This window comes from Zea mays, chromosome 7, assembly GCF_902167145.1.
Source record: "Zea mays cultivar B73 chromosome 7, Zm-B73-REFERENCE-NAM-5.0, whole genome shotgun sequence".
Classification (NCBI taxonomy): Eukaryota; Viridiplantae; Streptophyta; class Magnoliopsida; order Poales; family Poaceae; genus Zea; species Zea mays.
The window spans coordinates 139,952,611-140,096,789 of NC_050102.1; the positions used below are offsets into that span (position 1 = coordinate 139,952,611).

Below are 144,179 nucleotides of genomic sequence, written 5' to 3' on the forward strand. Positions count from 1 at the left end.
CTTTTTGAGAGACCACCAGCAAAAGGGAGATATCGAAGTGTTTTATGTTAGCACCGAGAACCAGCTAGCCGATATCTTTACCAAGCCTTTAGATGAAAAGACCTTTTGCAGGCTGCGCAGTGAGCTAAATGTCTTAGATTCGCGGAACTTGGATTGATTTGTAGCATACATGTGTCTTATGCTTTGATCATGTTCCTTTATGCATTTTGTTATGTATTTATGGTGTTCAAGTTGTACAAACAGTCCCTGGACCTCAAAAGTCCATGTGTGAGTGATGCACATATTTAGGGGGAGATGTGCTACAACTTGACCCTTTGAGACTAACCGTGTGCTTGAGTTTACTTGATTTAGTCTCAAAGGTGGATTGAAAGGGATAAGGTGAACTTGGACCATGCAAGACTTCCACTACACTCCGATGAGAGGGTAACTCACTCCAAGTTCATCTCCATATTCCTATTGCCTTTTTACTCTTATTTGAAGATCTTGGTGAGGCAATGGGGTTTAAGGGCCAAAAATGATCCCGTTTTGGTGCTTGATGCCAAAGGGGAGAAATTACGGGCCAAAGCAACAAATGGATCAGCTACCACTTGAGAATTTTGAAAACAGTAGAGTTAGGATTTTTGATTTGTCAAAAATCTAAATGTCTTTTTTTGTCAAAAGTTGGTCTCTTGTGGGGAGAATGTTTGATTATGGGAAATAGGGGGAGTTTTTGAATCAATGATCAGTTTCTCTTGGAATACCTTTCTCTATGCCTCAACAAGTGAATTTGACTTAGAGATAGGAAATTGAGTTTGATTTGCAAAAAAACAAACCAAGTGGTGGCAAAGAATGATCCAAACATGCCAAATTTGAATCAAAACAAATTTGTGTTCTCATTTCCATTGATGTTGCACTTCTTTTAGTTGCTTTTTGTTGTGTTGGCATAAATCACCAAAAAGGGGGAGATTGAAAGGGAAATGTGCCCTTGGGCCATTTCTATAAGATTTTGGTGATTAAGTGCCCAACACACATTAAGGGAATAAGTATATGCCAAAGGGTGGACAAAGTGCAAATCAATACAAAGGTATGATTCTAGACTTAGTACATTGGTTTTTGTGTACTAACATATTTGTCTAAGTGCTAGAATCAGAGAAAAGACAATTGGAAAAGACTTGGCTCGAGCAGCCAAGACTCTGCTAAGTCTGGGTGCACCGGACAGTGTCCGGTGCGCCAGGCTGGCTCTGGAGAAAAGGCCACTCTCGGGAATTCGTCGGCGGCGTACGGCTAAAATTCATCGGACTGTCCGGTGTGCACCGGACTGTCCGGTGAGCCAACGGTCGGCCGAGCCAACGGTCGACCGCGCAATCCGCGCGTGACGCGTGGCCGGGCCAACGGTCTGAAGGGGGCACCGGACTGTCTGTTCTGCACCGGACAGTGTCCGGTGCGCCAACGGCTCCAAATCTTCAACGGTCGGCTGCGCCAGAATAGGAAAGAAATCCGCACCAGACAGTGTCCGGTGGTGCACCGGACTGTCCGATGTGCCAGTCGATAGAAGGCAAGAATTGCCTTCCTGGAATGCTCTCAACGGCTCCTAGCTGCCTTAGGGCTATAAAAGGGACCCCTAGGCGCATGGAGGAAGCAACTAAGCACACTTTGAGCATTCTTGATCATTCACACTTCGTCTTTGTGCACTCGTTTGACATTCTTAGTGATTTGAGCTCTGTTCTAGTGAGAACTTTGAGATATCCATTTGAGCTCAAGTCTTGGCCGTGTGTGTGTGCGTATTGCTGTGGACATGTGTGTGTTGCTCATCCCATCCTTACTTCCATGTTCATTTGTGACCATCTTCTATAAGGGTGAGAGACTCCAAGTTGTGGAGATTCCTCGCAAACGGGATATAGTAAAAGGAAGAAAAACACCGTGGTATTCAAGTGGATCTTTGGATCACTTGAGAGGGGTTGATTGCAACCCTCGTCCGTTGGGACGCCACAACGTGGAGTAGGCAAGTGTTGAACTTGGCCGAACGACGGGATAAACCACTGTGCCTCTCTGTGTTGATATCCTTGTGGTTATTGTGTTTTGCAAGAACTCCTCTCTAGCCACTTGGCTTTATTGCTCTAACACTTAATCAAGTTTGTGGCTTTAAGTTTTAAGTTTTTACAGGATCACCTATTCACCCCCCTCTAGGTGCTCTCAGTTATGAAAAAACGATCTAGCACCGCGAAGGTCTACTGCTGGGGGTCTTCTTCCACGCTGAAGGTCCTCAAAACTGAAACACCTTTGGCAAAATAATACAGAGGCTCGCCGAAGCTACCTACAACTTATGTTCGGCTTCTTAAGACGAAGGCCTTGCGTAAAAGCAACAATGCAGAAAGCCAAAGCTATCACCAGCTACAGTTCAGCTCAAGCAGAAGAAGAAAAGACCAGATAGACCTTAATAGTCTAGGTCGTCTGTAGGTAAATGTTAGGGGTCATGAATGTAATTTTATCCAGGCTGCGTCCCATGTCTATAAATAGATGAACAGTAACACTGTACTATTCACACAGATTGGTAATCATTCTCTCGCGTCTTCACCTTCGAGCAAGACGAAGTATACCCATGTGGAGATAATGCCTCGAGCGACGAAGGTCCGTAATAATTAAGAATTGTGTTGCCTTGTACTTGACCTACAACGTTTGAGAACAAGTAACCAACATTGCTCAGCACATTCAAATTGTGCCAACAACTTAGCGCAGCTTATCTTTAGTTTGTGCTACCACCTTGGCTCGGCATTTTGAAAACAATCTCTTTCTGCTTCATCATGTAGTAATGCCTTTGTAGAGGATTGCAACTATTCAAATCTTTGTCCATTACAAATAGCTCTTGCTCTATCTGTTGCTTTTATTTCTCCATATTGAGTCTTTCACGCTCTATGCTCGGTTTCTTCTTCTCAATGGTCATTTTTTGTTTGCGTAGACGGTTATACTCTTGCAATTTCCTCTCTTCAATGATGTTAGCATCCTCGTACATGTTGATTCGCTATAAAGACAATTCCCCAATCCGTTGCAACTTGCAACTGCTCGGAGTCTGTCTCATAAGTTGTCACATATTTAGCCGATTTCCGCTTTGCCTCACTGGAGTCTCGACCAAGTGGTCTCTTCGAGGTTGCGCTTGCAGGGATATAGTCTTCAGGATCCAAATCAACTGTGGCTGAGTCCTTTTCCACAAGGTATGTGTTGCACAATTCCTGTCTAGTGTGGTGGTCCATCCATTTGGGTTCATCTTTGAGTACACCCAACAATACAAGAAGTGAAATGGCTTCTTCTCAACTGATCCAAATCTGACAACCGCTAGAGAAGTCTGAAGAATTCAAGACAATATCAGAGTTGTAATACTGTTGTAAGAAAATGTAAAAACACATTCGCATGTACACGACCTTAACTTGTCTGCATTTGTTAGTCCACTTGGACATAGAACCCCACTCATGTAACAAGAAAATACAAAGCATTGTGATTTGATGTTGTTCCATCTACTCATTAGTGACTTTGTCGACCTTTCTGGATTGTCTCCACGCCTTGAGTTATACAATTGTATAATCGTGGTCCAAAATCCAAGTTTTTTATGTCCTATGTTGACAATAGGGTCACAACTGACACTTAGCCAAGCACGACATAGTTTTATATCTTCATCACATGAGAAGTGGCAAGTTTACTATGGGTAGCTCCCTTCTTAGACGTTGTTGCTGGTGTTGATCCTTCAGGGACATTACCTGATGGTGTGTCCTGAACATGGTCAATGTCTTGATTGTTCAAAGTGGATTGACTCAAGAAACCGCCATATTGACTCATGATGTCGTTCCAATCTATTCCCATCCTGCAAATAAAGTTCACAGTAATGAAGATAATGTAACATAGGTCTTCATGCAAGGCATTGATACATAACACAATGAAACTTTCCACCAAAAGCATACAACCATGTCAATTTATTAAAATAACCATAGGAGTTCGAAACAAACATTACAAAGTTCACCGAAACACAGAGACCACGTCAGCTCTCACAACACATAGTCTTTTGGAAGCATGACACAAACTACACCAATACTAAGTAACATTGTTGGCATGGCAACCTTCTAACAGACTAGGGCACCAAAAGCACCAACTTTTCAGTCAGAAGAGTCACTGTTGTCTTCCATGAAGAAGGTGCAATTCCTGTATTCTGCCAACTTGTCTGACTCTTCATGATCCATTGGAAGACAATTATTTGGATCCACCAGCTCATCATCGTTAGGTTCCTCCAACTTGGTGACTTCATATTTGCATTCAATGGACATCTGATCCAAGTTGTTGGCTAGGTACTCGATGTCTACTGAAGCCTTGTTAAAGTCATTAAACTCGGGGATGCTCCCTAGGTGAAAGGAAGCCTTCACAACATCTACAATGGCTGCACAATGCTCCTCAACTGTCTGAAGCAAGGAAGCCAGGGCTTTTCGAAGCAATTTCTTCTCCATAGCCATTGCTACAATTAACATAAATTGATTTAGATACCTACACCCTAAACAAAATTGCATAATAATTGTGTTACTCATCTATTACCAGTCCTCTGGTCAAACACACAAAATACAACCAATGTTGGTTATAAAACGTAGTTAAGTTAACAAGCCATGCCTGAATATATGTACAATTAAGTTAGGGTGACATTAGTTTCACATAAATTTTAGTTGCCATCGCTTTGCAACATAATGTTTGAGCACACCATATCATAGAACCCTAAACGCTAAAGCAGATCTGTGAAATGGGGAAAACTAGCTGCTTTTGAGCTAACCAAAGCACTTGAATGGGCAAAACAATACAAATTGAAACCTAAATACAGAGCACATATTTCTAGCATCAGACATGTGAAATTTCAGGTAAGAAAAGCACTTCAAACAACAAAATCCACCCGATTTTGCCATGGATCTAACGAATTGAAGGACTTCGTACCTCGTTCTCCTTGGATCTAGGGCAGATGACCGAATCGACGAAGACGATGATGTCAGGGAAGGAGGGCGATTCCGTTTCTCCGCACCTACCTTCTTCGATGGTCCGGGTAGATGGAGATGCTTGCCGATGGCGATTCTTCCACGATGGCCTGCATGACTCCCTCCTTCTCGGACGATGATTTCTTCCATCGACGGATTCTTCCCCTCTGTCCCCGTTCCTCGAGCGATCCACCTCCGGACCCACCCGCCAGCCGCCGAAGCTGGAATGGATCCTAGCTTCTTGTCGGCCCGGACCAAGGGCGACGCGATCCGCTCGCCGATGCCGCCAACGTCGCTTGCACGGGAAGGGAGAGAGCAATGGAATAGTCTGGGATGACGCGCTAGGGAGAGCCCACCGGCGTATAACGTATGTTCCTGGTCCGCCACATTTATAGGATGGGAATCACACCTTAAAATTTAGAGTAGGAAGGGGTAGAGGAGGTCTCGAAACATCCAAAACTGCAGGCACACACAACTTCTAAGATTCGAACCTCAACCCATCAAAATCAAAAGAGAGCGTTAGATGAGTTTTGATAACTAGTTGGGATAAGAAAATTACTTGTTGAAAAAAGCACGAATGATATGTGTTAAGGGTACGACTGGAAATTAGCCTCCGCCTTGGTATGTGAAATTACTTCTTGTTAAAAGACTCTAGGAATTGAAGGCATGTCCGCGCTTCATGGAGGCTTTGCCCATCAACAGATCGACGCGTGGATGGCTGCGCGGACGTGAATATTTTCTAGACTACATCTGATTTCTCCTCAGTCCTCACCCCCGTGCTTCACGCCTAATACCACATCTCCAAAGCCTGTTGGCTGTGTCCATTCGTGCCAGGCCAGGGACAGGCACATACTGTGTGAGGCACTGAGGCATGGACACGTCTTGAGTGATGGCTAAGGCCATGATGTGGGGTCCGCCTATGCTCCCACCACACTCACGTCTCATCTCCACTCCATCCTCTGTACTCCTCTTCCTCTTCCCTTATCTCTACTCTCTCCTTACTCCAGCCGCCCACGCGTCTCCTCCACTCCCGTAGTGGTGAGGTTTCTCTCCCTCCATTCCTTTCGCCTGCTCTCCTCGCCTCATGTCGGCTCGCCCTCGCTGGTGCCATTCATCGGCGCCATCCATCCTACCTCCGCGTGGGTCACCATTGTCTGTCGGCTCACCTGCTCAACCTCATCAGTGCAGTCACACCACTGTCCTCGCTTCTTGCCTTCGTGCGCGTCCCCTCGCTCGCTTGGACGATCCCGAGTCGACTCCACTCCACTCCGCTATTCGCTCGCGCCGACTCCTCATCCTCTCCTGGCATTCCCGGACTCCCGGTCGACTCAAGTTCACTCTGCTATCCGCTCGCACCGACTCATCATCCTCTCCTCACGTCCACGGTGATGGTGCTCGCACATCTGCACTGCTGACCCACTCCTATCGCGGTGTCCCTTCCTCCGAGCCACTCCCTGTGGTTTCGTAGGTGGGGGAGGTTAGCTGGTCACACGTGCCTATCGTCTGCCGATTGTGGGAAGCGCGGCCGCAATCCTGGGCTGATCTGGGCACCGCGATGGAAGACGTCGATCGCGAGGGCACCACTGCCGTGGAGAGTGGGACAGTGGGGGGAGGGCTACGTTGTCATCAAGGTCGTCCCCAAGGAGAGGGGGATCCTGCCGCCATCAAAGTTGGTCGCCTGGATCTCGCCGCCCCCAGGATGGGGCGCTGGCCGGATCTGAGGACGCCTTCTCGTCAGTCGCTGTTGAGGGCAGGACTACAGGGCCGTGCAGCGACTCTAGGGCTTTTGTCGCGTTCTCAGTGGCCACCGGGCTAGGTCTCGGGATCTGGCTGCTTTCCTCAAACTTACAGCCACTCGCGCACCCTGGCCAGGCGGAGGATGTTGCCACCACATGGGGTCGAGGCAATAGGACCTTCCCTGCAGCTTTCGGCCGTGTTGGAGCCACCGGGGAGCGGAATTGCATGTTTCTATTCGGAGGTGAGCATCCTTGGTTGATTCCATAACGCCTTAGTTTAGCAAACATCTGTGCAAGATAGGGACCACAGGTTTGATAAAATAGCTTTGGTTTGTTAAACAACTATGGTTTCTCCTCCACTGCATTTGATACGCATTGGTTGATATATTAGTTATGATAATCACCCAGTCAACAAAAAGCTTAACAATGTAGCATCGGTCAACACTGTCAATTCAAGTCCAGCTCAATCGGTCAACACTTATAAGCGTGACTCTATAGTTATAAACTCATGCCTATTAGGCATTGAACAATTTACCCATGCTTGTTTCATATTCTTTGGTCGTGATAACGTTTGCAACCATGAATAGTACAGATTGCTTTTCCAGGTGTGTGGAGAGACATGTGTATTCCTCCTATGACGAATTCCTCAGGCTCCATGAAGGTAAGCATGTCTTAATGGGCTTGATTGTTGAACCTGACTTAGTACTTTTATCCATGTCACGACATTGAACCAGACAGTCACTCATGTCCTTAGGATATTAACGGTATACATCAACAATTCATTCTATTTTAATTGCTTGTAAAACTTTTTTGGCCCTTCAGATGAGTTCCACGCATCAAGAAGTCAAGATTCCAGGAGGCCTAAAATAGGTAAACTTGCTGTTATATCTTTTGTGCTCTCAGTATTCGTCTATTACTTGTTTTAATTAGCTGATCCATGTGCAGTGTATCAATTTGTCTTAGTATTTTTATTCGTGGGGATGCCTGACTCAAATGAACTCATGTTCAACACTGAGCAACCTACTTATAATTTTGGAGCCTATAAAAATTCTAAGCTAAGAAAGGTAATAAAAAGGAATGCTATTATAGTCACATCATCTGAACAACAGTGAAGGGAAGGGAGGGATAGATGGTCTGAATGCCTATAAATGTCGTTCCCTTGGTCTGCTTCTTAAATTTGAAACCAAGATACTATAGTCAAATACTTCTAAACTTGAAGCCTATAAATTGGAATAACCAAGTTAAATAAGAACAGGGGTAACTATTCATAGCTCAGATGGTTGTCATCCAATACGTGCGCTAAGGCACAGACAGGTGAGGTTGCATATTCAATCCCCTAGACAGTAAACCATTGAGGCATATTAAAACACATTTTCCATGAGGTTTCCTAAGTGATCCTTTAGGTAAACAGAACCATACCTAGCTCCATATGAAACTATTTCCCGGTTTTAAGTACACCTAAGTTAAGGTTCATACATTGGAGCTCTGGCAGTAAAACAATAGTCCTTACCTTGAGACAGCTTAGATTAGGATGGGGTGGATGGTAATATGGCATGAGCAACATACCGCATTTCATGCATGGAGGAAATCATTTTTACTTTCTTTCCTAGCCATGGTAGCTATGTTGCTCCTTACCAAGGCACTACATGGAGCATCATATGGTTCATGATGTAAACATGGTTTTAGATCTGTCTATACTCACACTCAAGAACCAGCCAAAATGTGATATTCCACAACCTGAGAGAAATCAAAATGAAATCATGTACAACATAGTACATATGATTTACATTTACATTACATATATTTCTTTATACAAAAGTAATAAAATATTATAAGAAGGAATCAGGGAATAAGCAGCTAGAGCTATGGGCAGCCCTCACCTGATCCGCTAATACATATGAAATAGACTTTTAGACTGTGTTGGAGAACAGAATATGTTGGAAGTGAACATTTTTATAACTTTTCAATTGAATCCTTATTTTTTCCCGAATAGAGGAGCAAGAGGAAGAGGATAGAGGAGGCGCCACCTAAGGAGTCGGCCCGGGAGAAGAAGCGCTCTGAGAAGGTAACCAGTTGTTCTCTCCTGCATTTTGGATCAGGCCCTTGGTTAGTTCAGTTGCTGGGCGGTTTAGCTGATGTGCGGTGATGTGGGTGCATGTGTGATGTGTGTGTAGGAGAGGAGGGCGCAGCTTGATTCAATCCATGTCAAGTCAGAGGCTGCTGCGAGGTTTGCATATGCAGGTAGAATTTAGATGGTGAGGTTTTGTCTCTGTTCCCATTTTTATAACGACTAGGTGTTTGAGTTCCTAAGATTAAAGTTTATGTAGATTCTTCTTTGTAATTAGATCTTTGTTAGGCATCTAACTGAATAAATGATCTCCATTATGGACTGGTTATATTATTTTCTGTGCGATCGGATGGGTTAAAGAAAAGACGTGAAATGGTATTTTCCAGTATGGACTGTATAAATGTAATTATATTCCTATGCTGGTATGTCTGTCTAACCTTGCTATTACACTTCTATTATGGCTTTGTGTTTACCCAAAGTTCCAAACCTTTCAGGTCCTGCTTAGCTTTCAGGTGGATTTATCTTGCAAATGGTATGTGGATCCGTTCCAGAGGCAATGAGCCTTGCAGCCAGGTAACATGACCACCTCAGTCGCTTCCCTTGAGTGCCAAAAAACTTCTATTCGCCCGCCCTTTATAATTTCTGTTGACTTGCCTCCCCTTTTCAGTTTGCAGTATAAAAAATACCCAATTATGTCCGCTGCTGGTTCGACGCAACGTGTGTCGAGGATTTCTACTACCGAGCATAAGAAAGTATTTGAAATGAAGAACTTGCATTCATTCAATCATAATGTGTTTCCTATCAAGCATAAGTGTGTGTGTTTTGTTTGATATCTGCTTTAATAGGAGATTGTTCTTGTCACCCCAAAAATGTTCCCATTCTACTTTCGGGCAGGTGAATTGCAAAGAAATGGTCTGTTCGCAACTGGTGCTCTCAGGCGACTCCATCACCGAGCAGCCCTTCGCCCCGGTGGCTGCGGTGTCGCACTGGCTGACACCTGCTTGCAGTCGCATTACAAGTTTTACTGACTATGTATTTTCAGGTTTATTCAATTTCGGTTGCAATGCTTCTGACAACAGTTGTATCAGTCCTCTTGTTCAGCTTCCATGTATCCCTCGCATCCTTCCTTGGATCCACATAAGTGTTAATGATAATTTTGTTGCACATCCTCTGCTGATCAGAGCTTTCAAACTCATGACAGAATAATGTACTAAACTTCAGTGTGGTGTCTATCTCAGTGTACCTACACTCAGTTGGAAAACTTCAACCACACTGCAACAAGGTTTATAAAAGGTACTGTTACTATTGTTAAAATTAGTCATTTTAGCTATCGGCTTCTATTTCACCGTGCTTGCAGGTTTGCTATGAGGAAAAACAAATTTATGGGCTCAAACAAAGTGTGATAGTGAAAGTCATTTTGCTTCCAGCTTAAGGTCAGCTAATCTTGTTTCAGTACTTTGTCTTGCTGGTTTACTTGCCCCACACAATTGTTGAATCACATTGCTTATGCATTTGTGGACTGTGCTACATATATTTATGAGAGAATTCCATGTGTGTTGTAAAAAAAATTGCTTTCACATTTATACCACAAAAAAAGTGTGTTACCCTATGGTATCACAATTCGAGTTTTAGTCTACCACTGCTGTCTGTTTTTGCTAACTTGGACATTAACTATAAAGAACATTATGAATTATTGATTAGGTTGAACAGAATGTTGTTCTGAGAACAAACACAGATTATCTCACTGAATTATTGATTACTTGTCTTGAGAATACTGTTATTGTAGAAAGCTTGTGCATTGCATGTATATGAAAAAAGAATCTTACATAGGTATCGATCTTCTCGGAGATGTTTATTTATTGGTGTTTGAGAATATATATATATATATATTTGAATTATTGCCTGCACAGTTTGAAGGATCGAGATAACTGTAGTTGTGTTGGCTTTCCTTTTTCCATTCAGTGCGTAGTTGATGGCTAACTTCATGACTATCATGAGTGACTTAACTGATTTTGTCAAATAATTCAATTAGTAACACGTCTGATGAATCATAATCCTCTGTGCTACCTGTACCCGCCGTAGTAAAATAAAATATTATGGCATGTTAGCCTCCTTGCTTTGTTAGTTTGGAGAGTACTCTGTAATTTTCTTGGTTGCCTTGTAATATCAGGTTACTATAGCTGTCTGCATCGAGACTGTTTTGTGTCTTGAACTAAGAAAAACTCTCCATGGTTTGCAGAACCAAGACAAGAAAACAGATATCAACTGTGACGCCACACTCAGAAGCTTGTTTGGTGGGAGGGACAAGGTTGGGATGCTGGAGATCTCCAAGCTTTTGAGTCGTGACTTCCCGAAAATCTCCAAGCTTTTGTGGTCCATGGAGCCAGGGATGGCTCTTTGGTAAAAGACTTCGTTGTGGATGGCCTCTTTTATGGTCCATGTTAAGTCTCAAGTCCCACTAGGTGGTTAAGCAGAAAAATCTTGTGATGGCATTAAGACTTTCAGACTTTGTTTTTGGGTCTGATGCATGTAAAAAGGATTCCCAGTGTTTCTGTTGCTCTTGCGATCCTGTGAGGACACATATGAGAGAAATATTTAGTCTGTTGATGGCAAATCTTGTCTTATGTTCATGCCTGTGTCTATCTGATCAAGCGTTATGATATGATCCCATGCGTGGTACTGTGTTCTTTAGAGATGTACTTAATTATGTTTCTCTTGCATTTCATATTGCTTTGTCTAATTGTTACCGCAAATTAAGATTTTATTATAATTCCAATTTGATATGCCTCATCATAACCATGGTTACTGTAGGGCGCACCAAAGTGCGCCTCCTGATCTAGTGCTATAAAAGGACTTCTAAAATAACCGAAGGGAGTAGCTGACAAGCAGAATCTCTTAATTGCTTAATTCCAAGGTTCTTACGACTATAAACTGAGTGGTAACAAAAGAAAAAAATGATGCCAATTAATTAGGGTTTTTGGAACTCAAAGTTAAATGAGTAATAAAAAAAGAGAGTAATGCTATTAATTAGAGAGATAGAGGAAATAAAATGCTAAGGGCTTGTTCGGTTAGCTCTCAATCCATGTGGATTGAGTGAGATTGGATGAGTTTGAATCCCAAACATATCAAACTTCTTTTTAATTGTTTCTAATCTCATCTAATCCATGTGTATTGGGAATAACCGAATAAGGCCTAAATTGACATTTGAGTGAGTTACGCCCTGCATATTAAGGGTGATAATAAATCATAATCCAAATATTTCTCTACTCATTTAATCAATCCTTGCTACCCCTAGCTACGTGACAACCCTGACATCCGCACTCCTGACCCACTCTCCCCTTCATCTCTTTTATGATCGCACCCTCCATAGGTCAGTGATTTACACATCGCACGCATACCCGGGACCACAAATAAAGTATTTTTTTCTGTGCAGACATGACGAGAGTATGTACAATGAGTGTCTTAAGTTGTGTCTTAGAGTGTGTCTAGAGGGTGAATGTAAAAAAACTAAAGACATGTATCTTGACGAAGACACAATGTCTTAGCTCTATGTTCGAGATAGGAGACTAGTTGGTTGGTCACTTTAATTTATTGAATGCTCTAATTAGTACAATGAATATGGTAAGACATATGTTTTAGACATGACCATTATATTATTTATGTTTTAGTTGTGTCTTATACTTGGAGTACCGTTTAGCGGTGTGTAGGTTGTACCTGCCTTGATGGTTGAAAATGTGCTGTCGTCACCATGCAAACACCACATCGAGATACGTGCCATTCAAAACAGCAGTATGTACTAAACATTTTTGGACCGCAAAGCAAAGCAGTGCAGACAACGTTCGCACTGGCCACCCCTGCATCCCCGCTATTAACTTCCGCCCCCCAAAATCCAAAAGCAGCGCAGCGAGGGAAGCGGTCACGCGCCGCCATGGGCTACCAGGATGCGCCGGGCGGCGGCGGGAAGCTATCGCTCGCCAGCGTGGGCTTCGCCGGCCCGGGCGCGGGGGCAGGAGGGGGCGGCTACAAGGAGCTGCTCGTCATGGCGCTGCCTCAGGACGACGGCCTCGACGGCGCCAAGGTCGCGGAGGCCATCGGCGTCAGGCTACCGGACGTCGGAGGGGCCGTGAGGGTAAGGAAATCCCCACCTGATTTTACGTGCTTCCAATCCCATGTTTCTGGAGCGATGGAAGGGACGCGTATTTCGATTTTGGCCGGTTACTCTTTTTTTTTCTGAACTAATTGAAACTGGCGTACTGCGCTTTCCCCCATTGGTTGCGACTTGCGTGTTTAGTTTTAGGCTTTTGATTTCTATGATTCGGCACATAGTTTCAGATTCCTACGTTGTCACAAGGGCGTGCCTTTTTGCTGCTAAAGTGCTAAGTATGCGGACTGTCCTTGATCACGCGAGATTTTTTCCCACCGTTGTTGCAAGTATAACTTGCTGCGGTGAAGATTCTTTTGGTCATCTCAGATGTTGCCTCGTTGCAGAGTTTTGGCCTAGTTCAGCTTCCAACCGAGACACCAGTAGTCTTGTCAACTGTAGGTGCCTCCTGTTCCTGTCGATAAGGGCTGTGCTTCTACGGTTCTACAATGCCTTCTATGCTTGCGTTCATCTCGGTGGCTTCATCCAAATAATCGTTTCCAACTTATTATTTTCTCAGTCATAGTCCTTCTGTTAAATTTCCATTGATGAACAACAATTAAGGTATGCATGATGCTATGCTATCTTTAGGAGTTAGGACCACATCGTGCATACAATCGATGCACATGTGCCTTTCCTTTTCTGATTTTCCTCAACCTAGGTCGATAATTGGTTATCGAATCCCAAACGTAGGCTACAGTTGGAAATATTAACATTTTGTACTCACCGGCTATGAGGAATAGCTTTTACTCTACATAAGCGTTACCCACATACTTGGTTAAGGTTGAAAACCTTGAAGAGAAGATCAAACGTGCTTCCAGAAGTCAAACGGAATAAACGTATGTTAAGCAAAGTTTGAAAAAGGTGTGGTTTGGCTGGATATATCCGTTACAGGTCTGGACAAAATGTTTCTTTCACAGATGGCATGGTATTTGTGCTTCTCTATCCATCCCTCCTGTGGTCTTTATCCACGTACTTGGAAGATGTTTACGCATAAAGGTTCAGTTGTCTCTGTTCCCCTTGCCCTTTTCATTCTTTGGTACATTGACAACCACACAATGCCAAAACACTTGCAGTTGCAGCTAGGCTTTCCATAGAGAAGTTGCTTCAACTCCTATTCTCATAGATGCCTTATGAATTTAAACTTTGAAGCTAGTGATGATTTTTGACTGATTATTTTAGTCCTCTTGTATCCAATTCACTGCAGACTGTTTTGGAGAGCAGAGAGGCCAGAGAATTTGCTAGTGGAGCACTAGCTGGTGCTATGTCAAAGGCTATTCTTGCTCCTCTAGAGACTATCAGGTATTCACTAACTTTTTATCTCTAGCTTTAACTTTTGCACTTGGCCTTTTTGTTTACACATTACAAACGTAGATGCAAATCCTACATCTAGTTTGTTCAACGTTGAAACTTTAAGCTTGCTTTTCATCGCTTCTTATTATGCATTTCCGAGATGAGATATTGCACCAACCAGATAATTACCCATTACCCATAGCACATTTATCTTTTGCATGATGTTTGGTTCTGAAAGATGACAATGATAATTCACAAATTACTTAGTTTTTCCAGAGCACTACCTTAGTGATGTGCTACAGATGTTTCTGGTATTGGGCCCTTAACGCATCCAATTTGGCAGACAACACTTTCTTTCTCTCCTTGCAGTTTTTCATTATATTACTGCTGCATATAACCAAAACCCTATACTCTCTCTGTCCTGAAACATAAGCTATGCTAGGAATTCTAGGACAGATTTTGGGGGTAAAACAAATGATAAATGCAACCTCTTAATCATGGGGAGATATTGTGCTTACCATATTTCGAGCCTAGTGGTTGGGTTGACAATAGACATTAATGGTAGGTAAGCATGTTAATTAACCTAAAATCCTTTATAATTTGGGACAAATTTTGAATGCTTCAGGATGAAGGGATTATCAGTGAAAAGGAGGAGTTTCTTGTCATGTATAAATATATTATTTTGTTTTGTGCGCAGCAGACATTATTTTAAAATTTTGCAAGTTATTTCATCTGTGCCGTTGAAACATGTAGTTCAACAAATGATGTTGGCTGATTTGTTTCAACATCATAAGAATAGTTTCATAATTAGCTATTGATTAAAGCCAAAGGAATTGTCACATATACCATTCTGTACTAATTTCAGGACAAGGATGGTTGTAGGAGTAGGGTCTAGGCATATTTTTGGTAGTTTGGTGGAGATCATTGAACAAAATGGGTGGCAAGGGCTTTGGGCAGGAAATACAATCAACATGCTCCGCATTATTCCAACACAAGCAGTTGAACTCGGAACATTTGAATGTGCCAAGAGGAGCATGATAGAAGCTCAAGAGAAATGGAAAGAAGATGGATACCCAAAGATACAACTTGGTAATATGAAAATTGAGCTTCCACTTCACTTCTTATCTCCGGTTGCTATCGCTGGTGCTGCTGCTGGAATAGCTGGCACATTGGCATGCCATCCTCTCGAAGTTATCAAGGTACTGAATTGAGTCCTTGTTGACAGATAGCGCTTGTTCTTTAACCGTATATTCAGCTGTAGAAGTCATATTACATTGTTACTTAATGTCACATTATTGATGTTTTGTCAGGATCGCTTGACTATCAATCGAGAGGTTTATCCAAGCATTAGCCTTGCCTTCAGCAAGATCTATCAGACTGATGGTTTAGGTGGTCTCTATGCTGGCCTCTGTCCAACACTAATTGGCATGCTTCCTTACAGCACATGCTACTATTTTATGTATGATTCGGTCAAGACCTCTTACTGCCGCTTCCATAAAAAGTCATCTTTGAGTCGCCCTGAGCTTCTACTTATTGGGGCTCTTTCAGGTAAATGAATCAGCATCTCATTGCATCTAGTTTCTGTCAGTCACCTGTGGCTTACTACTGCAACATTTTGTCTTAAATTGACGAAGAGATAGAAAAGTCAAGGCCATTCTATTTCATGATAACTTGGAGTCTGAGCAAATAGGACTGAAATTTTACTGCTGGATCCACAGGTCTCACTGCAAGCACGATCAGTTTCCCGCTGGAAGTAGCAAGGAAGCGACTGATGGTCGGCGCTCTGCAGGGGAAGTGCCCGCCGAACATGATTGCTGCTTTGTCAGAGGTGATCCGGGAGGAGGGTTTCCTGGGGCTTTACCGTGGGTGGGGGGCGAGCTGCCTGAAGGTCATGCCAAATTCCGGCATGACCTGGGTGTTCTACGAGGCATGGAAGGATATTCTTCTGTCTGACAGGGACAGGCAGCACGCTTAGCGAACAAGCTGTTTTTGAACAATGGAGGCGTTGTCGTAGATGGAGTTTGCTCATTTTACTGGGAGTTCTGACCCATTTTCAGTTTTGGGAATGGGTAGATAGGATGTGTTTCTCTTTTCGGCTGAGTGGAAGCATTTGCTGTGTCATCAATTCTGAATCTGATTGATTTATAGGTTAAGAAACGGACTTCATGAACTCCTAATGTATATCTATCATCTATGTATCCTATATAAGTGGAACCGCTAAGTGTCTTCTCTGGACTATTGTTTAGCTAATCGAGCTGACTCAGACATAGTTTGGACTTTGGGAAACTCCTCTACCAACCAGTTTGAGCTAGACATTTCATTCCAGCAGAGCTCTTCTAATTGTATTATTCCCAACCAGTTTGGGAAACTCAAACTCTTATTTTGAAATATACACTGTTTGCTACCTATGTCAGGTTACTGCTATTGTAGTTTATTATCTGTCAATCTGCTTGTGTGGTGCTTGTTTTGCACTTTTCCTTGTGCTGTTGGTCATATCCATGGCAGTTTCGGGTTTTCCGTGGAATTGCAGGATGATATGAATATAGTCCCTTGATTGCATAATTGTCATGATGCATCATGTTCAAATACTTTCATTTTTTTATCAAATGTGAAGGAGATCTGTGCATCATTATATTAAAAAGAGGAAAAAAAATGTTAAAGTACTCCAGGAACAAACATAAAAACAAACTCACCCACAAACCCATACCCACAAACTTGAGCACGCACCCTAAGTGAAACAAACCCTAGATAGGTCACCAGCCACACAGAGAACAACTCGACTAAACCGCATTGAACCTGGCTGGTCCAAGGCATGGGTAAAAAGCAAACCTTTCGCACCAGTCAAAGACCACAAAACAACCTCCTCCTTAGCTGCAGCAAGAGGTACACAAATATCTGGAGGTTGTGCTTGGAAAACACATCTATTCCTATGCTTCCAAATACTCCAAGCACCTAAGATGACCAAGGAATTGAATCCCTTCCTATACGGTTTAGCCACCCTACTGCTTGCATTATATGCAACATTCCACATGAGCGTTGATATAGGGGGATCCCCATCATTTAAATTCAATGTGTGAACCTTTTATGCCAATTCAAGAATTCAAATCTCTATTCAAACTTCTAGGGGAAGTTCCTATATCTATGACTCAAAAACCTCAATTCATGTTCCATACTCAGCATGTAATTATGTTGTCATCAATCACTAAAAGAGGAGATTGTAAGTGCAATGAAATCCTAATGTGTGTTTTAATGACAATGACCAAATAAGGTGGTGTTTGGTTTAAGGGACTAAAGTTCAGTACATGTCATATCGAATGTTTGAATGTCAAATATGAGTATAAAATATAGTGTAATTACAAACAAAAAATATATAGATGAAGACTAAATAATAAGACAAATTTTCTAAGCCTAATCGATCCATGATTAGTAAATGTTTACCGTAACATCACATTAATGAATCATGGACTAATTAGTCTTAATAGATTCATTTTGTCATTTAGTTTTTATCTATAATTAGTTTTATAATTAAATTATATTTAATACTTCTAGCTAGCATTTAAACATCTGATGTGATAGGTGATAAAATTTAGCACAGGAAAACGAACGGGCCCTAATTAGAGAAATAATAAGATGTAACAAGATGGCAAACATGTATTAAAGTAATGTGAATGTGTTTTGAAATGGTTGACCTCTAAATTATAATTAGATTATAATTGATCGTGGTGATGGACTCAAAGGATGTTTAATTCTTTTTATGGTTTGATAAGTATAAGAACCATTATACTAGAAAGGTGATTCAATTCACAAGTTTTACTGTGTAATCAAGTTCTCATGTCAAATCCATCAATGCACTTCTTCAATCCAAGCCAAACTAGTCTAACCAACTCTCCAAACTTCTATTGTTGACTTGTGTGACATTGCCGTGTATTCTGCAGCAGTGTTGTGACTTAGACTGTATTCGGTGGATTGTGTAAAATAGAGAATGTGACACTGTAGATGACACTGTTTACAGAGTAAAGTTTAAAATAGAGAATATGATATGAGATAAGATAGGAGAGTTGCTGAAGACGGTCTTAATGGGTAGTTGGGTAAGGAGGGGTACTATACCCCTCCTTACTCTCCAATGGACATATAGCTAGCTATCCTGAGCATTCACTACTCACTAGCAATCAGAGAGGCTCTCCACTTTCTATTGAAGGCATCAATCCTCTTCTCAATCCCTGTCACACCCGTTTCCAAAGGGGCAGAGCCGGGTGCATAGCATATGTGTGTCAGGATCTATTTCCACACATATGTTGACGTCACAAGTGTAATATATCAAAAGAACAATGCATAAAAGCGTAAATAACGATTATATTAACATATTACACTTCGAACAGACATAATGACTTAACCTTTATTCATCAAAGTATAGCGAGACATGGACATCCATCCATAGGAAGATGACCAGGGGTATCACTAGACTAGCATCCATGGAGTTCAGCATCATATCTTCATCTGCAAACTTCTAATCAAAATTAAGCAAGGGTGAGCTCACTTATGGTCGGGGCTCAGCAAGTGCGGGAAAAACTAATGCAAGTTTAACAAGGTGAGGCTAAGGTTGAGCAGTAAGCATTTTAGTTGGTCAATATTTTATTAACAACACCTGTCTTACTAATAAGTGTGAATCCTAAGTATTCCCATTAAACAAAGGTATAAGAGTATATCAAAAACACTTAAGTGAAATCACTTAAGCAAACCATTGGCAGATCATCGGATCTCGATTTATTTCCATCTTCAAGTTCAATTATCATGTGAGGAGTCCAGGCTGCTCTTAACCGTGAGCACGGCTGATATATCAGTTTTACACTCTGCAGAGGTGGTACAACTTTACCCACAAGCCATGTATCCCCTCTAGCCTGGGTCGGCCAAAACCCGTAAACACTTCCGAGGTGAGTGGCTAGAGATCCACTATGAGACTTTCACAAAATACACTTAATACGAAGCAACCCGCTAATGTTTCTAAAGACGATGGTCGTGGCCCCCTGGGTGAGGTACCTTAGCCAAGAATATGTCCCCATGTTAACGTGGGCTGCCAACACCTACCGCTCCCCCTCTTGCCCATATTTCAGGTAAGGTTGCCAGGCACTAAGCATATAAAGCTAGTTACCAAAGCCAGAGCCATGATAGCACTCGTGGTTGCACTGTTTTCCCGGGTGGTCACTCCATGTTCCAATTAATATGCAATAATCTTGTTTAACCATCGGGTTAACAACAATAATGTAAACTTACCATTTTGGAACATTAATATCATAAGCGGGAGTGACTGCATAAAGTTAAGTTGTAGCAATAGCATAACTACGAAGGTAAAGTATAATTCCCAAGTTTGATCAAGGAATAAGGTTGGAAAGGTTATCTAAATAGGTAACTCGTCAAATTATGCATATATATCCAAAAGAATAAACTTTATTAAATGTATTGTTTGGGATCAAACAAAGTATGCAGAGGGAGAAGTCCACTTGTCTTGCTTATTGAAAACTTGAGACTCTTCCACGGATCTGAATAGATCTTGATTCTTAACTACTAGATCAACCACTGAATATCACACAAACAAACAAGAAGAACAAACACCACTCAATAACATACAACATTCACCATACGTAAAGCTAAAAGAGAGCCTAACGAAAAGAGCGTTCGCTTATCAAAAACGTCACAAGTAATGGTTATATTAAGAGGGTATTCTTTTCAAAAATGTGTGATCTATACTTTATAAAACAAGACATGAGCTTAAAAATATCTTAATTAAAATATACAAATATTAGATTCACCAAATTAATCCTTTATAAAACGTCATATGTGATATGTCTAAGATTAAGGGTTTATAAAACGATAAAACACGTTATAATAATATTAAACCTTTTTAACCTTTTAGAAAAGATATATGTTATATATCAAAGGTTAATGAGTTATAAAACACATTATTAAACATTACTTTTATAACAAGCTCATAAACAACTTTTTATGTGAAAAGATCGTAATTATATTATTAATCACCTATTTAAGATGAGTTAGGTTATGGGCCTTAAATGGATTTTCATGCAAAAGATAATGAACGCATAACCATCATTTAATTTCATTAAAAAACACATAGCCTATATTATTATATTTGAAGTCAATATATATAAAGTAACATTTTAAGTTATAAAAGAACTTAAACTCTTATTAGTTTATTTTATCCTTTAGGAAAAGCTAAGTGATTCGTATATAATATGCACTAAATTCTATGAAATCATTAATCATGCCATAAACCTAGTTAAGAACAAATTGACTATATGTTTGATTAATAAATTATGATAAAGGATAATTAATCTATTAATTATCTTTAATTCTATTGTAGGAATAAATGATCCAGATAATTAAAATGAATACTATATTTATTGGTATATTATTAACTATCATTTTAGTTATGACAGTGTGAGCACTTAATTAAGCCATTATATCATTATTAGAAAAGTTATATGACATATTACTATTTAGTACGACTATACTTAAACAAATATAACGAATCTTATTAAATCAAAATCATGATGTTTATTAAAAGGTCATTTTAAACTAGAAACAAATTATCTAATTCTTTAGTAAGAAACCTATATTTATCAACACACTATCATTTTCTTTATTAGGAAAGTATAAACGCCTAATTAATAAAATTCTACTATTTCGGTTTTCTCCTTTCTTTTCTAAATAGAATTTATACGTATAACTAAAAATTGTTTATTTAATTCTACTAGAATTAATTGTAAATTACTAAATGAGACTTTTAATAACATATTCATGGTTATTATGACATAAATAAGCCTTTTATTATTCTAAGTAATTAAGTGCTATACTTGTGAATACATTTATTATAAACAGTAAAATCTATACATTTTTCATTCGATCGGAAATACATGGCTTAATATCTATTTCAATTTCTTATATCACTAAAATTATACTTATATCAATACTAACCGATTATCGCTCCACACACTAAAACGAAATTAATTATAAACATTTCTAGTATGAAATCACTGAAGTAGTGAATAGTGACCGTGTTCATTTTTTGCATTAAAACGTCATACACATTAAAGCGTTGTCGCGGGGTTCGATTTTGGTTATACGCATATATCGAATCTCTAAAATCGTACACGTGAATCGCCAAATCGCATCAATATTACAACGATAAATCGCAAGATTCAAAACATGATTTAGAAAGTAAATCAGTGGGTTGTCTTCAACCTTGGGTTAATGGACGACGGTGAACAGGCTCGAGCGTGCGATGGCGAAGGCCTGGCACGGCGGGATCGGCGAGGCTTAGACATGGTTCGGGTATGTCTCCGGTGAGGCCGATGCGTAGAACAGAAACCAGCAGGGCGCGTGGGCGACGAGCGGCAATGGCACTACAATACGCTGTCGCGATGTGAGAAATGGCGCGGCTGAAAGGGAAATGTGCCCTTGGGCCATTTCTAAGTATTTTGGTGATTTAGTGTCCAACACAAGTGCCTAAGTGTAAAAGGTGGACAAAGTACAAATCAAGGATAAAGGTATGTTTCTCAGACTTAGTACATTGTTTTATGGACTAATGTATTGTGTCTAAGTGCTGGAAACAGGAAAAATCGAGTTGGAAAAGAGATTGTCAAGTTCAGCCAAAGTCTGCTCAGTCTGGTTTCACCGGACTGTCCGGTGGTGCACCGGACAGTGTCCGGTGCGCCAGGCTGGATCGAGCAAAGTGGTCGCTCTCGGGAATTCACCGGCGACATATGGCTATAATTCACCAGACTGTCCGGTGTGCACCGGACTGTCCGGTGAGCCAACGGTCGGCCGGGCCAACGATCGACCGTGCAATCTGCGCGGGACATGTGGCCGAGCCAACGGCTAGAAGGGGGCACCGGACTGTCCGGTGTGCACCGGACAGTGTCCGGTGTCCGGTGCACCAACGGCTCTCAGGCTGCCAACGGTCGACTGCGCTGTTTATGGAAAGAAATCGGGCACCGGACATGTCCGGTGTGCACCGGACTGTCCGGTACACCAGTCGACAGAAGGCAAGATCAACCTTCCTAGATTGCTCTCAACGGCTCCTAGCTGTCTTGGGGCTATAAAAGGGACCCCCTAGGCGCATGGAGGGATATACCAAGCATTCCTACAACATTCCTAAGCACCAAGACATCGATTTCGCGCATTCGTTTTATTGTGATAGCATATAGAGCTCTAGTGGAGTTGTGAACTCATTGAGTTGTGTTGCGAGCTCTTGTTGCGACTTGTGTGCGCGTTGACACTTTGTTTCTTGTGTCTTGTGTGCGTTGCTAATCCCTCCCTTGCTCCGTGTTCTTTGTGAATTTCAAGTGTAAGGGCGAGAGGCTCCAAGTTGTGGAGATTCCTCGCAAACGGGATTGAGAAAAAGCAAGCAAAACACCATGGTATTTAAGTGGGTCTTTGGACCGCTTGAGAGGGGTTGATTGCAACCCTCGTCCGTTGGGACACCACAACGTGAAGTAGGCAAGCGTTGGTCTTGGCCGAACCACGGGATAACCACCGTGCCATCCCTGTGATTGATCCTTGTTGGTTATTGTGTTTTGTTGAGGATTCCTCTTTAGCCACTTGGCAATTATTGTGCTAACGATTAACCAAGTTTTGTGGCTTAAGTTTTTAAGTTTCATAGGATCACCTATTCACCCCCCCTCTAGGTGCTCTCAATTGGTATCAGAGTCGTTCTCTTCACAAAGGGACTAACCGCCCGAAGAGATGGATCCTAAGGGGAAGGGAATCGTGATCAACGACAAAGAGAAGGAATCCTTCGTCAACGAGCCGAAGGACGACAAGCCTACCGACTCCGGCTCGGGCCATAGACGGAAGGAAGGGAAGAAGAAGAAGACGAGGCGCATCAAGGAGATCGTCTATTACGACGACAGCGATGAGTCTACTTCTTCCCAAAAGGACGACGACCACAACGACTACGAGAGAAGGAAACCGGTTAATTCGAACTTTTCTTTTGACTACTCTCGTATTCCGCAAAGTTCAAATTCACATCTGCTCTCCATTCCACTCGGCAAGCCCCACACTTTGATGGGGAGGACTACGAATTTTGGAGCCACAAAATGCGTAGTCACCTATTCTCTCTCCATCCTAGTATATGGGAGATTGTAGAGAGTGGAATGCACTTTGATAGTTCGGATAGTCCTATGTTCATTAATGAGCAAATCCATAAGAATGCACAAGCTACTACTGTTCTTTTAGCTTCATTGTGCAGGGATGAATACCACAAAGTGAGCGGCTTGGATAACGCCAAGCAGATCTGGGACACCCTCAAGATTTCTCATGAGGGGAACGACGTCACCTTGCTCACCAAGATGGAGTTGGTGGAGGGCGAGCTTGGACGGTTCGTGATGATAAGGGGCAAGGAGCCGACACAAACATACAACCGGCTCAAGACCCTTATCAACAAAATAAGGAGCTACGGAAGCACGTGATGGACGGACCACGACGTCGTCCGACTGATGCTAAGGTCCTTTACCGTTCTTGATCCTCATTTGGTAAATAATATTCGTGAGAATCCCAGGTACACCAAAATGTCGCCCGAAGAAGTCCTTGGAAAATTCGTTAGCGGGCGGATGATGATCAAGGAGGCGAGGTACGTGGACGATGCCTTGAATGGTCCGATCAACGAACCGCAACCCCTTGCTCCCAAGGCAACAAGAAGCAAGGAGGCGCTACCTAGTAAGGTGGCACAAATTGAGGCAGCCGGACTTAATGATGAAGAGATGGCCCTCATCATCAAAAGATTCAAGACGGTGCTTAAAGGTCGCAAGGGACAGCCAAGCAAGACCAAAGCCAAGGGGAAGTGCTCATGCTTCAAATGCGGTAAGCTTGGTCATTTTATTGCTAACTGTCCCGACAATGATAGTGATCAGGACCAAGGGAACAAGAGGGAGAAGAAGAAGAATTATAAGAAGGCAAAGGGCGAGGCTCATCTTGGCAAGGAGTGGGATTCAGACTGCTCCTCGTCCGACTCCGACAATGAAGGACTCGCCGCCACCGCCTTCAACAAGTCATCCCTCTTCCCTAACGAGCGTCACACATGCCTTATGGCAAGGGAGAAGAAGGTATGTACTCGAGACTCTACTTATGCTTCTTCAAGTGAAGACGAATCTAGTGATGAGGAAATAGATTACTCTAGCTTGTTCAAGGGATTGGATAGAAATAAAATTGATAAAATCAATGAATTGATTGATGCCTTGAATGAAAAGGATAGGCTTTTAGAAAAGCAAGAGGATTTGTTGTATGATGAACATGATAAATTTGTAGAAGCACAAAAATCTCATGCTTTAGAAGTTAAAAGAAATGAAATGCTTTCTTGTGAATTATCTTCTTGCCATGAGACAATTTCTAGCTTAAGGAGCATTAATGATGATTTGAATGCTAAGTTAGAAATAGCTAGGAAATCAACAACTTGTGTAGAAAATGTTGGTATTTGCAATAGATGTAAAGATTTTGATATTGATGCTTGTAGTGAACACATAGCTTCTATTGCAAAGTTAAATGATGAAATGGCTAGTCTTAATGCCCAACTTAAGGCTAGCAAAAACAATTTTGATAAACTAAAATTTGCTAGGGATGCCTACACGATTGGTAGACACCCCTCAATTAAGGATGGGCTTGGCTTCAAGAGGGAAGCCAAGAACTTAACAAGCCATAAGGCTCCCATCTCCGCCAAGGAGAAAGGGAAGGCACCTATGGCAAGTAGTACTAAAAAGAACCATGCTTTTATGTACAATAATAGAAGACAGACTCATAGGAGTTGTAATGCTTTTGATTCACATGCCTATGATTCTTATGCTATGTATGCTTCTAGTTCTTCCTATATGCATTGTAGAGATATGCCTAGGAAAAATATTCATCATGTGCCTAGAAAGAATGTTGTTCATGCTCTTAGGAAAGTTATGAATGGTCCCTCTACAATTTATCATGCTTTGAATGCTTCCTTTGCTATTTGTAGAAAGGATAGGAAGATAGTTGCTAGGAAATTAGGGGCAAAATGCAAGGGTGATAAAACTTGCATTTGGGTCCCTAAGGAAATTGTGACTAACCTTGTAGGACCCAACAAGAGTTGGGTACCTAAGACCCAAGCCTAAATTTGCCTTGCAGGTTTATGCATCCGGGGGTTCAAGCTGGATTATCGACAGCGGATGCACAAACCATATGACAGGGGAGAAGAAGATGTTCACCTCCTACGTCATGAATAAGGATTCCCAAGATTCAATCATATTCGGTGATGGGAACCAAGGCAAGGTGAAAGGTTTAGGCAAGATTGCAATATCTAATGAGCACTTTATCTCTAATGTATTTTTAGTTAAGAGTCTTGGATATAATTTACTATCTGTTAGTCAATTATGTAATATGGGATATAATTGTTTATTCACAAATGTAGATGTGTCTGTCTTTAGAAGATGTGATGGTTCACTAGCTTTTAAGGGTGTACTAGACGGCAAACTTTACTTAGTTGATTTTGCAAAAGAAGAGGCCGGTCTAGATGCATGCTTAATAGCTAAGACTTGCTTGGGCTGGTTGTGGCATCGCCGCTTAGCACATGTGGGGATGAAGAACCTCCACAAGCTTCTAAAGGGAGAACACGTGATAGGTCTAACCAATGTTCATTTCGAAAAAGATAGACCTTGTGCAGCGTGTCAAGCAGGTAAACAAGTGGGAGGAGCACATCACAGCAAGAATGTGATGACCACGTCAAGACCTCTGGAGCTGCTACATATGAACCTCTTCGGACCCGTCGCCTATCTGAGCATAGGAGGAAGTAAGTATGGTCTAGTTATTGTTGATGACTTTTCCCGCTTCACTTGGGTGTTCTTTTTGCAGGATAAGTCTGAAACCCAAGGGACCCTCAAGCGCTTCCTATGGAGAGCTCAAAATGAGTTCGAGCTCAAGGTGAAGAAGATAAGGAGCGACAACGGGTCCGAATTCAAGAATCTTCAAGTGGAGGAGTTCCTTGAGGAGGAGGGGATCAAGCATGAGTTCTCCGCTCCCTACACACCTCAGCAAAATGGTGTGGTAGAGAGGAAGAACATGACACTCATAGATATGGCGAGGACTATGCTTGGAGAGTTCAAGATCCCCGAGTGCTTTTGGTCGGAAGCCGTGAACACGGCTTGCCACGCCATCAACAGGGTCTACCTTCACCGCCTCCTCAAGAAGACTTCATATGAGCTGCTGACTGGTAACAAACCCAATGTATCGTACTTTCGTGTATTTGGGAGTAAATGCTACATTCTAGTGAAGAAGGGTAGGAATTCCAAATTTGCTCCCAAGGCTGTAGAAGGGTTTTTATTAGGTTATGATTCAAATACAAAGGCGTATAGGGTCTTCAACAAATCATCGGGTTTGGTTGAAGTCTCTAGCGACGTTGTATTTGATGAGACTAATGGCTCTCCAAGAGAGCAAGTTGTTGATCTTGATGATGTAGATGAAGAAGACGTTCCAACGGCCGCGATACGCACCATGGCGATTGGAGATGTACGACCTCAGGAACATTTGGAGCAAGATCAACCATCTTCCTCAACTATGGTGCATCCCTCAACCCAAGATGACGAACAGGTACCTCAAGTGGAGGCGCATGATCAAGGACGAGCACAGGATGATCAAGTTGAAGACGAAGAAGCACCTCAGGCACTTCCAACCCAAGTTCGAGCGACGATCCAAAGGGATCATCCCGTCGACCAAATATTGGGTGACATTAGCAAGGGAGTAACTACTCGTTCAAGATTAGTTAATTTCTGTGAACATTACTCCTTTGTCTCTTCTATTGAGCCTTTCAGGGTAGAAGAGGCCTTGCTAGATCCGGACTGGGTGTTGGCCATGCAGGAGGAACTCAACAACTTCAAGCGCAATGAAGTTTGGACGCTGGTGCCTCGTCCCAAGCAAAATGTTGTGGGAACCAAGTGGGTGTTCTGCAACAAACAAGACGAGCACGGGGTGGTGACGAGGAACAAGGCTCGACTTGTGGCAAAAGGTTATGCCCAAGTCGCAGGTTTGGACTTTGAGGAGACTTTTGCTCCTGTGGCTAGGCTAGAATCAATTCGTATCTTGCTAGCATATGCCGCTCACCATTCTTTCAGGTTGTACCAAATGGATGTGAAGAGCGCTTTCCTCAACGGGCCGATCAAAGAGGAGGTGTACGTGGAGCAACCCCCTGGCTTCGAGGATGAACGGTACCCTGACCACGTGTGTAAGCTCTCTAAGGCGCTCTATGGACTTAAGCAAGCCCCAAGAGCATGGTATGAATGCCTTAGAGACTTTTTAATTGCTAACGCTTTCAAGGTTGGGAAAGCCGATCCAACTCTTTTTACTAAGACTTGCGATGGTGATCTTTTTGTGTGCCAAATTTATGTCGATGACATAATATTTGGTTCTACTAACCAAAAGTCATGTGAAGAGTTTAGCAGAGTTATGACGCAGAAATTCGAGATGTCGATGATGGGCGAGTTGAACTACTTCCTTGGGTTCCAAGTGAAGCAACTCAAGGACGGCACTTTCATCTCCCAAACGAAGTACACGCAAGACTTGCTAAAGCGGTTTGGGATGAAGGACGCCAAGCCCGCAAAGACGCCGATGGGAACTGACGGACACACCGACCTCAACAAAGGAGGTAAGTCCGTCGATCAAAAAGCATACCGGTCCATGATAGGTTCCTTGCTTTATTTATGTGCTAGTAGACCGGATATTATGCTTAGCGTATGCATGTGTGCTAGATTTCAATCCGATCCTAAGGAGTGTCACTTAGTGGCTGTGAAGCGAATGCTTCGATATTTAGTAGCTACGCCTTGCTTCGGGATCTGGTATCCAAAGGGGTCTAACTTTGACTTGATTGGGTACTCAGATTCCGACTATGCTGGATGTAAGGTCGATAGGAAGAGTACATCGGGGACGTGCCAATTCTTAGGAAGGTCCCTGGTGTCATGGAACTCTAAGAAACAAACCTCCGTTGCCCTATCCACCGCTGAGGCCGAGTACGTTGCCGCAGGACAGTGTTGCGCGCAACTACTTTGGATGAGGCAAACCCTCCGGGACTTTGGCTACAATCTGAGCAAAGTCCCACTCCTATGTGACAATGAGAGTGCTATCCGAATAGCGGAAAATCCTGTTGAGCACAGCCGCACAAAGCACATCGACATCCGACATCACTTTTTGAGAGACCACCAGCAAAAGGGAGATATCGAAGTGTTTCATGTTAGCACCGAGAACCAGCTAGCCGATATCTTTACCAAGCCTCTAGATGAGAAGACCTTTTGCAGGCTGTGTAGTGAGCTCAATATCTTAGATTCACGGAACTTGGATTGAAATGTAGCATACATGTGGTTATGCCTTTGATCATGTTCATTCTGCATGTTGTTGCTTATTGTGGTGCTCATGTTGTACAAACACTCCCTGGACCTCACAAGTCCTTTCTGCAAGTGATGCACATATTTAGGGGGAGCTGTGCTACAACTTGACACTTTGAGACTAACCATGTACTTGAGTTTGGTTGTTTTAGTCTCCAAGGAGAATTGAAAGCGAAAAGGTGAACTTGGACCATGCAAGACTTCCACTGCACTCCGATGAAAAGAGTAACTTTTCCAAGTTCATCTTTATACTCTTATTTCCCTTGTGTTCTTATTTGAAGATTTTGGTGAGGCAATGGGGTTAAAGGGCCAGATTTATCCCGTTTTGGTGCTTGATGCCAAAGGGGGAGAAAATAAAGGCCAAAGCAATAGATGGATCAGCTACCACTTGAGAAATTTTGAAAATAATAGATTAGAGCTTTTGGTTTGTCAAAACTCTTTTATTGTCTCTTAAGTCAAAAGTTGGCCTCTTGTGGGGAGAAGTGTTTGATTATGGGAAAAGGGGGGAGTTTTTGAAATCCTTGATCAAATTTCTCTGGAAAACCTCTCTTTATGTCTCTACAAGTGGATTTGACTTAGAGATAGGAATTTGAGTTTGATTTGCAAAAACAAACCAAGTGGTGGCATAGAGTGATCCATATATGTCAAAATGAATCAAAACAATTTTGAGTTCTTATTTGAATTAATTTTGTACTTGTTCTACTTGCTTTATGTTGTGTTGGCATAAATCACCAAAAAGGGGGAGATTGAAAGGGAAATGTGCCCTTGGGCCATTTCTAAGTATTTTGGTGATTTAGTGTCCAACACAAGTGCCTAAGTGTAAAAGGTGGACAAAGTACAAATCAAGGATAAAGGTATGTTTCTCAGACTTAGTACATTGTTTTATGGACTAATGTATTGTGTCTAAGTGCTGGAAACAGGAAAAATCGAGTTGGAAAAGAGATTGTCAAGTTCAGCCAAAGTCTGCTCAGTCTGGGTGCACCGGACAGTGTCCGGTGGTGCACCGGACAGTGTCCGGTGCGCCAGGCTGGATCGAGCAAAGTGGCCGCTCTCGGGAATTCACCGGCGACGTACGGCTATAATTCACCGGACTGTCCGGTGTGCACCGGACTGTTCGGTGAGCCAACGGTCGGTCGGGCCAACGATCGACCGCGCAATCTGCGCGGGACATGTGGCCGAGCCAACGGCTAGAAGGGGGCACCAGACTGTCCGGTGTGTCCGGTGCACCAACGGCTCTCAGGCTGCCAACGGTCGACTGCGCTGTTTATGGAAAGAAATCGGGCACCAGACATGTCCGGTGTGCACCGGACTGTCCGGTGCACCAGTCGACAGAAGGCAAGATCAGCCTTCCTAGATTGCTCTCAACGGCTCCTAGCTGCCTTGGGGCTATAAAAGGGACCCCTAGGCGCATGGAGGGATATACCAAGCATTCCTACAACATTCCTAAGCACCAAGACATCGATTTCGCGCATTCGTTTCATTGTGATAGCATATAGAGCTCTAGTGGAGTTGTGAACTCATTGAGTTGTGTTGCGAGCTCTTGTTGCGACTTGTGTGCGCGTTGACACTCTGTTTCTTGTGTCTTGTGTGCGTTGCTAATCCCTCCCTTGCTCCGTGTTCTTTGTGAATTTCAAGTGTAAGGGCGAGAGGCTCCAAGTTGTGGAGGTTCCTCGCAAACGGGATTGAGAAAAAGCAAGCAAAATACCGTGGTATTCAAGTGGGTCTTTGGACCGCTTGAGAGGGGTTGATTGCAACCCTCGTCCGTTGGAACACCACAACGTGGAGTAGGCAAGCGTTGGTCTTGGCCGAACCACGGGATAACCACCGTGCCATCCCTGTGATTGATCCTTGTTGGTTATTGTGTTTTGTTGAGGATTCCTCTTTAGCCACTTGGCAATTATTGTGCTAACGATTAACCAAGTTTTGTGGCTTAAGTTTTTAAGTTTCACAGGATCACCTATTCACCCCCCCCCTCTAGGTGCTCTCAGCGGCTCTACGCAGAGGGCAAACGGTTTGGTCGACGGCGAGCTCGGGAACGGGGAGAGCGTGCGAGAGAGGGAGAGTTTGGAGAGGAGAAGGGAGAGGGCTCGGCATCGGATTTTATAGAGGGGAATGGATGGAGAGCAGAGGTCGCCGGGGGTGCTTCATGGCGGCCATGAATGACCGTTGGTTTCTTCCATGGAGAGTAATGGGGAGGGAGAGAAAACGGATGCAGTAACTCCATTAACGCACGGACGGCGTGGGGTGGCGGTGCACGGGGCGTCGGTTCGGTTGACAGCGGGTACTCGGCTCGGACGTCGCGGCAGTCGGCGCGCGGCGCGGTCGGGTCGGGTGGCTGGGCGCCTGGGCGCGAGGCGCGCGGTCCTCGGCGGGGCTGCTTCGGTCGGTCCTGGTCGCGGGCGGCCTGGATCGCGACTGCGCGGGTGGCCGAGGGACGTCGGCTGGGGCTCGGCCGGGTGGCGGCTTGGCGTCCGTTCCTGGCGGGCGGATGCAGAAGCGGGGCTCCCGGGGCGGTGTGCGCGGCTCCTGTCGGATGAGCAGGGGAGAGAAAGAGAGCTGGAGCCGGGTGGGAGAGAGAAGGTGGCGGCTGGGAGAGGGAACCAGGGGCGGCGGCTAGGGTAGGCGCGGTCGGCCGCCACTTCTAGTTGGGCCCTGGTGGCCCGATTAGAATTAGGGTTTCGTTTTTTTGTTTTTTTCTTTTTCGAATTTCTCTTTAGGGTAACAAAAAATATATATATATACTCTAAAATTTATAATAATTAAACAAAAATTATTTATAAATAAAATATTTATTTTTGAACTAATAATAATTATATTAATTATTTGGATTTTTATTTAATAAGAAATGATATTAAATATCCGAAAATCAATCATACGAAATCAAAAATTATTCCGAATAAAATAAATAACAAACACTTCAATGAAAACTTATTACCATAAATCATTAATAACTAAATGTATTATTTTTATTTAATAATTTTTATAGTGTTACAATCCCTTGAGATTTTTTAGCCATTGGCCTCCAAGACTATTAGAGATCTGTCCAAACTAAGATCCAACTTTTAGAGCACTTGATCCGCATTCAAGCCGGTGGACTGGATTCATTACTCTTGGAGCAAGAGCTTCTAGTTGGCTAGACATTGCATGTCAAAGCACACAACTCTTGCGGATACTTCGAAAAATTTGTAACTCACCCAACATCTAGGTTTGCTCCTGATCTACTTGTGCGTTAGCGTCCAAAGTTGTTGAAGTGGTAAAAATAGGTTCTATACTAGTCCCTCTGTTTTAGTATATAAGGCATAACCACCTTTTATTTTAGTCTTACAATATAAAGTGTGTTCTTTCTAAACACACATACATCAATGCAATAATACTAGTGTTGATAGACAGAATTAAATACATTTATTGGTCTCTGAACCAGAGGTAGTTACGCCTTATATACTAGGACAGAGAGACTATCACAAGAACATTAGTAGTTTACTTGATTTATTTTTCATTGGATAATTTTTGAACTGTGTTAATGAGTTTCTCTGATACATATCATCATCATAGTTTTCGTCGATCCAAATAGATTCACATGATATTGAGTGAATTAGAATGCTAATAGTTAAGCTTTGTTTTATTTTTTATTTTTTGCAGTGTGTTTTTCTTTTTCTTTTTAGTTACTTTCTGTTTTTCTTGTGTCCATTGTTCCACGATCATTTCTGTTATATTCTTTATACTAGTACAATAATCATGTGTTGCAACGACACATAATCGTATTTGAATTAATGAATTGACTCCATTTACACCTAGTTCACCAATCCAATTATAGTTTGTCATATAAATGATGAATTGACACCATTTACACCCTAGTTCAGGGTAATCAAGGTATGAGTAGAACCGTCGCCGATTGAACTGTAGGAGACAGCTGAAGGCGCGATCATGCACACCGACAAAGAGATCTTCAGTGTTTGGACTGAACTATATGTTTGTGATCTCACCAAAGAAGTCCAGCTCCTGCTATACCTACTCCCGACATCAAAGATGTGGATGAACTCCGCGTGTTAGTCATGGCCATGGACTTCCATTGGGTGTGTAGCGAATCAACCTGATGGCTCCGACGTTGCCACCCAATACAATTAGACAGATTGTGGACGTTCGAGACCTTGCACGCCTTGTCTTGGTTTCTCGTGACCAATGTTCTGTCATCTAGGTTCCTTGCTGATGCAAAGGAGTAATCCAAATGGCCATGGAATGAGTTCGTGAACCGTTTGCGAGAAACAAACAGATGCAATGCAAGCTTGTATATATCAATCATACATTTATTATATAAAAATCAGTGATTGTACACTACGTTCCACTTACCTTTCCTGAATTGGCGTCAATCAAAAGTCCATCAGGAATTCAGGATTGTCCCCCACAATAGCAGCAAGTTTACCATCAGGGATCAACGATGTATGCTGTAGAAAATTAAAACAGGGGCCAAGACATAATGCACTAATGTGTTTCTGTCCTCATTTAAGACACGCTCTTTGACAAAACATAAACACTAACTTCAGTAGCTAGATTTAAGGCATGCTTAAATAATTAGAGCGAATAGTTAGATGGCTAAAAAATTGCTAGTAAATTTAGCTGACTAACTAGTAGCATGAATTGAACCAACTAATGGGCAGTTAAGGTTGCAACTAATAGTTAATTGGACTATTAGCTAGATGTGTTTGCATGTCTCCAGTTAAAAGCAGCTAATAGATGAACCACGTTTCTGATGCAGGCAGGCGGGCGGGCGTGGTGTGGTTGTGAGGAAAGATCCTTGCTTAACTCATTTCTGATGCACATCTTTCCTATCTATAAGGCAAGATGATTTTTACCTTAATGTATTCCAAGAGTCTTATAAAAGTGAGATGTTGTCCTACAGAACATCTTTTGAGGAATACACCTATATGAGTCAGACTGCTGGTCACAGTCTATGGGACTTGGGTAATCCCTAAATACTCATGAAAGGCACTGAAGTGTGACTCATATGCTTCTAAACAGCGGGAATACCCTTTTGCAGCCTAGTATCAGCAAAGGATTTGAGTGAATCTTATTTCGCACAAAACTGTCAATTCAAGGCATAGTCCATTGTTCAGTTGTGAATGAGTGAAACTCTTATTCTAGATGGATGTTCAACTTAACAGTCTCCATCGAAACACTGGTATATCAAAGGATTGTGATTCTGATACTTCATCATTACAAACCCTAGAGTTTGGTGGGGATTGTTGGATCTTTTATGGGCTTGACCCATTTATTGAATAAACTCTATGGTGTGTAATGGTGGAGAATACCAATAGTACCACATTGGAAGTCCAAGGGTCTTTTGGCTTGACTTATATGGTGGGATTTATTCTACCTAACTTGAGAAGTCAATAAATGGACAAGGGCGTGCCACACGCGCGCGCGCCGCCGCCGCTGGCCGGGCCGGGCGTGGCGAGGCGAGGCGAGGCAGGCAGGCGCGGTGTGGTTGTGTTAATTTTTAGCACTCACTAACCGCGTTAACCTTTCAGTTGTCTGTCTCTTCGTCAGCCGAGTGACCCTTCTCCTTCAGCTGACCGACTCATGGCGAGAGCTGGCCGACTCATGGGATGACTCGGCGAGAGCTGACCGACTCTTGGCGTGACTCGGCGACCTTTCTCCTTCAGCTTCCCTCTGCGAGAGGTTAAATAGAGGAGCACCCCTGTCACTCGGTACACGCGAGAAACACTTTCAGAATCACAGTCTAGCCGCCGAGTGAGGGTATTTCCATCTCGTGACTCTGCGCGCACAGAGAAGCGAGAGGGCAGGTGCCTCCGAAGCCGGTGCCGTTCGAGACCTTGCACGGGGATCGGCAATTAGGTTTTTGGGGAGCGTCTACGCGACTGCCCAAAACATCTCCAACATGACAAAAGCAGCTGGCCAAGGATCTGGATCATCAGAGCGCATGGGAGGGTACGATCAGTTTATTTACTTACTGTTTTGTGTTCTGGAGATTATACATGTTTCATATATTCATCTATGTTGTTTCATATGTAGGAATGATTTTATCTTATCTGTTCTGTCTTATTATAATATGATAGATCTGTCTGTTTTAATTTTACAGTCATGCTGTTTATGTTTCCATCTGTTTATTTTCAATTGTTCAGTCAGTTTACATGTTTATCGTATTTATATGATTTATATATTTCATATGCTTTATGTTCTCATGATCCATATTGTTATGGATATATTTGATGTCATGATTAATTATCTTTTATATGTCATCATCATAATATTAATTTATGGAATTAAAATGATACGGAAAATGCCTATAAGTTTAACAATCCAAAAACCTAATGTTAGGCATTTTTCTATCAGAGGTTTTGCTGCTGTGCTAAAGCCTGATCCTTTTGATGGTAAAAACTTCTTGATATGGAAAGCTAAGATGGAATTGTGGCTAACTGCAATGTCTTGTTTTCATGCTGCTGAGGGCAAGCCTGCCAACTTACCTCCTGAGGATGAGGCTAAGTTTAAGGCTGAAGACAACCTCTTTCGAGGAGCAGTAATTAGCGCACTGGATACAAAATTCCAGAAAAGCTATATCATCCTTCCCACAGGGAAAGAGCTGTGGGATGCACTTGTCGGAAAGTTTGGAGTAACTGACGCTGGTAGCGAGCTGTACCTCATGGAGCAGCTGTATGACTACAAGATGGTTGAGAACCAATCTGTAGTGGAACAGGCTCATGAGTTTCAGGCACTAGCTAAGGAACTCGAACTTTTTCCTTGTCCTTTGCCTGACAAGTTTGTGGCTGGCGGTATAATCGCCAAGTTGCCACCATTTTGGAAGGACTTTGCTACCTCTCTCAAACATAAGAGACAAAAGTTCAATGTGGAAGAGCTCATTGGTACTCTTGATGTTGAGGAAAGGGCTAGAACAAAGGACAGTGGGAAAGCTGTTGAGACCTCTACTGCTAATGTGGTGCAGAAGAGAAACTTCCGCAAGTTTAACAAGAAGAAAAACCAGAACAAACAAGAGAATGCGAATAAACCTGTTCAAACAGCACAGTTTAAAAAGAAGAACAACAATAACAAGGGAAAGGGAGGATGCTTTGTCTGTGGCAGTGATCAACATTGGGCAAGAGAGTGCCCTGATCGCAAGTTCACTCAAGTCAAGAAATCAGCTAATGTTGTAACCACTGAAACTGAAGGTGGAACATCTGGGTATGGTAATTCTTTACCATTTGTTCTTTCAGTCTGTAATTCACCTGAGTGGTGGATGGACAGTGGTACAAACATTCATGTGTGTGCTGATGCCTCTATGTTCAATTCCTATCAGGTCGGGAGGTCTGGCGCCTTGTTAATGGGAAATGGGTCGCGTGCTTGAAAGGGAATTAGGCTTACACCTAGTTCCTAAATAATTTTGGTGGTTGAATTGCCCAACACAAATAATTGGACTAACTAGTTTGCTCTAGTGTCTAAGTTATACAGGTGCCAAAGGTTCACAACAAGCCAATTAAAAGGACCAAAGTTGGGTTCAAAATAGAAGGCTAAAGGCATCCCGAAAGGCTCCCTGGTCTGGCGCACCGGACTGTCCGGTGGCGCACCGGACAGTGTCCGGTGCACCAGGGGACCTCGCGCAGAACTCCTCAGCCTCGGGAATTTTCAGAGGCAACTCCGCTATAATTCATCGGACTGTCCGGTGTACACCGGACATGTCCGGTGCTCCAAGGAAGAGCGGCCTCAGGAACTCGCCAGCCTCGGGAATTCATTTCAGATGCTTCGCTATAATTCACCGGACTGTCCGGTGTACACCGGACTGTCCGGTGTAACAGCGGGGCAACGACTACTTCTGGCGCCAACGGCTACCTGCGACGCATTAAATGTGCGCCAGCGCGCGCAGAGGTTAGGCACGCCCATGCTGGCGCACCGGACACTCTACAGTACATGTCCGGTGCACCACCGGACATCAAGGCGGGCCCAGAAGTCAGAGCTCCAACGGTCGGAACCCAACGGCTTTGGTGACGTGGCTGGCGCACCGGACTGTCCGGTGTGCACCGGACTGTCCGGTGCGCCATACGACAGCCAGCCTGCACCAAACGGCTAGTTTGGTGGTTGGGGCTATAAATACCCCCAACCACCCCACATTCAAGTCATCCAAGTTTTCCAGCTTCCAACCACTATACAAGAGCTAGCATTCATTGCAAAGCACACCAAAAGAGATCAAATCCTCTCCCAACTCCACACAAAGCCTTAGTGATAGAGAGAGTGATTTGTAGTGTTCATTTGAGCTCTTGCGCTTGGATCGCTTCTTTTCTTTGGCATTCTTTCTTGTGATCAAACACTCACTTGTAATTAAGGCAAGAGACACCAATTGTGTGGTGGTCCTTGCGGGAAGTTTGATTCCCAAGTGATTTGAGAAGAGAAGCTCACTCGGTCCGAGGGACCGTTTGAGAGAGGGAAAGGGTTGAAAGAGACCCGGCCTTTGTGGCCTCCTCAACGGGGAGTAGGTTTGCGAGAACCGAACCTCGGTAAAACAAATCCATGTGTCACACTCCTTAATTGCTTGCGATTTGTTTTGCGCCCTCTCTCGCGGACTCTATTATATTTCTAACGCTAACCCGACTTGTAGTTGTGTTTATATTTGTAAATTTCAGTTTCGCCCTATTCACCCCCCCTCTAGGCGACTATCAATTGGTATCAGAGCCCGGTGCTTCATTAGAGCCTAACCGTTCGAAGTGATGTCGGGAGATCACACCAAGAGGGAGATGGAGACCGGCGACAAGCCCACTACGAGTCACGAGAGCACTTCATCGGAAGAGTCCCGCACCAAGAGGAAGGAGAAGAAGAAGGAATCCTCCAAAGAGAAGAAGTCTTCTTCACACTCCAAAGGAAAGGAGAAGAAATCTTCTTCTCACCACAAAGAGAAGAAGGAAAAATCTTCTTCCCACAAATCGCATCGGAAAGGCGACAAGCACAAGAGGATGAGGAAAGTGGTCTACTACGAGACCGACACTTCATCAACATCGACCTCCGACTCCGATGCGCCGTTCGTAACTTCTAAGCGCCAAGAGCGCAAGAAGTTTAGTAAGATCCCCTTACACTATCCTCGTACATCTAGACCTACTCCATTACTTTTCGTTCCATTAGGCAAACCGCCAACCTTTGATGGCGAAGATTATGCTAGATGGAGTGATTTAATGAAGTTTCATCTAACCTCACTCCACAAAAGTATATGGAATGTTGTTGAGTTTGGAGCACAGGTACCATCCTTAGGGGATGAAGACTATGATACGGACGAAGTGGCCCAAATCGAGCACTTCAACTCTCAAGCTACAACCATACTCCTCGCCTCTCTAAGCAAGGAGGAATACAACAAGGTGCAAGGGTTGAAGAATGCAAAGGAGATTTGGGACCTACTCAAGACCGCGCACGAGGGTGATGAACTCACCAAGATCACAAAGCGGGAAACGATCGAGGGGGAGCTCGGTCGTTTTCGTCTTCGCCAAGGGGAGGAGCCACAAGATATGTACAACCGGCTGAAAACCTTGGTGAACCAAGTGCGCAACCTCGGGAGCAAGAAGTGGGATGACCACGAGGTGGTTAAGGTTATTCTAAGATCTCTCATTTTCCTTAACCCCACTCAAGTTCAATTAATTCGTGGTAATCCTAGATACACACTAATGACTCCCGAGGAAGTAATCGGGAATTTTGTGAGCTTTGAATGTATGATTGAAGGCTCAAAGAAGATCAACGAGCTTGATGAACCCTCCACGTCCGAAGCACAACCGGTGGCATTTAAGGCGACGGAGGAGAAGAAGGAGGAGTCTACACCAAGTAGACAACCAATTGACGCCTCCAAGCTCGACAATGAGGAGATGGCTTTAATCATCAAAAGCTTTCGCCAAATCCTCAAGCAACGGAAGGGGAAGGACTACAAATCCCATTCCAAGAAGGTTTGCTACAAGTGTGGTAAGCCCGGTCACTTTATTGCTAAATGTCCATTATCAAGTGACAGTGACAGGGACAATGACAAGAAGGGCAAGAGGAGAGAAAAGAAGAAGTACCACAAGAAGAGGGGAGGCGATGCCCACGTGTGCCGCGAGTGGGACTCCGACGAGAGCTCCACCGAGTCCTCCTCCGACGAGGACGCCGCCAACATCGCCGTCACCAAGGGACTTCTCTTCCCCAACGTCGGCCACAAGTGCCTCATGGCAAAGGACGACAAAAAGAAGAAGGTTAAATCTAAATCCTCCACTAAATATGAATCTTCTAGTGATGAAAATGCTAGTGATGAGGAGGATAACTTGCGAACCCTTTTTGCCAACCTTAACATGGAACAAAAGGAAAAATTAAATGAATTGATTAGTGCTATTCATGAAAAGGATGACCTTTTGGATTCCCAAGAGGACTTCCTAATTAAGGAAAACAAGAAACATGTTAAGGTTAAAAATGCTTATGCTCTAGAAATAGAAAAATGTCAAAATTTGTCTAGTGAGCTAAGCACTTGCCATGAGACCATTGACAACCTTAAAAATGAAAATGCTAAATTACTTGCTAGGATTGATGAATTGAATATTTCTCTTGCTAGCCTTAGAAATGAAAATGAAAAATTGATTGCTAAGGCTAAAGACTTAGATGTTTGCAATGTTACAATTTCCAATCTTAGAGATAACAATGATATTCTGCGTGCTAAGATTGTTGAACTTAATTCTTGCAAACCCTCTACATCTACTATTGAGCATGTGCCTATTTGTGATAGATGTAGAGATGTTGATATCAATGCTATTCATGATCACATGGTATTAATTAAGCAACAAAATGATCATATAGCAAAATTAGATGCTAAAATTGCCGAGCATAACTTAGAGAATGAAAAGTTTAAATTTGCTAGAAGTATGCTCTATAATGGGAGACGCCCTTGCATCAAGGATGGCATTGGCTTCCAAAGGGGAGACAATGTCAAACTTAGTGCCCCTCCTAAAAGATTATCTAATTTTGTTAAGGGCAAGGCTCCCATGCCTCAGGATAACGAGGGTTACATTTTGTACCCTGCCGGTTATCCCGAGAGCAAAATTAGGAAGATCCATTCTAGGAAGTCTCACTCTGGCCCTAACCATGCTTTTATGTATAAGGGTGAGACATCTAGCTCTAGGCAACCAACCCGTGCTAAGTTGCCTAAAAAGAAAACTCCTAATGCATCAAATGATCATAGCATTTCATTTAAGACTTTTGATGCATCTTATGTTTTGACTAACAAATCCGGCAAGGTAGTTGCCAAGTTTGTTGGGGGCAAACACAAGGGCTCAAAGACTTGTGTTTGGGTACCCAAAGTTCTTGTGTCTAATGCCAAAGGACCCAAAACCGTTTGGGTACCTAAAGTCAAGAACTAAAATTGTTTTGTAGGTTTATGCATCCGGGGGCTCAAGTTGGATACTCGACAGCGGGTGCACAAACCACATGACAGGGTGTAGCATCCCAAAAATTCAAATTCTGAAATTTTCTCAAACTCACCCTAAATTCAAAATGAATTTCAAATTTCATTTCAAAATGTTTGTTTGCGAGTTGATATCAACAAATAAATTATAGTGGTCTATATTCTCTCTAAAATCCTCCTCAAAATATCCTACAAATATTTCCCCAGTGATCCCCCTCAAATTCTTTCCAGAAATACTGCTCAGATATTTCCCCAGTAACCCCCCTTTGATTTCTTTCCAGAAATACTGCCCAAATATTCCACCGATGTATCTCCGGATATTTTCCTCTTGAGAAATACCTTCAGAATCATTTTTCAAGACCCTACAAATATTTTCTTCATAACTTTCCTCATGCCCATACATATACGTATGCCTCCAGTGTCATACGGTGAGCTCTACAAGCTAATTACACTTATACAAGACAAATACATGCTAATCTCCCACTAATCCTCTCATCCTCCCACTAATCCTCTCATCCCTCCCCCTAATCCCCCCACCATGGCTATAAATAGAGGGGCAAGGGCCTCCTCTCATCCCACCCCAAGCCATTTCATGGCAACTCTCTCCCCCCCACACACCCACTCCATGTTCCACACAAGCACACACTAGCACAAGGATCGTTCGATCGTTCTTTGATCGTTCGTCCCCTGTTCTTAGTTTGTTCGTTCGTTCGTCCGATCGTTCGATCGTTCGTCCGATCGTTCATGGTTCGTTCGTTCGTTCGTCCGATCGTTCGATCGTTCGTCCGTTCGTTCGTCCAAATAATCTTTTTCCTACCGTTATGCTGCCGAAATTCCGATCGTTCGTTCGTTCGATCATTCGATCGTTCATCGTTCGTTCATAGTTCCTATTCATCGTTCATCGTTCGTTCATACGAACTATTCATCGATGATATCTATAATTACTTTTCCATCGCCACTATTCATCGTTACTAATCATCGTTATTATTCATCGGTCATCTAGTCATCCCAAATTTCAACTACTCATCCATCATGCTGTCCAGTTCACCTAAGACCAGCCAGACCCATATTCCAGTCATACGAACTCCGGTGACTGTGATTTTCCTTCTAGTGGGAACTTCCCATCTGGTCACCCATCCCAGGTTTCTCCAAGTTGAGCACGCTTAACTTTGAGATTCCTTCGAACTAGGCTCCCAAACTCAGATTCCAATAATTCTCGTTTCTAAATTCTTATCAAACTATTCCCTATCCAACCATGTCATCCCTTAAGCATGGCCCATATTCCAGAAAACTCCCAAAATACTCTTGTCCCATATTCTGCCTATAACTCTCATGTTCATACTAAGTCAGACGATTCATTCGTCACTATTCTCACCAACAGTGAACTTCACTGTGCTACACCACATACACCCAGCTATAAATACACCCAGCTACCCTCTCCCTCTCCACACACACTCAACACCCTCAGCCAAGGCAAACACCCCACCCACTCAGTTACTCTGCTCTGCCAGCTACACGCATAGTGTCGCTTCGCCTCCAGTCCACCCTCCTGGTAAGCACCTCCGCTCCACCACTAGTAATATCACAACACCACATGACACAGATTCTACTCAAGACTCTACCCATCCATATATCGCTATTCTGACCACTATACTAAATATTTGTTGGCATACTTGCTTGTTTGTATGTTTGCTTGTTCATGTTGCATAGTTATCGGAGCGTTCGTGCCGTCTCGTGGAGGCCAGATCTACAAGTCTACACCAGGCGGTGGAGCCAGAAGCCAGTTCCGCGAGCTCCCCTTCCCCCTTCGCCGAATAAGCACGGCAAGCTCACTGGATCCCTTTGATGCATAAATTACCTATGTTTTTCAACCACAACCCTCAGCCTGTTATTTTATGCATGATATGATTTTGTGACAAGTTATTATGGCCACCCAAGCCGCTTGCCGCAATCACTCCTTAATATATTTGTTACAAATGATTTGAGAAAGGGTGTGAGTTTTCAAAAGAAAATGCTTTTCAAAATGTGTATGATGAAGGGTTTTCACCCTTATCACCTTGTGAGTGGGATAATCAGGGACTCCCTGGTTTAGGGGAGGGCCTAAGGTGATGGCTCAGCTGGTTTAGGCGTGAGCAGAAGGATTATCCCCTCGTATAAGGACCGGTTTGTCATCTTCACTACCTGTACTCTTTAATAGTACAACCACTCGAGACTGTGTGGGCAGTCACTCAATCTGAACTCGTATGGTCCAACCCCAGGGTTATGAAGGCTGGGGAGCACCGGGAGGATAAGGAGGGGGAAAGTTTTGTCCGGTTTGGACATGGTGGTGGCCTGACTCCTTCCGGATAACCGTTAAGGTTAGGACGTGCGGGGAAAGAAAGAGAGTCGGATTCGGGTCTCATTGGCCATGGGATCGCAGAGCCGAACTAGTGGGTAAAGTGTACACCTCTACGCAGAGTTTGAAAACCTATTCGAATCGTCTGTGTCCACAGGAATGGACGAGTCTGGTATGGTATGGCAATTAATGTTTTGTTTTCCAAATAAAGAGATGCTTTTGAAAAGTGGTTTTTAAAGGTCTGGCTGTTGAACCATGAGCTATGGTGGACGGGAAGTCCAGTAGCTGTTTTTGAAAAAGGAAAAACCAGTGGGAACTGCTGAGATACCTGGATGGTTTAGTCCAGGGGATTTTGTTATAATACTGAAAAACTTCCTGCTCCTTTTGGAGAGGATGCGCTTTGCAAAAATACAAAACGTTTTTCAAAACAACTCTGCATAAAATATTGCTGTTTCTGCAAAATATCCTGAGCTCCACATATTCCATGCATTATATCTGATTTCCCCATTCCGCGGGTGAAGGTGGGCTGCTGAGTACGTTTGTACTCACCCTTGCTTATTTGTTGTTTTTCAGAAAAGGAGATCGGGTAAGAGTTACGACTGTTCCCAACCTTGCCTGTGGATGTTGGACCGCTGATTTGCTTCGCTGCGTATATCGGGCTGCTTCAGCCCCACTCTGATGATATGTCCCGAGTTGTGGACCAACTCTTAAAGTTGTTCGCCACCTTTATAGGTTTGTCTCGTTTAAGCAGATCTGGAATCATCTGATGTATAAATGTGTTTACTAGCCTCCTGGGACTAGTAATTGTATCACATTTGAGTCCCAGAGGATTGGGGACGCTTCAGGTGGTATCAGAACTGTTAGGTTGGCCGCAGGACGTAACCCTTAGCCTGATCCAAAAGTTTTTGAGTCCAAACTATTTTCTTAAAAAAATTCTTGCTCGCATCCCTTCATTTCAAAAATGTTTTCCCCCTTTCCTTCTCTCAGAAGTCAGATGGAGGTTCAGTGCCAAACCAGCTTCTGCCAGAATGAAGATGGTTTCCCCAAGTTGCTGAGAGCATGCACAGTCCGCCTCGGAATCAGGAGCCAGCCAGAGTATGATGGTCGTGAGTTCGTCGAGCATGGCACAGAGAAGTGTGTCGTGACTGTATACATTGGATCCAGTCCACACCATGTGGAATGGAGTGTCACTGCTGCTGGGCACAGATTCAAAGACACCTGCCAAGTCGTCGCTCGCAAGGCATTGAGGACCCTGTGTCAGATCTATGAAGAAGAAGTGGCTGACACCCCGCTCAGATTCTTTCCGCCCTTTCAGAGAGACCGTCCGGTTTGGATGGCCAGGATGCGTGCATTGGAAGGTCAGCAGCTGCTTGAGGACGACCCCTCAGTCGTGTACCTCACTGCATACCTGCTCACCCTAGATGCACAGTATGATTTCTTGGCTCGGCACCACCGTCAGATGATTGCCCGAGCAGAAGATGCAGAGAAGCTCAACCGTAAGCTCCATGTGGATCTCACCACAGCTCAAGCCCGTGCAACTGCCATGGAAAGTCGTGAAGTCATTGCTGTTGAAGCCCTGAAGCAAGCCAAGGATGAGCATGTCCAGAAGTTGATGGAGGCCTACTTGGTAACCCATAACCAACGTAGAGCCCTGCGGATCCAAGAGCCCGCTCCATCCAACCCAGTTCAACCCAGGAGAGCTGAAGATCCCCAGATTCTTGAAGGTCACCCGGTCTCTATCAGAGGAGAGAAGAAGGCTTGGGAACTCCTGGAAGGAGCCATAGTCTTGGAAGGAATTCTAGTCTCCCCTAAGGCTATGGATAAGCAAGAGCACCCTGAATCCTCCCAAGATCCCCCGCCGGAGTTGTGTGAGCCCCTCACCATGAAGAAGATTCTAGCACCATCCCTTGAAGTCAAGGAAGAAGCTGCAAGCACCCCGCCAGCACCGCCGCCCTCTGAGGAGCTACAAGAGTCAGTCCCGCTTGAAGAAAAGTTCGACCTCGTCCTGCCATCTCAGTCGCCGCCGGAAGAAGTCATCAACATCAGCTCCTTGTTGACCCATCCAGGAGATATCTCAGATTGAAGTTGTGCGTCAGCCTTGCCAGAAGAGAAGTTGCCTGGTCTGAAGTTAGTATGCCCAGTCCTCTGCATGCATTGGGTAGTGAAGTTTTTCTTCACTTTGGCTAGAGCCCTGCATGTATGAGAGGTAATCGTGTAGTCCCGTGCCTTGAAAAACTCTATTTGTGTGGCCCCCTAGGGCATTTCAAAATGAATTTCGCTTGTTGTTTTCTCCTCTTTGAGTGTATATGTGATGCTTTAACGTTAGTGCTCATAAGTTGCATTTAGCATAGTTCTCAATTCAGGAGCCAAGCAATAGTAGTTATGCTTAGCCCCCGAATCTGAGTAGTCCGTGCTTTGGAAAAACTCTATTCTTCCCTTATTCAAAACATTCGATTTGTTTGTGCTTATCATTGCTGAGCTTGTGTGTTTTTTTAAGAAAGGTTTTCTCTAAAAAACATAGATCACAAATTAGATCTAATCCTCACCTTATGCTTCCATTCTCATCTTAACCCATCTCAAGAGAAAAGTGCCTTACCCAAGAAGATACCGGGAAGCTTACCCTTGAAGCCTGGAACAAGCTACAGAAGAAGCCAGTCCAGCCGCTCAGTCAAAAGGACCGACCGTGAGAATCAAAGCACTGCCCCTGAGTCAAAGTAAACAGGAAAAGAGGACAGAAGGAGTTATTACCATACACAGAGGCAAAGATTCTTGGAACCAGAGACCACAAACATCAGGGTCATCGACCCCACCACTCACCCGTGCCCCCCCCCACGCGTGCCCGCCTCCATGCGCACTACCACCGCCCCACGCCCCCCTTTGCAGCGCACTACCGCCGCCCACGCCACCTTTGCAGTGCACCCACCGCCACCATCATCGCCGGCAACACCAGGCCCCCCTCCCCTTATCGCACCCGCTGCCGCGTAGCACCTACTCCATCACCACTGCTCCGCAACCGAACACCCCCGCTCGCCTATAAAACCCCCCTACCATCTCCCTCAACTCCCATCTCGCTCAAAGCAAAAGCACACTCCAGATAAACCCCCTCTGCCAAATCGCAAGCAACTCCATTTTTCCACTCCCTCGCCCCTAAGATCACAATGCTTGGTGATTCTTGGGTTGAAGACTGTTGTATATGGTTCAACATCTTTGGTTTCCTCCTCTGTATGATGGTAATACTCATCGATAGACTCCTCCAGTGGGAAGAGCAAAGAGAAAGAAAGAGGCAGTGAAAAGTGAAAAGTGAGAAGAGAAAAGAAGATAGTGAAGAGAAGACAAGAAGAAGGTTCTCCCAGAATCAACCCTGTGTCAGTCATCTCTCCGCAGCGTGGTCAAGCAGCAACAGCAGAAGAAGGCCCTGTAACACCCTTGTTATGAGGTACTTCAAGGAGTTCAAATCCCCAAGATTCAAGAGATCTGCCCTCATTCATTTTAAGTGGGGTAGTGTTCCAGCCAAGTTCCTGCTATGGAGAAAAAGAAGAAGGCCTGTAGCAAGCTTGTGGAGGACCAGATCACCAAAGCATATAAGTTTCTGGATGAGAAGTGGTCACCCAAGTTCCGTTGATGAAGCACTAGAAGAGCAATCAAGGAAGGAATCCATGTGGGAGTTCACAAGAGAAAGGTTTGTGTGTTGGCATCTATGCTCCTTCAATAAGCAAGCTGCCAAGCAAAAGCTAGAAGCCTGAAGATGATTCTTGAGTAGCCAGAACCAGCTTTTGCAATCAGCAACTGGATGCCCCTCAAAGGCCAGATTTTGTTGAAGTTCCATCTCCTCGAAGAGTCTGCAAAGTGAAGATATGTAGCTGAAGTAAAGCTATACCCATAACCCTTCTAAACCGAATCTCGAGGACGAGATTCCTTTTAAGTGGGGTAGATTTGTAGCATCCCAAAAATTCAAATTCTGAAATTTTCTCAAACTCACCCTAAATTCAAAATGAATTTCAAATTTCATTTCAAAATGTTTGTTTGCGAGTTGATATCAACAAATAAATTATAGTGGTCTATATTCTCTCTAAAATCCTCCTCAAAATATCCTACAAATATTTCCCCAGTGATCCCCCTCAAATTCTTTCCAGAAATACTGCTCAGATATTTCCCCAGTAACCCCCTTTGATTTCTTTCCAGAAATACTGCCCAAATATTCCACCGATGTATCTCCGGATATTTTCCTCTTGAGAAATACCTTCAGAATCATTTTTCAAGACCCTACAAATATTTTCTTCATAACTTTCCTCATGCCCATACATATACGTATGCCTCCAGTGTCATACGGTGAGCTCTACAAGCTAATTACACTTATACAAGACAAATACATGCTAATCTCCCACTAATCCTCTCATCCTCCCACTAATCCTCTCATCCCTCCCCCTAATCCCCCCACCATGGCTATAAATAGAGGGGCAAGGGCCTCCTCTCATCCCACCCCAAGCCATTTCATGGCAACTCTCTCCCCCCCACACACCCACTCCATGTTCCACACAAGCACACACTAGCACAAGGATCGTTCGATCGTTCTTCGATCGTTCGTCCCCTGTTCTTAGTTTGTTCGTTCGTTCGTCCGATCGTTCGATCGTTCGTCCGATCGTTCATGGTTCGTTCGTCCGTTCGTCCGATCGTTCGATCGTTCGTCCGTTCGTTCGTCCAAATAATCTTTTTCCTACCGTTATGCTGCCGAAATTCCGATCGTTCGTTCGTTCGATCATTCGATCGTTCATCGTTCGTTCATAGTTCCTATTCATCGTTCATCGTTCGTTCATACGAACTATTCACTATCACTATTCACCATTACTATTCACCATTACTATTCATCGTTACTATTCACATACACTATTCATCATCGTTACTATTTATCATTACTATTCATCATCGTTACTATTCATCGATGATATCTATAATTACTTTTCCATCGCCACTATTCATCGTTACTAATCATCGTTATTATTCATCGGTCATCTAGTCATCCCAAATTTCAACTACTCATCCATCATGCTGTCCAGTTCACCTAAGACTAGCCAGACCCATATTCCAGTCATACGAACTCCGGTGACTGTGATTTTCCTTCTAGTGGGAACTTCCCATCTGGTCACCCATCCTAGGTTTCTCCAAGTTGAGCACGCTTAACTTTGAGATTCCTTCGAACCAGGCTCCCAAACTCAGATTCCAATAATTCTCGTTTCTAAATTCTTATCAAACTATTCCCTATCCAACCATGTCATCCCTTAAGCATGGCCCATATTCCAGAAAACTCCCAAAATACTCTTGTCCCATATTCTGCCTATAACTCTCATGTTCATACTAAGTCAGACGATTCATTCGTCACTATTCTCACCAACAGTGAACTTCACTGTGCTACACCACATACACCCAGCTACCCTCTCCCTCTCCACACACACTCAACACCCTCAGCCAAGGCAAACACCCCACCCACTCAGTTACTCTGCTCTGCCAGCTACACGCATAGTGTCGCTTCGCCTCCAGTCCACCCTCCTGGTAAGCACCTCCGCTCCACCACTAGTAATATCACAACACCACATGACACAGATTCTACTCAAGACTCTACCCATCCATATATCGCTATTCTGACCACTATACTAAATATTTGTTGGCATACTTGCTTGTTTGTATGTTTGCTTGTTCATGTTGCATAGTTATCGGAGCGTTCGTGCCGTCTCGTGGAGGCCAGATCTACAAGTCTACACCAGGCGGTGGAGCCAGAAGCCAGTTCCGCGAGCTCCCCTTCCCCCTTCGCCGAATAAGCACGGCAAGCTCACTGGATCCCTTTGATGCATAAATTACCTATGTTTTTCAACCACAACCCTCAGCCTGTTATTTTATGCATGATATGATTTTGTGACAAGTTATTATGGCCACCCAAGCCGCTTGCCGCAATCACTCCTTAATATATTTGTTACAAATGATTTGAGAAAGGGTGTGAGTTTTCAAAAGAAAATGCTTTTCAAAATGTGTATGATGAAGGGTTTTCACCCTTATCACCTTGTGAGTGGGATAATCAGGGACTCCCTGGTTTAGGGGAGGGCCTAAGGTGATGGCTCAGCTGGTTTAGGCGTGAGCAGAAGGATTATCCCCTCGTATAAGGACCGGTTTGTCATCTTCACTACCTGTACTCTTTAATAGTACAACCACTCGAGACTGTGTGGGCAGTCACTCAATCTGAACTCGTACGGTCCAACCCCAGGGTTATGAAGGCTAGGGAGCACCGGGAGGATAAGGAGGGGGAAAGTTTTGTCCGGTTTGGACATGGTGGTGGCCTGACTCCTTCCGGATAACCGTTAAGGTTAGGACGTGCGGGGAAAGAAAGAGAGTCGGATTCGGGTCTCATTGGCCATGGGATCGCAGAGCCGAACTAGTGGGTAAAGTGTACACCTCTGCGCAGAGTTTGAAAACCTATTCGAATAGTCTGTGTCCACAGGAATGGACGAGTCTGGTATGGTATGGCAATTAATGTTTTGTTTTCCAAATAAAGAGATGCTTTTGAAAAGTGGTTTTTAAAGGTCTGGCTGTTGAACCATGAGCTATGGTGGACGGGAAGTCTAGTAGCTGTTTTTGAAAAAGGAAAAACCAGTGGGAACTGCTGAGATACCTGGATGGTTTAGTCCAGGGGATTTTGTTATAATACTGAAAAACTTCCTGCTCCTTTTGGAGAGGATGCGCTTTGCAAAAATACAAAACGTTTTTCAAAACAACTCTGCATAAAATATTGCTGTTTCTGCAAAATATCCTGAGCTCCACATATTCCATGCATTATATCTGATTTCCCCATTCCGCGGGTGAAGGTGGGCTGCTGAGTACGTTTGTACTCACCCTTGCTTATTTGTTGTTTTTCAGAAAAGGAGATCGGGTAAGAGTTACGACTGTTCCCAACCTTACCTGTGGCTGTTGGACCGCTGATTTGCTTCGCTGCATATATCGGGCTGCTTCAGCCCCACTCTGATGATATGTCCCGAGTTGTGGACCAACTCTTAAAGTTGTTCGCCACCTTTATAGGTTTGTCTCGTTTAAGCAGATCTGGAATCATCTGATGTATAAATGTGTTTACTAGCCTCCTGGGACTAGTAATTGTATCACATTTGAGTCCCAGAGGATTGGGGACGCTTCACAGGGGAGAAGAAGATGTTCTCCTCATATGAGAAAAACTAAGATCCCCAACGAGCTATCACATTCGGGGATGGAAATCAAGGTTTGGTCAAAGGATTGGGTAAAATTGCTATATTACCTGACCATACTATTTCCAATGTTTTTCTTGTAGATTCTTTAGATTACAATTTGCTTTCTGTATCTCAATTATGTCAAATGGGTTACAACTGTCTCTTTACTGATGTAGGTGTCACTGTCTTTAGAAGAAGTGATGATTCAATAGCATTTAAGGGTGTGTTAGAGGGTCAGCTATACTTGGTAGATTTTGATAGAGCTGAACTCGACACATGCTTAATTGCTAAGACTAACATGGGTTGGCTCTGGCATCGCCGACTAGCCCACGTTGGGATGAAGAATCTTCATAAGCTTCTAAAGGGAGAGCACATTTTGGGACTAACAAATGTTCATTTTGAGAAAGACAATGTGGCAGAACCGCCCGAATTATTCCAGCTTAAGTGCCTAAGTCACGCCTCAGGGGCCGTAACACACTTAAATCGGAATAACCCGTCAGTCCCTCAGATCTAGTCTGATGAAGCCACTTAACCAGGATCAAATTCCACAATCTCACTCGAAGGTGAGTCACAGAAGAAATACAATAAAACAGGAAACCTCAAATTAAGTACTGAGTTATTACATAAATCGGAGTTTTTGAGTAGCAAATAAAGTTCACAAAATAAAGTGCAGCGGATAATCGATGTCGTCGGTAATGAGGAAATGGGCAAGGCCTAGCCCACTACTCCTCATGCTCCTCTCCTGCCGGAGCAACATCCCACTCGACCGTCCAACCCGGTGGCAGGGTGGTAGGCCAAGTCACACCATCAACCAAATCCTGCATGGTACCTGCAAAAATGGTGCCACAAGCAAGGCTGAGTATACTAATACTCAGCTAGACTTAACCGGTGTGAGGAGTCTACTCCTCTACCTCTAGACTATGCAGCTGTTTGGCTGAGGGGTTTGGTTTGCCAAAAGCACTAGCTGTTTCTAAAATCAAATTTTAGCTTTTCGAATTCTACCATCATTAACTTAGCTAGATTTGCTCCTTCTAAGCATTCATGGTAACAATCAATTAGTTCAACCAACAAGTTATCTCATATAACCACATTTCACTTCTTACTCGATGTAGTACAAGGAATCAAGCAGTCTCATTAGCTGCGAGAAGCAGACGATTCGAATCGAGTTTCAACCTTGCAAGGTAAACCTAAACACACGTCATGTCAGGGTACTCCGACCCCACACAAGACAACCGTCCCCATCGATTCCCCGTTCGCGTCCAGGCCTCACCGCCTTGGCATACAATGCTCCACTGACCCCGGCTGCCGCCGTGCAGTGACCGCACTTGTACCCACCATAGCTAGCATGGGAGACCCAGTCTCAGGCCGCATGAGGGATAAAGTCCGCGCCCGGCTTCACTCAGGTACTAGGTTTACCGGTTACCATTTTTCCCGGCATGTGCTTAGTACGTTCAAAAGCTTGACTCAGGTATCCACACATTAATCCTTAATTCATTTTTCCCGTCTCATGGACAAGGCATCCTCCCTGGATCCAAGTCCATAGACCAACATAAATCCCGTTATCAAGATGAATACAATCAATTCCTGACCTCGCGCGAGTGCTAGAAAAATTACTCGACTTCTACCGAGATCCTGATTAGCAAGCAGCTACTCGACCTAGCATACTAGTATTCATCTCAAAAAGGAATCCTAAGTTCATGCAACTAGAGGTTTCAAGCAACTCCTACACTTAAGTGCACATTGCAATCCTACAAGCATTAAGTGTAGTAAAGTAGCATATAATAACATGGTTATGCATAAAACCGGGGCTTGCCTTCAATTGCTGGGGCTGCGGGGAGATCCTCAATAGCAGCCTCTGAAGCCTGCTCCTGGTCCTCCTCTTGGACAGGTCCTTGCTCGGGGATGAGCACGTACTCTCCGTCGGCAAGATTACAATCTAATGAATGCAATGCGTAAGATATATGCATGATAGGATATGTGCCTTTAGAAATTACAACTTTAACGGTGTATGGGCTTTTGAGTTTAAACAAGTTAACTTTACTTATGTAAAACCCTTGGGTGGTATACTTGGTAAATTGGGTTAAACTTAGTTAAGGTAAGGGGGTAGGTTTATTTTTGGGGTTCCACTGAATTCTTTTTAAGTCTTAGTGATAAATGATAAGTTCTCAAGTTAGACTTATTGAGGTGGGGTTTATTTCTTCTTTCCTTTTCTTTTATTCTTTTAATGTTTTGGAGTAGGTTTGAACTACAAGTTGCTTTTATAAAATTCTAAAAATTCTGCAAAAATTACAGTGGCTTGTTACTGGTGTATGATTTTCTGTCTCAAAATTTGGGGGTCAGAAGGTGAATGGTTTTCTCTGGACAAAATTACCAAATTTTAGGGCAGAAGGGGTACTTTGAACTACAACTATTATTTAACAGTGAGTAATTCTCCAAAACTTATTTTTGCTGACTTTTAGGTGTCATAACATGACTTGATACAAATTTCTAGTCATTAATACCTTTTAATTCTTTTCCTATGGTTTTCTTAAGGTTTCTAGCCAAAGGGGTGCTTTCTACTACCACTATATTTGAAAAACATCAAACAACAGAGTTCTTATTTTTCTTGGTTATTATTTTGTGCAAGAGCAATCATTCTGAAGTTTGGCTTCTATTTGCTTAAGGGAAGGGGTGGTTTGCATTATTTGAATTAAGTGGTCTTTCTCTTTAATCACTAGCAAAAGGTATGAGTTTACTTCTTTTTCATGGGTTTGCATTTTTCTCTGGTGGATTGTCTCATCATGGACTTAGCTAATTTTTGGTTGCCCATTATCACATTAAAAGGGGTTGTTTATGATTTATTGGAAAAATGCCTTATTATCACTCTGTATTTATTTTCCCTACTTAAAAAGTTGGGCTGGGGTGTTCTGTATTTTTGTAGTGGGGCTCTGATGGTTATAAGTTCACTGGATTTTTACTAACCACTTTGGTTATAGTTTTGCAATTATAATAATTGATTTTCAGTCTATATAAGGTTAATTAAATCATCTTAATTAAGAACTGGTCCAAATTAATGGTCTCTGTATTTTTCCTAGGTTCTCTGTTGCATAAGTAAACTAGGAAAAATATTATTAATCATTGTTCAGTAATCTCTAAGGCCTTTCTGATTTTCTCTAAGTTTTGGACAAAATAGACTTAAATAAATAACTACCTCATATTTTCCAATGCTGGTGTTCCTACTATTTTTAAACAGTGTCTAAATAAGGTATAAACATCTACAAATTTTCTTAAGCTCAGCACAAAAGAAAAACTAATTTTCCTTAATTAAATAAGGTTTAGGGGGTTTCTGTTTTTAATTTTAAACTCTAAAATTTAGAACAGAAAGCATAGGGTTCACTATTTTTAAATGACAGATTACAATATTCCAGAGCTAGCAAAATTGGTTTGACAACTTTTTATTAAGATTTCATCAAGTTATGGATTTTCTAAGTTCTCTGGTCATTTTAAAAAGAATAACAGAATTGATTAAGTGGAAATCCACTTTGCACTGGGGTCCCTGGCGATTTTCTAGGTTTCCTTTGCGAATCAGTCCTTAGGTTACTATTCACATGAGTCGCTGATATTACAGAAAACCCCTCGGGTTCTACAGAACCTAACCTGAGGTCCTTCTTCTACCTTAAACAGTAGCCGCGACGAAGAAAAGGGCGGAGGGGCTTACCGGCGGCGAGACTGTTCCGGTGAAGTGGTCGAGGGTGAAGGGGAGGTCGCGGGGATCACAACGGTGTGCGCAACGCCGTCGGAGATGGCCGGAGTCGGTCGGTCCACGCGCGCAGGCGGGGATGCTCGTCGGCGGCGAGGAGACCGGCCTGGTCACGGCGAGATAGTTCAATCAAATAGGTCAGGGAGGTCCACGGGATGCCAGAGAAGACATGAGCGAAAGGAATTGGGTGGAGACTCACTGGATAGCTCAGTCCACGCGCGGCGGCGGAAGACCGAAGTCCGGTGAGGTCGATCTCGGGCCTCCGGTGAAGTCCGGTCGGGTCCGAGGGCTTGGCAAGCTTCACGGGCTACTGGCGGAGCTAGCCGAAGCACTGGCTTGCCCGGAAGATGGCTGGGGTGGGCTAGCCACGGTGGCCGAAGCTCTGGCGGCAATGGCGGGCGGATTTAAGCTCGCTGGAGCTAAGAGGAAGTGGCTGGCCGGTGAGGGTGAGTGCGGGGCGAAGTGGGGCGCGCCTGGGAGGGCTTTATAGGCATGGCCGGTGCACTGGGAAGGCGCGGTGCGCGAACGGGCGTGAACCGGGGGTGTCAGCCGCGGTCGAACACGTGTTCCCGTTGCCTCTGCCCCTGTTCAAGCTCCGATTGGGAGCAAATCTTCGCGAATTTGGGCAAGATCACTGCAAGGGATTTGTTCACCAGACCAAGCTTTGTCTTTTGTGTATGGACGACATGCGGTTTTAGGCAAGGGACAGGGAGTTGTAGCGTCACCAAGGTGCCAGTGTCAGAATGCCTGGTCCCGAGGTTGAGCTGCGCCAAAACCGTGTCAAATGAATTTGGTTTGAGTTCAAACTTCCACAGAATGTGTTCAAGGTAATTTGGCACGACTTTGATATTTGGATCTTCTGGCTTTGAGTTTGGAAAAGCAGAGAACACAGATGATCTTTGAGAAGAGGTCTAAAATTCAGAAATTCAGAAATCTGAATTTCTCTAAGGGTTCATTGATCAAGGGCTGATTTGGGGATTTATTTGAGCTATTTTGGCTAAGCCTTCTCAATCTTTCTTGTTACTTAACAAATATACTTTAACTTATATAATTGGCTCAACTCAAAATTTTAAACTTTTCATCCTCTTTTCACATCTTCTTGAATTTTGTTCATGGGGTTTACTTAGGGTTTTGAATTAGGGTTGCACATTCTTTTCTTTCAAAAGTCTCAATTGTTTTGATCATGACACTTTTAAGTATATACTTGGTGAATTCTTCCTCACTTAAATTGTTTTGATGTTCATGCTTACTTTGGTTCACATAAAATAATGGTTCTTGGTTTGGCTTTTTAAGAGAAACCCTAGGTGACACTGGGGTGTCACAGCCTTCCCCCCTTAAAGGAATCTCGTCCCGAGATTCGGGCCAGAGTCCTCCCGGGGTGAAGCGAAGGGTGAGACTGATAGGAAAATGGGTGGTGATTGTTATTATTAGGGCAAAACTGCTCTTCGAATGTCATTCTCTTTGCAACTTCAGAAGGAAGTCCTTTTAAGTTTTATCTTTTAGTTACTTCATTCTGAATTAAGATCATATTTTTGGAAGTTAGATTCGAAAGGCAGGAGGAGGGGTTGGGGGTGATTACATACCAGCTTCCTTAGGTAGGCAATCGGGGAAGTTGGATCTTAAGAATTCCTCGGTTTCCCAAGTAGCTTCCTCCTCTGAGTGATTACTCCACTGGACCTTGAACAGCTTGATCGATTTAGCCCGAGTTGATCTTTCCTTGCAATCCAGAATCTTGGAGGGGTACTCTTGGTACGAGAGATCTGGCTCTATCTCCAATTCTGGCTCTGCTAGGATCTCAGTCGGCAATCGAACACACTTCTTCAGCTGAGATACATGGAATACACTGTGAATGGCAGACATCTTTGAAGGTAACTTCAGCTTGTATGCCACGGGTCCACATGCTTCTATGATCTCATAGGGTCCAATGTAACGAGGGGCTAGCTTGCCTTTGATCCCAAACCTCTGCACTCCCTTGGTGGGTGATACCTTGAGGTATACAAAACTTCCCACCTCGAACTGGAGAGGTTTCCTTCTTCTATCATGATAGCTCTTCTGCCTGGCCTGAGCAGCTTCTAGATTCTTCCTGATTAGCTTGACCTTCCTTTCGGCTTCGGTCACTAAATCAGGTCCAAAAACTTCTCTTTCACCAGGCTGAGACCAATTGAGTGGTGTCCTGCACCTTCTTCCATAGAGAGCTTCAAAAGGTGCCATCTTTAGGCTGGATTGATAACTATTGTTATAAGCAAACTCTGCCAAGGAGAGGTGCTTATCCCAGTTCTTGCCACAATCGATCGCACAAGCTCTCAGCATATCTTCCAGAATCTGGTTTACCCTTTCCGTCTGACCATCAGTCTGTGGGTGGTAAGCTGAACTCCTGATTAGCTTGGTTCCCAAAGACTCTTGCAATTGTTCCCAAAATCTGGCAACAAATTGGGCTCCTCGGTCAGAAACAATGGTCCGAGGTAATCCATGCAAGCACACGATCCGGTCAATATACAATTCTGCATACTTCTGAGCCTTATCAGTGGTGTGCACAGGAAGAAAATGTGCTACTTTCGTCAATTGGTCCACAATAACCCAAATCGAATCATGATGACGAGAGGTGTTGGGCAGACCCACAATGAAATCCATGCTGATGTCGTCCCACTTCCACGAAGGTACGGACAATGGTTGCAAAGCTCCAGCGGACTTCAAGTGGCTTGCCTTAATCCTCTGACAGGTGTCACACTCTGATACATACTGGGCTATTTCCCTCTTCATTCTGGTCCACCAGTACAAAAGCTTCAAATCATGGTACATCTTGGTGCTTCCCGGATGCATAGAGAATTTGGAGAGATGAGCCTCATCCAAAATTTTCCTCTTGAGCTCCTGGTCCTTAGGAATCACCAATCTGCTTTTGAACCATAACACACCTTTCTCATCCTGGCAGAAACAATTATACTTCTCAACCTTCTGATGAAGATTCTTCTTGATAATCTGCACTCCCTTGTCACTGAGCTGGGCCATGATAATCTGGTCTTGCAAAGCTGGCTCAACAGCAATTTGAGACAAAGAACCAGAAGGAATCACTTCAATTTGCATCTTGCTCAACTCATCACACAAGGTGTTAACGCGAGAATCCATCAGAATACAATTGCATTGCAACTTCCGACTCAAGGCATCTGCTACTACATTAGCCTTCCCTGGGTGATAATGTACCTCCAGGTCATAATCCTTGATCAGCTCTAGCCATCTTCTCTGCCTCATGTTGAGATCAGCCTGAGTAAAAATGTACTTAAGGCTCTTATGATCAGTGAAGATGTTGCAGTGGGTTCCCATTAGATAGTGCCTCCACATCTTCAATGCATGAACCACTGCTGCTAACTCAAGGTCATGAGTGGGATAATTTTGCTCATGAGGCCTGAGTGCTCTTGAGGCATAAGCAATGACTCGGTTGTCTTGCATCAAGACACAACCTAGCCCGGTGCCAGAGGCATCACAATACACATCAAAAGGCTTGCTGCTGTCGGGTTGCGCCAATACTAGTGCCGTGGTCAGATGCTGCCTTAATGCATGGAAGGCATCTTCGCACTTCTGACTCCACACAAATTTGACTTCTTTCTTCAGCAACTCAGTAATAGGCTTCACAATTCGAGAGAAGTCCGGAATAAATCTTCGGTAATAACCAGCCAATCCCAGAAAACTCCGAATCTGGCGAACAGTCGTTGGTGGCCTCCAGTTCATCACCTCTTGCACTTTGTCAGGATCAACAGCTATTCCAGCCTGAGAGATAGTGTGACCCAAGAATTTGATTTCCTTTAGCCAAAAATCACACTTGGATAACTTGGCATAAAGGTGGTGCTCTCGCAAACGTTGAAGCACTACATGCAAATGCCCGGCATGTTCTTCTTCGTTCCTTGAGTACACCAGAATATCATCGATGAAAACCACCACGAACTTGTCCAATTCCGGCATAAAAACAGAATTCATCAGGTACATGAAATATGCTGGTGCATTTGTCAGCCCGAATGACATCACCAAGAATTCATATAACCCATATCTGGTTGAGAATGCCGTCTTCGGTATATCACTTGCTCGTATTTTGATCTGATGGTAGCCAGAGCGAAGGTCTATCTTGGAAAACACCTTGGCTCCGACCAACTGGTCAAAGAGAACATCAATACGAGGCAAAGGATACTTGTTCTTGATAGTTACCTCATTAAGAGGGCGGTAATCTATACACAGCCTCAAGCTTTCATCCTTCTTCTTCACAAACAGTGCTGGACATCCCCAAGGCGAAGTGCTTGGACGAATGAATCCCTTATCCAGCAACTCTTGCAACTGCTTCTTCAACTCTGCCAACTCAGCGGGTGGCATTCGGTAGGGCCTCTTGGAAATTGGGGTCGTTCCCGGTTGCAACTCGATGGCGAATTCAATATCCCGGTCCGGTGGCATTCCTGGCAATTCATCAGGAAAGACATCTGCATACTCACAGACCACTGGGATCTCCTTCAGGGGTATCTCCGTCATAGAGAAAGCACATGACTGAGAAGAACCCTGACTAGGCAGAATCAAAGTGAAATTCCCACAGAAAGGAGAATTAACTTCCACGGTACGACTGGCTACATCAAGCACAACTTGGTGCAAGGTCATCCAATTTGCTCCTAGAATAATGTCCACATTTTCCAATCCCAATACAAGAAGAGTGGTTTTGATAATGTGGCTTCCCAGTTGAATAGGCACACTTTGGTTTAATTGATTAGTTGCAATTTTACCCCCAGGTGTGACTATCACGAATGACCCTTTTGAGTGAGAGAATGGCAGTTTGCAATTAGCGCTGAACTTTTGGCTAATGAAACTATGAGACGCACCAGAATCAAACAGAATTAAAGCAGGTTGATTATAAACTGAAAAGGTACCGGTCATGATAGGAGCTCCTTCTGGCACTTCCTCTAGAGCAGTGAAGTTGAGCTTCCCTTGCCTGACTTGCACCTTCTGCTTTCTTCCCTTGTCTTGATTTGGTGCTGGCATCTGCCTCTGCTGGTTCCTGGGACAATTCTTGGCATAGTGGCCCACATTGCCACAAGTGAAACACTTGTTCCCATTGCCCTGGCGGAACTGCTGCTGCTGCGGAGGCTGATTGTTCCTTGGGGCGGGAGCTGGATAGCGGTTGGGTGCCGGCTGCTGCTGCTGCTGAGGTGGCCTGATCACCCATCTGCCTGCCTGCTGCTGAAAACCCCTGCTCTGATTGTGAGAAACAATCCGGAACCTCTGAGCCTGAGCGGATGGTGCTGCCATTGGTGCCTTTCTCTTCTTCTCTGCCCGGTGAGCAACAATGCAATCCTCCTGAGAGATGGCCATGTTGACCAACTCATTGAAGCTATCAGCCCGGACAGTGTTGAGTCGTTCCCGTAGTTTGGTATTGAGACCCCTGCGGAAGCGATCCCTCTTCTTCTCATCAGAATCAGCATGATACCCTGCATACTGGCATAAGTCGTTGAAGGCTTGCGCATACTGCAGTACCGTGCGGGTTCCTTGATTGAGGGCCAGGAATTCATTCAACTTCCGATCAAGAATGCCAGCTGGAATGTGGTGTCCTCTGAAGGCAGTCTTGAATTCCTCCCAAGATACTTCACGATCAGCGGGGAGCATAGCACGGAAGTGATCCCACCAAGTCCGAGCAGGGCCGCGAAGCTGCTGTGCGGCGAAGCGAGCCTTGGCCTCATCAGGGCAGTCTCCTGTGAGGAGGGGAAACTTGGACTCGACGACGCGAAGCCACACGTCGGCGTCCAACGGATCCTCTGCCTTGGTGAACAAGGGCGGCTGCGTGCTCAGAAACTCTTGGTAAGTTGCCATAGCCGGAGGTCGCTGATGCTGGCCTCCACCATGATGCTGTTGGTAGGGCTGGCGCTGCAAAAGCTGTCGCAGAATCTCATTCTGCTGGGCCATCAGCTCCTGCACTGTGGGAGCTGGAGGAGGTGGCGGGGGAGCTTGCTCATTCTGCCCGCGACGCTGCCTAGCTGCCATCTGAAAACAGAGATTGTCGCCATTGTTATCCCAACTCATATTTCCGAATGACAAGATATCACCTCATATGGAAGGAAAATGCCATAATCATAATGTTAGGTTCGAAATGAAGATAACATGGTGACAAGGATCCCACAGATATCAAAAGTTTACAGGGTTACATCAATCAGGGGAAGGTACCCATAAGCCTAGTCCAAAATGTGATACTACTAAGCTCGCATAGGTCTCTATCCGCCTAAAAAAATGTCAAAGCGACTGCTTAACCCTGAGCGGTGGAAGCGACACTGGATACGGGTGAAGGAAGCATCGCGGAGGTAGTCCCATTGGCACCAGGGGCTGGTCCTAGCTCTTCGGGAGCCTCTTCTCCCTCGCTTCCTGCTTCATTGGCCTCCATCTCCAAGTGGTGCATGTCCAAGTGGTCATTGGCTTCCTCGAGTTCCCTCTGCACGTCGTGAAGCTGGTTCTCCAAGACATCAATAGTGTTGTCTCGGATCTCCACTTGCTGCTCCAGGGTAGCGATACGCTGGCTCAGCCTCTCCACCTGCAGATCCTTCTCCACCAACTCTGTGGACAGGTCGACCACAAAATCTTCCCGACTGTCGAGGGTGAACTTGGCAGCCTGAGCGGTGTTAGCAAGAAGTGTCATAGCATCGCTCTGGAGGGCCTGAAGGCGGTACAGCGCACTCATGCACTGAACAGTGACCCTCCCAACCAAGTCAGGATACATTGCCCACACATCCTTCACATGGCTCACGCGGTTACACCACATGGGATCATCCTTCTTCTCAGCAGGGAAGAGTCCCAAGGGGTGCATCACCATCTCCAGGGGATGGTAGCCAAAAAAGTCGTCAGAGTCTTCATGGCTGCTGCCTCAACGGTGTCGTCCGTCCTGAGTCCAATCGTCTCAGAGTCAAGAGAACGCCAACCCGGCTGAAGGGGATGAGCCTCCAAAGTTAGCCAGACCCGACAACGAGGTACTCGATGCTCCTCATACAACTGCACCGTGTACAAAGGGGGCGTAGGGTAACCGGCGGAGTTAAGCACTTCCCACAAGATGGAGGGAAAGCCATCGCGAGAAAGGAAGTCAGAGCTGAAACGAGAGTCTCCTCCACTGGCGGGGGTGGGTGAATTCATCTGCGGAAGGGAATCAAAGATAAAGATTATGGTGGAAGGAAAAAGAAAAAGAGAGCCCGGATGATTTTAAAGAAAGGGGTTAGCTCAAATTTTAATTCCACTTTGTGTTTTATAATGCATGCATGCTGTAAGAAACGTTGCCTCTCAAAAGAAAATAGGGTGCCTTTTTAGGGCATCCTTAAAAATATAAGTATTGGCCCACAGGGCCTAATTAATTAGCCACCTATTTCTCCCTCTATACCTAAGGCCTTTCGTCCTAGTTCTAGCGATCTAATCCTGACGATCTGTAGTAGTTTCTAGGCAAGTTTTAGATTTTAAAAATCGGTATTCATGGTTTATTGTCCTTCTCTGTGGTGGAATTTGCTCCGATACCAGCTGTGGCAGAACCGCCCGAATTATTCCAGCTTAAGTGCCTAAGTCACGCCTCAGGGGCCGTAACACACTTAAATCGGAATAACCCGTCAGTCCCTCAGATCTAGTCTAATGAAGCCACTTAACCAGGATCAAATTCCACAATCTCACTCGAAGGTGAGTCACAGAAGAAATACAATAAAACAGGAAACCTCAAATTAAGTACTGAGTTATTACATAAATCGGAGTTTTTGAGTAGCAAATAAAGTTCACAAAATAAAGTGCAGCGGATAATCGATGTCGTCGGTAATGAGGAAATGGGCAAGGCCTAGCCCACTACTCCTCATGCTCCTCTCCTGCCGGAGCAACATCCCACTCGACCGTCCAACCCGGTGGCAGGGTGGTAGGCCAAGTCACACCATCAACCAAATCCTGCATGGTACCTGCAAAAATGGTGCCACAAGCAAGGCTGAGTATAATAATACTCAGCTAGACTTAACCGGTGTGAGGAGTCTACTCCTCTACCTCTAGACTATGCAGCTGTTTGGCTGAGGGGTTTGGTTTGCCAAAAGCACTAGCTATTTCTAAAATCAAATTTTAGCTTTTCGAATTCTACCATCATTAACTTAGCTAGATTTGCTCCTTCTAAGCATTCATGGTAACAATCAATTAGTTCAACCAACAAGTTATCTCATATAACCACATTTCACTTCTTACTCGATGTAGTACAAGGAATCAAGCAGTTTCATTAGCTGCGAGAAGCAGACGATTCGAATCGAGTTTCAACCTTGCAAGGTAAACCTAAACACACGTCATGTCAGGGTACTCCGACCCCACACAAGACAACCGTCCCCATCGATTCCCCGTTCGCGTCCAGGCCTCACCGCCTTGGCATACAATGCTCCACTGACCCCGGCTGCCGCCGTGCAGTGACCGCACTTGTACCCACCATAGCTAGCATGGGAGACCCAGTCTCAGGCCGCATGAGGGATAAAGTCCGCGCCCGGCTTCACTCAGGTACTAGGTTTACCGGTTACCATTTTTCCCGGCATGTGCTTAGTACGTTCAAAAGCTTGACTCAGGTATCCACACATTAATCCTTAATTCATTTTTCCCGTCTCATGGACAAGGCATCCTCCCTGGATCCAAGTCCATAGACCAACATAAATCCCGTTATCAAGATGAATACAATCAATTCCTGACCTCGCGCGAGTGCTAGAAAAATCACTCGACTTCTACCGAGATCCTGATTAGCAAGCAGCTACTCGACCTAGCATACTAGTATTCATCTCAAAAAGGAATCCTAAGTTCATGCAACTAGAGGTTTCAAGCAACTCCTACACTTAAGTGCACATTGCAATCCTACAAGCATTAAGTGTAGTAAAGTAGCATATAATAACATGGTTATGCATAAAACCGGGGCTTGCCTTCAATTGCTGGGGCTGCGGGGAGATCCTCAATAGCAGCCTCTGAAGCCTGCTCCTGGTCCTCCTCTTGGACAGGTCCTTGCTCGGGGATGAGCACGTACTCTCCGTCGGCAAGATTACAATCTAATGAATGCAATGCGTAAGATATATGCATGATAGGATATGTGCCTTTAGAAATTACAACTTTAACGGTGTATGGGCTTTTGAGTTTAAACAAGTTAACTTTACTTATGTAAAACCCTTGGGTGGTATACTTGGTAAATTGGGTTAAACTTAGTTAAGGTAAGGGGGTAGGTTTATTTTTGGGGTTCCACTGAATTCTTTTTAAGTCTTAGTGATAAATGATAAACCTCTAGTTGCATGAACTTAGGATTCCTTTTTGAGATGAATACTAGTATGCTAGGTCGAGTAGCTGCTTGCTAATCAGGATCTCGGTAGAAGTCGAGTGATTTTTCTAGCACTCGCGCGAGGTCAGGAATTGATTGTATTCATCTTGATAACGGGATTTATGTTGGTCTATGGACTTGGATCCAGGGAGGATGCCTTGTCCATGAGACGGGAAAAATGAATTAAGGATTAATGTGTGGATACCTGAGTCAAGCTTTTGAACGTACTAAGCACATGCCGGGAAAAATGGTAACCGGTAAACCTAGTACCTGAGTGAAGCCGGGCGCGGACTTTATCCCTCATGCGGCCTGAGACTGGGTCTCCCATGCTAGCTATGGTGGGTACAAGTGCGGTCACTGCACAGCGGCAACCGGGGTCAGTGGAGCATTGTATGCCAAGGCGGTGAGGCCTGGACGCGAACGGGGAATCGATGGGGACGGTTGTCTTGTGTGGGGTCGGAGTACCCTGACATGACGTGTGTTTAGGTTTACCTTGCAAGGTTGAAACTCGATTCGAATCGTCTGCTTCTCGCAGCTAATGAGACTGCTTGATTCCTTGTACTACATTGAGTAAGAAGTGAAATGTGGTTATATGAGATAACTTGTTGGTTGAACTAATTGATTGTTACCATGAATGCTTAGAAGGAGCAAATCTAGCTAAGTTAATGATGGTAGAATTCGAAAAGCTAAAATTTGATTTTAGAAACAGCTAGTGCTTTTGGCAAACCAAACCCCTCAGCGAAACAGCTGCATAGTCTAGAGGTAGAGGAGTAGACTCCTCACACCGGTTAAGTCTAGCTGAGTATTAGTATACTCAGCCTTGCTTGTGGCACCATTTTTGCAGGTACCATGCAGGATTTGGTTGATGGTGTGACTTGGCCTACCACCCTGCCACCGGGTTGGACGGTCGAGTGGGATGTTGCTCCGGCAGGAGAGGAGCATGAGGAGTAGTGGGCTAGGCCTTGCCCATTTCCTCATTACCGACGACATCGATTATCCGCTGCACTTTATTTTGTGAACTTTATTTGCTACTCAAGAACTCCGATTTATGTAATAACTCAGTACTTAATTTGAGGTTTCCTGTTTTATTGTATTTCTTCTGTGACTCACCTTCGAGTGAGATTGTGGAATTTGATCCTGGTTAAGTGGCTCTATCAGACTAGATCTGAGGGACTGACGGGTTATTCCGATTTAAGTGTGTTACGACCCCTGGGGCGTGACTTAGGCACTTAAGCTGGAATAATTCGGGTGGTTCTGCGATATGTGCCTTTAGAAATTACAACTTTAACGGTGTATGGGCTTTTGAGTTTAAACAAGTTAACTTTACTTATGTAAAACCCTTGGGTGGTATACTTGGTAAATTGGGTTAAACTTAGTTAAGGTAAGGGGGTAGGTTTATTTTTGGGGTTCCACTGAATTCTTTTTAAGTCTTAGTGATAAATGATAAGTTCTCAAGTTAGACTTATTGAGGTGGGGTTTATTTCTTCTTTCCTTTTCTTTTATTCTTTTAATGTTTTGGAGTAGGTTTGAACTACAAGTTGCTTTTATAAAATTCTAAAAATTCTGCAAAAATTACAGTGGCTTCTTACTGGTGTATGATTTTCTGTCTCAAAATTTGGGGGTCAGAAGGTGAATGGTTTTCTCTGGACAAAATTACCAAATTTTAGGGCAGAAGGGGTACTTTGAACTACAACTATTATTTAACAGTGGGTAATTCTCCAAAACTTATTTTTGCTGACTTTTAGGTGTCATAACATGACTTGATACAAATTTCTAGTCATTAATACCTTTTAATTCTTTTCCTATGGTTTTCTTAAGGTTTCTAGCCAAAGGGGTGCTTTCTACTACCACTATATTTGAAAAACATCAAACAACAGAGTTCTTATTTTTCTTGGTTATTATTTTGTGCAAGAGCAATCATTCTGAAGTTTGGCTTCTATTTGCTTAAGGGAAGGGGTGGTTTGCATTATTTGAATTAAGTGGTCTTTCTCTTTAATCACTAGCAAAAGGTATGAGTTTACTTCTTTTTCATGGGTTTGCATTTTTCTCTGGTGGATTGTCTCATCTGGACTTAGCTAATTTTTGGTTGCCCATTATCACATTAAAAGGGGTTGTTTATGATTTATTGGAAAAATGCCTTATTATCACTCTGTATTTATTTTCCCTACTTAAAAAGTTGGGCTGGGGTGTTCTGTATTTTTGTAGTGGGGCTCTGGTGGTTATAAGTTCACTGGATTTTTACTAATCACTTTGGTTATAGTTTTGCAATTATAATAATTGATTTTCAGTCTATATAAGGTTAATTAAATCATCTTAATTAAGAACTGGTCCAAATTAATGGTCTCTGTATTTTTCCTAGGTTCTCTGTTGCATAAGTAAACTAGGAAAAATATTATTAATCACTGTTCAGTAATCTCTAAGGCCTTTCTGATTTTCTCTAAGTTTTGGACAAAATAGCCTTAAATAAATAACTACCTCATATTTTCCAATGCTGGTGTTCCTACTATTTTTAAACAGTGTCTAAATAAGGTATAAACATCTACAAATTTTCTTAAGCTCAGCACAAAAGAAAAACTAATTTTCCTTAATTAAATAAGGTTTAGGGGGTTTCTGTTTTTAATTTTAAACTCTAAAATTTAGAACAGAAAGCATAGGGTTCACTATTTTTAAATGACAGATTACAATATTCGAGAGGTAGCAAAATTGGTTTGACAACTTTTTATTAAGATTTCATCAAGTTATGGATTTTCTAAGTTCTCTGGTCATTTTAAAAAGAATAACAGAATTGATTAAGTGGAAATCCACTTTGCACTGGGGTCCCTGGCGATTTTCTAGGTTTCCTTTGCGAATCAGTCCTTAGGTTACTATTCACATGAGTCGCTGACATTACAGAAAACCCCTCGGGTTCTACAGAACCTAACCTGAGGTCCTTCTTCTACCTTAAACAGTAGCCGCGGCGAAGAAAAAGGCGGAGGGGCTTACCGGCGGCGAGACTGTTCCGGTGAAGTGGTCGAGGGTGAAGGGGAGGTCGCGGGGATCACAACGGTGTGCGGAACGCCGTCGGAGATGGCCGGAGTCGGTCGGTCCACGCGCGCAGGCGGGGATGCTCGTCGGCGGCGAGGAGACCGGCCTGGTCACGGCGAGATAGTTCAATCAAATAGGTCAGGGAGGTCCACGGGATGCCAGAGAAGACATGAGCGAAAGGAATTGGGCGGAGACTCATTGGATAGCTCAGTCCACGCGCGGCGGCGGAAGACCGAAGTCCGGTGAGGTCGATCTCGGGCCTCCGGTGAAGTCCGGTCGGGTCCGAGGGCTTGGCAAGCTTCACGGGCTACTGGCGGAGCTAGCCGAAGCACTGGCTTGCCCGGAAGATGGCTGGGGTGGGCTGGCCACGGTGGCCGAAGCTCTGGCGGCAATGGCGGGCGGATTTAAGCTCGCCGGAGCTAAGAGGAAGTGGCTGGCCGGTGAGGGTGAGTGCGGGGCGAAGTGGGGCGCGCCTGGGAGGGCTTTATAGGCACGGCGCGGTGCACGGGCGGTCGTGGACCGGCGAGTGCGCGCGGGCGTGCACTGGGAAGGCGCGGTGCGCGAACGGGCGTGAACCGGGGGTGTCAGCCGCGGTCGAACACGTGTTCCCGTTGCCTCTGCCCCTGTTCAAGCGCCGATTGGGAGCAAATCTTCGCGAATTTGGGCAAGATCACTGCAAGGGATTTGTTCACCAGACCAAGCTTTGTCTTTTGTGTATGGAGGACGTGCGGTTTTAGGCTAGGGATAGGGAGTTGTAGCGTCACCAAGGTGCCAGTGTCAGAATGCCTGGTCCCGAGGTTGAGCTGCGCCAAAACCGTGTCAAATGAATTTGGTTTGAGTTCAAACTTCCCCAGAATGTGTTCAAGGTAATTTGGCACGACTTTGATATTTGGATCTTCTGGCTTTGAGTTTGGAAAAGCAGAGAACACAGATGATCTTTGAGAAGAGGTCTGAAATTCAGAAATTCAGAAATCTGAATTTCTCTAAGGGTTCATTGATCAAGGGCTGATTTGGGGATTTATTTGAGTTATTTTGGCTAAGCCTTCTCAATCTTTCTTGTTACTTAACAAATATACTTTAACTTATATAATTGGCTCAACTCAAAATTTTAAACTTTTCATCCTCTTTTCACATCTTCTTGAATTTTGTTCATGGGGTTTACTTAGGGTTTTGAATTAGGGTTGCACATTCTTTTCTTTCAAAAGTCTCAATTGTTTTGATCATGACACTTTTAAGTATATACTTGGTGAATTCTTCCTCACTTAAATTGTTTTGATGTTCATGCTTACTTTGGTTCACATAAAATAATGGTTCTTGGTTTGGCTTTTTAAGAGAAACCCTAGGTGACACTGGGGTGTCACAGACAAGATTTGTAGTGCATGCCAAGCAGGAAAGCAAATTGGAGCCCATCATCCACACAAGAACATAATGACGACCGACAGGCCGCTTGAGCTGCTCCACATGGATCTATTCGGCCCGATTGCTTACATAAGCATCGGCGGGAGTAAGTATTGTCTTGTAATAGTGGATGATTATTCTCGCTTCACTTGGGTGTTCTTTTTGCAGGAAAAATCTCATACCCAAGAGACCTTAAAGGGATTCTTGAGACGAGCTCAAAATGAGTTCGGCTTAAGGATCAAGAAAATTAGAAGCGACAACGGGACGATGTTCAAGAACTCTCAAATCGAAGGCTTCCTTGAGGAGGAGGGCATCAAGCATGAGTTCTCTTCTCCCTACACACCACAACAAAATGGTGTAGTGGAGAGGAAGAATCGAACTCTATTGGACATGGCAAGGACCATGCTTGATGAGTACAAGACTTCGGATCGGTTTTGGGTCGAGGCGGTCAACACCGCCTGCTACGCCATCAACCGGTTATATCTACACCGAATCCTCAAGAAGGCATCTTATGAACTCCTAACCGGTAAAAAGCCCAACATTTCATATTTTAGAGTCTTTGGTAGCAAATGCTTTATTCTTGTTAAAAGAGGTAGAAAATCCAAATTTGCTCCGAAGACTGTAGAAGGCTTTTTACTAGGATATGATTCAAACACAAAGGCATATAGAGTCTTTAACAAGTCCACTGAACAAGGAACATGTCCATTGGTGATGTGTGTCCTAAGGAATCCGAAGAGCCTCCAAATGCACAAGATCAACCATCCTCCTCCACGCAAGCATCTCCACCGACTCAAAATGAGGATGAAGCTCAAGTTGATGAAGTAGAAGATCAAGCAAATGAGCCATCTCAAGATGACGGCAATGATCAAGGGGGGGATACAAATGATCAAGACAAGGAGGATTAAGAGCAAAGACCGCCACACCCAAGAGTCCACCAAGCAATCCAACGAGATCACCCCGTCAACACCATCCTAGGCGACATTCATAAGGGGGTAACTACTTGTCGGCGTTTCGAGACCGGGGGGTCCCTCGGGCTGACGAGTGAGTGTCGCCGCGTGCCCCAGCCCAGATGGGTCGAGACTCGAGCGCATGGGCGAGCGCGAAGGGGGGAAGGAGCGAGGCGGCCGGCGACCGGCGTGAGAGAGGTGGGAATCCCACGGCCTTCGTGTTCGTCCCGCGCCTAGGTCGGGTGCGCTTGCAGTAGGGGGTTACAAGCGTCCACGCGGGAGAGGGGAGCGAGCGGCCCCAAGAGAGCGCCTGTCCCGTCCTCGTCCCCGCGTGGCCAACCCTCTCTAAGAGAGCCCTGGTCCTTCCTTTTATAGGCGTAAGGAGAGGATCCAGGTGTACAATGGGGGTGTAGCAGAGTGCTACGTGTCTAGCTGGGGAGAGCTAGTACCCTAAGTACATGCCGATGTGGCAGCCAGAGAGATTTTGGCACCCAGCTGGTGTGATGTCGTGGCCGTCGGAGGAGCGACGGAGCCTGGCAGAGGGACAGCTGTCGGAGCGGTTGAGTCCTTGCTGACGTCCTCCTGCTTCCGTAAGAGAGCTGAGAGCCACCGTCGTCACAGAGCATGCGGGGCGCCATCATTGCCTATCTGGCGGAGCTAGCCAGATGGGACACCGGTCTTGTTCTCTGCGGCCCGAGTCAGCTCGGGGTAGGGTGATGATGGCACTTCCTGTTGACGTGGCTGGCCTGCGCCCTAGGTCGGGCGACGTGGAGGCTCCTCCGAAGCCGAGGTCGAGTCTGTCTTCCATGGCCGAGGCCGAGCCCGAGCCCTGGGGTCGGGCGAAGCGGAGGTCGTCGTCTTCCGGGGCTGAGCCCGAGTCCGAGCCCTGGGTCGGGCGGAGCGGAGTTCGTCGTCTTCTGGGGCTGAGCCCGAGTCCGAGCCCTAGGGTCGGGCGGAGCGGAGTTCGCCGTCTTCCGGGACTTAGCCCGAGTCCGAGCCCTGGGTCGGGCGGAGCGGAGTTCGCCGTCTTCCGGGTCCTAGCCCAAGTCCGAGCCCTGGGTCGGGCGGAGCGGAGTTCGCTGTCTTCCGGGACCTAGCCCGAGTCCGAGCCCTGGGTCGGGCGGAGCGGAGTTCGCCGTCTTCCGGGACCTAGCCCGAGTCCGAGCCCTGGGTCGGGCGGAGCGGAGTTCGCCGTCTTCCGGGACTTAGCCCGAGACCGAGCCCTGGGTCGGGCGGAGCGGAGTTCGCCGTCTTCCGGGACCTAGCCCGAGTCCGAGCCCTGGGTCGGGCGGAGCAGAGCTTCCTATGGTGCCTTTGGCAGGGCCTGACTGCCTGTCAGTCTCGCTCTATCAAGTGGCACTGCAGTCGGAGTGGCGCAGGCGGCGCTGTCCTTCTGTCAGGCCGGTTAGTGGAGCGGCGAAGTGACGGCGGTCACTTCGGCTCTGCCGGGGGGCGTGCGTCAGGATAAAGGTGTCAGGCCACCTTTGCATTAAATGTTCCTGCGATTCGGTCGGTCGGTGCGGCGATTTAGTCAGGGTTGCTTCTTAGCGAAGGCAGGGCCTCGGGCGAGCCGGAGATGTGTTCGCCGTTGGAGGGGGGCCTCGGGCGAGACGGAAATCCTCCGGGGCCGGCTGCCCTTGTCCGAGGCTAGGCTCGGTCGAGGCATGATCGAGTCGTTCGAATGGACTGATCCCTGACTAAATCGCACCCATCAGGCCTTTGCAGCTTTATGCTGATGGGGGTTACCAGTTGAGAATTAGGAGTCTTGAGGGTACCCCTAATTATGGTCCCCGACAGTAGCCCCCGAGCCTCGAAGGGAGTGTTAGCACTCGCTTGGAGGCTTTCGTCGCACTTTTTTGCAAGGGGACCAGCCTTTCTCGGTTGCATTTTGTTCTGGTGGGTGCGCGCGAGCGCACCCGCCGGGTGTAGCCCCCGAGGCCTCGGAGGAGTGGTTTCACTCCTCCGAGGTCTTAGTGCCTTGCGTAACGCTTCGGCCGGTCTGGTTATTCCCTCATGCGAACTGGCCGTAGCCCGGGTGTACGGTCGGGGCCCAAGTTCTCGGGTTGGTATGTTGACGCTGTCAACGGTTCGGCCGGAGCCGGGTTTGCGAGAGCAGCCCTCGAGCCTCTGCACCAGGGCGAGAGGGCGATCAGGGACAGACTCGGCTTTTTTACATACGCCCCTGCGTCGCCTTTCCGCAAGGAGGAGGGGGGAAAGAGCCATGTTGCCCTCGATGGGCGCCGAACATGGTGTCTCCAGTGAGCTGCAAGCGGGTAATCCGAGTGGACGTCCATGCCCCGTTCGTTAGGGGTCGGCTAGGGGCCCAGAGGCACGCCCAAAAGTACCTGCGGGTGATCTGCCGGACCCGGTCCCCTGGCGACGGGGTCCGAGGGCTCGATGCCTCCCTCCGATGGGATTCCGTTACAAGATCGCTCCCGCTGGTCTCGGAAATGTCCTAGGGTACCTTGGGAGCGCAGCCCGAGCCTTGGTTATGTATCGAACGTACCCATGGTCATCCCTCGCTCGGCGTCTGAGGCGGCTGTGAACCCTTCGGGGGCCAGCCTTCGAACCCCTGATCAGTAATGGGCGCGGAGCCCGAGTAGCCTGAGGCGGCCGTGGAACCCTTCGGGGGGCTGGCCTTCGAACCTCTGAGCAGTAGTGGGTGTAGGGCCCACGCGATCTGAGGCGGCTGTTGAACCCCTCGGGGGGCCAGCCTTCGAACCTCTGATCAGTAGGGGGGCTCGGAGCCCGGTTCCTTCACGGGGAAGGATCCTTTTCGGGGTATCCCCCTTTCCCGGTCCCTGTTGCAAGAGAGAGAGAAAGAGGAAAAAAGGAAAAGGGTACGAAATCGAACGACGCGGCGTACCTTTTTTGGCGCGGTTATTACGGCGAAGGCGAAGCGTCGCCCGCTTCTCCTGCCATAGGTGCCGCCTGTCCCGCCGCGGAGTTAATGCGACGGGGCGAGTGGTTGGCGGGGCGGCCATCGCGCGTGCGCGAGCCGTTCGAGGAACGGATCACGGGCGCGTTGTCTTCACGTCATGAGAGGGGGTTCTCTTGTTGCCCCCGGATGGGACGTGAGCTAGGCTGACGACGTGACCGCTGCTCCCGCCCGCCTGCCACCGTCATTACTGCCGGCCCATTTTTGACCGTATTGACCGCCGCGCTAGGCTGGCGCTGCTGGGTCGTGCGCTGGGTCACCTCGAGTCGCGGTATTGGTTCCGCAATCGAGGAGGCGAGGTGGTGGCGCAAGTGGTGGTGCAGTTGCTTGCATTAAGCATCCGTCGCGCCGGTTGCATGACGCGTGGGCCTGGGCCTCCAGGCTGGGCGCGTTGGGAGTCGGAGAAGCGCGTCCACTTGGCGCGGTTGCATGCCGCCTGCATGGCTGTCTGCCTCTTTCGCCTGTTGGTCTGGGCAAAAGTGGAGGGTCACTTGTAACCGCTGGGCGGTCGTGTGTGCCGCGCGCGGCGGTTTGGCTTCCTCTGCTCTGAGCCGGTTTGCATGACATGCGGGACCCAGCCCCCGCGCCGCAGGGGAGGGCCTTGGAGCGTGTTGGAGAAGACTCAGCCCGTGACGGCTGGGGGCGCGAGTAGGGAGAGTTGCCTTTAAAAGGAGGGTGACCCCCTCGGAAGGCGACCATGTCTTCGCGCTCCCTTATGCATCGTGTCTTTCCACCTTCCAAGCCCCCGGATGGGGGATACCCGCCGTCTTTCTGCCTCATCGTTGGAGGAACGCAACTCTGTGGGAGTTGGTACCTTTCAGCCATCATTCGGCTTCAAGGATTTTCATCTTGCAGCCCGGCTGCACCCCTCCACCGGCGGTCACCCAAGATGGTGACCTCCAGCTTGATGGTGGGGGAAAGCGAGCCGGGCTGCGGCCTCTGCCCCTCCCTCAGCCTAAAGGATTTTCATCACCAGGGCTGGGGAGGGGAGCGTGCCGAGTTGGGGTCGGCCCCTGCGTGGGCGGCGGCCCGCTCCTTCACTCAGTGATCGGAGGGAAGGGCGGTCGTCGTCCGTGGCGCCGGCAGCTGCACCGTGCCTAGCTCTCGGACGCGAGTGGCTTCGGAGCCGCTCGCGGCGCCGGCGTCTGCCACGGCAGCTGGAAGAGGTTCTTCCGCCGGCGAGATAGCCAAGGCCGGCCACGGACCGACCTCCAACTCTACGGCCTTCTGCCCGTCCTTGCCTCACGAGTTTGGGCATGGGCGGGGGCCTCCTGGCAGCGGCATTCGCCCTGAGGTCAGTGCTGCCGCTGTTCGGCCCCCCGGAGCAGAAGTCGTCGTCGTCGCCGCTGCTGGAGCGGGTGACGGCGCGCCGTTCGTCGGGCTTCTGTTGCTCCGCAGGCCCACCCCTATCGAGTGGGGTTGTTCGCACCTGCGGAGGGGGAACCAGAGTTCCGTTTGTAACGGCACTTTGAATGCCAGTGTTTTTGTTCATTATGGCTGTCGAGGCCTGAACATGTATGCAATTTTGGCACGGAGCCGTGTTTTTTCCTCATTTTCGAGCACCAAGACTCGCCTGTTGATTATCTGAACCGCTTCACCAGGCATGAGTCACCCCGTGTCAAGGTGACGAGTGAGGTATCCGTATCCCGGAGGCGTAGGAGTCCCTCGGCTCGGTCGGCCTTGTTGTTTGAGGCTCCTCTAGCTTAGTTAAAGGGACCCCTTGGCCGCTCTTCGACGAGCCGAGGCCAGGGGCAGCGATATCAGCATGAACAGAGGTGGAGGTGGCTCGAAAATGAAACCTGGTTGGCCGGAGCCTAGCCGGGTTGTCCGTTAGCGGGACCGACGCCGGAGTTGACCAGCCGAGGCCTTGGGTCGGGCTGGCGCCCTTGGAAGATGGTTGGCCGAGGCCCTAGAGGTGACCGGCCGGGCCGCCTGCTCGGGCCGGATTCCCGGAGAAGACCCTGGCGGCGATGGCCCGGGCGTGGTGATGACGTCGTCCTTTAGAGTAGAAGTCTTCGGACCGCGTCGCCGTCCGAGGCTAGGTCGAACCACGCCGAAGTTGTCGTCGATGCCGAGGGTGCTGCTGCCCCCTTCCAGCGTCAAGACCCAAGCCTGCAGGATCAGATTGTCTTGTAGCGTGTGCCTTCTGCGGCCGCCGAGGCCAGAACACACACCCTCGCTGTGTTGTAAAGTTGTGTCTCTTTTCCTCTTGTTTCGAGTATCTGGACTTTTTTTGTCGGTAACAGGGTTGTTTGTGCGAGCGAGAGTTGCTTCTCGCGGAAGGTGATGAGTGAGGTATCCGTATCCCGGAGGCGTGGGAGTCCCTCGGCTCGGTCGGCCTTGCCGCTTACGCGCACTTTTACCCGTCCATGAGGCTCTGTCACCGACTCGGTCGAGAAGGCTCAAAGGATCACTTCGGCAGAAGAACTTCCGGACGTGAAGACTTGTTCGGTCCGCGGAATCACTTTATCCGAACACGAGTTACTTATCGCAGAAGGTGATGAGTGAGGTATCTGTATCCCGGAGGCGTAGGAGTCCCTCGGCTCGGTCAGCCTTGGCTGCTTACGTGTACTCCGTCATTTTCAGCATCCACTTTTTGAAGCAGTCAAAAAGCACGAAAGATATTCTGGCAGAAGAGATCTTTTTTCGAGGAAAATTTCAACGCAGAGGGGGTTCCCCCCCTTTTAGCCCCCGAGGGAGGGTCGGGCTTTGCGGAGGCGAGGCCGACCCTTCCTTGATGACTAAACTTTGCGTGGGTGCGAGGTATATGAAAAACTTTGAAAACATCTTAAGGGTAGAAGCGACGTAGTTGTTGGATGTTCCAAGCATTGTCGTAGACCTCGCCTTGACTGTTGGCCAGCTTGTACGTTCCGGGCTTCAGAACTTTGGCGATGACGAATGGCCCCTCCCATGGGGGCGTGAGCTTGTGCCTCCCTCGGGCGTCTTGCCGCAGCCGAAGCACCAGGTCGCCCACCTGGAGGTCTCGGGGCCGGACCCCTCGGGCGTGGTAGCGTCGCAGGGACTGCTGGTACCGCGCCGAGTGTAGTAAGGCCTTGTCCCGAGCCTCTTCCAGCTGGTCCAGCGAGTCTTCTCGGCTAGCTTGGTTGCTTTGATCGCTGTAGGCCCTCGTCCTCGGGGAGCCGTATTCTAGGTCAGTGGGCAAGACGGCCTCGGCCCTGTAGACCAGGAAGAACGGCGTGAAACCCGTGGCTCGGCTCAGCGTTGTCCTCAGGCTCCAGACCACCGAGGGGAGTTCCTTCATCCATCGCTTGCCGAACTTGTTGAGGTCGTTGTAAATCCGAGGCTTGAGCCCTTGTAGAATCATGCCGTTGGCATGCTCTACTTGCCCATTCGACATGGGATGAGCCACGGTGGCCCAGTCCACCCGGATGTGGTGATCCTCGCAGAAGTCCAAGAATTTTCTGCCGGTGAACTGGGTACCGTTGTCGGTGATGATGGAGTTTGGGACCCCGAAGCGATGGATGATGTTGGTGAAGAACGTCACCGCCTGCTCGGACCTGATGCTGTTCAGAGGTCGGACCTCGACCCACTTGGAGAATTTGTCGATGGCGACCAGCAGGTGCGTGTAGCCCCCGGGCGCCTTCTGCAAGGGGCCGACGAGGTCCAGACCCCACACAGCAAAGGGCCAGGTGATGGGTATCGTCTGCAGAGCCTGAGCGGGCAGGTGGGTCTGCTTCGCATAGAATTGACACCCTTCGCAGGTGCGGACAATTCTAGTGGCGTCAGCCACCGCCGTTGGCCAGTAGAAGCCTTGCCGGAAAGCATTCCCGACAAGGGCTCGAGGCGCTGCGTGATGGCCGCAAGCCCCCGAGTGCATCTCTTGCAGGAGTTCCTGACCTTCGGCGATGGAGATGCATCGCTAGAGGATGCCCGAGGGGCTGCGGTGGTAGAGCTCCTTCTCATCGCCCAGCAAGACGAACGACTTGGCGCGTCGCGCTACCCGCCGAGCCTCGGCTCGGTCGAGGGGTAGCTCTCCTTGGCGGAGATATTGTAGGTACGGGGTCTGCCAATTCCGATCAGGCGTGGCCCCGCTCCGCTCCTCCTCGATGCGCAGTGCCTCGCCCTCGGAGGCTGAGGGTTCCTCGGGCTGAACCGAGGGCCCCTCGGGCCGAGCTGAGGGTGCCTCGGGCTGTGCCGAGGGTACCTCGGGCTGGACCGAGGTCGCCTCAGGCTCGGGCGCGTCGTCGATCTTGACGGAGGGTTGATGCAGATCCCGGGAGAAGACGTCCGGGGGAACCGTTGTTCGCCCCGAGGCTATTTTTGCCAGCTCGTTCGCAGTCTCGTTGTAGCGCCGAGCGATGTGGTTAAGCTCGAGCCCGTAGAACTTGTCTTCCAGGCGCCGAACCTCATCGCAATAGGCCTCCATCTTCGGGTCGTGGCAGTGGGAGTTCTTCATGACTTGGTCGATGACGAGCTGCGAGTCACCGCGGGCGTCGAGGCGCCTGACCCCTAGCTCGATGGCGATCCGCAACCCGTTGACCAGAGCCTCGTACTCAGCCACATTGTTGGACGCCGGGAAATGGAGGCGTAGCACATAGCGTAGGTGTTTCCCGAGGGGCGAGATGAAGAGTAGGCCCGCGCCGGCTCCCGTCTTCATCAGCGACCCGTCGAAAAACATGGTCCAGAGCTCCGGTTGGATCGGAGCCGTCGGTAGCTGGGTGTCGACCCATTCGGCTACGAAGTCCGCCAATACCTGGGACTTGATGGCCTTCCAAGGGGCGAACGAGATTGTCTCGCCCATGATTTCCACCGCCCACTTTGCAATCCTGCCCGAGGCCTCTCGGCACTGGATGATCTCCCCTAGGGGGAAGGATGACACCACAGTTACCGGATGAGACTCGAAGTAGTGTCGCAACTTCCGCCTCGTCAGGATCACTGCATACAGCAGCTTCTGGACTTGTGGGTAGCGGATCTTGGTCTCGGACAGTACCTCGCTGACGAAGTAAACCGGCCTCTGAACAGGCAATGCATGCCCCTCTTCTTGCCTCTCGACCACAATCGCGGCGCTAACCACCTGAGTGGTCGCGGCGACGTAGACCAAGAGGGCTTCTCCGTCAGCTGGAGGCACCAAGATAGGCGCCTTTGTGAGGAGCGCCTTCAGGTTCCCGAGAGCTTCCTCGGCCTCAGGGGTCCAAGCGAAGCACTCGGCCTTCCTTAAGAGGCGGTACAGAGGCAGGTCTCTTTCGCCGAGGCGTGAGATGAAGCGGCTCAGGGCCGCGAGACATCCCATGACCCTCTGTACGCCTTTTAAGTCCTTGATGGGCCCCATGCTGGTGATGGCTGCGATCTTCTCCGGGTTGGCTTCGATGCCTCGCTCGGAGACGATGAACCCCAAGAGCATGCCCCAGGGCGCCCCGAAGACACACTTCTCGGGATTGAGCTTGACGCCTTTCGCTTTGGGACATCGGAATTTCACTTCAAGGTCGGAGAGGAGGTCAGAAGCTTTCCTTGTCTTGACTACGATGTCATCGACGTAGGCCTCGACCGTGCGACCGATGTGTTCGCCGAACACATGGTTCATGCACCGCTGATACGTCGCGCCCGCATTCCTCAAACCGAACGGCATGGTGACATAGCAGTACATGCCGAAGGGCGTGATGAAAGAAGTCGCGAGCTGGTCGGACTCTTTCATCCTGATTTGGTGATACCCTGAGTAGGCGTCGAGGAAAGACAGGGTTTCGCACCCAGCAGTGGAATCCACGATTTGATCGATGCGAGGCAGAGGGTAGGGAACCTTCGGACATGCTTTGTTGAGACCAGTGTAGTCTACACACATCCGCCATTTCCCCCCTTTCTTTCTCACAAGAACAGGGTTGGCAAGCCATTCGGGATGGAATACCTCTTTGATGAACCCGGCTGCCGTTAGCTTGTGGATCTCCTCGCCTATCACTCTGCGCTTCTCCTCGTCGAATCGGCGCAGAGGCTGCTTGACGGGTCGGGCTCCGGCCCGGATATCCAGCGAGTGCTCGGCGACATCCCTTGGTATGCCGGGCATGTCCGAGGGACTCCACGCGAAGACGTCGGCGTTCGCGCGGAGAAAGTCGACGAGCACTGCTTCCTATTTGGGGTCGAGCCCGGAACCGATCCGAATCTGCTTGGAGGCGTCGCCACTGGGGTCGAGGGGGACGGCCTTGACCGTCTCCACTGGCTCGAAGTTGCCGGCATGGCGCTTCATGTCTGGCACCTCTTTGGAGAGGCTTTCCAGGTCGGCGATGAGGGCCTCGGACTCGGCGAGGGCCTCGGCGTACTCCACGCACTCCACGTCGCATTCGAACGCGTGTTTGTACGTGGGGCCGACGGTGATGACCCCGTTGGGGCCCGGCATCTTGAGCTTCAGGTAGGTGTAGTTGGGGACGGCCATAAACTTCGCGTAGCATGGCCTCCCCAGTACCGCGTGGTAGGTTCCTCGGAACCCGACCACCTCGAACGTCAGAGTCTCCCTTCGGAAGTTCGAGGGCGTTCCGAAGCAGACGGGAAGGTCGAGTCGTCCGAGGGGCTGGACGCGCTTCCCGGGAATGATCCCGTGGAAGGGCGCAGCGCCTGCTCGGACGGAGGACAGATCGACGCGCAGGAGCCTGAGGGTCTCGGCGTAGATGATGTTGAGGCAGCTGCCCCCGTCCATAAGGACCTTGGTGAGCCTGACGTCGCCGACGACGGGGTCGACGACGAGCGGGTATTTCCCCGGGCTCGGCACGTGGTCGGGGTGGTCAGCTTGGTCGAAGGTGATGGGCTTCTCGGACCAGTCTAGGTAGACTGGCGCCGCCACCTTCACCGAGCAGACCTCCCGGCGCTCTTGCTTGCGATGCCGAGCCGAGGCATTCGCCGCATGCCCACCGTAGATCATGAAGCAGTTGCGGACCTCGGGGAACTCTCCTGCTTGGTGATCTTCCTTCTTGTCATCGTCGCGGGCCCTGCCACCCTCCGCGGGTGGCCCGGCTCTGTGGAAGTGGTGCCGAAGCATGACGCACTCCTCAAGGGTGTGCTTGACGGGCCCCTTATGATAGGGGCACGGCTCCTTGAGCATCTTGTCGAAGAGGTTAGCACCTCCGGGGGGCTTCCGATGGTTCTTGTACTCGGCGGCGGCGACAAGGTCCGCGTCGACGGTGTCGCGTTTCGCTTGCGACTTCTTCTTGCCTTTCTTCTTGGCGCCGCGCGGAGTAGACGCCTCGGGAGCATCTTCCGATGGGTGGCCCTGGGGCTGCTTGTCCTTTCGGAAGATAGCCTCGACCGCCTCCTGGCCAGAGGCGAACTTGGTGGCGATGTCCATCAGCTCGCTCGCCCTGGTGGGGGTCTTGCGACCCAACTTACTCACCAGGTCGCGGCAGGTGGTGCCGGCAAGGAACGCGCCGATGACATCCGAGTCGGTGATGTTGGGCAGCTCGGTGCGCTGCTTCGAGAATCGCCGGATGTAGTCCCGGAGAGACTCTCCCGGCTGCTGTCGGCAGCTTCGGAGGTCCCAGGAATTCCCGGGGCGCACGTACGTGCCCTGGAAATTGCCGGCGAAGGCTTGGACCAGGTCATCCCAGTTGGAGATCTGCCCCGGAGGCAGGTGCTCCAACCAGGCGCGAGCGGTGTCGGAGAGGAACAGGGGAAGGTTGCGGATGATGAGGTTGTCGTCATCCGTTCCACCCAGTTGGCAGGCCAGGCGGTAGTCCGCGAGCCATAGTTCCGGTCTCGTTTCCCCCGAGTACTTTGTGATAGTAGTCGGGGGTCGGAACCGGGTCGAGAACGGTGCCCGTCGGATGGCCCGGCTAAAGGCCTGCGGACCGGGTGGTTCGGGCGAGGGACTCCGATCCTCCCCGCTGTCGTAGCGTCCCCCACGCCTGGGGTGGTAACCTCGGCGCACCCTCTCGTCGAGGTGGGCCCGACGGTCGCGATGATTGTGCTCGTTGCCGAGGTGGCCCGGGGCCGCAGGCGCGGTGTTGCGCGTGCGCCCGGTGTAGACCGAGGCTTCCCGCATGAATCGGGAAGTCGTGGCATGAGGTTCCGAGGGGTATCCCTGCCTTCGGGAGGCAGAGCTCTCGGCCCATCGGACCACAGCGCCTTCCAGGAGATTCTTGAGCTCTCCCTGGATTCGCCGACCCTCGGTGGTTGATGGCTCCGGCATCGCGCGGAGAAGCATCGCTGCAGCAGCCAGGTTCTGACCGACCCCACTGGATGCGGGTGGCGGCCTGACCCTGACGCCGTCGGCGACGCGGTGCTGGAGACTCTGGGGCAGGTGACGTATTTCTCCGGCCGGGGGTTGGCCCGCCCATGCCTGCCCGACGTCCTGGCGGATCGGCTCAAGCGCTCTTGCTCCCTCGTCGAGCCTGGCCTGCGCCCCTCGGACTTGCTCGAGCTGTGGGTCGTGACCCCCCGCCGGAACGGGGACCACAGCTAGCTCCCGTGGGATGTCAGCGCGAGGCACCGGCCTAGGGAGATCACCGCCCTCCGGCATGCCGAGATGATTGCCTTCGGAGGGATCCCCTAGATCGACGTGGAAACATTCGCGACTTGGGCCGCAGTCCTCGTCGTCGAGGCTGCGGCTACCGTCGGAACAGTCGGAGAGGCAGTAGTCACATGCGGTCATGAAGTCCCACATGGCACTGGGGTTGCCAAATCCAGAGAAATCCCAACAGATGTTGGGGTCGTCATCTTCCTCGAACCCAGAGGGCCCGTAAGTCGAGACGTCCGTCAGCCGGTCCCAAGGCGACCGCATGCGAAACCCCAGAGGGTTTGATCTCGCCTTTACGAGAGCGCCCGCCAAAGCAAGGTCGCTAGGCGGGTTGTGGCTGAGTCCAAATGACGTAGGATGGGAATCGGTCGGTACCTTTCGGTCGACGAGCAGTGACATAGTCACGTCGGGGACCGATTGCACCGTCGTCTCAGGTACGAGGGCGACGTCCTGCAAGCTCTCCGCGAGCGCACTGGCGTCGTCCGCTTGCTCGGGATTGGCGTGTCGCAGGGAGACGGCGCTCGCCTTCGTCTCAAACGCGAGGTCGACGCCCGACGCGCCCCCCGTTGGGGCGCTGGGGACGTCGACTCGCTCGACAGCCGACGAGGCGCGGCCTCCCGCTTGGCCTTGGTTGCCCCGCCTCCTCCTCCGTTGGCGGGGGAGAGGACGGGGCGAGCTCGAATGTTGTTCTTCCACCACGCGGGGAAGACGTCGTCGATTCCGCCGCCGGCGGGCGGGCTGTCGGCCGCCATTGTCGTTGTCGCGTGGCAGTGGAAGGAGTATCATGTCGTAGCTGCCGTCGAAGGACATGAACTCAAGACTCCCGAAACGGAGCACCGCCCCGGGTCGGAGAGGTTGCTGGAGACTGCCCATCTGGAGCTTGACGGGAAGCTGTTCGTCAACACGCAGCAGGCCCCTACCTGGCGCGCCAAATGTCGGCGTTTCGAGACCGGGGGGTCCCTCGGGCCGACGAGTGAGTGTCGCCGCGTGCCCCAGCCCAGATGGGTCGAGCGCGTGGGCGAGCGCGAAGGGGGGAAGGAGCGAGGCGGTCGGCGACCGGCGTGAGAGAGGTGGGAATCTCGCGGCCTTCGTGTTCGTCCCGCGCCCAGGTCGGGTGCGCTTGCAGTAGGGGGTTACAAGCGTCCACGCGGGAGAGGGGAGCGAGCGGCCCCAAGAGAGCGCCTGTCCCGTCCTCGTCCCCGCGCGGCCAACCCTCTCTAAGAGGGCCCTGGTCCTTCCTTTTATAGGCGTAAGGAGAGGATCCAGGTGTACAATGGGGGTGTAGCAGAGTGCTACGTGTCTAGCGGGGGAGAGCTAGCGCCCTAAGTACATGCCGATGTGGCAGCCGGAGAGATTTTGGCACCCAGCTGGTGTGATGTCGTGGCCGTCGGAGGAGCGACGGAGCCTGGCGGAGGGACAGCTGTCGGAGCGGTTGAGTCCTTGCTGACGTCCTCCTGCTTCCGTAAGAGAGCTGAGAGCCACCGTCGTCACAGAGCATGCGGGGCGCCATCATTGCCTATCTGGCGGAGCTAGCCAAATGGGACACCGGTCTTGTTCTCTGCGGCCCGAGTCAGCTCGGGGTAGGGTGATGATGGCGCTTCCTATTGACGTGGCTGGCCTGCGCCCTAGGTCGGGCGACGTGGAGGCTCCTCCGAAGCCGAGGTCGAGTCTGTCTTCCATGGCCGAGGCCGAGCCCGAGCCCTGGGGTCGGGCGAAGCGGAGGTCGTCGTCTTTCAGGGCTGAGCCCGAGTCCGAGCCCTGGGTCGGGCGGAGTGGAGTTCGTCGTCTTCTGGGGCTGAGCCCGAGTCCGAGCCCTAGGGTCGGGCGGAGCGGAGTTCGCCGTCTTCCGGGACTTAGCCCGAGTCCGAGCCCTGGGTCGGGCGGAGCGGAGTTCGCCGTCTTCCGGGTCCTAGCCCAAGTCCGAGCCCTGGGTCGGGCGGAGCGGAGTTTGCCGTCTTCCGGGACCTAGCCCGAGTCCGAGCCCTGGGTCGGGCGGAGCGGAGTTCGCCGTCTTCCGGGACCTAGCCTGAGTCCGAGCCCTGGGTCGGGCGGAGCGGAGTTCGCCGTCTTCCGGGACTTAGCCCGAGTCCGAGCCCTGGGTCGGTCGGAGCGGAGTTCGCCGTCTTCCGGGACCTAGCCCGAGTCCGAGCCCTAGGTCGGGCGGAGCGGAGCTTCCTATGGTGCCTTTGGCAGGGCCTGACTGCCTGTCAGTCTCGCTCTGTCAAGTGGCACTGCAGTCGGAGTGGCACAGGCGGCGCTGTCCTTCTGTCAGGCCGGTTAGTGGAGCGGCAAAGTGACGACGGTCACTTCGGCTCTGCCGGGGGGCGTGCATCAGGATAAAGGTGTCAGGCCACCTTTGCGTTAAATGCTCCTGCGATTCGGTCGGTCGGTGCGGCGATTTAGTCAGGGTTGCTTCTTAGCGAAGGCAGGGCCTCGGGCGAGCCGGAGATGTGTCCACCGTTGGAGGGGGGCCTCGGGCGAGACGGAAATCCTCCGGGGCCGGCTGCCCTTGTCCGAGGCTAGGCTCGGGCGAGGCATGATCGAGTCGTTCGAATGGACTGATCCCTGACTAAATCGCACCCATCAGGCCTTTGCAGCTTTATGCTGATGGGGGTTACCAGTTGAGAATTAGGAGTCTTGAGGGTACCCCTAATTATGGTCCCCGACACTACTCGATCTCGTGTTGCACATTTTTGTGAGCATTACTCTTTTGTTTCCTCTATTGAGCCACACAGGGTAGAGGAAGCACTCCAAGATTCGGATTGGGTGGTGGCAATGCAAGAGGAGCTCAACAACTTCACTAGGAATGAGGTATGGCATTTAGTTCCACGTCCTAATCAAAATGTTGTAGGAACCAAATGGGTCTTCCGCAACAAGCAAGATGAGCATGGTGTGGTGACAAGGAACAAAGCTCGACTTGTGGCCAAGGGATACTCCCAAGTTGAAGGTTTGGATTTTGGTGAAACCTATGCACCCGTAGCTAGGCTTGAGTCAATTCGCATATTATTAGCCTATGCTACTTACCATGGCTTCAAGCTTTACCAAATGGACGTGAAGAGTGCCTTCCTCAATGGACCAATCAAGGAAGAGGTCTATGTTGAGCAACCTCCCGGCTTTGAAGACAGTGAGTACCCTAACCATGTTTATAAACTCTCTAAGGCGCTTTATGGGCTCAAGCAAGCCCCAAGAGCATGGTATGAATGCCTTAGGGATTTTCTCATCGCTAATGACTTCAAAGTCGGAAAGGCCGATCCTATGCTCTTTACCAAAACACTTGAGAATGATTTGTTTGTATGCCAAATTTATGTTGATGATATTATATTTCGGTCTACTAATGAATCTACATGTGAAGAGTTTAGTAGGATTATGACACAAAAGTTCAAGATGTCTATGATGGGAGAGTTGAAGTACTTCTTGGGATTTCAAGTAAAGCAACTCCAAGAGGGCACCTTCATTTGCCAAACAAAGTACACTCAAGACATTCTAACCAAGTTTGGAATGAAGGATGCCAAGCCCATCAAGACACCCATGGGAACAAATGGGCATCTCGACCTCGACACGGGAGGTAAATCCGTGGATCAAAATGTATATCGGTCGATGATAGGTTCTTTACTCTAATTATGTGCATCTCGACCGGATATTATGCTTTCCGTATGCATGTGTGCAAGATTCCAAGCCGACCCTAAGGAAGCTCACCTTACGGCCGTAAAACGAATCTTGAGATACTTGGCTTACACTCCTAAGTTTGGGCTTTGGTATCCTAGGGGATCCACATTTGATTTGATTGGTTATTCGGATGCCGATTGGGCGGGGTGTAAAATCAATAGAAAGAGCACATCGGGGACTTGCCAGTTCTTGGGAAGATCCTTGGTGTCTTGGGCTTCAAAGAAGCAAAATTCGGTCGCTCTTTCCACCGCCGAAGCCGAGTACATTGCCGCAGGCCATTGTTGCGCGCAATTGCTTTGGATGAGGCAAACCCTGCGGGACTATGGTTACAAATTAACCAAAGTCCCTTTGCTATGTGATAATGAGAGTGCAATCAAGATGGCGGATAATCCCGTCGAGCATAGCCGCACTAAACACATAGCCATTCGGTATCACTTTCTAAGGGATCACCAACAAAAGGGAGATATCGAGATTTCTTACATTAATACTAAAGATCAATTAGCCGATATCTTTACCAAGCCACTTGATGAACAAACTTTTAACAAACTTAGGCATGAGCTCAATATTCTTGATTCTAGAAACTTCTTTTGCTGATTTGCACACATAGCTCATTTGTATACCTTTGATCATGTCTCTTTCATATGCTATGACTAATGTGCTTTTCAAGTCTATTTCAAACCAAGTCATAGGTATATTGAAAGGGAATTGGAGTCTTCGGCGAAGACAAAGGCTTCCACTCCGTAACTCATCCTTCGTCGTCGCTCCGTGTCACTCTCCATCTTTGGGAGAGAGAGCAAAAGGACTTCGTCTTTGGTATAATCTTAACTCATTTATTTATGACCAAAGGGGAAGAAAGTACTTCGAGGGCTCTAATGATTCCGTTTTTGGCGATTCATGCCAAAGGGGGAGAGAGTAAGAGCCCAAAGCAAAAGGACCGCACCACCACCTATTTTAAAATTGGAGAGATTTTCAATTGGTAAATTTCAAATTGGTATCTTATTGTGTTAAAAAGGGGGAGAAAGTAGTATTTCAAAAATGATATATCAAAACCCTCTTGAACACTAAGAGGAGGATCTCATTTAGGGGGAGTTTTGTTTAGTCAAAGGAAAAGCATTTGAAACAGGGGGAGAAAATTTCAAATCTTGAAAATGCTTTGCAAAATCTTATTCATTTACCTTTGACTATTTGCAAAAGAACCTTGAAAAGAATTTACAAAAGAATTTGCAAAAAAAAACTTGTGGTGCAAGCGTGGTCCAAAATGTTAAAGACAAAGAAACAATCCACGCATATCTTGTAAGAATTTACATTGGCTCAATTCCAAAGCAACCTTTGCACTTACATTATCCAAACTAGTTCAGTTATGCACTTCTATATTTGCTTTGGTTTGTGTTGGCATCAATCACCAAAAAGGGGGAGATTGAAAGGGAATTAGGCTTACACCTAGTTCCTAAATAATTTTGGTGGTTGAATTGCCCAACACAAATAATTGGACTAACTAGTTTGCTCTAGTGTCTAAGTTATATAGGTGCCAAAGGTTCACAACAAGCCAATTAAAAGGACCAAAGTTGGGTTCAAAATAGAAGGCTATAGGCATCCCGAAAGGCTCCCTGGTTTGGCGCACCGGACTGTCCGGTGGCGCACCGGACAGTGTCCGGTGCACCAGGGGACCTCGCGCAGAACTCCTCAGCCTCGGGAATTTTCAGAGGCAACTCCGCTATAATTCACCGGACTGTCCGGTGTACACCGGACATGTCCGGTGCTCCAAGAAAGAGCGGCCTCAGGAACTCGCCAGCCTCGGGAATTCATTTCAGATGCTTCGCTATAATTCACTGGACTGTCCGGTGTACACCGGACTGTCCGGTGTAACAGCGGGGCAACGGCTACTTCTGGCGCCAACGGCTACCTGCAACGCATTAAATGCGCGCCAGCGCGCGCAGAGGTCAGGCACGCCCATGCTGGCGCACCGGACACTCTACAGTACATGTCCGGTGCGCCACCGGACATCAAGGCGGGCCCAGAAGTCAGAGCTCCAACGGCCGGAACCCAACGGCTTTGGTGACGTGGCTGGCGCACCGGACTGTCCGGTGTGCACCGGACTGTCCGGTGCGCCATACGACAGCCAGCCTGCACCAAACGACTAGTTTGGTGGTTGGGGCTATAAATACCCCCAACCACCCCACATTCAAGTCATCCAAGTTTTCCAGCTTCCAACCACTATACAAGAGCTAGCATTCATTGCAAAGCACACCAAAAGAGATCAAATCCTCTCCCAACTCCACACAAAGTCTTAGTGACTAGAGAGAGTGATTTGTAGTGTTCATTTGAGCTCTTGCGCTTGGATCGCTTCTTTTCTTTGGCATTCTTTCTTGTGATCAAACACTCACTTGTAATTAAGGCAAGAGACACCAATTGTGTGGTGGTCCTTGTGGGAAGTTTGATTCCCAAGTGATTTGAGAAGAGAAGCTCACTCGGTCCGAGGGACCGTTTGAGAGAGGGAAAGGGTTGAAAGAGACCCGACCTTTGTGGCCTCCTCAACGGGGAGTAGGTTTGCGAGAACCGAACCTCGGTAAAACAAATCCACGTGTCACACTCCTTAATTGCTTGCGATTTGTTTTGCGCCCTCTCTCGCGGACTCTATTATATTTCTAACGCTAACCCGACTTGTAGTTGTGTTTATATTTGTAAATTTCAGTTTTGCCCTATTCACCCCCCTCTAGGCGACTATCAGTGCTCATGTTCTTGGTGTTGGTACGGTCATTCTGAAGTTTACTTCGGGAAAGACGGTGCCATTGAAGAGCGTGCAGCATGTGCCCTCTATCAAGAAGAATCTCGTTAGCGCTTCTATGCTATGTCGAGATGGATATAAAGTTGTTCTTGAGTCTAATAAATGTGTTGTGTCGAAACATGGTACTTTTGTTGGTAAAGGATATGACTGCGGAGGCTTGTTCCGCTTATCACTGCATGATGTGTGTAATAAACTGGTGAATTCTGTTCATTTTTCTGATGAGTCAGATTTATGGCATTCACGTTTTTGTCATGCAAGTTTTGGCTGTCTTATGCGGTTAGCAAATATAAATTTAATTCCTAAATTTAACTTGGTCAAAAAGTCTAAGTGCCATGTGTGTGTTGAATCAACATCCCCGCAAACCTCATAAGGCTGCTGAGGCGAGAAGTTTGGCACCTCTAGGACTTGTTCATTCTGATCTGTGCGAGATGAATGGAATTTTGACCAAAGGTGGTAAAAGATACTTTCTCACTTTTATAGATGACTCCACTAGATTTTGTTATGTGTATCTCTTAAAAACAAAAGATGAAGCGTTCAGTTATTTTAAGGCCTATAAAGCTGAAGTTGAGAACCAACTTGAGAGGAAAATAAAACGGTTAAGGTCTGATCGAGGTGGAGAATATTTCTCTAATGTGTTCGATGAGTTCTGCGTGGAACATGGTATTATTCATGAGAGGACACCGCCATTCTCACCACAATCCAATGGGATTGCTGAAAGGAAAAACCGCACTCTAACAGATTTGGTGAATGCCATGTTGAGTACAGCAGGATTATCCAAGGCATGGTGGGGTGAGGCGATTTTGACGGCATGTCATGTCCTGAATAGAGTTCCAACAAAGAACAAAGAGATCACACCATTTGAGGAATGGGAAAAGAGAAGACTAAATCTCTCATATTTGCGCACTTGGGGTTGCTTGGCTAAAGTGAATGTGCCAATCAACAAAAAGCGTAAACTTGGGCCTAAAACTGTTGATTGTGTATTCCTTGGGTACTCTTTTAACAGCACTGGGTATAGGTTCTTAATTATAAAATCTGATGTGCCTGATATGTATGTTGATACTATCATGGAATCAAGAGACGCAACATTTTTTGAGAATGAGTTTCCCATGAAGAATACACCTAGTGATACAAGTCATGAGACTATAATTCCCCATGAGCACGAACTGTCGATTCCTATAGATCATGCTGAGGATTCTCACGTGCACATCCCTGAGGAGGATGACACTATAGTCACTCGAAAGAGCAAGAGACAGAGGGTTGCAAAATCCTTTGGTAATGACTTTATAGTGTACCTTGTGGAAGACACACCAACTACCATTAGTGAGGCATATTCCTCTCCTGATGCTGACTTATGAAAGGAAGCAGTAAGGAGTGAGATGGAATCTATTATGTCTAATGGAACTTGGGAGGTCGTTGACCGTCCTTTTAGTTGTCAACCTATAGGTTGCAAATGGATCTTCAAGAAAAAGCTTAGGCCTGATGGTACAATTGAGAGGTACAAGGCAAGGCTTGTGGCCAAAGGATATACCCAAAAAGAGGGTGAAGATTTCTTTGACACCTACTCACCAGTGGCTCGATTGACTACAATTCGCACATTAATAGCCGTGGCAGCCTCTTATGGTCTTATCATTCATCAGATGGATGTTAAGACAGCTTTCCTAAATGGAGAGTTGGATGAGGAGATCTATATGGATCAGCCAGAAGGGTTCATTGCGGATGGTCAAGAGAACAAGGTGTGCAGGTTGATAAAATCATTGTATGGCCTAAAACAAGCACCTAAGAAATGGCATGAAAAGTTTGATAATACTCTTACAGCTGCTGGTTTTGTTGTAAATGAATCTGACACGTGTGTGTATTATCGGTATGGTGGGGGTGAGTCTGTTATGCTGTGCCTTTATGTTGATGACATCTTGATCTTTGGATCAAATCTCAATGTGATTGAGGAAGTTAAAAATCTTCTATCGAGCAATTTCAAGATGAAAGATTTGGGAGAGGCTGATGTCATTCTAAACATCAAGCTTGTTAGAGAAGCTGATGGTGGGGTAACTTTGTTACAATCCCATTATGTGGAAAAGGTATAGAGTCGCTTTGGTTTCAGTGACTGTGATCCTGCTCCAACACCTTATGACCCCAGTGTGCTATTAAGAAAGAATCGGAGAATAGCAAGGGATCAATTGACATACTCCCAGATCATTGGCTCGCTCATGTACCTTGCAAGTGCAACAAGGTCAGACATCTCTTATGCTGTGAGTAAGCTAAGTCGGTTTATGTCGAAACCAGGAGATGATCACTGGCGTGCTCTTGAGAGAGTGCTACGGTATTTGAAAGGTACTATGACATACGATATTCATTATACCGAAAACCCAAAAGTGCTGGAAGGCTATTGTGATGCCAACTGGATTTCTGATGCTGATGAGCTTTATGCCACAAGCAGATATGTGTTTCTGTTTGGAGGTGGCGCTGTTTCCTGGAAGTCTTGCAAGCAGACTATCTTAACGAAGTCTACAATGAAGCAGAACTCGCAGCATTAGACACTGCTGGGGCTGAGGCCGAGTGGCTTCGTGATTTCCTATTGGACTTACCGGTAGTTGAAAAACCGATACCGGCTATTTCCATGAACTGTGACAACCAAACGGTGATTACAAAGGTTAACAGTTCTAGGAATAACATGAAGTCTACAAGGCATGTTAAGAGGAGATTGAAATCTGTCAGAAAGTTGAAAAACTCCGGAGTTATAACTGTGGATTATGTCCACACATCGAATAATCTGGCAGATCAATTCACTAAGGGTCTATCACGCAATGTGATAGAAAGTGCATCGAGGGAAATGGGTATGAGACCCATGTGAGATCTACTCTAGTGGTAACCTGCTCTATGTGATCGGAGATCCCGTGAAGTAGAGTGGAGAAACAAGCTAGGAGTAGGTTGTGAGGAAAGATCCCTTACTTAACTCATTTCTGATGCACATCTTTCCTATCTGTAAGGCAGGATGGTTTTTACCTTAATGTATTCCAAGAGTCTTATAAAGGTGAGATGTTGTCCTATAGAACATCTTTTGAGGAATACACCTATATGAGTCAGACTGCTGGTCACAGTCTATGGGACTTGGGTAATCCCTAAATACTCATGAAAGGCACTGAAGTGTGACTCATATGCTTCTAAACAGCGGGAATACCCTTTTGCAGCCTAGTATCAGCAAAGGATTTGAGTGAATCTTATTTCGCACAAAACTGTAAATTCAAGGCATAGTCCATTGTTCAGTTGTGAATGAGTGAAACTCTTATTCTAGATGGATGTTCAACTTAACAGTCTCCATCGAAACACTGGTATATCAAAGGATTGTGATTCTGATACTTCATCATTACAAACCCTAGAGTTTGGTGGGGATTGTTGGATCTTTTATGGGCTTGGCCCATTTATTGAATAAACTCTATGGTGTGTAATGGTGGAGAATACCAATAGTACCACATTGGAAGTCCAAGGGTCTTTTGGCTTGACTTATATGGTGGGATTTATTCTACCTAACTTGAGAAGTCAATAAATGGACAAGGGCGTGCCACACGCGCGCGTGCGCCGCCGCCGCCGTCGGCCGGGCCGGGCCGGGCGTGGCGAGGCGAGGCGAGGCAGGCAGGCGTGGTGTGGTTGTGTTAATTTTTAGCACTCACTAACCGCGTTAACCTTTCAGTTGTCTGTCTCTTCGTCAGCCGAGTGACCCTTCTCCTTCAGCTGACCGACTCATGACGAGAGCTGGCCGACTCATGGGATGACTCGGCGAGAGCTGACTGACTCTTGGCGTGACTCGGCGACCTTTCTCCTTCAGCTTCCCTCTGCGAGAGGTTAAATAGAGGAGCACCCCTGTCACCCGGTACACGCGAGAAACACTTTTAGAATCACAGTCTAGCCGCCGAGTGAGGGTATTTTCATCTCGTGACTCTGCGCGCACAGAGAAGCTAGAGGGCAGGTGCCTCCGAAGCCGGTGCCGTTCGAGACCTTGCACGGGGGATCGGCAATTAGGTTTTTGGGGAGCGTCTACGCGACTGCCCAAAACATCTCCAACATGACAAAAGCAGCTGGCCAAGGATCTGGATCATCAGAGCGCATGGGAGGGTACGATCAGTTTATTTACTTACTGTTTTGTGTTCTGGAGATTATACATGTTTCATATATTCATCTATGTTGTTTCATATGTAGGAATGATTTTATTTTATCTGTTCTGTCTTATTATAATATGATAGATCTGTCTGTTTTAATTTTACAGTCATGCTGTTTATGTTTCCATCTGTTTATTTTCAATTGTTCAGTCAGTTTACATGTTTATCGTATTTATATAATTTATATAATTCATATGCTTTATGTTCTGATGATCCATATTGTTATGGATATATTTGATGTCATGATTAATTATCTTTTATATGTCATCATCATAATATTAATTTATGGAATTAAAATGATACGGAAAATGTCTATAAGTATAACAAATTCAACACGCTATGTCACATTGTCACATATCCAGCATGAGAAATAGACAACACTGCATGCTTACGTTCACAGGCCAAGTAAAACAGAAGTGGTTGCATATTTGAACATTCTCCATGTCAAAGTCTCTAAGTCCACCGTCATTGTTTGACGTTAGAAAGTGCAGAGAACCACTACAAAGAAATAGGCAAGAAACATTATTACATTGAGATTCATGCGTTTCAATTCTTCATAAACAGAATAAACGATTTGCATGCAAAAAAAGTACCCAGGCTTCTCAAATATCTCCAAAGAACTAGTAATACTGTTAAATACACTAGTAACAAGCAAGTTATGCTTCACTGTCAAAGAACTAACTGGACGGTGGCCTGCTCCAGCTTTGTGAACTCTAAGGTCAGCGAGGCGGTGCAGAGTCGATTCAGTGAGAAGGCGGCCTGGTCGAGCTCCGGCTGGACAAGGCGGTCTCCATGTCCGTCTCCCTGGCCACCAGTGTCGGTCCTAACATTTTAGAGACACATGACAAGATTTATAACGAAGGCTCTTTATAATAATAATTATTAAACATATATATATATTGTCAATAAAGTATTTATATATATCTAAAAAAGTTATTCATATTAAATAAAAGTAATTAAAATATAGTCTAACATCTCGCAGAAAAATGTAACATATACGTATCCAGATGACTTAAAAGCAGGTTACTTCGAACATCAATTAAATGGATGCAATGCATTGTCAGACCACCAATATCCGATCGCTTGTCTGTATACGACTGTGCAAGAGATAGAGATAAAACGGCAAACGTCGTTGTCTCGCTGCGTTGTCTCGCTGCACGCTGAGAGCCTAGGCCTAGGCGGCTAGGTCTGAGACTACGAAGTACTACTACTAGAATATAGAAATTAAGATTGATAGGCTATGCCTAATTCTCCTTGCTTGTTGTCGTGTTGTTGACTTATAATTAAGCCTTTAATTTTTTTTGTAGAACTAGCGGTGAGACCTATACAACATATGCTATATGCATATATATAGGTACTGTTATTTAGTATATGGGAGTGAGGCCCCACTAATTTGGGGGCCCTGGTCGGGGGCACTGCTCGACCCCCGCCAGGGTCGGCGCTACTGGCCACCTTCGGCTCGTGCTATGGCTTGTAGAAGAGATTTGTTGAGCACTATACGTGGCACCTAGTAACGCCTGACGGTCCGGTCATGTGGCCCGAACGATACGCGCCCTAGACAGTCGTGAGATAGCTCAAATGGTCCGCGATTAGATTAACTTAAGCAAGAAAACTCATTTTTCATACGTGCTTATTCATCTAATCACACAGATTTTGTTGGAGAATGCCTAGGAACGAGTCCGGATCTTCTCCTATATATATGAAGGGGTGTGACCGATTGTGCGCATCACCAATCGAACCACTCAATCAATATACTTTATTTCCTTTGTTCTTCATCGCATTAGGAGTTGGCGTAATTTAGACCTAGCTTAGTTTTTCCTCTAATCCTAAATCTTTATCCCTCTTCGACTCTACGTTGTCTAGGGGTGTCCCAAGTGACCTGCCGAGCTTGGGACACCCCTTGGAACCCTCCTCCCTGGCGGGGTCCCTCCCGGGGGCGAGTTCTAGGGTTCTTCGACCCTCTACACACGTGTGGACTGTCCGGTGCGCCCCTGATAGTGGGCTCAGCCTACCCCGAGGCAGCTCCTCTGCCCCCGAGAAACCCGAGAGCATCGACTTTGGAAAGTCGAATTTTAGCGTGCGCACCAGACTGTCCGGTGCACACCGGACAATCACTGTTCACTGTCTGGTGCGCCGTCAGAGCAACAGCTAGATGTCAGAACTAGCCGTTCGAGTGCACCGTTGGCACACCGGACTGTCCGATGCGCCCATGCACAGAAAGTTCCAGCAACAGCTAGTTTGGTGGTTGGGGCTATTTATATCCCCTCCACCAGCCACATTAAGTGTCTTGTTGCCCACATTCAAGTGTATTCATTGCTAGTGCATTGCAAGTCCCACAACGCATAATAAGGTGATTATAAAATCATAATATCGTGTTAGGACCTCATTAGTGCACATGAGAGCCACCTAGAGCACACACCACACGCATTAGGCTTCTCTTGGTTAAGTGAAAGTCTATAGCCTGTTACTCTTGGTGATCAACATCACCTAGACGGCTTGGTGGCGATTGGAGTGCGGTGATCTCCCCGGAGGACTTGTTGGTGATCCGACACAAGTTTGTACGCGGTCGTGAGGGATCCACCGCGTCGAAGTGGCAAAGGATCATCTCATAGAGAGCACTTGGTTCTTGCGTGGACCAAGGGGGAGCGATACCCTTGCGCGGGTGCTCTAACGAGGACTAGGGAAGAGTGTCGACTCTTCGATACCTCGACAAAAAATTGGAGGAGTCTTGCTACCCTTACTTTATATTTCACATTTACTTTGAGCATTTCACTTTGTACAATTGCTTAGCTAGTATTTGTACTAATGACTTAGGGTTGTTGTTCATATAGTTGTATTTACTTATTGCTAGTAGTTGGGTGAAGTTGGGCTCATGCTTAGGGTTTAACTTTTGTTGGAATTTTAGAAAAGCCGAATTCACCCCCTCTTGGGCATCGTGATCCTTTCAGGTAGCAAATGGGTCTTTACAAACCTAGTCGTTATACGGTATGCCGATGAATACATTTGTGTCACAACCACATCCCTCTCAACCGATCTAGGACAAACCTGCAAACCTGTGCATGCCCGGATCGTCTGGCCCAGCGGCTGGCTGGCTCCGTACTTCGTGACGAGCCACCAAGATCTGCGCTAGGGCCGCTGTACTCTGCGCAAGGGCTAACAGACATGCTCGGACCATTCGACTTTACGTGTGGACCATCCGAGTATACCTCCAGACTGGCCGCATATTACACCAGACCGTCCAACGTAGGGCATGCACAAGAGGATGTGGGTTATTACCAACAATCCTTACACTCGCCATAACCAAGCCTCCCCTTACCACCCATAGCTTCTCAAAGCCATGGCATGACCCCATGAACACGCGGGGACGAGCACTTTCTGGCCCACAGAAGGCCGAAAGATTTAACATGCATTATGAGGCACTTAAGGCGAGCATTAATGCCCCATAGAACCACAACCCATGGACAAGGGGGCGGCATATAGAAACATAAGTGTCACACCCGGATTTTAGGGGTCCAAAACCTGAGCGTGAACTTCATCACCCAGTGTGCTGGGATCAAGTCTCACACATATGATGACTTATGGTACAAAAACGAATGTCACATCTTTAATAAATCACATCATACGAAGACAACGATCCAACAACCCAAAGTTGACTAGAGAAGATGGCTGAAAGGGAAATGTGCCCTTGGGCCATTTCTAAGTATTTTGGTGATTAAGTGTCCAACACAAGTGCTTAAGTGTTAAATTGTGCCAAGGACTCAAGAAGTGCAAATCAAGATTAAAGGTATGTTTCTATACTTAGTACATTGTTTTGAAGACTAATGTATTGTGTCTAAGTGTTAGAAACAGGAGAAACAATTTTGGAGAAGTTGGCTGTGAACAGCTAAAAGGTTGCTCGGTTTGGGTGCACCGGACAGTGTCCGGTGCGCCAGGCTGGCGTCTGTCAACTGGCTGCTCTCAGGATTTCGTCGGCGACGTACGACTATAAATCACCGGACTGTCCGGTGGTGCACCGGACTGTCCGGTGAGCCAAAAGTCGGTCGGGCCAACGGTCGGCCGTGTAATCCGCGCGCGACGCGTGGCAGAGCCAACGGTCAGAAGGGTGCACCGGACTGTCCGGTGTGCACCGAACAGTGTCCGGTGCGCCAACGGCTCTGAATCTCCAACGGTCGGCTTCGCCAAAGAAGGAAAGAAATCCGCACCGGACAGCGTCCGGTGGTGCACCGGACTGTCCGGTGCGCCAGGCGACAGAAGGCAGGAATTGCCTTCCTGGAATGCTCTCAACGACTCCTAGCTACCTTGGGGCTATAAAAGGGACCCCTAGGCGAATGGAGGAGTACACCAAGCATTCTCTAAGCATTCCTAAGCACCAAGACTTCAATTCCGCGCATTCGACTCTTTGTGATAGCAACTAGAGCTCCATTTGAGTAGAGAACTCTTTGAGTTGTGTTGAGAGCTCGTGTTGTGGCTTGTGTGCGTATTGTCGCTCTGATTTTGTATCTTGTGTGCATTGCTCATCCCTCCCTTACTCTGTGCTTCTTTGTGAACATCAAAGTGTAAGGGCGAGAGGCTCCAAGTTGTGGAGATTCCTCGCAAGCGGGATATAGTAAAGTGAAAGCAAAACGCCATGGTATTCAAGTGGGTCTTTGGACCGCTTGAAAGGGGTTGAGTGCAACCCTCGTCCGTTGGGACGCCACAACGTGGAGTAGGCAAGTGTTGGACTTGGCCGAACCACGGGATAAACCACTGTGCCATCTCTGTGTTGATATTCTTGTGGTTATCGTGTTGTGCAAGAACTCCTCTCTAGCCACTTGGCCTTATTGTGCTAACTCTTAACCAAGTTTTGTGGATTAAGTTTCAAGTTTTTATAGGATCACCTATTCACCCCCCTCTAGGTGCTCTCAATTGGTATCAGAGCTGTTCTCTTCAAGAAAGGGACTAATCGCCCAAAGAGATGGATCCTAAGGGCAAGGGGATGGTGATCAACGATAAGGAGAAGGAGTCTTTCGTCAATGATCCAAAGGATGACAAGCCTACTGGCTCAGGCTCGGGCCACAAAAGAAAAGATGGGAGGAAGAAGAAAACAAGGCGCATCAAGGAGATAATCTACTACGACAGTGACGAATCTTCCTCTTCCCAAAAGGACGACGACAACGACTACGAGAAAAAGAAGACGGTTAATTCAAACTTTTCCTTTGATTATTCTCGTATTCCGCAAAGTTCCAATGCTCATTTGCTTTCCATTCCCCTCGGTAAACCCCCCCCCCCCCCCCCCACTTCGATGGAGAGGACTACGGATTTTGGAGTCACAAAATGCGTAGCCACTTGTTCTCTCTCCATCCAAGTATATGGGAGATAGTAGAAAATGGAATGCACTTTGATAGTACGGATAGTCCCATGTTCATTAATGAGCAAATTCACAAAAATGCACAAGCTACTACTGATCTTCTAGCTTCATTGTGCAGGGATGAATACCATAAAGTGAGCGGCTTGGATAATGCCAAGCAGATTTGGGACACCCTCAAGATCTCTCATGAGGGGAATGACGTCACCATGCTCACCAAGATGGAGTTGGTGGAGGGCGAACTTGGGAGATTCGCAATGATCAGGGGCGAGGAGCCAACCCAAACGTACAACCGGCTAAAGACCCTCGTCAACAAAATAAGGAGCTATGGAAGCACGCGATGGACGGACCACGACGTCGTCCGCCTAATGCTAAGGTCTTTTACTGTCCTTGATCCACATCTTGTGAACAATATTCGTGAGAATCTTAGGTACACCAAGATGACGCCCGAGGAGATACTTGGAAAGTTTGTAAGTGGGCGGATGATGATCAAGGAGGCAAGATACGTTAACGATGCATTGAACGACCCAATCCACGAGCCTCAAACTGTTGCTCTCAAAGCAACGAGGAGCAAGGAAGCGCTACCTAGCAAGGTGGCACAAGTTGAGGCGGCGGGACTCAATGAGGAAGAGATGGCCCTCATCATTAAGCATTTCAAGACGGCGCTAAGGGGTCGCAAGGAGCATCCCAACAAGACCAAGACGAAGGGGAAGCGCTCATGCTTCAAATGTGGTAAGATTGGTCATTTTATCGCTAATTGTCCCGATAATGATAGTGACAAGGAACAAGGGAACAAGAGGGAAAAGAAGAAGGCTTACAAGAAGGCTAAGGGCGAGGCACACCTTGGAAAGGAGTGGGACTCAGATTGTTCGTCGTCCGACTCCGACAACGAAGGACTCGCCGCCACCGCCTTCAACAAGTCGGCCCTCTTCCCCAACGAGCATCACACCTGCCTCATGGCAAGGGAAAAGAAGGTAAGCACTCATAATACTAGTACTTACGCTTCCTCAAGTGATGAAGAATCTAGCGATGATGAAATAGACTATTCATGTTTATTCAAGGGCCTAGATAGAACTAAGGTTGATAAGATTAATGAATTAATTGATGCATTGAATGATAAGAATAGGTTATTAGAAAAGCAAGAGGATCTTTTGTATGAAGAACATGATAAGTTTGTAGAGGCACAAAAATCTCTTGCTTTAGAAATTAAAAGGAATGAAATGCTTTCTTGTGAATTGTCTACATGCCATGACTCTATTTCTAGCTTAAAGAGCATTGATAGTTGCCTAGAGGGGGGGTGAATAGGGCGAAACTGAAATTTACAATTTTAATCACAACTACAAGTCGGGTTAGCGTTAGAAATAATAACGAGTCCAAGAGAGAGGGCGCAAAACAAATCGCAAGCAAATGAAGAGTGTGACACGAGGATTTGTTTTACCGAGGTTCGGTTCTCGCAAACCTACTCCCCATTGAGGAGGCCACAAAGGCCGGGTCTCTTTCAACCCTTACCCTCTCTCAAACGGTCCCTCCGACCGAGTGAGCTTTTCTTCTCAAATCAAAACCGGGAACAAAACTTCCCCGCAAGGGCCACCACACGATTGGTGCCTCTTGCCTTGAATACAATGGAGTTTTGATCACAAGAACAAGAGAGAAAGATAAGAAGCAATCCAAGTGCAAGAGCTCAAAAGAACACGGCAAATCTCTCTCGCTAATCACTAAAGCCTTGTGTGGAATTGGAGAGAATTTGATCTCTTTGGTGTGTCTAGAATTGAATGCCTAGCTCTTGTAAGTGGTTGAGAAGTGGAAAACTTGGATGCAATGAATGGTGGGTGGTTGGGGGTATTTATAGCCCCAACCACCAAACTAGCCGTTTGGTGGGGCTGACTGTCGTATGGTGCACCGGATAGTCCGGTGCACACCGGACATGTCCGGTGCGCCAGCCACGTCACCAAAGCCGTTGGGTTCCGACCGTTGGAGCTCTGACTTCTGGGCCCGCCTGGATGTTCGGTGGCGCACCGGACATGTACTGTAGAGTGTCCGGTGCGCCAGTATGGGCGTGCCTGACGTCTGCGAGTACTGGCGTGCATTAATTGCTGTTGCAGGCGACCGTTGGCGCGAAGTAGCCGTTGCTTCGATGTCACACCGAACAGTCTGGTGCACACCGGACATGTCCGGTGAATTATAGTGGACTAGCCGTTGGAGATTCCCGAAGCTGGCAAGTTCCTGAGGCCGCTCTTCCCTGGAGCACCGGACATTGTGCGGTGTACACCGGACAGTCCGGTGAATTATAGTGGAGCGCCTCTGGATTTTCCCGAAGGTGGCGAGTTTGAGTTGGAGTCCTCTGGTGCACCGGACACTGTCCGGTGGCACACCGGACAGTCCGGTGCGCCAGACCAGAGGTGCCTTCGATTGCCCCCTTTGCTCTTTTGTCGAACCCAATACTTGGTCTTTTTATTGGCTAAGTGTGAACCTTTGGCACCTGTATAAGTTATACACTAGAGCAAACTAGTTAGTCCAATTATTTGCGTTGGGCAGTTCAACCACCAAAATCATTTAGGAAATAGGTGTAAGCCTAATTCCCTTTCAATCTCCCCCTTTTTGGTGATTGATGCCAACACAAACCAAAGCAAATATGGAAGAACATAATTGAACTAGTTTGCATGATGTAAGTGCAAAGGTTGCTTGGAATTGAGCCAATATAAATACTTACAAGATATGCATGGATTGTTTCTTTGTTTTTAACATTTTGGACCACGTTTGCACCATATGTTTTGTTTTTGCAAATTCTTTTGTAAATCCTTTTCAAGGTTCTTTTGCAAATAGTCAAAGGTAAATGAATAAGATTTTGCAAAGCATTTTCAAGATTTGAAATTTTCTCCTCCTGTTTCAAATGCTTTTCCTTTGGCTAAACAAAACTCCCCCTTAATGAAATCCTCCTCTTAGTGTTCAAGAGGGTTTTAAGATATTAATTTTGAAAATACTACTTTCTCCCTCTTTTGAACATAATGAGATACCAATTTGAAAATCATTAGTTTTAAAATTAGGTGGTGGTGCGGTCCTTTTGCTTTGGGCTCTTACTCTCTCCCCCTTTGGCATGAATCGCCAAAAACGGAATCATTAGAGCCCTTTAATTACATTCTTCCCCTTTGGTTATAAATAAATGAGTTAAGATTATACCAAAGATGAAGTCCTTTTGCTTTTGAACTCTCCCCCTAAAGATGGAGAGATGCGCGGAGTGACGGCGAAGGATGAGTTGCGGAGTGGAAGCCTTTGTCTTCGCCGAAGACTCCAATTCCCTTTCAATATACCTATGACTTGGTTTGAAATAGACTTGAAAACACATTAGTCATAGCATAGGAAAGAGACACGATCAAAGGTATAAAAGAGCTATGTGTGTAAATTAGCAATAGAAGTTCCTAGAATCAAGAATATTTAGCTCATGCCTAAGTTTGTTAAAAGTTTGTTCATCAAGTGGCTTGGTAAAGATATCGGCTAATTGATTATTAGTATTAATGTAAGAAATCTCGATATCTCCCTTTTGTTGGTGATCCCTTAAAAAGTGATACCGAATGGCTATGTGTTTAGTGCGCCTATGCTCGATGGGATTATCCGCCATTTTGATTGCACTCTCATTATCACATAGAAGAGGAACTTTGGTTAATTTGTAACCATAGTCCCACAGGGTTTGCCTCATCCAAAGCAATTGCGCGCAACAATGGCCTGCGGCAATGTACTCGGCTTCGGCGGTTGAAAGAGCGACCGAATTTTGTTTCTTTGAAGCCCAAGACACCAAGGATCTTCCCAAGAACTGGCAAGTCCCCGATGTGCTCTTTCTATTAATCTTACACCCCGCCCAATCGGCATCCGAATAACCAATCAAATCAAATGTGGATCCCCGAGGGTACCAAAGCCCAAACTTAGGAGTATAAGCCAAATATCTCAAGATTCGTTTTACGGCCGTAAGGTGAGATTCCTTAGGGTCGGATTGGAATCTTGCACACATGCAAACGGAAAGCATAATGTCCGGTCGAGATGCACATAAATAGAGTAATGAACCTATCATCGACCGGTAAACCTTTTGATCGACGGATTTACCTCCCGTGTCGAGGTCGAGATGCCCATTGGTTCCCATGGGTGTCTTGATGGGCTTAGCATCCTTCATTCCAAACTTGGTTAGAATGTCTTGAGTATACTTCGTTTGGCTAATAAAGGTGCCTTCTTGGAGTTGCTTGACTTGGAATCCTAGAAAATACTGCAACTCCCCCATCATCGACATCTCGAATTTCTGTGTCATGATCCTACTAAATTCCTCACATGTAGATTCGTTAGTAGACCCAAATATAATATCATCAACATAAATTTGGCATACAAACAAATCATTGTCAAGAGTTTTAGTGAATAAAGTAGGATCGGCCTTGCCGACTTTGAAGCCATTAGCTATAAGAAAATTTCTTAGGCATTCATACCATGCTCTTGGGGCTTGCTTGAGCCCATAAAGCGCCTTAGAGAGCCTATAAACATGGTTAGGGTACTCACTGTCTTCAAAGCCGGGAGGTTGCTCAACATAGACCTCTTCCTTGATTGGTCCATTGAGGAAGGCACTTTTCACGTCCATTTGATAAAGCTTAAAGCCATGGTAAGTAGCATAGGCTAATAATATACGAATTGACTCAAGCCTAGCTACGGGTGCATAGGTTTCACCGAATTCCAAACCTTCGACTTGGGAGTATCCCTTGGCCACAAGTCGGGCTTTGTTCCTTGTCACCACACCATGCTCGTCTTGCTTGTTGCGGAAGACCCATTTGGTTCCTACAACATTTTGATTAGGACGTGGAACTAAATGCCATACCTCATTCCTAGTGAAGTTGTTGAGCTCCTCTTGCATCGCCACCACCCAATCCGAATCTTGTAGTGCTTCCTCTACCCTGTGTGGCTGAATAGAGGAAACAAAAGAGTAATGCTCACAAAAATGTGCAACACGAGATCTAGTGGTTACCCCCTTATGAATGTCGCCGAGGATGGTGTCGACGGGGTGATCTCGTTGGATTGCTTGGTGGACTCTTGGGTGTGGCGGCCTTTGTTCCTCATCCTCCTTATCTTGATCATTTGCATCTCCCCCTTGATCATTGCCATTGTTGGGGCGAAGGCGAAGACGTCACCCTCCGCTCGAAGCCTTCGCCGTGGCCGTCGGTCCAACAGAGACAAGACAACGGGCGAAGACACCCTTCGCCGCATACGACATCAGACGAAGACCTGCGACGGAGTCATCCCACCATGCGGCCTCGTCCAGCACAGAGGCCCACGTGTGATCCGGCCCATTGTAACAGGCCCTGCGTGGCCGCCGCGTGTTACGGGCCTAATTTGTAAAGGCATCCTCGTAATTACAGTCTGTAACCCTGCTTTATGGGAATATTCTGGGGATAACCTAGGTGTCTGAGGGCACATGTGTCCTTAATGAAAGTCGCCTAGAGGGGGGGTGAATAGGGCGAAACTGAAATTCTCAAAAATAATCACAACTATAAGCCGGGTTAGCGTTAGAAATATAATAGAGTCCGCGAGAGAGGGTGCAAAACAAATCGCAAGCGAATAATGAAGTGAGACACGCGGATTTGTTTTACCGAGGTTCGGTTCTCTCAAACCTACTCCCCGTTGAGGAGGCCACAAAGGCCGGGTCTCTTTCAACCCTTACCCTCTCTCAAACGGTCCCACGGACCGAGTGAGCTTTCTCTTCTCAATCACTTGGAACACAAAGTTCCCACAAGGACCACCACAAGATTGGTGTCTCTTGCCTCAATTACAAGTGAGTTTTGATCACAAGAAAGAATCAAGAAAGAAGAAAGCAATCCAAGCGCAAGAGCTCGAAAGAACACAAGCAAATCTCTCTCACTAGTCACTAAAGCTTTGTGTGGAATTTGGGAGAGGATTTGATCTCTTGAGTGTGTCTAGAATTGAATGCTAGAGCTCTTGTAAGTAGTTGAGAAGTGGAAAACTTGGATGCCTTGAATGTGGGGTGGTTGGAGGTATTTATAGCCCCAACCACCAAACTAGCCGTTTGGTGAGGCTGTCTGTTCGATGGCGCACCGGACAGTCCGGTGCACACCGGACATGTCCGGTGCGACAGCCACGTCACCAAAAGCCATTGGGTTCGACCGTTGGAGTTCTGTCTTCTGGGCCCGCCTGGATGTCCGGTGGCGCACCGGACATGTACTGTAGATTGTCCGGTGCGCCAGCATGGGCGTGTCTGACCTCTGCGCGCGCTGGCGCCATTAATTGCGCCTGCAGGTAGCCGTTGGCGCCGTAGTAGCCGTTGCCCCGCTGTTACACCGGACAGTCCGGTGTACACCGGACAGTCCGGTGAATTATAGCGGAGTGGCCGAAGTGAATTCCCGAGGCTGGCGAGTTCCGGAGGCCGCTCTTCCTTGGAGCACCGGACATGTCCGGTGCACACCGGACAGTCCGGTGAATTATAGCGGAGATGCCTCTTGAAATTCCCGAAGGTGAGCAGTTCGGAGAGGGAGTCCTCTGGTGCACCGGACAGTCCGGTGCGCCAGACCAGAGGTGCCTTCGGTTGACCCTTTGCTCTTTGGTTGAACCCAATACTTTGTCTTTTTATTGGCTAAGTGTGAACCTTTAGCACCTGTATAACTTATGCACTAGAGTAAACTAGTTAGTCCAAATATTTGTGTTGGGCAATTCAATCACCAAAATTAATTAGGAACTAGGTGTAAGCCTAATTCCCTTTCAATCTCCCCCTTTTTGGTGATTGATGCCAACACAAACCAAAGCAAATGTAAAAGTGCATAAATGAACTAGTTTGCATAATGTAAGTGCAAAGGTTGCTTGGAATTGAGCCAATAAATGTTACTTACTAGATGTGCATGGATTGTTTCTTTATTTTTAACATTTTGGACCACGCTTGTACCACATGTTTTGTCTTTGCAAATTCTTTTTGTAAATCCTTTTCAAAGTCCTTTTGCAACATAGTCAAAGGTAGATGAATAAGATTTTTGCAAAGCATTTTCAAGTTTAAGAGTTTTCTCCCCTTGTTTCAAATGCTTTTCCTTTGACTAAACAAAACTCCCCCTAAATGAGATCCTCCTCTTAGTGTTCAAGAGGGTTTTGATATATCATTGTGAAATACTACTTCCTCCCCCTTTAGAACATAATAAGATACTAATTTGAAATTGACCAATTGAAAATCTCCAAATTTTTATTAAAATTGGGTGGTGGTGCGTGCGGTCCTTTTGCTTTGGGCTCATATTTTCTCCCCCTTTGGCATGAATCGCCAAAAAACGAAATCATTAGAGCCCACCGAAGTACTTTCTTCTCCTTTGGTCATAAAATAAATGAGTGAAGATTATACCAAAGTTGAAGAGATGCTTGGAGTGACGGCGAAGGATGAGTAGTAGAGTGGAGTGGAAGCCTTTGTCTTCGCCGAAGACTCCAATTCCCTTTCAATATACCTATGACTTGGTTTGAAATACACTTGAAAACACGTTAGTCATAGCATATAAAAGAGACATGATCAAAGGTATACTTGTGTGCTATGTGTGCAAATTAGCAAAAGAAGTTCCTGGAATCAAGAATATTGAGCTCATGCCTAAGTCTGGTAAAAGATTGTTCATCAAGTGGCTTGGTAAAGATATCGGCTAATTGATCTTTAGTGTTAATGTATGAAATTTCGATATTCCCTTTTTGTTGGTGATCCCTAAGAAAATGATACTGAATGGCTATGTGCTTAGTGCGGCTATGCTCAACGGGATTATCCGCCATGCGGATTGCACTCTCGTTATCACATAGCAAAGGGACTTTGGTTAATTTGTAACCGTAGTCCCGCAGGGTTTGCCTCATCCAAAGCAATTGTGCGCAACAATGGCCTGCGGCAATGTACTCGGCTTCGGCGGTAGACAGAGCGACCGAATTTTGCTTCTTTGAAGCCCAAGACACCAAGGATCTTCCCAAGAACTGGCAAGTCCCCGATGTGCTCTTCCTATTAATCTTACACCCCGCCCAATCGGCATCCGAATAACCAATCAAATCAAATGTGGATCCCCGAGGGTACCAAAGCCCAAACTTAGGTGTATAAGCCAAATATCTCAAGATTCGTTTTACGGCCGTAAGGTGTGATTCCTTAGGGTCGGCTTGGAATCTTGCACACATGCAAACGGAAAGCATAATGTCCGGTCGAGATGCACATAAATAAAGCAATGAACCAATCATCGATCGGTATACCTTTTGATCCACGGACTTACCTCCCGTGTCGAGGTCGAGATGCCCATTGGTTCCCATGGGTGTCTTGATGGGCTTGGCATCCTTCATTCCAAACTTGCTTAGAATGTCTTGAGTATACTTCGTTTGGCTAATGAGGGTGCCCTCTTGGAGTTGCTTGACTTGGAATCCTAGAAAATACTTCAACTCCCCCATCATAGACATCTCGAATTTTTGTGTCATGATCCTACTAAATTCTTCACATGTAGATTCGTAAGTAGACCCAAATATAATATCATCAACATAAATTTGGCATACAAACAGATCATTGTCAAGAGTTTTAGTGAATAAAGTAGGATCGGCCTTGCCGACTTTGAAGCCATTAGCAATAAGGAAATCTCTAAGGCATTCATACCATGCTCTTGGGGCTTGCTTGAGGCCATAAAGCGCCTTAGAGAGCCTATAGACATGGTTAGGGTACTCACTATCTTCAAAGCCGGGAGGTTGCTCAACATAGACCTCTTCCTTGATTGGTCCATTGAGGAAGGCACTCTTCACGTCCATTTGGTAGAGCTTGAAGCCATGGTAAGTAGCATAGGCCAATAATATACGAATTGACTCAAGCCTAGCTACGGGTGCATAGGTTTCACCGAAATCCAAACCTTCGACTTGGGAGTATCCCTTGGCCACAAGTCGAGCTTTGTTCCTTGTCACCACACCATGCTCGTCTTGCTTGTTGCGGAAGACCCACTTGGTTCCTACAACATTTTGATTAGGACGTGGAACTAAATGCCATACCTCGTTCCTCGTGAAGTTGTTGAGCTCCTCTTGCATCGCCATCACCCAATCCGAGTCTTGGAGTGCTTCCTCTACCCTGTGTGGCTCAATAGAGGAAACAAAAGAGTAATGCTCACAAAAATGTGCAACACGAGATCGAGTGGTTACCCCCTTATGAATGTCGCCGAGGATGGTGTCGACGGGGTGATCTCGTTGTATTGCTTGATGGACTCTTGGGTGTGGCGGCTTTGGTTGTTCATCCTCCTTGTCTTCATCATTTGCATCTCCCCCTTGATCATTGCCGTCATCTTGAGGTGGCTCATCTCTTTGATCTTTACCTTCATCAACTTGAGCCTCGACCTCATTTTGGGTTGGTGGAGACGCTTGCGTTGAGGAGGATGGTTGATCTTGTGCATGTGGAGGCTCTTCGGATTCCCTAGGACACACATCCCCAATGGATATGTTCCTTAGCGCGATGCACGGAGCCTGTTCTTCACCTATCTCATCAAGATCAACTTGCTCTACTTGAGAGCCGTTAGTCTCATCAAACACAACGTCACAAGAAACTTCAACTAGTCCTGAGGACTTGTTAAAGACTCTATATGCCCTTGTGTTTAAGTCATATCCTAGTAAAAAGCCTTCTACAGTTTTAGGAGCAAATTTAGATTTTCTACCTCTCTTAACAAGAATGAAGCATTTGCTACCAAAAAACTCTAAAATATGAAATATTTGGCTTTTTACCGGTTAGGAGTTCATAGGATGTCTTCTTGAGGATTCGGTGTAGATATAACCGGTTGATGGCGTAGCAAGCGGTGTTGACCGCCTCGGCCCAAAACCGATCCGATGTCTTGTACTCATCAAGCATGGTTCTTGCCATGTCCAATAGAGTTCGATTCTTCCTCTCCACTACACCATTTTGTTGTGGCGTGTAGGGAGAAGAGAACTCATGCTTGATGCCCTCCTCCTCAAGGAAGCCTTCAATTTGAGAGTTCTTAAACTCCGTCCCGTTGTCGCTTCTAATTTTCTTGATCCTTAAGTCGAACTCATTTTGAGCTCGTCTCAAGAATCCCATAAGGGTATCTTGGGTATGATATTTTTCCTGCAAAAAGAACACCCAAGTGAAGCGAGAATAATCATCCACAATAACTAGACAGTACTTACTCCCGCCGATGCTTATATAAGCGATCGGGCCGAATAGGTCCATGTGTAGGAGCTCCAGTGGCCTGTCACTAGTCATGATGTTCTTGTGTGGATGATGAGTGCCAACTTGCTTCCCGGCTTGGCATGCGCTACAAATCCTGTCTTTCTCAAAATGAACATTTGTTAGTCCTAAAATGTGCTCTCCCTTTAGAAGCTTATGAAGATTCTTCATTCCAACATGGGCTAGTCGGCGGTGCCAGAGCCAACCCAAGTTAGTCTTAGCAACCAAACAAGTGTCGAGTTCAGCTCTATCAAAATCTACCAAGTATAGCTGACCCTCTAACACTCCCTTGAATGCTATTGAATCATCACTTCTTCTAAAGACAATAACACCTATATCAGTAAATAGACAGTTGTAACCCATTTGACATAATTGGGATACGGAAAGCAAATTGTAATCCAAAGAATCTACAAGAAAAACATTTGAAATTGTATGGTCAGGTGATATAGCAATTTTACCCAATCCTTTGACCAAACCTTGATTTCCATCCCCGAATGTGATAGCTCGTTGGGGATCTTGGTTTTTCTCATATGAGGAGAACATCTTCTTCTTCCCTGTCATGTGGTTTGTGCACCCGCTGTCGAGTATCCAACTTGAGCCCCCGGAAGCATAAACCTACAAAACAATTTTAGTTCTTGACTTTAGGTACCCAAACGGTCTTGGGTCCTTTGGCATTAGAAACAAGAACTTTGGGTACCCAAACACAAGTCTTGGAACCCTTGTGTTTGCCCCCAACAAACTTGGCAACTACTTTGCCAGATTTGTTAGTCAACACATAAGATGCATCAAAAGTTTTAAATGAAATGCTATGATCATTTGATGCAATAGGAGTTTTCTTTCTAGGCAACTTGGCACGGGTTGGTTGCCTAGAGCTAGATGTCTCACCCTTATACATAAAAGCATGGTTAGGGCCAGAGTGAGACTTCCTAGAATGAGTTCTCCTAATTTTGCTCTCGGGATAACCGGCAGGGTACAAAATGTAACCCTCGTTATCCTGAGGCATGGGAGCCTTGCCCTTAACAAAGTTAGACAAATTTTTAGGAGGGGCATTAAGTTTGACATTGTCTCCCCTTTGGTAGCCAATGCCATCCTTGATGCCAGGGCGTCTCCCATTATAGAGCATGCTTCTAGCAAATTTAAACTTTTCATTTTCTAAGTTATGCTCGGCAATTTTAGCATCTAATATTGCTATATGATCATTTTGTTGTTTAATTAAAGCCATGTGATCATGAATAGCATTGATATCAATATCTCTACATCTAGTGCAAATAGAAACATGCTCAACGGTAGATGTAGAGGGTTTGCAAGATTTTAATTCTACAACCTTAGCATGTAGTATATCATTTTCACTTCTAAGGTTAGAAATAGTAGCATTGCAAACATCAAAATCTTTTGTCTTAGCAATTAATTTTTCATTTTCAATTCTAAGACTAGCAAGAGAATCATTCAATTCCTTAATCTCAGCAAGCAAATCATTATTATCATTTCTAAGGTTGGGAATTGAAACATCACAAACATGAGAATCAACCTTAGCAATTAATTTGGCATTTTCATTTCTAAGGTTGGCAATAGTGTCATGACATGTGCTTAGCTCACTAGATAATTTGTCACATTTTTCTACCTCTAGAGCATAAGCATTCTTAACCTTAACATGTTTTTTATTTTCCTTGATTAGGAAGTCCTCTTGGGAGTCCAAGAGATCATCCTTTTCATGGATGACACTAATTAGCTCATTCAATTTTTCCTTTTGTTCCATGCTAAGGTTGGCAAAAAGGGTACGCAAATTATTTTCCTCATCACTAGCATTATCATCACTAGAGGACTCATATTTAGTGGAGGATTTAGATTTAACCTTCTTCCTTTTGCCGTCCTTTGCCATGAGACATTTGTGGCCGACGTTTGGAAAGAGGAGTCCCTTGGTGACGGCGATGTTGGCGGCGTCCTCGTCGTCGGAGGAGGAGTCGGTGGAGCTCTCGTCCGAGTCCCACTCCCGGCAAACATGGGCATCGCCGCCCTTCTTCTTGTAGTACCTCTTCTTTTCTCTCCTCTTTCCCTTCTTGTCGTTGCCCCTGTCACTGTCACTAGATATAGGACATTTTGCAATGAAATGACCGGGCTTACCACACTTGTAGCAAACCTTCTTGGAACGGGATTTGTAATCCTTCCCCTTCCGTCGCTTGAGGATTTGGCGAAAGCTTTTGATGATTAAAGCCATCTCCTCATTGTCGAGCTTGGAGGCATCAATTGGTTGTCTACTCGGTGTAGACTCCTCCTTCTTCTCCTCCGTCGCCTTAAAAGCCACCGGTTGTGCTTCAGACGTGGAGGGTTCGTCAAGCTCGTTGATCTTCTTTGACCCTTTAATCATGCATTCAAAGCTCACAAAATTCCCGATTACTTCCTCGGGAGTCATTAGTGTGTATCTAGGATTTCCACGAATTAATTGAACTTGAGTGGGGTTAAGGAAAATAAGTGATCTCAAAATAACCTTAACCACTTCGTGGTCATCCCATTTCTTGCTCCCGAGGTTGCGCACTTGGTTCACCAAGGTTTTGAGCCGGTTGTACATATCTTGTGGATCCTCCCCTTGGCGAAGACGAAAGCGACCGAGCTCCCCCTCGATCGTTTCTCGCTTGGTGATCTTGGTGAGTTCATCACCCTTGTGCGCGGTCTTGAGAAGGTCCCAAATTTCCTTTGCATTCTTCAACCCTTGCACCTTGTTGTATTCCTCCTTGCTTAGAGAGGCGAGGAGTATGGTTGTAGCTTGGGAGTTGAAGTGCTCGATTTGGGCCACTTCGTCCGTATCATAATCCTCATCTCCTATAGATGGTACCTGTGCTCCAAACTCAACAACATTCCATATACTTTTGTGGAGTGAGGTTAGATGAAATTTCATTAAATCACTCCACCTAGCATAATCTTCGCCATCAAAGGTTGGCGGTTTGCCTAATGGAACGGAAAGTAATGGAGTAGATCTAGATGTACGAGGATAGTGTAGGGGGATCTTACTAAACTTCTTGCGCTCTTGGCGCTTAGAAGTTACGGACGGCGCATCGGAGTCGGAGGTAGATGTTGATGAAGTGTCGGTCTCGTAGTAGACCACTTTCCTCATCCTCTAGTGCTTGTCGCCTTTCCAATGCGACTTGTGGGAAGAAGATTTTTCCTTCTTCTCTTTGTGGTGTGAGGAAGAAGATCTTTTCTCCTTCCGCTTGGAGGAGTCCTTCTTCTCCTTCCTCTTGGTGCGGGATTCTTCCGATGAAGTGCTCCCTTGGCTCGTAGTGGGCTTGTCGCCTGTCTCCATCTCCCTCTTGGTGTGATCTTCCGACATCACTTCGAGCGGTTAGGCTCTAATGAAGCACCAGGCTTTGATACCAATTGAAAGTTGCCTAGAGGGGGGGGTGAATAGGGCGAAACTGAAATTCTCAAAAATAATCACAACTATAAGCCGGGTTAGCGTTAGAAATATAATAGAGTCCGCGAGAGAGGGTGCAAAACAAATCGCAAGCGAATAATGAAGTGAGACACGCGGATTTGTTTTACCGAGGTTCGGTTCTCTCAAACCTACTCCCCGTTGAGGAGGCCACAAAGGCCGGGTCTCTTTCAACCCTTACCCTCTCTCAAACGGTCCCACGGACCGAGTGAGCTTTCTCTTCTCAATCACTTGGAACACAAAGTTCCCACAAGGACCACCACAAGATTGGTGTCTCTTGCCTCAATTACAAGTGAGTTTTGATCGCAAGAAAGAATCAAGAAAGAAGAAAGCAATCCAAGCGCAAGAGCTCGAAAGAACACAAGCAAATCTCTCTCACTAGTCACTAAAGCTTTGTGTGGAATTTGGGAGAGGATTTGATCTCTTGAGTGTGTCTAGAATTGAATGCTAGAGCTCTTGTAAGTAGTTGAGAAGTGGAAAACTTGGATGCCTTGAATGTGGGGTGGTTGGGGGTATTTATAGCCCCAACCACCAAACTAGCCGTTTGGTGAGGCTGTCTGTTCGATTGCGCACCGGACAGTCCGGTGCACACCGGACATGTCCGGTGCGACAGCCACGTCACCAAAAGCCGTTGGGTTCGACCGTTGGAGTTCTGTCTTCTGGGCCCGCCTGGATGTCCGGTGGCGCACCGGACATGTACTGTAGATTGTCCGGTGCGCCAGCATGGGCGTGTCTGACCTCTGCGCGCGCTGGCGCGCATTAATTGCGCCTACAGGTAGCCGTTGGCGCCGTAGTAGTCGTTGCCCCGCTGTTACACCGGACAGTCCGGTGTACACCGGACAGTCCGGTGAATTATAGCGGTGTGGCCGAAGTGAATTCCCGAGGCTGGCGAGTTCCAGAGGCCGCTCTTCCTTGGAGCACCGGACATGTCCGGTGCACACCGGACAGTCCAGTGAATTATAGCGGAGATGCCTCTGGAAATTCCCGAAGGTGAGCAGTTCGGAGAGGGAGTCCTCTGGTGCACCGGACATGTCCGGTGGCACACCGGACAGTCCGGTGCGCCAGACCAGAGGTGCCTTCGGTTGACCCTTTGCTCTTTGGTTGAACCCAATACTTTGTCTTTTTATTGGCTAAGTGTGAACCTTTAGCACCTGTATAACTTATGCACTAGAGTAAACTAGTTAGTCCAAATATTTGTGTTGGGCAATTCAATCACCAAAATTAATTAGGAACTAGGTGTAAGCCTAATTCCCTTTCACTTAACACAGGACGCAGGGCGCTCAGATACCTATAAATACTCCCGCACAGTGCCCGTGAGAGGCTAGGTTAACGGAGCTATTGCCATCTAGCGCGAGAACCCTGTTTACGTCACTACTCCCCCTGTTGGTTCACCTTGCAGCAAAGAGCAAGTTCCAACAGCCGTCATCTTGAGGTGGCTCATTTGCTTGATCTTCTATTTCATCAACTTGAGCTTCATCCTCATGGTGAGTTGGTGGAGATGCTTGCGTGGAGGAGGATGGTTGATCTTGTGCATTTGGAGGCTCTTCGGATTCCTTAGGACACACATCCCCAATGGACATGTTCCTTAGCGCGATGCATGGAGCCTCTTCAATACCTATCTCATCAAGATCAACTTGCTCTACTTGAGAGCTGTTAGCCTCATCAAACACAACGTCACAAGAAACTTCAACTTGTCCGGAGGACTTGTTAAAGACTCTATATGCCCTTGTGTTTGAATCATATCCTAGTAAAAAGCCTTCTATAGTCTTAGGAGCAAATTTAGATTTTCTACCTCTTTTAACAAGTATAAAGCATTTGCTACCAAAGACTCTAAAATATGAAATATTGGGCTTTTTACCGGTTAGGAGTTCATAGGATGTCTTCTTGAGGATTTGGTGTAGATACAACCAGTTGATGGCGTAGCAAGCGGTGTTGACCGCCTCGGCCCAAAACCGATCCGAAGTCTTGTACTCATCAAGCATGGTTCTTGCCATGTCCAAAAGAGTTCTATTCTTCCTCTCTACTACACCGTTTTGTTGTGGGGTGTAGGGAGAAGAGAACTCATGCTTGATGCCCTCCTCCTCAAGGAAGCTTTCAATTTGAGAGTTCTTGAACTCCGTCCCGTTGTCGCTTCTAATTTTCTTGATCCTTAAGTCGAACTCATTTTGAGCCCATCTCAAGAATCCCTTTAAGGTTTCTTGGGTTTGAGATTTTTCCTGCAAAAAGAACACCCAAGTGAAGCGAGAATAATCATCCACTATTACAAGACAATACTTACTCCCGCTGATGCTTATGTAAGCAATCGGGCCGAATAGATCCATGTGGAGTAGCTCAAGCGGCCTGTCGGTCGTCATGATGTTCTTGTGTGGATGATGGGCACCAACTTGCTTTCCTGCCTGGCATGCGCTACAAACCCTGTCTTTCTCAAAATGAACATTTGTTAGTCCTAAAATGTGCTTTCCCTTTAGAAGCTTATGAAGATTCTTCATCCCAACATGGGCTAGTCGGCGGTGCCAGAGCCAACCCATGTTAGTCTTAGCAATTAAGCAAGTGTCGAGTTCAGCTCTATCAAAATCTACTAAGTATAGCTGACCCTCTAACACTCCCTAAAATGCTATTGAATCATCACTTCTTCTAAAGACAGTAACACCTACATCAGTGAAAAGACAGTTGTAACCCATTTTGCATAATTGAGATACAGAAAGCAAATTGTAATCTAATGAATCTACGAGAAAAACATTGGAAATAGAATGGTCAGGAGATATAGCAATTTTACCCAATCCTTTGACCAAACCTTGGTTTCCATCCCCGAATGTGATAGCTCGTTGGGGATCTTGATTTTTCTCATAGGAGGAGAACATCTTTTTCTCCCCTGTCATGTGGTTTGTGCACCCGCTATCGATGATCCAACTTGAGCCCCCGGATGCATAAACCTACAAAACAAGTTTAGTTCTTGACTTTAGGTACCCAAACGGTTTTGGGTCCTTTGGCATTAGAAACAAGAACTTTGGGTACCCAAACACAAGTCTTGGAGCCCTTGTGTTTGCCCCCAACAAACTTGGCAACTACCTTGCCGGATTTGTTAGTCAGAACATATGATGCATCAAACGTTTTAAAAGAAAAGCTATGTTCATTTGATGCACTAGGAGTTTTCCTTTTAGGCAACTTAGCACGGGTTGGTTGCCTAGAGCTAGATGTCTCACCCTTATATATAAATGCATGATTAGGGCCAGAGTGAGACTTCCTAGAATGAATTCTCCTAATTTTGCTATCGGGATAACCGGCAGGGTATAAAATGTAACCCTCGTTATCCTGAGGCATGGGAGCCTTGCCCTTAACAAAATTAGGCAATCTTTTAGGAGGGGCATTAAGTTTGACATTGTCTCCCCTTTGGAAGCCAATGCCATCCTTGATGCCAGGGCGTCTCCCATTATAAAGCATACTACGAGCAAATTTAAATTTTTCATTCTCTAAGTTATGCTCGGCAATTTTAGCATCTAATTTTGCTATATGATCATTTTGTTGTTTAATTAAAGCCATATGATCATGAATAGTATTAACATCAACATCTCTACATCTAGTACAAATAGAAGTGTGCTCAACGGTAGATGTAGAGGTTTTGCAAGATTTTAATTCTACAACCTTAGCATGCAATATATCATTCTTAGTTCTAAGGTTGGAAATAGTAGCATTGCAAACATCAAAATCTTTAGCCTTAGCAAGTAATTTTTCATTTTCATTTCTAAGGCTAGCAAGTGAAATGTTCAATTTTTCAATCCTAGCAAGTAAATCATCATTATCATCTCTAGAATTGGAAGTTGAAACATTACAAACATGAGAATCAACCTTAGCTATCAAATTAGCATTTTCATTTCTAAGGTTGGCAATAGTATCATGGCATGTGCTTAGCTCACTAGATAATTTCTCACATTTTTCTACCTCTAGAGCATAAGCATTTTTAACCTTAACATGTTTCTTATTTTCCTTAATTAGGAAGTCCTCTTGGGAATCCAAAAGGTCATCCTTTTCATGAATAGCACTAATTAATTCATTTAATTTTTCCTTTTGTTCCATGTTAAGGTTGGCGAAAAGGGTACGCAAGTTATCCTCCTCATCACTAGCATTATCATCACTAGAAGACTCATATTTAGTGGATGATTTGGATTTAACCTTCTTCCTCTTGCCGTCCTTTGCCATGAGACACTTGTGGCCGACGTTGGGGAAGAGGAGTCCCTTGGTGATGGCGATGTTGGCGGCGTCCTCGTCGTCGAAGGAGTCGGTGGAGCTCTCGTCGGAGTCCCACTCGCGGCACACGTGGGCATCGCCGCTCCTCTTCTTGTGGTACCTCTTCTTTTCTCTCCTCTTGCCCTTCTTGTTGTTATCCCTGTCACTGTCACTTGATAATGGACATTTAGCAATAAAGTGACCGGGCTTACCACACTTGTAGCAAACCTTCTTGGAACAGGATTTGTAATCCTTCCCCTTCCGTTGCTTGAGGATTTGGCGAAAGCTTTTGATGATTAAAGCCATCTCCTCGTTGTCGAGCTTTGAAGCGTCGATTGGTTGTCTACTTGGTGTAGACTCCTCCTTCTTCTCCTCCGTCGCCTTGAATGCCACCGGTTGTGCTTCGGATGTGGAGGGATCATCAAGCTCGTTGATCTTCTTTGAGCCCTTGATCATACATTCAAAGCTCACAAAATTCCCGATAACTTCCTCGAGAGTCATTAGTGTGTATCTAGGATTACCACGAATTAATTGAACTTGAGTGGGGTTAAGGAAGATGAGTGATCTAAGAATAACCTTAACCACCTCGTGGTCGTCCCATTTCTTGCTCCCGAGGTTGCACACTTGGTTCACCAAGGTTTTGAGCCGGTTGTACATATCTTGTGGCTCCTCCCCTTGGCGAAGACGGAAGCGACCGAGCTCCCCCTCGATTGTTTCCCGCTTGGTGATCTTGGTGAGTTCATCACCCTCGTGCGCGGTCTTGAGTAGTTCCCAAATCTCCTTCGCATTCTTCAACCCTTGCACCTTGTTATATTCCTCTATACTTAGAGAGGCGAGGAGTATGGTTGTGGCTTGGGAGTTGAAATGCTCTATTTGGGCTACTTCATCCTCATCATAGTTTTCATCCCCTACGGATGGTACCTGTGCACCAAACTCAACAACATCCCATATACTTTTGTGGAGTGAGGTTAGATGAAATCACATTAAATCACTCCACCTAGCATAATCTTCACCATCAAATGTTGGTGGCTTGCCTAATGGGACGGAAAGTAAAGGTGTATGTTTAGAAATGCGAGGGTAGCGTAGGGGGATCTTACTATACTTCTTACGCTCTTGGCGCTTAGAAGTGACGGATGCCGCGTCGGAGCCGGAGGTGGATGCCAATGAAGAGTCGGTCTCGTAGTAGACCACCTTCCTCATCCTCTTTTTCTTGTCCCCACTCTGATGCGGCTTGTGGGAAGAGGATTTCTCCTTTTTCTCTTTGTGATGTGAAGAAGATCTCTTCTCCTTCCCTTTGGAGGAGTCCTTCTTCTTCTCCTTCCTCTTGGTGCGGGACTCTTCCGATGAAGTGTTCCCGTGGCTTGTAGTGGGCTTTTCGCCGGTCTCCATCTCCTTCTTGGCGTGATCTCCTGACATCACTTCGAGCGGTTAGGCTCTAACGAAGCACTGGGCTCCGATACCAATTGATAGTCGCCTAGAGGGGGGGTGAATAGGGCGAAACTGAAATTTACAATTTTAATCACAACTACAAGCCGGGTTAGCGTTAGAAATAATAACGAGTCCAAGAGAGAGGGCGCAAAACAAATCGCAAGCAAATGAAGAGTGTGACACGCGGATTTGTTTTACCGAGGTTCGGTTCTCGCAAACCTACTCCCCATTGAGGAGGCCACAAAGGCCGGGTCTCTTTCAACCCTTACCCTCTCTCAAATGGTCCCTCCGACCGAGTGAGCTTTTCTTCTCAAATCAAAACCGGGAACAAAACTTCCCTGCAAGGGCCACCACACGATTGGTGCCTCTTGCCTTGAATACAATGGAGTTTTGATCACAAGAACAAGAGAGAAAGATAAGAAGCAATCCAAGCGCAAGAGCTCAAAAGAACACGGCAAATCTCTCTCGCTAATCACTAAAGCCTTGTGTGGAATTGGAGAGGATTTGATCTCTTTGGTGTGTCTAGAATTGAATGCCTAGCTCTTGTAAGTGGTTGAGAAGTGGAAAACTTGGATGCAATGAATGGTGGGTGGTTGGGGGTATTTATAGCCCCAACCACCAACCTAGCCGTTTGGTGGGGCTGACTGTCGTATGGTGCACCGGACAGTCCGGTGCACACCGGACATGTCCGGTGCGCCAGCCACGTCACCAAAGCCGTTGGGTTCCGACCGTTGGAGCTCTGACTTCTGGGCCCGCCTGGATGTTTGGTGGCGCACCGGACATGTACTGTAGAGTGTCCGGTGCACCAGTATGGGCGTGCCTGACGTCTGCGAGTACTGGCGCGCATTAATTGCTGTTGCAGGCGACCGTTGGCGCGAAGTAGCCGTTGCTTCGATGTCACACCGGACAGTCCGGTGCACACCGGACATGTCCGGTGAATTATAGTGGACTAGCCGTTGGAGATTCCCGAAGCTAGCGAGTTCCTGAGGCCGCTCTTCCCTAGAGCACCGGACACTGTCCGGTGTACACCGGACAGTCCGGTGAATTATAGTGGAGCGCCTCTGGATTTTCCCGAAGGTGGCGAGTTTGAGTTGGAGTCCTCTGGTGCACCGGACACTGTCCGGTGGTGCACCGGACACTGTCTGGTGGCACACCGGACAGTCCGGTGCGCCAGACCAGAGGTGCCTTCGGTTGCCCCCTTTGCTCTTTTGTCGAACCCAATACTTGGTCTTTTTATTGGCTAAGTGTGAACCTTTGGCACCTGTATAACTTATACACTAGAGCAAACTAGTTAGTCCAATTATTTGCGTTGGGCAGTTCAACCACCAAAATCATTTAGGAAATAGGTGTAAGCCTAATTCCCTTTCAAGCATAAATGATGATTTGACTGCTTAGTTAGAAATAGCTAATAAATCAACATCTTGTGTAGAACATGTTGCAATTTGCAATAGGTGTAAAGATTTTAATGTTGATGCTTGTAGTGAACATCTAGTTTCAATTTCTAATTTGAATAATGAAGTGGCTAGTCTCAATGCCCAACTTAAGACTAGCAAGAGTGAATTTGACAAACTAAAATTTGCAAGGGATGCTTATACGATTGGTAGACACCCCTCAATTAAGGATGGTCTTGGCTTCAAGAGAGAAGTCAAGAACTTAACAAGCCATAAGGCTTCCATCTCCGCCAAGGAGAAAGGGAAGGCCCCTATGGCTAGTAGTGGACAAAAGAACCATGCTTTCATGTGTCATGATAGGAGACATTCTAGGAATGTTTATAAAAGTTATGATGCTTTTGATTCTCATGCCATGATTGCTTCTAGTTCTTCTATTATGCATGATAGAAATTTGGCTAGGAAAAATGTTGTTCATCATATGCCTAGAAGAAATATTGTTCATGTTCCTAGGAAAGTAATGAATGAACCTTCTACAATTTATTATGCTTGCAATGCTTCCTTTGCTATTTGTAGGAAGGATAAGAAGGTAATTGCTAGGAAATTAGGGGCCAAATGTAAGGGAGACAAGACTTGCATTTGGGTCCCTAAGACTATTGTAACTAACCTTGTAGGACCCAACATGAGTTGGGTACCTAAGACCCAAGCCTAAATTTGCCTTGCAGGTTTATGCATCTGGGGGCTCAAGCTGGATTATCGACAGCGGATGCACAAACCACATGACGGGGGAAAAGAGGATGTTCTCTTCCTATGTCAAGAACAAGGATCCCCAAGATTCAATCATATTCGGTGATGGGAACCAAGGAAAGGTGAAAGGGTTAGGAAAAATTGCTATTTCATCTGAGCACTCTATTTCTAATGTTTTCTTAGTTGAGTCGCTTGGATATAACTTGTTGTCTGTGAGTCAACTTTGTAATATGGGATATAACTGTTTATTCACAAATGTAGATGTGTCTGTCTTTAGAAGAAGTGATGGTTCATTAGCTTTTAAGGGTGTACTAGACGGCAAACTTTATGTAGTTGATTTTGCAAAAAAGGAGGCCAGTCTAGATGCATGCTTGATTGCTAAGACTAGCATGGGCTGGCTGTGGCATAGCCGTTTAGCACATGTGGGGATGAAGAACCTTCACAAGCTTCTAAAGGGAGAACACGTGATAGGTCTAACTAATGTAACTTTCGAAAAAGATAGACCTTGTGCAGCTTGTCAAGCAGGTAAACAGGTGGGAAGCTCTCATCATGCCACAAACGTGATGACAACATCAAGACCCCTGGAGTTACTTCATATGGACCTCTTCGGACTCGTCGCCTATCTAAGCATAGGAGGAAGTAAGTATGGTCTTGTTATAGTTGATGATTTTTCCCACTTCACTTGGGTATTCTTTTTGCAGGATAAATCTGAAACCCAAGGGACCCTCAAGCGCTTCCTAAGGAGAGCCCAAAACGAGTTTGAGCTCAAAGTAAAGAAGATAAGGAGCGACAATGGGTCCGAGTTCAAGAACCTTCAAGTGGAGGAGTATCTTGAGGAGGAAGGAATCAAGCACGAGTTCTCCGCTCCCTACACACCACAGCAAAATGGTGTGGTAGAGAGGAAGAACAGGACGCTACTAGACATGGCAAGGACGATGCTTGGTGAATTCAAGACGCCCGAACGGTTTTGGACGGAAGCCGTGAGCACGGCTTGCCACGCCATAAACCGGGTCTACCTTCATCGCCTCCTCAAGAAGACTTCATATGAGCTAACCGGTAACAAACCCAATGTGTCTTACTTTCGTGTATTTGGGAGCAAATGTTACATTCTAGTGAAGAAAGGTAGGAATTCTAAGTTTGCTCCCAAAGCTGTAGAAGGGTTTTTGTTAGGTTATGACTCAAAGACAAAGGCGTATAGGGTCTTCAACAAATCATCGGGTTTGGTTGAAGTCTCTAGCGACGTTGTATTTGATGAGACTAATGGCTCTCCAAGAGAGCAAGTTGTTTATCTTGATGATGTAGATGAAGAAGATGTTCCGACGGCCGAAATACGTACCATGGCGATTGGTGATGTACGAACACAGGAACAAAAGGAGCAAGATCAACCTACTTCCTCAACAATGGTGCATTCCCCAACTCAAGACGATGAACAGGTTCATCAAGAAGAGGCGTGTGATCAAGGGGGAGCACAAGATGTTCATGTGATAGAGGAAGAAGTGCAACCGGCACCTCCAACCCAAGTTCGAGCGACGATTCAAAGGAATCATTCCGTCGACCAAATATTGGGTGACATAAGCAAGGGAGTAACTACTCGTTCTAGATTAGTTAATTTTTGTGAGCATTACTCCTTTGTCTCTTCTATTGAGCCTTTCAGGGTAGAAGAGGCCTTGCTAGATCCGGACTGGGTGTTGGCCATGCAAGAGGAGCTCAACAACTTCAAGAGAAATGAAGTTTGGACACTGGTGCCTCGTCCCAAGCAAAACATTGTGGGAACCAAGTGGGTGTTCCGCAATAAACAAGACGAGCACGGGGTGGTGACAAGGAACAAGGCACGACTTGTGGCAAAAGGTTATGCCCAAGTCGCAGGTTTGGACTTTGAGGAGACTTTTGCTCCTGTGGCTAGGCAAGAGTCAATTCGCATATTGTTAGCCTATGTGTCAGCGTTTCGGACCCGGGGGGTCCCTGGACCGACGAGTGAATTGTCGCCGCGTGCCCCAGCCCAGATGGGTCGGCGCGAGACGGAGCGCGAAGGGGGGAAGAAGCCGGAGGGAGACAGGCGTGAGAGGTGAAATCCCGCGGCCTTCGTGTTTGTCCCGCGCCCAGGTCGGGTGCGCTTGCAGTAGGGGGTTACAAGCGTCCACGCGGGAGGGAGCGAGCGGCCTCACGCGAGCGCCGTCCCGTCCTTCCCCGCGCGGCCAACCCTCTGTAAGAGGGCCCTAGACCTTCCTTTTATAGGCGTAAGGAAAGGATCCAGGTGTACAATGGGGGGTGTAGCAGTGTGCTAATGTGTCTAGCGTAGGAGAGCTAGCGCCCTAAGTACATGCCATCGTGGCAGCCGGAGAGGTTTTGGCACCCGGTTCGTGTGGTGTCGTGGCCGTCGGAGGAGCGCTGGAGCCTGGCGGAAGGACAGCTGTCGGGGCCGTCGAGTCCTTGCTGACGTCCTCTTGCTTCCGTAAGGGGGCTGAGAGCTGCCGTCGTCATAGAGCGTGCGGGGCGCCATCATTACTTGTTTGGCGGGGCGAGCCAGATGGGACGCCGGTCTTGTTCCCCGTAGCCTGAGTCAGCTTGGGGTAGGGTAATGATGGCGCCTCCTGTGACGTGGTCGGTCCGAGCCCTAGGTTGGGCGAGGTGGAGGCTCCTCCGAGGTCGAGGTCGAGGTCGAGTCTGTCTTCCGAGGCCGAAGTCGAGTCGGAGCCCCTGGGTCAGGCGAGGCAGAGACCGTCGGCTGAGGCCAGGGCTGAGTCCGAGCCCTGGGGTCGGGCGAAGCGGAGTTCGTCGTCTTCTGGGGCTGAGCCCGAGTCTGAGCCCTGGGGTCGGGCGAAGCGGAGTTCGTCGTCTTCCGGGGCTGTGCCCGAGTCCGAGCCCTGGGGTCGGGTGAAGCGGAGTTCGTCGTCTTCCGGGGCTGAGCCCGAGTCTGAGCCCTGGGGTCGGGCGAAGCGGAGTTCGTCGTCTTCCGGGGCTGAGCCCGAGTCCGAGCCGTGGGGTCGGGCGAAGCGGAGTTCGTCGTCTTCCGGGGCTGAGCCCGAGTCCGAGCCCTGGGGTCGAGCGAAGTGGAGTTCGTCGTCTTCCGGGGCTGAGCCCGAGTCCGAGCCCTAGGGTCAGGCGAAGCGGAGTTCGTCGTCTTCCGGGGCTGAGCCCGAGTCCGAGCCCTGGGGTCGGGCGAAGCGGAGTTTCCTATGGCGCCTGGGGCCGGGCTTGGCTGCTGTCAGCCTCACTCTGTCGTGTGGCACAGCAGTCGGAGCGGCGCAAGCGGCGCTGTCCTCTTGTCAGGCTAGTCAGTGGAGCGGCGAAGTGACTACGGTCACTTCGGCTCTGTCAACTGGAGGACGCGCGTCAGGATAAAGGTGTCAGGCCACCTTTGCATTAAATGCCCCTGCGATTTGGTCGGTTGGCGTGGCGATTTGGCCAAGGTTGCTTCTTGGTGAAGACTGGGCCTCGGGCGAGCCGAAGGTATGTCCGTTGTTGGAGGGGGTCCTCGGGCGAGACGTAAACCCTCCAGGGTCGGCTGCCCTTGCCCGAGGCTGGGCTCGGGCGAGGCGCGATCGCGTCCCTTGAATAGACCGATCCTTGACTTAATCGCACCCATCAGGCCTTTGCAGCTTTGTGCTGATGGGGGTTACCAACTGAGATTTAGGAGCCTTGAGGGTACCCCTAATTATGGTCCCCGACACTATGCTACTCACCATTCTTTCAGGTTGTTCCAAATGGATGTGAAGAGCGCTTTCCTCAACGGGCCAATCAAGGAGGAGGTGTACGTGGAGCAACCCCCTGGCTTTGAGGATGAACGGTACCCCGACCACGTGTGTAAGCTCTCTAAGGCGCTCTATGGACTTAAGCAAGCCCCAAGAGCCTTAGAGACTTTTTAATTGCTAATGGTTTCAAGGTTGGGAAAGCCGATCCAACTCTTTTTACTAAGACTTGTGATGGTGATCTTTTTGTGTGCCAAATTTATGTCGATGACATAATATTTGGTTCTACTAACCAAAAGTCTTGTGAAGAGTTTAGCAGGGTGATGACTCAAAAGTTCGAGATGTCAATGATGGGCGAGTTAAGCTACTTCCTTGGATTCCAAGTGAAGCAACTCAAGGATGGCACCTTCATCTCCCAAACAAAGTACACACAAGACTTGATCAAGCGGTTTGGGATGAAGGACGCCAAGCCCGCAAAGACTCCAATGGGAACCGACGGACACACCGACCTCAACAAAGGAGGTAAGTCCGTTGATCAAAAGGCATATCGGTCTATGATAGGGTCCTTACTTTATTTATGTGCTAGTAGACTGGATATTATGCTTAGTGTATGCATGTGTGCTAGATTTCAATCCGATCCAAGGGAGTGTCACTTAGTGGCCGTGAAGCGAATTCTTAGATATTTAGTCGCTACGCCTTGCTTCGGGATCTGGTATCCAAAGGGGTCTACCTTTGACTTAATTGGATATTCAGACTCTGACTATGCTGGATGTAAGGTCGATAGGAAGAGTACATCGGGGACGTGCCAATTCTTAGGAAGGTCCCTGGTGTCATGGAGTTCTAAGAAACAAACTTCCGTTGCCCTATCCACCGCTGAGGTCGAGTACGTTACCGCAGGACAGTGTTGCGCGCAACTACTTTGGATGAGGCAAACCCTCTGGGACTTTGGCTACAATCTGAGCAAAGTCCCACTCCTATGTGATAATGAGAGTGCTATACGCATGGCGGACAACCCCGTTGAGCACAGCCGCACAAAGCACATTGACATCTGGCATCACTTTTTGAGAGACCACCAGCAAAAGGGAGATATCGAAGTGTTTTATGTTAGCACCGAGAACCAGCTAGCCGATATCTTTACCAAGCCTTTAGATGAGTCGACCTTTTGCAGGCTGCGTAGTGAGCTAAATGTCTTAGATTCGCGGAACTTGGATTGATTTATAGCATATATGTGTTTTATGCTTTTGATCATGTTCCTTAATGCATTTTGTTTATTTATGGTGCTCAAGTTGTACAAGCACTCCCCGGACCTCAAAAGTTCATGTGTGAGTGATGCACATATTTAGGGGGAGATGTGCTACAACTTGACCCTTTGGGACTAACCATGTGCTTGAGTTTGCTTGATTTAGTCTCAAAGGTGAATTGAAAGGGAAAAGGTGGACTTGGAACATACAAGACTTCCACTGCACTCCAATGAGAGAGTAACTTACTCCAAGTTCATCTCCATGCTCTCATTGCCTTTTTACTCTTAATTGAAGACCTTGGTGAGGCAATGGGGTTCAAGGGCCAAAAGTGATCCCGTTTTGGTGCTTTATGCCAAAGGGGGAGAAATTAAGGGCCAAAGCAATAAATGGATCATCTACCACTTGAGAATTTTGAAAATAGTAGAATAGAGCTTTTGGTTTGACAAAACTCTCTTATTGTCTCTTTTGTCAAAAGTTGGTCTCTTGTGGGAAGGGAAGAATGGTTGATTATGGGAAATAGGGGGAGTTTTTGAAATCTTTGATCAATTTCTCTTGGAATACCTTTCTCTATGTCTCAACAAGTGTGTTTGACTTAGAGATAGGAAATTGAGTTTGATTTGCAAAAACAAACCAAGTGGTGGCAAAGAATGATCCAAATATGCCAAATTTGAATCAAAACAAATTTGAGTTTTCATTTGCATTGATGTTGCACTTCTTTTAGTTGCTTTTTATTGTGTTGGCATAAATCACCAAAAAGGGGGAGATTGAAAGGGAAATGTGCCCTTGGGCCATTTCTAAGTATTTTGGTGATTAAGTGTCCAACACAAGTGCTTAAGTGTTAAATTGTGCCAAGGACTCAAGAAGTGCAAATCAAGATTAAAGGTATGTTTCTAGACTTAGTACATTGTTTTGAAGACTAATGTATTGTGTCTAAGTGTTAGAAACAGGAGAAACAATTTTGGAGAAGTTGGCTGTGAACAGCCAAAAGGCTGCTCGGTCTGGGTGCACCGGACTGTCCGGTGGTGCACCGGGCAGTGTCCGGTGCGCCAGGCTGGCGTCTGTCAACTGGCTGCTCTCGGGATTTCGTCGGCGGCATACGACTATAAATCACCGGACTGTCCGGTGAGCCAACAGTCGGCCGCGTAATCCGCGCGCGACGCGTGGCAGAGCCAACGGTCAGAAGGGTGCATCGGACTGTCCGGTGTGCACCGGACAGTGTCCGGTGAGCCAACGGCTCTGAATCTCCAATGGTCGGCTTCGCCAAAGAAGGAAAGAAATCCGCACCGGACAGTGTCCGGTGGTGCACTGGACTATCCGGTGCGCCAAGCGACAGAAGGCAGGAATTGCCTTCCTGGAATGCTCTCAACGGCTCCTAGCTGCCTTGGGACTATAAAAGGGACCCCTAGGCGCATGGAGGAGTACACCAAGCATTCTCTAAGCATTCCTAAGCACCAAGACTTCAATTCCACGCATTCGACTCTTTGTGATAGCAACTTGAGCTCCATTTGAGTAGAGAACTCTTTGAGTTGTGTTGAGAGCTCGTGTTGTGGCTTGTGTGCGTATTGTTGCTCTGATTTTGTGTCTTGTGTGCATTGCTCATCCCTCCCTTACTCCGTGCTTCTTTGTGAACATCAAAGTGTAAGGGCGAGAGGCTCCAAGTTGTGGAGATTCCTCGCAAGCGGGATATAGTAAAGTGAAAGCAAAACGCCGTGGTATTCAAGTGGGTCTTTGGACCGCTTGAAAGGGGTTGAGTGCAACCCTCGTCCGTTGGGACGCCACAACGTGGAGTAGGCAAGTGTTGGACTTGGCCGAACCACGGGATAAACCATTGTGCCATCTCTGTGTTGATATTCTTGTGGTTATCGTGTTGTGCAAGAACTCCTCTCTAGCCACTTGGCCTTATTGTGCTAACTCTTAACCAAGTTTTGTGGATTAAGTTTCAAGTTTTTACAGGATCACCTATTCACCCCCCCCCCCTCTAGGTGCTCTCAACGGCCTAGACCACTCACGAACTCATCACAACATCCTTCATGTGCCTCGTCTTGACGGTACCTATTCTTGACCTGGGGGATGTGAGTACAGCAAGTGTGAGCTCACATACGTTCATCGCTCAACAAGTTGTGGGGAATAATGTGCATAAACTCACCAAAGGTGGGAGCTCATGTGAAGTGTAAGGCTTACCAAAGGAGATGGTTAAAGCTGAGCATTGCTTTTAAAGTTAGTCAAAATTTTATTAGCAGTTACTAAGTATAAGTGGATACCAACCTAAATAAATAAGAGATCAAATTAATGATAACATTGACAATGCAATGTGTATGATAGATTAAGTTTAGTTCCATAAGTTAATAATGCGAGAGTCCTGAGTCGCTCTTGACCGTGAGCACGACTGATATACCAGTTTTACACCCTGCAGAGGTTGCACCCTTTACCCACAAGTCGTGTTACCCATTTGCCACGGGGTTGTACGGACCCCATACACCTCTACCGAGGAAGCGAGGCAGAGTAGCACTCTGAGGCCTTTACAAAGTTCCATTAGCTTAAGAAAACCCGCTACAGTTCTGAGAAGGGCAATATAGGAATCCCTCGTCCGAAAAGCCATCATAGCATGATCGACCCAAGAACCTCCCTACACGCAGCTCCTCTACCGCCCTTGCCCCTTTCGGGTAAGGTAGTCCTCCACTAGCTTTCCTAGTTAGTCAGCCAAGGGCGTCCCATTCCACCCTTGTGGTAGCACAGATATCTCAAGTTAAGCTCCATGTTCCAATTAACACAATGATCTTGTCATGAACAATTATTAAAACAACAGCATAAATAAAACATGATCATAATTCAAATGTAATATTAATCACAAAACCAAGTAGAGCAATAGCACATACTACCCAAAAGTTCAGTGGTAAACAAGGTATGAGATAAACAAATCTAGGGAAACCTATTAGGTCTCATCAAATTAACCTGAGCATGTCACAATGATTAACCGAAACATTATTAGGTAAAGAAGAATCATCAAGGGCACAACTTGCCTTAGACTCGAGATTCCTAGGTACCAACTTGGTCTTCAGATGCTCGTGATCTCACCGCTATTCGTAGCAATACAAACAAACATAGTATAGGCAAAATTATCATCACCCCAAACATAAGAACAAACTATGTCAGAATATTCTACGTATCGTAACGAGATCCTAGGTTCGAGAACCACTAAATTCGGAGTTACAGTTATAAAGTTATGATTTTCCGAAGGTTTAAGTGTCTACTATAAAACAAATGAGGTACAAGATTTTAACCATAGGTTTTGTGGTAATACAAGGTTACTAAATGATAGACAATAGTAATATGAGTCTAATGCAACTGGAATGGATCAAAAAGGAGTTACGATGAATTAATTATGAGTTAAACAAGATTCTAGAATTATTTCTATATAGAAAATCAATTTTGAATCATTTATTACGAATAAACCAAGACCAAGGACTGCGGCCATAATTCTATATAGGTTCAGGGTCTTTATTGCAAATATTAGGGCCTCCATGTAATTAGTTTGCACTTCATGTGGACGGCATGTTTATTCAATAAAACTATGAGGTCTCTTTTGTAAAATGGCTGAGCCGAAAGGGTATCGACAGACCCAATTCGTTGGATCGCCCCAACGGCTCCTATTAGATCTAAACCAGTACTCACTGGATGCCGCTGGATCAAGATCCAATGATCTAGGGTTTAAAACGCCTCGATCTAATCTGGTGTGCACAATCTCGATCCAAGGGCTAAGATTTCCCACTGAACCGGTACATTATGGATCTAATCTAGATCATGCATTAGTCGATCAACGACCAAAAGTGTTCTCCCTCACCTCCGATGAAAAGCGCGGCGAAGCAGAGCTCACGCGGCTGCGCTCTCGCGGGAGAGAGGCGATCCAGCGACCTAGTGCGCCAAATCCTATGGCAAGCGGTGCTACGTGATGCAAAGGTGAAGGCGAACGGGTTGGGTGGGTTTCTTACCGGAATCAGAGACAGCGATCACCCTGCTCGCGGCGTGAGGCAGATCCATGGAGTTTCAATTGCTCCGATGAGTAATTCAGTCCGAGCACCTCATGATTTTCCCCCCGAATACCTCGCATACGGCTCGCCACATGGCGAACACCCCAAACCAACCCCCCCGAGACCCAAGGACGATGGAGCCAGATCTCAGGTGCGGCGACGCTCTACTACTCTCGGTTCGTTCGGCGACCAGTGATTTTCGCTTTGCTCGCACGCGGTGGCAATGTCACTTAGCGGGCGCGAGGTCGATGGATGAGGGGCGGTCGCGGAGGCTATCATCTATAGGCCCGAAGCCCCCGTGGATAGGCTCCAATATCCCGAGGTCTACGGATTATGTTGCACGCCGCTGTGCCGCGGACTCGGAGAAGGAGACGACCCCCGACAACCCGGGTCCACACGGTGTCACGACGCGTGCCCAGAGCAGATGTGATGGGAGCGGCCCCTCACGGATGAGCCCCACATGTCTGTGAAAGCGCAAGAGCGCGCCGAGGGGCTGACGACGCAGGCCCACCTATCGGCGTCGATTTCACGGGAATGGGCCGCGCGGTGGAGAAACGTTACTGGGCCGTCGGCAAGGTTTGGGTCCAAGAATCCGTTTTCCTTTTCTTTCTTTTTTTCCTTTTCCATTTTCTTTTCTATTTCCAATTTGAAATTCTCAAACCAAATTCAAATTCCTGTTTTAAATTTAGTTTTTCCAATTTAAATTATATAATCCAAATCCTACTATTTTCAATATTATTATTTATTCTCCTTCCCATTATTTAATTCTAGCGATAAATAACTTTATTACAAATTTCTTTTCTCATTTTATATTTTAATTTATAATTTGAGGTCAAATTTAAGTTATTATTCTTTATTTCAATAAAATGCATCATAACAAATTCATAAGCATGAGATGCCCATTTCTTTATTTATTTATTGGTTACTTGACTAATTTAATATTATTATCTGATTATGAAAAGGAAGGGAACTAATAAGTTTCCAAAGGTTTCAAAAATTCCCAAAACATTATTATAAACATATTTATTTATTTATTTTATTATTTTTTCCTTATACAAAAATTTGGGCTTTACAACAAGCGCCCACACCTTTGGATCAAAGGGTTGATGGATTACCACTGGCCGTCATTGACATAGTAAGGGAGAAAATAACTGGGGGACATTTCGAGATAAACTCGAGGTCAACATGACCTATGGAGACAAGTCACACCAGAAACCCTATAACAGCCGATTTGACTATGGGCAACGACTGCTATGCAAGCAGTCCTTCTTTGCAAGCGTGCAAGCAAACCATCTGGTCCATTAGATCGTGATCCAACCGTAGGTCACATTTAACACTTAAATCCTTCCACCACCAGCTCAATAATCTTTACAAAAAAAACCCTAACAAACCATGGTTGTATCTGTGGTTGGATCACGATCTAATGGACCAGATGGTTTGCTTGCACGCTTGCAAAGAAGGACTGCTTGCATAGCAGTCGTTGCCTTGACTATGATCCATACCAACAGGGGAAAAGGATACCTGAATCTTCAAAATTTTCGGGGGACCAAAACAAAAGCACGAATGGGCACATATACCAGTTCCTAGCACAATTGGGAGAATTGTCCGATAGGGAGGCTTTCCGCGTTCGCTTATTTTCACTATCCCTAACTGGTACTGCTTTTGCATGGTATGCCATTCTGTCACCTAATTCTATCCACTCTTGGGGAGATTTAGAGAAAAAATTCCATGACCATTTCTTCTTCAGAAAGTATGAGTTAAACTGGTAGATTTAGAAGCACTGCGATAGGGGCGAGACAAGTTAGTTAATGATCATATCCGAAGGTTTTGAAACACAAGAAACCGATGTTTCCATATTATTGTCGCACGTAAACAATTGATTGTAACACCCTCAATTTTGGGGTATAAAAATTTCTTTGCTCTACTCTCAAAATTCAGGTGTTACTCTCTCCTTTTCTCCTCTTTTCCTTTTGTTTCTAAATAGTAGAGAGTTATTTTGTATTATATTATATATATAAGCTTTAGCTTTGGTGAGATAAACCTTATGGGTATTATGAAATGTTGCACCATGCTAGACCATCTATTTTTGCATGATGATTGTGTTCTGGTGTGCATCCATTTAAACCCATGAAGCGTGTTTGAATTGAATTTCGAAAGCTACAACTAAATTCAAAATATAGATAAAAAGAAAAATAAAAAAAAAAGCTAAGACCTCCCTGAGTCCCCCTTTTTCCCCTCAGGCCAGCCTTCCCCGTCCTCCCACGCACGGCTCACGTTCCCCCTCTCAGTATGTCCCCGGCTCGGCCCACCTAGCCCTTGTGCGTGTCCGCGACCTACCTTGCATGCACCATGCCTCGGCCCAGCCCTGCACCCGTGGTCCAATGGTTTTAAGTTGTACAGTGATAATTATTATTCGCCTATTTATCCTTCTCTAGGCGACATCAAAATCCTGTTTCCGGACATAGAGAACTTTCAGCTGAGAATATTACTGTCAACCATGCTACATGTTAACACCAAACATTCAGAAGAAAAATGATCGTTTGTATTTCTTTGCACTCTAGTACCAATATAACTAAAACCATGCTTTGTATAAGAAATTCCTCAAAGGTTGTACCAGTCTGTTCAGAATTTGTAATCATATTCAAACAAAAGTCATCTGTAGTAGGAAGCACAGTTTGGTGAACAAAAGAATATGGATGTCTGCCTTGTAGATTGTGTGTCGTGTTCTGAGTCATTTATGCTTGCAACATCAAATCATCAATTAGAATTAAGGAAGAGGTATTGGAACTAACAACGAATCGCGGCGATGTCTCCAGTAGCGGTTGATACTGTTCTTAAAGTACACCGTGGCTAACAGGCGGACATCCTCCCGACAAGCCAACCCCCTCGCCGAGATGATCTCCTGCGAAGCAGCAAACCAGAGAAAATAGGTCGGTATGAATTCAAGCAACCGCCCGCCGGCCCGCCCTATAGATCGGACACCAGGTGGCGAGAAGCCAAGCCCTAGAAGAAACTAGTGAGTGTTGGCCTTAGGAAAGGTTCTATTCAAGACGAAGGCCCCTGCGCCCAAACAGAAAACACAACAGCCATGCGCGACAGTTTGTCCGTATATATACATGACCTCGACTAAATTAATTTAGAAGTTTCTTTAAATTTGCATACGGTAAAATCCATCCTAGCTTGCTCCAGCATAGAAATAAAAGAAAAAAAATTGTGCAGTGCATGCGAGTGGCAAAAGCTGATGGGAATGCCTGAACGGCAGCGTGCCAGCACCAAACGTGTGTCAAGCTGATGATCAAATTCAATTAATCGATCATGATGTGCAAGACTGGTGAAAGTATAGAGTGCATGATTGTTGTTATTTTAGTTGTCTTTTACTATTTATCCACTCAAGAATCACGATACAATGTGACCAACAAAGTTAAAACGTCACATGCTTCCCCTCACTTCAAATACATGGCATTTAAATCAGCAATTTTGTTCATGTGACTATATTTGTTGAATAATTAGACAAATTCCAAATTAAATTCCGAATATAAATCATGACCAAATCAGAAGAACTGAAATAAAAAGCTAAATCAGATGATGCGCACTGATTAGACTTACTGATAGATGGCGCGCGCCGGAATCAGCAGGGTCGACGAGGTCAGAAGATCACGAGCAGTCGCGTGAAGACGCTTCCCAAAAACCTTATTCGCCCTCTCCCGGTGCAGGATCTAGAAGACGAAGGGTTCCGGAGACCTGCTCTCCTGATCGCAGATGCACCTCTGCGGTCGGGACAAAGGGAACTAAAAGGCGGCTCAGCTATGAAGAGAGGCGAAAGCGAAACTGGAATGATTTGGAGGCTGGCTGCCGGGCTCCTTTTATAGGGCCAAGTCCGCGACCCCCGAGCTTATCCGCCCACAAAAATCTCGCGATTAGTTGAGATTTTATAGCGATCGGTTAGGATAAGCGTAACAGCCAAGTAACCAAAAAATCAAACGGCAAAAGGTAGCCGCGCCCCCGCAAGGTGAGGGGCCAGATTTCGGCGGACCATTCACGCGCATGTCGTGCGCCCGCGCCCTTCGCCCCGCCCCGCCCCGCCCAGGCCAGGCCCGGCCCGGCCCGGCCCGGCGAGGCGAGCGAGGCGAGCGAGCGCGCGCGCGTGTTCTCCACACTCTCTCCTCTCATCCATGACTTGGTGAGTGAGTGTGGCTTCCATATTTAAGCTAGCTCTACTCCACTAGAACTAGCAATATGGTGCTATTGGTTCCACCAATTCCCTAGCCATCCACTTGTATGGGCTTTTGAGATTTTCCTGGGATTTATTAGAATTTCTTAACTGGGCCAAGCCCATAAATCCTAACAATCCCCCACCAGATATCAAATGCACATCTGCAGTTTTCGCCACTGTTCACTACTGTTTAATATACTAGTTTTTCAGCAGAGACCGTTAAGTTGAACTTCCGCCTAGAACTCCAAGCTACACCAACCCACAACTTGGACAATGGACTATGCCTTGAATTGCAAGTTTTGCGTGAATGGGTTTCACTTGAAGTCATGACCAGTACTTGGCTACCAGTAGTCCCCTTCTCGGGTGGAGCATATATGTCGTACTCCAAGGTCTCTTCATGAGTTTACTAGAGATCACCCAAATCTCATAGACTGCGATGTTAGACAATCTAACTCATATAGGTGTGTTCTTTCAAAGAATGTTCTGCAGGACAACATCTTCGCTAATATAAGCCAACAGAACACATTAAGGCACAAAGCCAACCTGCCTTACAGCATTTGAGAGTATTGCATCTTTACTTAGAGAGGGTCAAAGGTTACTCTCCTCAGTTCACCAATGGCTTGTTCTTCCCAGGACCTAATTCACGGGATCTCCGATCACATAGACTGGGTTTCCACCATGGCAACTTTATTCGGGTCTCATACCCATCTCTCTCGATGCGATTTCTATCACATTACGTGGTAGTCCCTTGGTAAAAGGATCTGCCAGATTTTTATCTGTTGAAATATAAGTCACACTTATAACTCCGGAGTTTCTCAGCTTTCTGACAGACTTCAAACGTCTTTTGACATGTCTTGATGACTTTCCATTATCCTTAGAACTCGTCACTTTAGCAATCACTGTCTGATTGTCACAGTTCATAAGGATAGCTGGTATTGGTTTCTCAACCACCGGCAAGTCCATCAAGAGTTCACGCAACCATTCTGCCTCAACGGTTGCTGTGTCAAGTGCAGCTAGCTCGGCTTCCATGGTTGACCTTGTCAAAATGGTCTGCTTGCATGACCTCCATGATACCGCACCTCCACCAATAGTAAAGACATAACCACTGGTGGCATAAAGCTCGTCTGCATCAGATATCCAGTTCGAATCACTATATCCTTCAAGTACTGCATGCTGACCAGAATAGTGAATTCCATAACTCATTGTACCTTGCAGGTAGCGCATAACCCGCTCAAGTGCATGCCAATGATTAGTCCCGGGGTTTGACATGAACCTACTCAATTTGCTCACAGCAAACGAGATATCGGGCCTTGTTGCACCAGCAAGATACATGAGTGAACCGACAATCTGAGAGTATCTCAATTGGTCTAAACCAATTCTCTTGTTCTTTCGCAGTGTCACACTGGGATCATAAGGTGTTGGAGAAGGTTTGCACTCAGAGAAGCCAAATCGCTTCAAAACCTTTTCAACATAGTGAGATTGCGAGAGAGTAATCCCACCATCTGCCTTAATCAGCTTGATGTTTAGAATCACATCAGCTTCTCCCAGATCTTTCATATCAAAACTCTTTGATAGAAAAGACTTGACTTCATTGATCACATCAATGTTTGTGCCAAATATCAATATATCATCAACATATAAGCACAATATAACTCCTTCGCCCCCACCACAGCGATAATATACACACCTGTCTGCCTCATTAATGGCAAAGCCTGCAGACGTTAGAGTTGTGTCAAACTTCTCATGCCACTGCTTTGGTGCTTGCTTCAGACCATACAAAGATTTCAATAACTTGCACACCTTGCTTTCTTGACCCTTTACTACAAATCCATCAGGCTGTTCCATATAGATTTCCTCGTCCAGCTCTCCATTAAGAAAAGCTGCCTTTACATCCATCTGATGAACAAGGAGACCATACGAGACAGCCAAAGAAAGTAGTACTCGAATAGTGGTCATTCTAGCAACAGGTGAGTAAGTATCAAAGAAGTCTTCTCCTTCTTTCTGAGTATAGCCTTTAGCCACAAGCCTAGCCTTGTACTTTTCAATTATACCATCAGGCTTGAGCTTCTTTTTAAACACCCACTTACAACCTACAGGTTTGCATCCATAGGGTCGATCAGTGACTTCCCACGTACCATTTGAAAGAATGGAGTCCATCTCATTATGAACTGCTTCTTTCCAATCATCTGCATCTGGAGATGCAAATGCTTCTGCAATGGTAGTAGGAGTATCGTCCACAAGGTACACAATGAAATCATCACCAAAGGATTTTTCAACCATTTGTCTCTTGCTCCTTTTAGGAGCATCATTGTCATCCTCCTCTAGGACAATTTCATGTGGCTGTTCAAAACTCTCAATAGGTGTACTATGTTCAGGAGTTATATCAGAAGAGTATCTAGAATTGCTATGAATGTCTTTCACTGGAAATATATGTTCAAAGAAAGTAGCATCACGTGATTCCATAATAGTATCAACATACACATCAGGGACTTCAGATTTAACTACTAAAAATCTATATGCTATGCTACACGAAGCATATCCAAGAAAGACACAATCCACTGTCCTTGGACCAAGCTTGCGCTTTTTATTAATTGGTACATTGACTTTCGCCATGCACCCCCAAGTGCGCAAGTATGAAAGTGATGGTTTTCTCCCAACCCACTTCTCATAAGGGGTTTTCTCTTCTTTGCCCATAGGAATTCTATTCAGAACATGACATGAAGTCAGGACTGCCTCCCCCACCATGCTTTAGATAAACCATAAGTGTCCAACATGGCATTCACCAGGTCAGTCAACGTACGGTTTTTCCTTTCAGCAATCTCGTTTGACTCGGGTGAATAGGGAGGAGTCCTCTCATGAATAATGCCATGTTCTGCATAGAAATCATCAAAGACTTTGGGAAAGAACTCGCCACCACGATCTGATCTAAGACGTTTGATCTTTCTCTCTAGTTGGTTTTCAACTTCAGCCTTATAGATTTTAAAGTAGTCTAAAGCCTCATCTTTAGTTTTTAGCAAGTATACATAGCAAAATCTAGACGCATCATCAATAAATGTCATGAAGTATCTCTTACCACCTTTTGTCAACACACCATTCATCTCACAAAGATCAGAATGTATGAGTTCTAGTGGTGCCAGGTGTCTCTCCTCAGCAGCCTTATGAGGCTTTCGAGGTTGCTTCGACTGCACACAACTATGACACTTAGAACCTTTGACTATGGTGATATTCGGAATTAAACTCATGGTTGCAAGCCGAGACATAGAGCCAAAATTAATATGACACAAACGAGAATGCCAAATACTCGCAAGATCATCAACATTAGCACAAATATGGTTCACAGACTTATTATTGAAATCTAACAAAGAAAAGCGGAACAAGCCTCCGCAATCATAGCCTTTACCAATAAATTGTCCAGACTTGGACACAACTAATTTATTGGACTCCAAAACTACCTTGAACCCATCTCTACATAGAAGGGTTCCGCTAACGAGATTCTTGTGTATAGAAGGGACATGATGCATGTTCTTCAGCTGCACGATCTTTCCCGAAGTAAACTTCAGATCCACCGTGCCAGTGCCATGAACAGAAGCATGTGACCCATTCCCCATTAGCACGAAAGAATCCCGGGCGCCCTGATAAGAAGAGAACAAGTTAATGTCAGAACACACATGAACATTAGCACCAGTATCAAGCCACCAGCTAGGTGATTGAAATACTGAGAAGATAAAAGGTAAATTACCATACCCTTTGTCTTCCTCATTGCTAGCGACCACTGTGTTGACATTGCCCTTTTTGCCACGGCGATCCGCTCGATCAGGACAATCCTTGGCAAAATGACCTGCCTCGCCACATGCGAAACATGTCAATTCAACCTTGTTCTTCTTCTTCTTGAAGTTGGTAGTTTTGTTGGGCTTGTTAGATTTTGGCTTTCCTTTGCCCTTGTTGTGGTTCCTCTGAACCATGTTGGCGCTGGAGTGGCCCTCGCCTCCTTTAGATCCCGTGTCCTTAGCCCGAGCTTTCTCCTCAACATCCAGAGACGCTATCAGATTTTCAACTGATATCTCCTGTCTCTTATGTTTCAGATATGTGGCGAAGTTCCTCCATGTAGAAGGCAACTTTGCAATAATGCACCCAGCCACAAATCGGTCAGGAAGGACTATCTTAAGGTGGTCGAGCTCCTTGGCTATACACTGTATTTCATGAGCTTGCTCTACAATAGAGCGATTATCAACCATCTTATAATCATGAAAGCTCTCCATGATATACAGGTCACTGCCAGCATCTGATGCACCATACTTAGTAGTAAGTGCATCCCACAACTCTTTTCCGTCTGTGTACTGAATATTCGCATCAACCAGACGGTCAACAAGGGCGCTAAGAACGGCTCCCGTAAAGATAGTATTGGCATGGTCGTACTCTTTCTCCTGTTCAGGAGTCAGTGGACCCTCAGGTCTGCATTTACTAACATGGAAGACATTCATAGCAGTAAGCCAGAGCGTGGCCTTGACTTGCCATCTCTTATAGTGCATACCATTAAACTTTTCTGGCTTCAGCGCGTCGGCAAAAGCAGCCATAGAAAAACTAGGAAATTGTCTACAATAAGGTTTTTGGATTGTTGAATAATTAGACAAATTCCAAATTAAATTCCGAATATAAATCATGACCAAATCAGAAGAACTGAAATAAAAAGCCAAATCAGATGATGCGCATTGATTAGACTTACACTGATAGATGGCGCGCGCCGGAATCAGCAGGGTCGACGAGGTCAGAAGATCACGAGCAGTCGCGTGAAGACGCTTCCCAAAAACCTTATTCGCCCTCTCCCGGTGCAGGATCTAGAAGACGAAGGGTTCCGGAGACCTGCTCTCCTAATCACAGATGCACCTCTGCGGTCGGGACGAAGGGAACTAAAAGGCGGCTCAGCTATGAAGAGAGACGAAAGCGAAACTGAAATGATTTGGAGACTGGCTGCCGGGCTCCTTTTATAGGGCCGAGTCCGCGACCCCCGAGCTTATCCGCCCACAAAAATCTCGCGATTAGTTGAGATTTTATAGCGATCGGTTAGGATAAGCGTAACAGCCAAGTAACCAAAAAATCAAACGGCAAAAGGTAGCCGCGCCCCCGCAAGGCGAGGGGCCGGATTTCGGCGGACCATTCACGCGCATGTCGTGCGCCTCGCCCTGACCCGGCGAGGCGAGCGAGCGAGCGCGCGTGTGGCTCTCCACACTCTCCTCTCTCATCCATGACTTGATGAGTGAGTGTGGCTTCCATATTTAAGCTAGCTTTACTCCACTAGAACTAGCAATATGGTGCTATTGGTTCCACCAATTCCCTAGTCATCCACTTGTATGGGCTTTTGAGATTTTTCTGGGATTTATTAGAATTTCTTAACTGGGCCAAGCCCATAAATCCTAACAATATCTTCATCAATATTTTTTACACTAAAGTCTGACTAATGCCTTCTAAATAAAAAAATAGCAGGGTCTACCATAAGTAGAAACACACATGCTTGAACAAGAAGAAGCTCGAGTCAACCACGGGCGCCTCATGTTCTAGTCAATCATCATAGCTGAAACATGTTCCCAAGCATCTAAGGCTGTCTCCAGCAACGTTCTCTAAATTTCATCTTCTAAAGGAATATTCTATGTCCTTTACAGTTCTCTCTAAAATATTCCGTCCTCTATATCTTCACCATCTCCAACAGCGTACTCTAAAGTTCATCCTCTATAACATACCAACTATATAAAAAGAATATTTTTGTAGCAAACGGTACTGCTTTTACCCCTGCCGATGTACGGATCGTACGGCTGGCAACTGCTTTTGGACGGTAAAGCTACTGCTAGCACCTGATAGCGGACCAGCAGAAGAACTCCAGAGATAGCGGATGCTCCAGTGCTCCTCTATTTTAGAGTACGCTTTACAGGCTGCTGCTGGACACAAAAAGGATCCTCTAAATCTCTATATTTAGAGTTCAGAACCATATACAGGCCCTTGCTGGAGGCAGCCTAAGGCGAGTTGCTATTTGTCTATACATACCTCACTGGATGTGATGGCTTCTACTACGCCATCAGAATGTTCTCTACGGTGAGTAGTGTAGCAGTGATTTGCTCCCTTGATGACACGCATCATGTGGTTTCGTATAAGCCTTGCAAACTCGTACGCATCTTCTACTGGTATGATCTCGTCAGCTGAACCATGAAATTGTAAATAACCTAGAAATAGAGTTCGATAATAATTAGCATCAATATGGTGTGCTGCTATAAATTGGACGGTCGGTTAGTAATTAGCACGAGGGGAAAATTATGCATAAATAAGCTGATACTGATAACCTGCACTCTTTGCTGATGGAAAAGGCTCGCTCCATGCATATCATTGCTCAGTCGTTCCATCAAACTCTCTTTGGTTACTCAGTACAAAACCTTTCCTAGGTCCCAACAGATAAGCAATTATTAGATGCACATGAAAGGTAAATAAGCTATGGACAGAAGATATTATTTGTGTAGCGTATCGTTCTATTTAGGTCACCTGATTTGCTTGTGACATCGACGTAGCCTTCTTTGTTTATTCTATCCATAACCTCTTTGCCTAGGCACTCCTCAATGCCTTTCTCTCCAAATAATGAAACCGACCAAACAGGTTAACCACCATGGGGACATCCTTGTAGATAGAGGCATATAGAACCACCACGTCTCCACCTGAAGAAAAAGAGATGCAGAGGTAACGACTAAATTTCCAAATGGGTAACAATTTCAGGGTAACACAGGAAATGTTTCTCTATATGTTTGACTTTATGTAATTGTATTGCAAGTTTTGTTCAGAAACTGGACAAACTCTTTTGAACGTTGGGCTTAACATGACATGAATCTGATGGAACACGTAATGGAAAGAATAATTATATCAACCAAACAATGCAAATATTGACCAATAATTGCTGCTACATCGTACTTCTCCTGGCGAAGATACAAGACAACAGGCAACAAAACAGCAGTGGGGAGTTAAATTTAACCTGAACAAAACAGCAGTGGGCACTAGTAGAAAAAGGCTCAAAGCCTGCGGGGACGATATATTTTTACAGACGGATTCGGTTATCCACCGACTGTGTTATTTCTAGTGGCGGTTCCTTAAGAAAACCGCCACTAGAAATCGTATTTCTACTGGCGGTTCCTTAAGAAAACCGCCAGTAGAAATCCATGATTTGTAGTGGCGGTTTTCTTAAGGAACCGCCACTAGAAATCATTTTTATCCTTAATTTTTCGAGTTTTTCAAACGGCCTCGTATGACAAAACCACCAAAATAAAAGTTGTAGATCTCTAAAAGTTATGAAACTTTGTAGTTGACAACTTTTTTATTTGAACTCATTTCGGTTCTCAAAAATTGAATCTAAGTATGTCAAATTTAAAATTCAAATTTTGCAAACTACCTCGGATGAAAAAAGTGTCAAAATAAAAGTTGTAGAACTTCAAAAGTTATTTATCTTTGTAGTTGACAACTTTTTATTTGAATTCGTTTAGGGTCTCAAATAAGCAATTTACACTCAAATGGTTGTAATATGTGGAGAAAACAACTACAAACTAGACACAAGACATGTCATAGACGGAGTGGTAGGGGAGGGTACGCGCGAGGGTGAGGTCGACGGTTCGAATACTAACAACCGCGTAGCGCGCGAAAAATGCCGTGACTTGCGACTTCGTCGGGGTTCGAATACTAACAACCGCGTAGCGCGCGAAAAATGCCGCGACTTGCGACTTCGTCGGGCGGGTGGGGTGGGCTGAGGCCCCCCTAATAAAAATAAATTTTTTAACTATTTTTAAAATATGTTTTATGTTTCCTGGAAACGAACCGCCAGTGCAAATCGATTTTCACTGGCGGTACTCAGTTACCCGCCTGTAAAAATGATGATTTCTACTGGCCCCTAGCACTGGCGGTTACGAAAAACGCCACTATAAATAGGTTTACAACCGCCACTATAGAACTTCTCTGTACTAGTGGGGGATTTAAATATGCTTTGTCATGGATGAGATGATTTTTATTTAACCCTCAACCTGAAACTCTTGCAGAGAGTTAAACTTAACCTGAATAACTCTGAGGCCCCCCTAATAAAAATAAATTTTTAACTATTTTTAAAATATGTTTTATGTTTCCTGGAAACGATTTGCACTGGTGGTTTTATTACGCCGACCGCCAGTGAAAATCGATTTTCACTGGCGGTCCTCAGTTACCCGCCTGTAAAAATGATGATTTCTACTGGCCCCTAGCACTTGCGGTTACGAAAAAACGCCATTATAAATAGGTTTACAACCGCCACTATAGAACTTCTCTGTACTAGTGGGGGATTTAAATATGCTTTGTCATGGATGAGATGATTTTTATTTAACCCTCAACCTGAAACTCTTGCAGAGAGTTAAACTTAACCTGAATAACTCAATTAAATGTGGGGATTTAAACTTAGATTTGAAGAATGCTATTCAGACCATCCACTACAGTAAACGGAACAACGTCCGACGGCCAAAACCGTCGGACATAACGATTAAACCGTCGGAAATAGGTTATCTCCGACGGGAATGACTTATCTCCGACGGCTTTAAGCCGTCGGAGATAATTCGTCGGAAATAGTGCAATGTCCGACGGCAGCCGTCGGACATAAGCTATCTCCGACGGCTGCGTAAGCCCGTCGGAAATAGTAAATCCCAACCGTTTTACCGGTCGGCCTGTGGGCCCCACAATCTTACGTCCGACGGCCCAGCGCTAAGCCGTCGGACATAACAAATGGTTATGTCCGACGGTATAGAATGCCGTCGGACATAAGGAATGGTTATGTCCGACGGCTACCACTAGGCCGTCGGACATAACAAATTACAGAATTTACACAAAATTCTGTTTTTTAAAAAATCTGACATTTACAAAACAAAAACAGATTCATACACATATACACATTCACATTCACAATCACAAATATACACATTCTAATAAGTATTCACAATCACAAATATTCTCACATAAATATTAACATTCACAAATTTAACATCAACATATAGGTTCGACGGTTGTTGCAAACTGAAATTGTGTCTCACAAACAAGTGTTGCAAAGTGTTTCATAAATAAACATCACGACACATCAATCATATCCATCGTCTGGATGGTTCGAGTAGCCACCTCCTCCGGCTGGACTCTGCGTGTTGAAAATGTTGTTGACCCACGAATGTGTTGTGTCGTCTTGACCAGACCCATCTCCTGGTGCGGCAACTGAAGCGGGTGGTGTCTGAAATCCCTATAACACAAGCACATGAAATAGTAAACACTCAGTTGTTCATTTAAACACATAAGACATCTATGAACATGTCACACACGCATATGTGTACATACCATAGGGAATTGTGACAGAGGCGGAGGCGGAGGTGGAGGCGCCAACATTGGCATTGGCAGTGCAAAGTCCGGAGGCGGCATCCCATATGTCGGCATCGGGACGCCCGCTTGTTGGGCTAGTTGCTACAAATTATATACAAGTCATTGTTGAACAAACAAGATACACATCAAGTGTTTTGCAAAATAAGCTACAAAATGTTACTTCAACTTACCGAGAGAAGAGCTTGATTTTGGGCCTGGAGGCTTGCATAATACTCGTCCCTCTTCTTCTGGTACTCGGCTTGTTGTCTCTGGTATTCAGATTGTTGCCTCTGGTACTCCAGTTGTTCCCTCAAGACTGATTGATGGTACTCTGCCTGTTGACGCAACACTGCAAGCTCTATCTCATGGGCTGCTGATCGTGAACGGGACGACTGTGAAGACGACGATGTGGATTGTCGTCCACGGCGTCTCAGCTCTCTGGAATCAATCGTAGAATCAAAAATACCCAACCTACAAGAGTGAACCATGCACTTAGTATAGTAACTCATGGCTCAGTTGAATCGCAAGCATATGATGACAATTTTGAAAACCAAATCAAATAATCTCACCGTCCATGGGCTTGTCCTCCTGCGCTAGCATATGCTGCGTGAGGGTCGATTGGCTGGCTCCTCCAATCGTACTCCTCCCCATGGCGTTGAACCATCTCCTGTCCATACGAAGCCTGGAGGCAAACAATATCAAATATAAGTGCATAACCCCTATGCCCTTGCAAACAATATCAACACACATAATAGAGTATCAAAAACTCACTAGACGGTCGGTGGCCGTCTGAGTGCATAACACATCAGGATTCTGAGGATCAGAACCCCTATGCCCTTGCATATACACCTCCACATCCGTGGGCGTACGGCCGGATTTGACTTCCTGTACATAAAAGTTATAATGACACATTTCTATGTGATTCAAAGTTACGACAAACTGTGACTTACCATTCGCTTAGCCAAGCGCACATGACCATCACCGCCGTAGTTGTGGAACGACTCAGTCCCACGGTTTCCCCTGTTCCTTTCGGAAATGGCACGAAACTCTGGGGAAGCCCACCATCTGCACAATGCCCGATAACCGTCTGATCGGGTGGCCATCCACGGCATCGACACCTACATGAAATTTTTTAAATAAAGCAAGCAAATACATGGCTTTGTGCGATATGAGAGGCAACAACCTGTTTACCTCTAGGTATTGCTCCTCCGTCAAGTGAATTGATGACCACTCGGCCTTTGTATTTGGCATCGGTCGATCATCAGCATTTGCTCTGTACCATGCCTTTATAGCCTGAATTCGTGCATAGTACATTGCATCTGCAACGACATCGTTCGCGTTAAACTCAAACACGTAATGAGCGTTCATATCATATGATCCATCGTCCGGCAACTTGTACCGTTTCTGCAAAAACCATAGTGTTATCATAAAAGCAAACATATATGGAATAACTAAAATAGTATAAACAAGTCATACCCAGAATGCATCCCAAACTAGTGCCTGTGTGTTGCCAAACGTTCTACAGACACCATAGCGATAATGCTCCCAAGTGGTGGCGGGGACAGACTCGCCAGTAGGCAAAGTCACAAGACCAGGCCAGTGCAGACGAACAAGATTACCAAGAACCATGTTCACCTGCCTGTAGTGTCCTGTGCCTGTGAACGAGTCGTCGATCCAAGTCCTGCAAACAGAAATCAATGTAGAAATTAAAACATAAGTTTCAATAACATTTAAGCAAAGATATGTCACTCACTTTCCACTAGGCTTTATCACAACCCGAGATTCGGGTGGAAGCTCTGGAGGTGGTCCAACAAAATGCAGCTTCCTCGTTCTCTTAACTCGAGAAGTTCCAGACCCAGCTGCAGAATCTCCACCAGCCCCAGAATCCCCAGCCCCAGAATCCCCACCAGCGTCGTCTCCAGCATCATCTCCCACATTATCTCCACCATCATCTTCAACATCATCTCTTGCATGATCCTCTACCACTGGTTCCTCAATTTCATCATCCTATGAAACAAATAACTTACATCATACAATATTAAGTAACTCAAATAATGTAATTTAACAACTAACTTACATCTTGTGGAGGCAAATGTTCTGCCAGCGCTCTCCGTCTGCTCATGGTAGAACCTGTGCCCTGAAAAACTGAATCCTCACCCCTCGAGCTGCTCCTCGAGCTACTCCTCGACCCAAGCAAACTACGAGCTAAAGACTTCATTTTCTTTGACATCCTATTTTAACAAAAACAATTTAGTATATAAATCGACAATAAAATAATAAAATATGCAATAAAATCATAAAATATGCAATAAAATCATGATCCATACTCGTCAATCGTAATCGTAATCAAAATCAGGATCTAGTTGCTTTCGTCGATTTAATGGACGCCAAGTAGCTTTCTTCTTTCTCGTCACTCGTTTTCTTTTTGGAGGAACCTCTACATCATTTTGATCGCCTAATAAAGATTCTTCCAACATTTCAGTTTGTACATTAAACGTGCTTGTAAGTTCTTCGTCTTGGAAAATCTCAGCAGCCCCCACTTCCTGCTCGATTTGACTTTCAACATAACCAGCATCACCAGGAGCATATAGTCGTTCACGCGGATTAACTTTGTACACTACCCTCCAATCAACCAAACCGTTTTTCTTAGATGGATATGTCATATAATACACCTGCTCGCATTGGTGGGCAAGGATTATAGTGTCGTGGCCTTTTAATCTATCGTTGTGTTTGACTTCCACCATGCCATATTGATTTTCTCGCGTTGTATTTGGAGAAAACCAATCACAATCGAAGAACACCACTTTGAGTTGTTTATCTCCAAAAAACTTGTACTCGATTATATCATTAATGACTCCATAATAATTAGTCACCTTCCCTTCATCATCGACAGCTCTAGTTACAACTCCGGAGTTTGTCGTGGCTGATAGAGGATGATCATCTTCGAACCTTGTGGAACGGAATCTAAAACCATTGACATCATACCGACCATAACGTCTGCCAGTTACTGCTCCTAGGGATAATTGTCGAAGGTCCGGGTGTATATTGTCATTTTTATCTACATAATCTCGAAACCAACACAAGAAATTAAGTCCCCCATCTTTTCCCTCTCGACGAATCTGGTCACGTTCACAGCCATAGATGCAATTTTGAGAATCAAATTCCCTGTTAGTACAAGGAAACAAACCTTTTAGTATCACAACAAAAATTCTAGCGGCAATGACTAAAATAAAGTTTACACTTACAGGAGAAACTGACTCATCTCTTCCATGTTGTTATACATGTAGAGTAAAGCAGTCTTCCATTCGTCGTTGGTGAAATAGTATGTTGTGCTGGGTCCTACAGTTTTGCCCCTCCATTGAAAAATTTCAATATCACTAATAGGGGGCTCGTCGACATGATACCGCAACGTATGGGCATTGACATTGTGTTCCTCTGCAAAGTACAGGCCCGTGAACGATGCTATCTCTTTGTATTTGAATTCTTCAGCGATGCACCCTTCAACTCGTCTCTTATTACCAACCATTGCACGTAGCTTCTTTAGTGTCCTTTCGATGTGATACATCCATCTATATTGCACAGGACCTCCTACCTTAGCTTCGTATGGTAGGTGAACAAGTAGATGTTGCATCGGATTGAAGAAACCTCATGCAAGTGCTGATAATGCTTTCACCCATATTTCGTTCCTGGTGCATGACATCAATGTTATGCATTAGAATCAAGGCTTTCATATAAGGGAGTTCCCATAGACCACATTTGTGAGTCCAATTATGCTCGGTTCCATAACCTTCAAAACGATTTCCATGTTCGTTTAGTTTCAAATCATTAAGTCTCGCGAGAATCTCTGGACCACTTAGACGCTTGGGTGGTCCCCTCGTCACAATCGTGTCCTTTTTAAAAGCGTTCCTATCGAACCTGAACGGGTGATCCTCTGGCAAAAAACATCTATGGCAATCGAAGTAACATATCTTTCCACCAAACTTTAGTCGAAAGCATAAAGTGTCTTCAACGCATATAGGACATGTCAAAATCCCATGACAACTCCATCCAGCAAAGATACCATAAGCCATAAAATCATGAATAGACCATAAAAACGCGGCTCTCAGGTTGAACTTCTGTTTCTTGTAACAATCGTACGCCTCGACTCCTTCCCACAAAATTTTCAATTCTTCAATCAGGGGTCTCATCATCACATCGATCTTTGTTCCAGGATGATCCGAACAAGGTATTATAAGACACAAGAAAATAAATTCATATTTCATGCAAAGAGCTGGTGGAAGGTTGTATGGAACAGCAAAGACGGGCCAACATGAGTACAACGTTGCAGTTAGATTGAATGGCGAGAAACCATCTGTTGCCAAACCGAAGCGGACATTCCGCACTTCATCAGCAAAGCTGGAATCAAAAGCATCTAGTGCCGTCCATGCATTTGTATCAGCTGGGTGCACCATGACATTTGGATTCTCACGTACCCCTTCTTTGTGCCACCTCATGTGTCTGGCTGTATTCTTGGAGATGAACAAACGTTTCAACCGAGGTATGAGAGGCATGTAACGAAGCTGCTTACGTGCAATCTTCGTAGTCACGGTCAAACCATCGTCGTTTTCAACCTCAACGAATCTACGCTCACCACATACAGTACACTTCTTCTCACCTGCGGTCTCCTTCCAGAAAAGCATACAATTATTTTCACAGACATCGATTTTTTCGTAGTCCATACCGAGGCCAGATAACAGCTTTTTAGACTGATACATGTCCTTTGGCATCTTGTGATTCTCCGGAAGTACATCACTGATCAAGTTCAAAAGTTCCTTGTAACAGTTGTTTGAGAATGCAAACTTAGACTTAATAGCCATAAGTCGAGTCACAAATACAAGGACTGTCACTTTTGT

At 46.2% G+C, this 144,179-nt stretch overlaps 1 protein-coding gene and 4 pseudogenes across 3 annotated transcripts; 3 read left to right on the forward strand and 2 right to left on the reverse strand.

Moving 5' to 3' along the window:
* Positions 1-7,252: 7,252 nt before the first annotated feature.
* Positions 7,253-9,319, forward strand: LOC109940770 (ubiquinol oxidase pseudogene; annotated as a pseudogene). Its single transcript, NR_163565.1, has 4 exons — positions 7,253-7,373; positions 7,540-7,582; positions 8,887-9,202; positions 9,275-9,319. The product of NR_163565.1 is annotated as a ubiquinol oxidase pseudogene (transcript).
* Positions 9,320-9,898: 579 nt separating this feature from the next.
* On the forward strand, positions 9,899-10,213 carry LOC103632949 (CMP-sialic acid transporter pseudogene; annotated as a pseudogene). Its single transcript, XR_002263505.1, has 2 exons — positions 9,899-10,073; positions 10,138-10,213. The product of XR_002263505.1 is annotated as a CMP-sialic acid transporter pseudogene (transcript).
* A 2,383-nt stretch (positions 10,214-12,596) lies between these two features.
* On the forward strand, positions 12,597-16,627 carry LOC100284966 (protein brittle-1). The gene is made up of 5 exons (NM_001157861.2): positions 12,597-12,909; positions 14,129-14,223; positions 15,080-15,413; positions 15,525-15,762; positions 15,933-16,627. Exons 1-5 carry the CDS (start codon positions 12,709-12,711, stop codon positions 16,187-16,189), a joined length of 1,125 nt encoding a protein of 374 aa, NP_001151333.1. The 5' UTR covers positions 12,597-12,708; the 3' UTR covers positions 16,190-16,627.
* Positions 16,628-32,332: 15,705 nt separating this feature from the next.
* Positions 32,333-93,049, reverse strand: LOC109941166 (uncharacterized WD repeat-containing protein C2A9.03-like; annotated as a pseudogene).
* A 42,406-nt stretch (positions 93,050-135,455) lies between these two features.
* LOC103634213 (uncharacterized) lies at positions 135,456-136,892 on the reverse strand (annotated as a pseudogene).
* Positions 136,893-144,179: the final 7,287 nt, after the last annotated feature.

Bases quoted from the DNA above. Each gene is read 5' to 3' on its own strand.
- LOC100284966 (NM_001157861.2), top strand. From the start codon at position 12,709: ATGGGCTACCAGGATGCGCCGGGCGGCGGCGGGAAGCTATCGCTCGCC. The intron at 15,414-15,524 runs GTACTGAATTGA...ATGTTTTGTCAG, and splicing joins ATCCTCTCGAAGTTATCAAG to GATCGCTTGACTATCAATCG. The intron at 15,763-15,932 runs GTAAATGAATCA...CTGGATCCACAG, and splicing joins ACTTATTGGGGCTCTTTCAG to GTCTCACTGCAAGCACGATC.